We start from the raw sequence: 115473 nt of genomic DNA, 5'->3' as shown, positions 1-115473 counted from the left end.
TAAAAAATATAATAGAAAAATAAAAATAAAAACTAAATGGTTTTGATAATTATTCTTAAAATATAATGAGACTTTTAACAAAAAAGAATTTGTTAATCTTAATTATTTTTAATGGAAAAATCAAGAGTTTAACATGCCATATAAGCTTATTCTGTTAATACTGATTGAAAATATTGACAAAGTGACTAATTAGTCTCGTAAAAACAAAAATCAGGAGTCGAAAAGAATATTTTTTTTTAGAGGACCTCGTTGTCTTTTAAGATAATTATCAAAGATCATTTAAAATTTTGTCTCAAATATATAATATGAACGATTATATATCTAATATTTTTTTTTCAAGTAAGAATTTTATTTGAATTTGCTAAAATTTTATACAAGTATTATTTTTTTATTTATTTTAAACTATGATACAATGATATAAAACTTTACTCATTTTAAAAATTTAAATTAATAAAAAAATAATATAAATAATTATATCTCTAACGAGCGTTGATGTTGGAGTATTGGTGTCTGGAATGCTCTTAAATAGTGCATGAACAACATTGAAGGTTTTTAAGGTCAAATTTGCATTGCCGACGACACAAATAATGAAGTTGCGTTCATGTCTGAAACAAGGGGGAATGAAAAATGAATCCTGCTGGAATTGAAGGTCGTTATTTATAACTCATATATCTTTTCTTTCAAGACAACTTTTTCAATAGCCACCATGGAAGCCATGATATACACGCATGTATTATAATAATAACCATTAACTTTTTTTTTATGCACTAATAATATGGTATTTTTTTGTGTAGATTAAATTATTTTAAATGAGATAGTTGCACGTAAAAATTTAAAAATAATTAACATTTTCATTATTAAAAGGTTTCATCACAAAAAGGGGATAATATATATATATATATATAACTCATCTTATATTCGATTTGTAAATAATTTATAGGAGAGAATTATGCTCTTCACTTATTTTTTAAGAAAATATGCAAGTATTAATTACATTTATTATTAGCCAAAAACATTGAGGACCATCCAATAAAATAGAAGAAATTACATAATTTCATTTTAATTTTTTTAATCTAAATTGGATACTTTTTAATAATTTGTCTACCCATAACAATAATTATTTTTTTCTTACTATACTTTCAAGTTGAGAGATAAAAAATTAATTTGAGATTCATTTTACAAATTACTGTATATATATAAAAATTTGACCTATCTAAATTGGTTTATTAAATAATATTATACGGCTTAAAAACGAATTAATAATAGCATGAATCAATCTTATTGTGTTCATCATAATAATTAATTGTGGTATCGATCTCCTTTTCTTATACAGCTTTATAAATTATATATACCATGAGTGGTATATATAGCCGTAGTTTTATGTTGACAAGTTTTTCACGATGGATTTGAATCCTCTAAATTTTGAATTTTAGTTTAGAGAATGAAATTTGATTTTTCACTCTTAGAATTGTTTCTCTCTTATATTTTTTTTGTCTTACTTATAAAATAAATAATAAAAAATTAAATTTAATTCTCTAAAATAAAATTTAAAATTTAGAGGATTTAAATCCTTTCGCGATATACTCAGATCAGATTATGGTCAAATCGATCATAATGAAATGAATAATTCCCACAGAACAGTATACTAATTAATTAATTAGCCAAACTTGAATTATTGCAAGGTGAAAAACTTGAAGGTTGTGTTATCTAGAACCTAGAGCTAAGGGTTCCTATTATGTAATATTCACAAAGAGTTGAGGGGTAAATTGGGAAAGAAATTAGAGAAGATGAGTGAATTGCGAAAGTGAAATAGGTTGAAGAGAGAAAAAGTCAAAGAGGTCCTAACTAAACTCAGATTCGGCAGACAGAGACATATCCCTGTTAATCCAATGACAACAAAAATCTGCATTTTCTTTATATAATCAATGTTCCTTATTTTAGGGTTTTTTTTTTTTTTTATACATGTTTAGTTTAAAATTGTTTCTTTCATTGTTCAGCCTTTAATTTCAAACTTTGATATTATTTTTAGGACACTCTAAAATATGTTATCAAGGAATAAAAATGTCACTTTTTTATTTTTGTGTGTAATTAACTAATTATATTAACGAGCAAAGAAATAGAGATATAAAAAAAAATCTAATTTACTCTTAGAATAATCCATTTATTTTTATATTTTTTTTAGTAAATCATATGTATTGTTTTTATTAAAGACAATCTTATTTAAACATATGAAAAAATATAGAAGATTAACTACAATATAAACTAACTCAATAAACTCCTTTTTATTTCTAATTTTAAAATTCGAAGCTCGGGTTAGTTGCGCTCCTAGTTAGTTTTCTAACAGAATTTATGATATTTCATAAGAATAAATTATAATTTAACTCTTGAATTAAGGGAAAAAAAAGTATATCTCACTCTAACCGGTCATGTTAACATATGTTTTTCTAATTGATATACTTTTAAGAGTTAGAATTCAATTTTTTTTTTATGTTAGTAATTTTGTATTTTTCTTTAAAAATATGAAGTTATTTTTACTATTATTAATATTAATATTATGGTATCCATAAGAATAATAAGGTTCCATGAGAAAGAGTGGCAGAGGGTCCATGGTCACAAACTCACACGTGAATGCAAAGTTCTCTAAGTGGCTATACACATAGCAGCCAGAGGCATAGGTAGGGGAAAATGAAAATCAATCAGTCACTTCAAGCAAATAACAAATTGAAAACTACTAAGCTTATTAATTCATTTTCAACTTCATGCATTAATTACTATATCATTATTATTGACCTAATAATCACCTACTTGTTATTTAGTATGAGAGACTAAAATAATATATAGTTACTACTAACTGGAATAGAAGAAATTAGAAATTTCCATTTGTTTGATGAGTTTGGTGAGAGATTGGTTTGCAAACTTTGAATTTGAAACTCTATCAACCCGTTTGGTGAGTGGTACAAAATTTAACGAACCCTCAGCTAACAAACACACACATAGGAGTCAAAGCAATGGTGTTGACACTGCAATTATTTTCTTGGTCTTTTTCCTTGATTCTTAAGCTACCATTTATATATCTATTTTTATATGTTGTCTACTCTCTCACGTTAATTTTGTGAAGTGACAATATTCCATTGGGGGAAAAAAAGTATAATAATGCTGTCTTTTATTCATTTTTGTACTACTAAATGAGATACCTAACTTAATTAATTTAGTTGTCATATTTAATTCCATAATAATCAAAATAAATTATCAATGGCGGACTCTATTTCTGTGCCTTAAAAGTTCAAATCATCAGTTTGACTTTTATTCTTTTCCACAATTTGTTGAAAATGAGATGATTTATGTCATGAATGATGAGGTCTGATTGAGAGTTTTTTTTAAAGTCAAAGCAGTACAGGCCCAAAGATATGGGCATTAGGCTTTGTTGGGAGAAGTCCACTATAGGCCCAATAAAGCCCAAAAGTGGGTCAAGGTTAACACCATTTGAAGCCTAGGCAAATGCAGTTGAGACTTAGCTCAGATGGTAAATCATGTGCCTTTTAATAAGCTGCATCCAGATTCGAAATATTGTGTAGGTGTATGGTGATACCTAGGATTGAAGATTGTCCAATCCATCCGACAAAAAAAAAAGCCTAGGCAAATGAAATGACCACTATGGCATTTCATTAAAGATTTAATTCGTATAACTTACAACATCAACACGTTTTACATTGACAATATATTAAAATTAAACTCGTTTCTATGGGCTCTCAAAATCAGGATATCTTTACATCTTTCAGAATCCTTGCAGCCATTGATCCATACCTTCTTGCTTCCCACTCACTAAGCTTTTTAGTTCCGGTTGCTGCTTTCTCATGATCCTCAACATTTTTTTCAACACTAGATGATGGTTCCATTGCCAAATTTTCCTCACCACTTTTACCTTCCACGCCAGTTTGATCGTCAACTTTTTCGGCAGCTGCCTGACCTGAGTTCCCGGTGGACTCAGCTGAATTCTTGAATCCCATAATGAAGAGCTGAATACTTGGATGTTGATATGTTTCATCCATCTGCATAAATTGAAGACTTGAGTACAACTTCATATAACCAAACTCGCCTTCAATAATCAAAGAGATATATATAGTAGCATACTTTAGATTTTGGAACATTCTTCACATCAAAGTTTTGTTTCCACATCTCAAGCATCTTTTCATGGACACAGGTGGAACGGATCTCATGGCCCAACTTCATGGAGAACGTCAAAATTAAAGGGGGAAATTGGTGAATTAGAATGACAAATTTTAGAAAAGTTGAATGACATACCAAGATTGTAGTCCTAGGTCCAGATAAAGCAAGTATTGTCTGCAACAGAGGTTCCAACAGATGCTCTACATAGACCTTCAATAGAATTTAAGAGGAAAAAAGTTAGCATAGTATTTAGCTGATGCAGAATAACATTCAAATGATAATTAATAATTTCTTAATGAAGAAGTTGTATTTACAGCATGCAGTTTGTAGAAATTGTGTACTAACTTACAACATCGGTGCCAATAATATAGTCAAATGGAGGATCAACAGCCTTAATGTGGCTCTCATCTCCCCACTGAAGTTCGGCAACCTTGATCGAACCAAATGACTCTAGAAAAAATATATTTGCTTGTAAGGAATTATCACCATTCAAATCTATAGAATAGAATCACCAAATGTAAGAGCAACAACATGATGCGAACATGTATTCAAATCGTAGATATCAGGGAATCAAAACAGCCGAAGCATTTCAAATCACACCAGGGTTCTTCTGCATGACTCTTGAAATATTACGTTCGATGTTTCTCTGCAATAACGGCAACACCTCTTTTTGGTCTGTCACTATAACATCACACCCCAGCATAGCCATGCCTGCAAAAGGATCCAAGTATTTTAAGTAAGAAAAGCTGGATTGATTTCAATAAGGGAGTCCATATAGGACGAGTTAATTAATAGGCTAACCAAACATTAAAAATCATTTGTAACATTACCAAAACCAGAAACACCACAGCCAGCTCCAAGTTCAATTACACGTTTTCCTTTAAGTTTAGCTGGAGAAAACCTTCCCTTTCTGCAATTCCGTTCCTGAAAAAAATAAAATAAAGATACACCTTAAGATATTAGAAGGTGAGCGAAATTAGATGCAATATCTAAATAAGTTCATTAAAACCATGTTTAGATTCTAAAACTAAATTATATTTATGACAGAACAGTTCAGAAAATGTTAGGAGGATCAACAACTTACAAGAAATTTGGCAAAAACAAGTGATGAATCCCACACAGTTGTTCCTAAGTGCTTTGAATTGGGATCCTGACAAAACAAAATTGGCATTGTCAAATATTTTATAGATAAAGAGGAAAAAGAAAAAGGGAAACTTCGGGGGGTAAATAATCGAATAATGAATTCAAATCCTAGAAGCTAGAGAAGAAACAAGAGAACATCCCGAAGTAAAAAATATAAAAATTCTAAGCTCATGAAAAATTTATCAATCATGACTTGCAAATTTTCCAAGGGGACTCTTCTCTATAGCATTGTATATATCTAATCATTTCCAAGGATCTCGACAGTACCTACTTATCGAGCAGAATCATAGAGTCACTAGGGCAACAATATGAGCCTCTTCTACACCAATCATACTATTCAAGAAGGTTTTTACTTGTACAAAATTTCAGCTTGCCTGACATAAATCATATCAACTAAGGCAAACCTCGCTCGGCTTAAAGGAAAATGTAACTTCAATTTACTAAACGAACAAAGGTGTTAGCTGTTATTAATCTACCTGCATTAAGACTATTTAATATATATAATGCAAGTTCTGTTCACCAGATCCATAAAGAACACCTTCTTCAAAGTACCTTCCACTCAACAAAATGGGATAGTTATAGAAGGTATACTTGAAAAAGATAAATATACCTGAGTAAACTGCAATTCATGGCCCAAAACCTCCAGTGGCATTTCAAATGTAGTTGGAGAATTTAACCTGTTCGAATAAACACAAGCGGTATGACACACATCTATTCTAAAGCACATAACCAATAATGACATAAAACAGTAAAACTAAAGTGATATTACAACATATGTATTGACAGGCATCACCATATGATTTTCCTTAGGAGGGGGAAAAATCAGAAAAGAACGCTGCTGGCTGGCAGGCACAGAATGATTCAAAAGAATACAAATTTCAACAAATACCACTACTTAATAGCAATTTGTGCTATCATCCATCATAAGAAGAGGAAGTCAAAGCTCAATATGACATGCTATCAAAGAAAAACAACCAAGTAACATAAATATCTTCAAATCTTTATCCAGGCAATAAAACAAACAGGTAGTGTTCAACCAAAGTGAAATCACAGAAACATCATATAGAACAGAAGAATTGACAGGTCCTATCAATAAAATGGGCAACACATCCCTTTAGATTATATAAGGTTAAGACTTGAGTTTAAGAAAGATACCTGTCAAGTGCCATAAGATCAGAGTCTGCTAAATGAAAAAATCCCAGATACGAAAGACAAATCCAGAGGCTCTATCTCCCACCTGAGTTCATATATTGCTCTTAACCGCTGAAAAATAATAACAATAATTAAAAAAGAGCAGAAATTTATGAAAAACATAGTAAAAAAGGAACACTGTTAGAAGGGGGAAGCAACAACATTGAAGAAATGAGAGTGAGAATGAAAGAGTGGTTCGAAATAATGATAGTGTTTGATTCAAAACTCTGCCACTTCCTTCATTCCTCTATCAATCTTTTCTTCTCAACTCCTTTTGCATTAAAAATATTATTATGTATAATTAATTAATTATAATTATATCACTAAACGTTTTTATTGTATGGGCCTGCGGCCCAAAATAGAAGGGACCGTAACTATTTTATAGTTTTTTAAATATCCAACACGACAAATAAAGAATTATTTCATCACAAATCTAAATTCTAATTAAAGATACTCGAACAGAAAATACTTATTTAAATAAATGAGTGAATTTACTGTTTGCCACTCAACTAAATTGATTGGGATAAGTATAATTTCAATTACAACTGTTCAACCAAAATATATATAAGTAGTCATAATACTCTCATGTTATATTAGTGTAAGTTAATAAATTTTAGATTTTGTTGAAGAAAATCTGTACAAAATTAATCCTTAGACTGAGATAGTTATATAACTTTTTCATTATGGAAGGTAATAATTTCAATAAAAAAAATGGTGTACTAATACCCATATTTTTGGGCAACTCGGTCATTGACACTGATGTACTTTGCTTGCCCTCTTTGCATTTAATTTAAGCTTTTATTTATCGAAAAAAGAAAAAAATAATAATAAAAGATTGAAGATTTTTAAGGGTTTTTTTTTTTGTTATGATTATTTAGTTGGAATCTCATGAATTTTCAATTTTCAAATCCTTAATTTTTTTTTGGATTTCACTTTTTTTGCGGTTATTTTCCTGAATGCAATAAATAAAAAATATATACTAAAAGGTAATTTTATTAATTAATACTAAAATATTATAAAAAATAATATTATTTAATTATTAACCTATAATACTTATTATTAAAGTGAAGTAAAAATTATAATAATAACAACTAAATTTATAAAACCATTATATTATTAAAATTATTATTTATATATCTAAATTCCTAAAATATTAACACCAAATAAATTTATAAAATACATAAACATTCAGTAATCTTCTCTAAATAGTCTAATATCACTGATATATATTTCTAACATACAAGAGATAATCATTAATAAATTTATTTTGATTTGAATTGATTTTGTGACGAGGACATCACTTAATTTAATTTGCCTTGCATCCATCTTGTGAGCATATCAAGTGCGGCTTCTGGTTGGTCCATAGGAACCAAGTGTCCAGCTTTATATACCTGTTTAATATAGCATAAATAAATTAAAACATTAACAACTCTAAGAGTCTTAAAAATTAGATATCTAAAATTTATTGAGATATTATTATTAAAAAGACAAACATACCTTCAAGAAAGTGAGAGGTCCATGACTTGATAGAGACCCTGCCTCTACACCATTGACTTTATATTGGACTGTAGGAGCTGCGTTAAATTCTTTTTGACCTGACCATTTCATGGCACTAACCCATCTTATATTACCTGCTCATACCATGATTAGTTAGAATGTGACGATTTGAGATTAAGAAACAAATTGAAATAAAAAATTTAAATTGACACATTATTAATAATTATTGGAGAGTCCAATATGATAAGTGTCAGTTTATCTTAGTTCATCGTTAACAATTTTATGACAAAAATAATATAAAAATTTATCGTGAATTACGAATATCATATTATAGAATCAAACCAAATTGAATAAATCAAAATTTTTAGAGGTTAAATTAAGACGCAAGTGTAATTTCAGGAATACAAGTAGGGTTTATTACCTAGCCAATTACAAATGAGATCTTCTTCACCAGCATAGTTAAGAAACCTAATACCATCTTCAAGAAGAGGTGGAATACCCACATCATAATTGACCATGAAGTCATTAACCATATCAAAATACACTTCATCACTGCATGAAACATAGTCCAAATCATCATCCACACCTAAAGCCTTCTTCACTGAATTATCGTTTAAGAGTTTATCCACGTTTGAGAAGTCATAGCACAAAGCTCCTTCACATTTTTTTCTAATGTCATAGTACTGCAATAATACCAACAAGCAAACACATCATGCATCATACACAATTTGTTAATAATATAAGTATTAAAAAAAAAAAGACGATATATAATTATATATGTTCTAGTTTTGTTTCTTACATTAACGTTGCCAGCAGCGCTAAGGATACTTTGGAATATTTGGTCACACGTGGCTTTAGCGGTGGCACAATGGTCTCCACCTTCAGTTGCTACAAATCAAGAGAGTCACTAATTAATGTCAATAATTATATACGTAACCCAAAAAAAAAAAATTATACATTGGTCCTGTTATTAGTCCTTCTTATATGTAGATAGGGGTGTAAGTTACCAAACCGATCCAAAATTTACTGTAAAACCGAATCGAAATTTACAACAACCCAATAAAAAACTGAAAAAATAGATTTTTTTGTTTTTTTGAAGTAAACCGATTGGTTTGGTTCGATTTGATTTTTAGTTGGTTCGACAAAAATCGAACCGAACTGAAAAAGTGGCTTAGTAATACATTGAAATGAAAATTTTAGACTTAACAAATGTGTTTGTTTTATGTTTAGTTGTTGGAATAAGTTAAAATTGTGTTGAATTTGAATGTAATGTAATTTTATTTCAGTTTATTAATTGTTTTGAATATCATTTTACTAAGATAAATTTTTTATTAGTTAGAATTTAAAAATTAAAAAAACCGATCAAATCAAATCGTTTTTTATTCGGTTCGGTTCGATTCACTTGTTGCACAGACAGCAAATTAATTGGTTGATATTCTGTGAAAACCAAATAGATTGGTTCGATTGGTTTTTGGTCCAAAACCGAATCAAACCAAACTAATAACTCCCCTAGTAGATAATACCCTTTTCTAGTCATTAGTCAACTGATTGAAGGACAAACTTGGTTAGTTGTTTAAATTTGAAAAGCTAATATGATTAATTTAAAAATTGAGCAACCAATTTCATCATCACGTGAAAATTGAAAGAAATAGTTAAAAGGTAATATTATATAATACCGCAATTTTTTACTTCTTGTTCACATCCATGGAGCCTGGAGTTGATGTTGTTGTAATCACTCTTTGTAATTAATTTATTGGATAATGCAAAATCCGTGTATGCTGCATATTGAATCCCCGGATTGGTTAATCCGTTGCCAATAGCAAAACCCTGTAAAATTTGTAGGATTAATAATAAAGGGAGAACATAACGAACTATGATATAATTAAGGGATATGATAACAATAATAATACCTTTAGATTTATAAGAATGGCTTGTTTTTGTTTGTTAGCTTGATGAATTCGAGAGGCAAGAGCTGGAATATAGTGTCCAGCATATGATTCTCCGGTGATATAAAAATCATTCTTAACAAACTGAGGATGCTGTTTGAAAAATGCCTGCAAGAAATCGTAAAGATCGTTGCTAACACCCGTTTCATCATGGCGAAGGTCTGACTCATCAGAACTGTAGCTGAACCCTGTCCCAGTTGGTTGATCAACATAGATAAGGTTTGAAACCTACAAAAATTAATCGTGAAATTGATAGTTGAGAGTCGTTATTCGACCACAAATGCTACTTTTTAATTTGTATTATTATGTAGAGGGATAGATTATGGAATTGTTACATACCTTGTCCCAACCATAGTCATTGGAAACAAGAGACATGTTATTAGTAATTTTGAAAGGACCATTCTCATAGAACAATGCAAGTTCACTGCCACATCCTGGTCCTCCAGTCAACCATATCACAACTGGGGCATCTTTGCTATTATTGTTCCGAGATTCAAAGAAAAAATAGAACATCCTACAAATCATAAAGTAGTGTATGTAAAGGAGAATTAAAAGGGCATGCCATGATAATATCATATAATGATTCTTCCCACATTAGTGGTAGTCTTGGTTAGTGCATATATATAGTGGAAATTGCGTCTATTTCTAACAACTTCAATCATTTTTGAATCAAAACATAGAATCTAGTTGTAATTATTCTCAATACACACACATCATATCATAGAGAAATAAAAACAATATTTGATAGTGATGGATTAGTACACTTGATTCTAGTGTTTGTTTTTAGATATTAAAATTGAGATTGAGGACTAGAATTTGATATTGTATTTGGTAGTTAAAAATTAAAACTAAAATTTTAATTTTGTGATACAAAATTTTAGTTCTTTCCATATTTTCAGAAAGTAATAATTTCGAAAACTGAAATTTATAAGATTGAAAATTGAAATTTAAATGACTTTTTTTTAAAAAAATATTTTTATTTAATTTTTTAAATTTTATATCTATTCTTTAACTTTTATATTTATCCTAAATCAAACATGATACATGATACTGGACATAACTCAATCAAATATATTTTACATCAAACACAATACAGAGGTTTAATTTAGTTTTATTCTCTCAGTCTTTGTCTATTTGTCTCTCGATTTTAGTCTTCTTTTCAAACACAGTCTTACAAATTCAATTACGTTAAGTGTACACTAAAATCAATAATCAAAATTAGCTACTAGTATAAAATACATGTTAAATACAAAATACAAATTGAAAAATAAATTAAACAACACATATATTTATACATAAATACAAAATAATTGATTTTGATGTACATATAATATTTTTAACATTAAAAATAAATTAAATAACATATGTGCTTATACACAAATATACGATGAACTAGTTTTAAGATACAAATAATATTTTTTATTATAAATTTAACTACTTACGCCTTACAATTATTTTTTATAGAATAAATATAGGAAAAATATGAGGAGCCAATGAAATATTTATACAATGTATACAATGGAGATTTATGAAGTATTAGAGATATAATCATTAGTGTTACATTTTCCCATCAGCTGAAGTTTTTGGGATGAGTGGTATCATGACATGGTATTAAAGCGCTAGATCCGAAAGGTCAAGAGTTCCATTCTTAGCGGGATCCATAAATATAATATCAAAAAAATTTTGTATGACTAAAAAATATAAATTCGATCCTGAGAGGAGTAATTTCATGACACGTACGACGTACCTTGCGGCTTTGGTACGAGGAAGAGAATAATAGCCGGCATGATGACCTAATTCTTGAACAGAGGAATCAGCAAGAAATGAGAACTTCTTCTCCACTAATTTTCCAGGGACAAACACATCATCACTACTTCCTCTTCTTATGTTTACTGATTTTCTTGGAAACAGATTGAAGCTTCTTATCAGCCTTTCTGCTGGGGTCATCCTAAGAAGAACATCATTTGTGGATGATGATAATGGGGACAATGTTCTTGTTCCATAACACAAACATAATGTTAATGAAAAGTAGAACAAGAACAAACAAAGAGTGATGAGAGACCTTTTTGATGCCATTTTAATTAATTTGTAGAAATTGGAAAATGGACGTATTGCGATTCTTCTAAATTTATAGCATTGCAAATAAATCTATATATAGAAGAAATTCGTAATTTCACAAGATATATAATTAAAAAGGTATTGAAAAAGTATTGGATTACACAGCCAATTTACATATAATATTTAATAATAAAATAAATCTAAAACTCTTAAAAATAAAAACATACAAAACCCAAAATAAATTTTAAAATCTAAATTCAACAAAAGTTTACTTTTAATGAGTTTCATATTATAATTATTTAACAACTTATTATAGCGTTGACTGAAATTAGCTGCTATATATAGTGTTGACTAGTATTTTTACTCGTAATAACATTACGGGAGTTATTACGAAAATATACATTTTTTAAAATTACAGTTCACTTTATTTTGACAATAGATTATACATGACACAAAAAATTTATAAAATCAAACTACTTTTTCAAAATATAAGTCGTAAATTGACAAAAGTCTCTGACTAAGAAAACCAATATATTTATAGATAAAAAATCAAATAATAAGTTTTTTAGTTATTATTTTTATATGAAAAAGTCTAATTTTTTATTAATAATTAATTTTAATATTCATTATCTAAAATTTGAAACAATTTAACGTATATACTTTTACATTTAATTAAGTATTAAGTCTGTTGTACAAATAAAAATAATTAATTTTTTTACTTATTATTTAAAAATAATATTTTTTCTCTTTCTATATATAAATATAATTAGATATTATTATAAAAAATTATACGGATAGTTATAAAATTAACTCAAAATTAATTTTTTTAAAACAATTGAATCTTGATTCTAAATTTTAATGATAACATTAGTATTCTCTCCAAATTATATGTAATAAATATTTGAAAGAAGAAAAATGAAAATATAGATTAAAAAATTAAGCGGTGAAAATTTAAAACTAAATAAAAAACTAAAAGAATATGTATATAATAATAATAATAATATTTTTTATTTGAATTATATTATTTTGTTTTCTGTATAACAAAAAGTTAGAAAAAATAGAGAATGAAAGAAAAGAGAGAGAAAGATAAAGATGAAAAATAAGACTATAAGACTGAGAGTTTGTTAACTTTAATTTGGAAGAAAAAATTTTATTTAAATTATAATAAAAAATATCGAAGGACATATTTTGATTTATTAAATTATTAATTTAAAATATAAATTATATATAGAGTAAAAATGGTAGAGAGAAATAGAAAAATGGAGAGAGGTAGATGAGAGAATTTAGGAAGGGAGTTTATTAATTTTAGAAAAAAGTATTTTCACTTAATTTTAATAAGAGAGTGTCATGTGAGTTGTGACACATTTGATTATTAAATTAGATAGTAATATATGATACATAATATAGGTATATTTCAATTTCAATTTTGATATTTTAATTTTAATGTTAATGCAATTAAAGAATGTCATGTTGTATATTTTGATTGTCAAATTAGTAATTAGTCATTCATATTAAATATTAATATTAATAATGATATATAAAATAGATAGAGTGGTTGAAGTAATGAGAGAGATAGAGAAAAGAAGATTGAGGAGGGGAAAACTCTTTAATTTTGGAGAAAACTTTTGATTTCAATTATAATGAGGGACTGACATGTGACACATTTTGGTTGTAAAATTAGTAAGAAAGAGAGGAGAATTCCTTAATTTTGGAGGAAAATATTTAATTCAAATTATAATAAAAAAGTAATATGTGACACATTTTGATTCTAAAATTAGAATATATAATAGATTTTCTAGATATAATTTTTATATAATAAAAGTTTTACATTATTATCTAAATTAACATGTTAGTTTATTTTTATTATTATTATTTTTGTTTATAAACAAGCTAAGATATCCATCATCGAATATAATATAACTAGTTTTTGACTAATTTGTAAACATTTTAACAGATGAAAACAATTTGATGAATATATAAAATCTATAAAAATAATTATTTTATTTGGTATTCGATCTACCAAATTGGAATCATATCTCGAAAATGAGACTAATTTGATGATATTAATAAATAGAATTTAATTTGATGTATTAAAAGTGTAAAATAATTGTGCCATCATATCTGTTTTTTTTATAATTATTTATATAATTAATATAAAAAATAATTATTTTTATTAATGTGAGATTATTTAATTAAATACACGTATAAAAATCAAAATTAAATTCTTAATAAATAATATGATTTTTCATTAATGGTCAAAATAGTGCATGCATCTCATTTAATTTGACCCAGCCTCTATTACACAAATTTAGCATAGAATCATGTATGGATGGTTAGATATTTTTGGTTAACTTCCTACTAGTAAATTCTCTCGTGGAAAATAATTTGTCAACAATATAATTAAGAGACTTTGACTATTTATTAATAAAAAATATTGAATTTTATTAACTATATCTGACATTATTCTTATATTTAATAAATTTTAAATATGTAAACAAATGATGATGCCATAAATTTGATCCATTTTAATGATCTTACTATTGGTATCGACATTTTTTTTGTTGATAAAATTTGGTGGAAGCCCAAAAAAGGAAATTACAAGATCCTACTCAGAGTTTTTTCTTGGTCGGAGCAAGGTGTTAATCACTTTTTTTTTTGGGTCGAAATGTGTTAAGCCTGTTTGGTTAATTATTGTTTATGGTTTTATTTTTAAAATAGATATTATCACCAATGAAAATAATAAAAAATGACAAAAAATTATCAGATACTTACGAGTTCATTCGGATAGTGTTGTCATTTCTTTAATAACCAAGAGTGAGACATTTTTTCCAATTCCTCGTAATGATATTAATTAGAAGAGTAACTTAAAAAATAAAAAAATAAAAAAATAAAAATTCAGGTGCAGTCGACTTCATATGAAGTTAATAGCAGAGAGTCGTTAGATGAAAATTTAGTTAAATCAGTCAAACTATATAACTGCTCTTAGTTAAAAAAAATAGAAAATAGAAACATTGCGACATGACATCACTTCAATTATGTGTTCGCATTTTTTATTTAAATAATGCTCAAATGCTATGTGAAAAATAATAAAAAGGCTCGAACCAAGTAACTATCTACTACTCGAAGCTTAAATTTCGTAATCCTATATATTCCTATTATAAATTAATATTATTATTATTATTTATATAAAAATAAAATATATTTTTAATTATGTGACAGTTAATGTCCCTTTCATCCATCTTGTGATCATTTCAAGTGCAGCTTCTGGTTGATCCATTGGCACCATGTGCCCTGCTTCATTTACCTGTTAGTCATCAATTTAATTAACCAACACTCAAGTAATTAATTATTAATACAGCCCTAAACACAAACCTTAAGGAAAGCAAGTGGGCCATAGCTTTTTAGTGAACCGGCATCTGAACCGTTGACCACAAATTGGATTGTAGGAGATGCTCTAAATTGTTCTTGACCTGACCATTTCATGGCATGAACCCACCTTGAATTCCCTGTCCAATGAAAAAAAAAATATCGAATTTTAGGTTTAGGGTTTAGGACAAATACTAATGCGCTTTGAAATAACTAGAAAGTATAACACTTTAAAAAATAACTTGATATTAGAAGTACCAAATAAATTAGCATATTTTGAATTATTATTTTTTTTTTATAATTTTACAAAAATATAGTTAACCTGATTACTAGTTTGTTCTTTTAAATTTGAACTATTAATATAAATATCACAAATATACAAAAAAAAATAAAATCTGTTTAATTAACAAGCAATGCTTAATTCTTACTTAAGAATAAGCCATTAATAAAGACGAGATATGTTGATATCGACTACAATAATAATAATATTAAGATGGAACTCAGCTGTAGTGGACTTCACGTGAAGTTGATGGCCGAGAATCGTTGGATGAAAATTTAGTCAAATCAGTCAAATAATCTAACCGTTCTCAACTATCAACTTCACGTGAAGTCGACTGCATCTGAATTTTCATCTAATGTTAAATATGAAATAGTTACGTTCATGTTCATACAAAAATTGCAATAAAAAAAAAATCCAAAGGGGCTTACCAAGCCAATTGCAAATGAGATCTTTTTCACCAGCATACACAAGCAATCTAATACCATCTTCAAGAAGATTTGGAATATCAACTTCCAAATTCTTCATCCAATCCCCATTCATAGCATCATACACTCTCCTACTACATGAAACAAACTCCAACTTCCCATCAACACCTAAAGCTTCTCTCACTCTTCCTTGTCTCAAAAATCTCTCCATGTCCGAAAAATCATAGCACATTTCCCCGTAGCATTTTTTTCGGATGTCATAGTACTGCAATCCAAACATATACTATAATAAGATATATTCTCTTATATAGGCAGTGTATCAAAATTAAACTCATAAATATTATATTTTTTGTTTCGTACATTAATATTTCCGGTAATTGATAAGATGCTATCAAATATACTTTCACATTTACCCTTGGCTGACACACAGGCTCTTTCACCTTCCTTGGCTACAAAATTCAACACATAATAGTGTGTTAATATTAAACAAACTAAACCTAATTTAATGTTGATGGCTTCATGCATCTCACTCTATTATAAAAAATATAATAATATACATGAAATAATTAATAATACCGCAAGTTCGAATGGCTTTTTCACACGGTGGGACCAACGTATTGATAGCTTGATGATCATCTTTTGTAATTAATTTATTGTCTAATGCATAATCAGTGTATGCTCTGTATTGGATTCCAGGATTAGTTAATCCATTACCTATAGCCAAACCCTGTAATTAATTATATACGTTAGAAACAAGAGACTAAATTGAAAAAAAGAATTTGTGTATAATATAGAAGTGTATTTATAGGTACTAAAAGAATCGTAATAATAAAGACGTAATATTCTATAATAAATATTCAGATATACTAAATAATACTAATTGATCATAATTGGTTCTAATTATATTCTAACAATATATATTACCACCTATAGGATCAAATTAAATCAAACAATAAATAAATAAATAAATGAAGACCTTTAAATTTATATGAATTCCTTCATGATTTTTGTTTCCTTGATGAACTCGAGATGCAAAAGCTGGAATGTAATGTCCAGCATATGATTCTCCAGTGATATAGAAGTCATTATTCACAAACTCCGAGTGTTCTTTGAAAAATGCCTAGTAAAAAAAAGAGAAATTAAATAATTAGTGGATTTTGTATAATAAATATAGATTATTATTTTTGAAAGAATTATTATTACCTGCAAGAAATCGTACAAATCATTGCTAACACCATTCTCATCATGGCGAATGTCAGAGTCATCAGAACTGTAACTAAAACCTGTCCCAGTGGGTTGGTCAACAAATAGAATATTTGATGCCTGAAAATATAATATTATATATTTAACTTTAATTACTTAATCAAATGAAATTATTCCAACAATAAGTAAACATAGTTGGTGTAACGGCTTTGATTTAACTAAAGTTTTCTATGACTTTTACATTTATGAAAATGAAGCATAATATTATAACATTTGTAGCAATTATATTTTTTTTAGTTGTTTACAATATCCTCTAATTCAATAGGTTAAGGAATGATTCATTGTGAATCTATACTCTATTTAAAAGTTAGTCGTTGACCAATGAGTTAGTTCATGTAAAAGACGAGATTCAAACAACCCAACACTTGTTTAATAAAAAGAGTGAGCTGACTATTCGATCAAGCCAAGTTAATTATTTATAGCAATTATAATTATATAATATAAGAGAGGACAATGTATAGAATTAATGGTTATTATTAGTACCTTGTCCCAACCATAATCATTCCATAGAAGTGAGAGGTTGTTACTAGTAATTATGAACGGACCATTTTCATAGAACAATGCAAGTTCACTGCTACACCCTGGTCCTCCAGTCAACCATATCACAACTGGGTCATCCTTATTATTGTTCCGAGATTCAAAGAAAAAATAGAACATCCTACAAAAAATTCATAAAATACAATAATAATTTTTTAATTTGATTAAAAATATTAATTAATTAATGGTGACCCTAGATAACCTTGTACATGACGCATCCACAAACACTTTACGTGTAGGACAATGTTTTAATTTGTCACTTTACGTAGTATAGTAGTGGCTTCGAAAATATCACATTCATACATCTAAATTAATATAAAACCCACATGATGATGATGATTCCAGGAACAGCTAATATAACATCTATATGTCTATAATTGTGCAAAAAGAATAAAAAGGGTGATGTATAGTAACAATTATTGTTTGACCTTAATCATCATAGCGTAAACAATTTTCTAGTTGTGACATATTATTACTTCAATTCATTACATGACCCTTATATATAAATAGTAATTGATAAGAAATAGTAGTCAACTATGTTAGATGAGCCTTTTTAATTTAACCAAAATATTATGTGAATACACTTCTAAAACCTAATATATATCAAAACTCAAATGATGATCACAATTATAAATTTAATTTTAATACACTAATAATCTAAAATATTTTATAAAATCGTTCAATCACATCTCTTTGTATTTTAGATGACTATTTATATAATTAATATAAAAAATAATTATTTTTACTAATATATACATTCGTACGTCTAAAATTGTTTTACATTAAAAGTGTATCGAAATTAAAATAAATTGAATTTACCTTGCAGCTTTGGTGTGAACAAGAGAATAATATCCAGCATGGTGACCAAGATCATCAATAGAAGGATGATCAGAATCAGAAAGAGAAAAAAATGAGAAGTTCTTCTCAACAATCTTTCCAGGCACGAACACATCGTCGTCGTCACCAACTCCTCCTTCTATGATATTAACTGGCTTTGTTGGAAACAGATTAAGGCTTCTTATGAGCCTCTCTGCTGGAGAGAGATGATGAAGATCATTATTACTATTGATGGATGATGGTGGTGATGGAGAAGTTCTTGTTGCATAGGATAGAATAGTAGAACATGAAAAGAAGAAGAGAAAGAAGAAAAATGGGTGAGAGATTATTTTGGTGAGGGTTGGTGATGGTGATGCCATGTTTCTTGCTTTGTAGAAATTGTGTGGGGATATACTTCTCAATTTATAGCATTTGGTTATGCTAATTAACTATCACAATGTCAAGGCTTGTATTTATTATATTTAATATTATTTAATTATATTTATTTTTGACTAATTTTTATTTTTTTTAAATATTTTTTAAATTAATTAGTTAACTTCTATGGACTATGGAGTAATGCATGATGTATGTAACTATCTCTTATTAGTTCACATCAATGCCAATTTTTTTATATATTAAGTATTAAATCATCCGTCCGTGGATATAACCTAAACAAAAGACAATAATAATACTGCTACAAAGAAAGAAACAAAACAATATTCTAATTCGGCGTATCAAAGATTAATCTGTCGCAAATTTAAACTCTATTTAAGGAGTTTGTTATTGATCAATAAATTATTGTATGCACAAAAAAAAAAAATAGATCCCAAATTTAGTTAAACAGATAAGTAGGTTAATCACTCCACCAATTTAACTTGATTTGTTGTTCATATATTTAATTTGTCAAATTTTGTATGTTACACTATAATAAATTTATAAATATATTACAGTTCATAACTGTATGTGACATGATCAATGAGCGTATATGATATATCACTTGACTTGCACGTGCTTTGCACATACGATAATTTAGTGCATTTCATAAAGCTTGACAGTTGCCCATTTAAGTTAGCATGAATAAATATAATATAAATAAATTTAATCAAAATCAGATATGTGAAATTTAACTTTTTTAAAAAATTGACCTTAGATATTATAGTAATATACTTTTTTTTTTTTGTTGGACGGCACCACGTTCTTCCAAGAATAATTGGAAAATAATAATGAAAGATTCATTCAAATCAAAACAAATAATTTAGATACTGCTTTGTTTTACAGTTGTGTAAGTTGTACCAGATTTCAGTTACATGGTTCCTCTGTTTCTGAATTCTGATGAGGTTTTTGTTGAACCATTATAACCAATAATTTTGTGCCTTGTCAAATTCATAGTTACTGAATTTATGAAATATGTTGAAATGTGAGTAGACCACATTCCGTTCTTTTATAATTCCTGTTTGCAATTTTCATTCCAATATTTTTCTAAGTAAACAAAATTTGTTAATCATGGATTTATTCCAAAAACGCTCTTTCTGTCTATGCAATTTTTTTTTTCTTTTTTTCATATGAAGCATCATAATTCATATATATAGCTATAGCTACCGAATTTGATAATCGAAAATATATATTATCTGTCTTTCAAAAACATAGGCCTACGCAACCGTGACCAAATTTGAATGAACATACACCTAATATGAGGTTTAAACTCATTTCTAATACTTTAATTTATAACATTCTTATATCATTATTCTAGTTATGCAATATATTAATGCGTGGCGTAGAAGAAGATCAACATCCTCCATTTTAGACTAAGAATGATAGACCGTAGATTTAACCTATTCATAATTCATCATTTTATGTCATTATCTGTCAAGGGAGGAGAAGAATAATTATAAGTGATATCTTAAATGGTATGTACTTCCGCGATTAGAATATAAAATATTTATCATTTTGATTAACCCCATATTTATTATTTTTTATTATAATATTTAATTTATAAAGAGAGTGAATTAATAATTCAGTTGTACTTAATTCAGATCAATAGCTAATCACTGAAACCGATATTTTTGAAAATCCTGATATTCTTCCTATTAGATAATAACTTTGCTATCCTCGTTTAATCAGATTCTAGAATATAAGCACTATCCAGAAAATGTTGCTAGTACATGGCAACAGAGCATTCACTTATAAAAGTCAAAAGAATAAGGTCAAATGAAATTTAAAACAAAATAATAAAAATAAAAGGTGGACCAACTAATATGGCCCTTAAGCCAGGATTAGTTGTAAACTTGTATCTGTATTGAGTATTGACCCTTTATAGTGCTTATTATACTTGCTTTAGGTGTTGACACTATCAACCATTTGGAATGACCTTCATCTCCCTGCTATTCCACATTTCCCAATGCGATAGTATTAGTGTTAATTAATTAATTAATTAATTAAGTGGCATGATAGCAGCATTAATGTATGCGTGAGGTGCTATCCAAACTCCACAAATGAAGGTGTAGTAATGTGCCTATGATGTCAAAGTATTAGACGTGTAAATGTGTAATGTAATGTATCACTTCTTGGATGAAAGAAGCCAACAATTCACTCCCCCAAGTGATAAGCCACATGCTATCCCAAAAACAAAAAGGTAAAAACATATTACAAACTAACAAAAGTACACAAACATTATATATTAATATAGGAAAAATAAGTGTAACGAAAGAGAATATTGGAAAGAAAGAGAATATCGGTGTTCCAGTTGTTTTATCCATTAATTTCATTTAATATATTATATATTTTTTTATAATTCAGATCAACAGTTAAAACAACTAAAATACTACCAACTGAAACACCGATGTTCTCAGTACACTTAAAACTCTTCCGTTAATATATAATATAAAATGTGGGTAAATCAGAAACACAAATGAACACCTACAAATTTTTCAGGATGTAACTTAACACTTCAATTTTGGCAGCTCAAGATGTACGGCAATGCATGTGAGGTAACAACTTTGAAGGGATGTGTATTGTATCATATCAAGCACTTAGACAAAAATTAAACACAATTAATTTGACCAACTTCAGTGAATCTTGTTAGTGCTGAAGTAGTGACTCATACGGCAGATCCAGATCCTCCATAAGTTCATAAATTTCTAATACTCACTAATTTGTTTATATTATTAAGGGACCTCATGCATCCTGGTTTAGTAAGAAATAAGGAAAGAAAAAGGGATCTCATTTTAGAGCCAACATTGAACATTAAATATACAATATTCTCCTATATCATGGAGAAAAGTCTTTTTCCGTTGATCATGTAACTCCAAAAAATCTACTACCCTTTGATAAAACTTCCCTGTATTACATACAAACTATCACAAATTAGTTTACAGTCAAATTATTCTCTTTTCCAGTCAAAATGTCAAATTATCACAAATAGGATGTAGACTTTTCTTAATAACTTGTCTTGCAATTATATTATCAGAGTACTGAAGCCTTGTTTATGAGTTATGACCTAACTTTGGCAAGTCTTGCCCTTATTTCTTCCATTTCTTCCTCATCATCAACACCCTCAGCTATAGCCTCTTCCTGCATTTATAAAATGTTTCACAATTAGTGTAAACTGTGTCAAAGAAAGAGCGATTTTACAAAGAGAATGAACTTGTACATACCCCTTCACTGGTTCCAACCCTTTGTTCAGGTTGCTTCAACTTTTGTTTCCTAACGGCTTCCGGAAGCTCTGCAGCTGTCTCTCCAGCTATTGCTGTCAATACCTTGTCGACTTCTTCTTCGATCTCATCTTCTATGTCCTCAGAATCTAGAGCTGAGTCAACAGCATCGTTTACTATCTCCTCGATTACTCCTGCCTACAAGATACATAAAACCTTATTAAGAACAATGCAAATATGTTCTCTAACCAGAAAGTGGACTTGCAACTCACATACCTTTGTCATTTCTTTGCTAAACTCCTGCATTGTCACAGCCATTTCAGGAGCCTTCATGAGGTTATTGACAAGCTTCATAACCTCGGCACTCTTGGATAGATGTCCCACAGTGCGAGCAATTGCTGCAAAAGCAAACAATACCATGAATTCCATAATAGAGAGATTTTAATGACACAATTCTGATATGAGAACTAACTGCTAAACTTAATTACCAAACAACAATTGTTGCAAGAACATATATGGTTGTCACACCACTGCTATGAGTGCATTTGACTCACAGACTCGGTCAATAATAAACATCTCTCAGCTTATGATTTGGACAGAACAATTTACACAACACATTCATTACAATGATGGTGCATTTTTCATCAATTAGGAATTTGATTCCATCATGATCCTAACCAGCCTAACTGACCTAGTTACCTCCAATGCTTTTTTTCCATTCTTAGCATAAACTCTACTAACTTGAACCAAGGTTTACTCTATATAAGCCAAACAAAACATGGTTAAACTTACCCACACTCTCTCCAAGGTGCATTGATATTGAATTCAATTGTGCCTTATTTTCATAAAGTCTGTTTACTGTTTTCTTAGATCTCACAAGTTCCTTGGCAAGGGCCTGCAAATTGCAGATATGAGAATCCCAAAACAGCGACTTCACTCTTCGAACCATTTAGATTCAAAATTAATAAGAAAAGGATAGGGGGCGAAATTTTTGACCTTTGCAGAGCCCATATCGTTCCTCTTTGCAGCTTCTTTAATCGCCTTTTGTACATTCTTCTCTTCTCTCTGTATATCTGATTCATCGAAAAAACACATAAAAATCAGCCACAATAAAAATAGGAAGAGGATGAGAAGAAGAAATTAGGGTTTAGAAAGGGAATTACCTCGAATTTGGCGCTCAATGTTGCGGCACTCCTGGCGAAGGCGACGCTGCCAATCTCTCAACAACTGTTGAGGGTTCGGCTTCGGCTTCAGAATGTTCATTACCTTCTCCATTTCTCAATGATCCCAAAACCAACCAATTAGGGTTTTTCTGCCTTCTTCTTCAGTTTGGGATCGGAAAGAAGAGAGTGGATCTTTCAACCCCTGGAAGATAATTAGTCCAAAAATTGATTCTTTCCGTTTGATTCTTTTCGGAATCAAACACCACCATCTGCTTTGTCATCTTCTCAACAAGCTCCTTCCTTTTTCTTTTCTCCTTTTTCACGCGTATGCCACGTATGCGTCACAAAACAATTATGAGCAGGGGTCGTAAATGGGCCAGACCAGGCTTGGGCTGCTAAGTTTTTGTTTTACAAAAAAATATCCAATGCATTCTTGGACAAAAACTTACGGCCCATCACACAATTTACTACAAAAAATTGAGAGAACCCACTGCATTCAATATACCTGATTTCATGTACAACAAAAAAAAAAATTTTGATCCTCTAAATTTTGAATTTCACTCTAAAAAATAAAGTATGATCTCTCACTCTTGAATAGTTTTTCTCTCATGTTTTCTCTTGATCCCACCTATGAAATAAATGGTGAGAGATCACACTTTATCCTCTTAGTGAAAATTCAAAATTTAGAGGATCTAAATTAAAAAAAAAAATACCTGATTTTTATCTTTTGATGAGATGATTAATGCTAGACCCGTTTTAAATCTCAAAAGTAAAAATTAAATAAAATATATTATGTGTATATTAAAAATTAATTATTATATATTTATATATAAATAATTATATTATTTTATTTATTTTTATATATATTATTATTATATATTTTATATATAAACATATCGAAAGAAAAGTCAACTCAATTTTGTCGACCAACCTATCCAAATAAGTATTTTAAGTATGTTGCCAAATAGAATATTTGACTACTTGAATGCTTGAGTAGGTTTTGATTTTTCTTATCTAGCTATATACTAGATATTAATTCAGTCCAAACATGTATTTAATTCTATATGTTTTATTTATATGCATTTATAACAATTAGGTTAAGCCTAAGCCTAGCTATATATTATATTATATTAGATGGGTTCAGATCCAATTAGAATATTATTCTCACAAGAAAAACAAAAAAAAAAAGAGACAAATAGTTTAATTTTCCAACTCCTTATCACTGCATTTAGATTTCAATATTTCATAATGATGTTCTTCCCATTAATATGACATATCCACTATAATTAAGAGATCATGCCATAATCTCTTTTCTAAAAGGATGATTAATTAATTTATAGACTAATGTTCCTTTGTTTAGTTTCAAATCAATAAAGCATACTCTCATCAAGCCTTTCTTAATATTAATAATATACAACATCCAAATTTTGAAAGCATTTCTTCTATATATATATATAATCTGAATTAAATTAAACCACCACCTTAATAATAACTAAAACAAACCAAAATAGCCATTATCACAATCTAATAATGAACACCTAGTCATTAAAATCGTATAAATATTTTAAAAAATAATATAATCGTGATTTAGAAGATGATAAAATTAAATTAAAGGAATAAACATAATGCCATATATGACAAATGCTAGTGTGTCATTGCATTGGGTGCAATGGCACTATCAACCTGTCGGCAATATCTAACTAATCTTACTAACACTGTTAAGTCACTAACTAAGGGCCATTATCAACTTAATTGTCCCTTGCAAACACGATGAACTTTGATAATTACATGTTGACAATAATTAGCCAAAGATTCTAATGAATGTTATCATCCACATATATATTATCCTTCTTTTTCAAAAATAAATAATGTCACTTAGCTTAATATGTACATTAAAAAAATGTTACATTTTCAACACTTAAAGTAACATTATACAAGTTTGTTCAAACATTCACGATACATATAGATATGGTATTCTAAATTTTAATCACAACAAAAGATTAGATGAAAGCAAACATTATTATTTCTGAATTAAAAAATTTAATTGAATAATGGGAAACTACTCCAAAGTAATAATCCGACATATGGAAGGAATCCTATATTTTAGGTAAGCAAAAAAGTATGTGTTTATATGGGTGTAATAATTCGTAACTGATCACCATGGAATTTGATTAAACTTAGCTTTGAAATAATAATATCATGGGGCCATGCATGAGAATCCAATGGACCTACAATATATAATCAATTTATGCAATAATTGTTATTCATTTTCAATCATAACATCTTTCATTTCAAAACTTATAAACTTCAACAAAATAATGCAAATCAGGAATTAAAGTAGTGTTCCATTCCATAATGCACTCTTCATGGTATGGTATGACTAATATGAAGCCAATGATGGATTAAAATTTTAACAATGGCTTCATTTTTCACTTATTCCATGGCAAATTGCAATTTAATATATAATATACTAAAATTTGGAAAACTTATTAGCAACTAGCTATAACGTATAATATATAAATATATACCGTATCTAATAAAAAGATCATTACGGATAAACCACTCCTTATCCTGTCGCCTCTTTAATTTAAAATCATATTTATTTGTCAATAAAAGAATAACCAAACCTTAACAAAAGATATTGATATATGCTACATTGCTAGATTGGACAAAGCTAATTATTTATTTTTTATATGAATGATAATTCCATCTTTGAGGAGACAAAATTAGTTGAAAATATTACATGAACTAAATATAGAAAAATGGTAAAGTATATTTTTTGTCTCTGAAATTTTGGTAAAAATTTTAAAAATATTCTTAAGTTTTATTTTATTTCAATTTTATCCTAGTCGATTTGCATCAAATATATTCTCGACGGCTAAATTTTCAAAAAATTTAAGACTAATCTAACAATAATGTATGAAAATTATATTTAGTTTGCTTATGTTTAGGGGTTGTTCTTATGAAATTGTTGTTGAATCGATTTTAAATTTTTTGAAAAATTAGTCGTCAGGGATATATTTGATGCAAAATCGAAAACTTATAGGATAAAATTAAAATAAAATAAAATTTAGGGATATTTTTAAAATTTTTGAGACAAAAAATATATTTTATTTTATAGAAAAATGATAAGAGAGAGAGGGAGAGATAGAAAGGGGGGGTTTAATTTATGGTTAGACAAATTGAAACATTTTTTCTAGCTATATATCAATATTTTTGCTAACTAATAAATTAATAAAAGAAAAAGTATAGGGTACCAACATATTATCTGTCAACTTCTGCCAACTCTTATTTATATTTGTGTTTTATGGAAGTGTGTTCGTAGATGTGTCTAATAATTAATATATTTTAAATACATATATAAAGAGACACATCCAGAAAATATATCTATAAAGATACTTCTATTAAACACAGTTATAAAAAAGACATTTTTATTAGACACATCCACGAACACACTTCCATAAAACACAATTATAAATAAGAGTTGGCAGAAGTTAGCAGATATGCTGTTGATAACGTAACAGAACCGTTAATAAAAAGATGTTACTAAAATGAAGCCGTTATATCATAAGATAAATTGATAATATATGTTGAAGGAATAGAGCTTATTTGAAGTAAATTAAAAATGGCAATTGACTACTACTTAATCATATGCAAATAACTCTCACATCATTATTACTGATCAAGAACCGAGAGCACCAAATTATAATCATTGGAAAAATTACCACCTTCCGTAGTACTATTGAAGATATTATATTAATAATAAACTATATATTTTAAGAATCCACCAAAAGTTGAAAGCTTTGTGATGAATATGAGGAACTGCAATTGGGTAGAAGGTGGCGTGCGTTCATAGACAAATTTAATTTAATTATTCGGGTCCCATTGTCTTTGAATAATTTCAGCAGTTTTTGCCTCATATAGTCGAAGATCCTTTCCATTTCAGAATTTAATTTATGGAATATTTTAATAAGCAGAATTATTGATCCCTAATAACATCACTCCATGCATGCATGCTCCCTAAGATTTAGTAGTACCCACCACAACTTGACTAGTTTTGTAATTTAATTCATGTATACATCATTTACTATTGAATTATATGTTTAAATTTAATTTAAAAAGAATTTATATTTTGTTATTAAATAATAAATAATGTGCAAATTAAACCAACTTTATAATATATATTTTAATTCGTGTACAAGTCATACAATTTACAGTGACACTTAACGAAAACTTCCTTGTTTTGGTTTCTGAACAGAAGGATTATTCTATATGCAATAAATTCAATAAATTCCTTATTTATTACTAGTTGTACCAAGGTCCATAAAAGGGGCTAGCTCATATATATATATATATATATATATATATATATATATATATATATATATATATATATTTATTTTTCTAGAAGTTCTTGCCGGCAAAACTGAATTAGAACTTTAAGACATGATAAGAATTTTTTTTTTCATGTAGAGGAAGCACTGAGAATAATTATTTTGTTACCACACCCACAAATCATGGATACCAATTTTTTTCATGTAGATAAATAGCTAAATTGTTTTTTTTTTACTTTTTTTTTTAAAAAAAGGAAAATTCTTTTGAAAGAAAAACCTCAAGTGAAGTGTGTTTTCCAAAACTAAAGAATGAAAACTAAAAAACCACATAAATAAATAGTTTTACATCATCAAATGAAGAGTGTGTTTCCTAATTCATGATCAAATTAAGAACAACTTTAATATTCCCATTTAAGTGAAATGCATGTTGCCGACAGTGTAAATAATAGATAAGTAATTGAAAAATAGCATTATATATATATGGAAAATTTTCAATGCACTTACTACACTGGTCGTTATCAATTATGCACTCACATATAACCATTTACATTTTAATTATTTTATTTTTGGCTAATAACATCAACTAAGATGAATATACTTTCTTTGAAATCTATGGTATTCAAAGATTTAAAAAATAAGGTTGACGAACTATTTTTGTAACTAGAAAATCAACAATGAATTGTTGAGCCAACCGTGAATAGATCTTGACTATTAGAAAAATTTTGAGTTTTTTTTAGAATTTTTGTGTTACAAACATTTTTTTTGTAGTAAGTTAATGAGCTCACATCGCCGCAAAACACCGCGGGACACGCCGCCGCTCGGACCATCTTTGTCAAAAAGACTTTCGATACTTCATCTTGAATATTCCTTAAAACCACCAAATCGATTAACCATTGGCTCTGATACCACTTGTTGGGCCAATCGTGGAGAACTCTCAACATCCAACTCAAAACCTTAAAATAATAAGTTAATAGGTCTCTCATCTTATAAACTCCTCACTCTTTCTTACTTTCTTTGATGTGAGACTAACTTCAACACTCCTCACACTTGCAACCCTAACATGAATTTCATCAATGCAACACCCTAAATTACATTGATATCACCATAACAACCTTGATTGGATAGTTGAAATTGAGAGAAACAGATAGAAAGCACCCCAAGACAGTTATTATTCATTACTATGTTATCCTTTCTCCATCACATTTCCCAAAGCAAATAAAACAGGATAATACACTGCATGCTCTTCACTTCAATATATACCTTGTCCAAACTCTTCTATGATAATGTTTTTGTCATTTTTTTCTGAGGTGAAAATCCATACAATATCTGATATTATTTCCATACCCCTCATGTAACATAGACATAGTCATAGGCATTCAAATCAATCTCATCACTCATCAGCATAACTAACAATTTTATTCGTAATACATTTACTGAGATTGTATTTAAGATTTAATTTATCTAACATCTCAACTTAGATTGGATAAGTAGTCAATTCACTCGATCGTTTAAATATGTATTAAAAGTTCAAATCTTATCTTATATATGCAGAAACATTATGCCTACCCAAGTGAATGTACGTTTAAAACAAAGAGGAAACAACTAGATATGGAAGTTCCCTGCCATGGACAAAATACAAGAATTTCACCCAATTTTGTGTCCCAATATGTAACTCCCCAATCAACAAACTTGTTACCTTTTTGGTGCTGTAGGGCCTCACTAAATCTCTTTATATATCCAACTTTGTTAGCTACACTCTTCCATAAGCACCAGCTACTAAAGAGTATAGAGTACAGAGTATAGAGTATAAGCCTCTAATCTTTTGTCACACCCTGCATTGTAGCAGATATACACTAATGTTCACTACAATGCTGCCATCATCACCCCTTTCTTTCTTCTTCTTCTTCTTCCTTCTTGTACTCTCATTCATGATATGTGCTAGTGCTCAGGGTCCACCTTCACCTGGCTACTACCCTGGTTCCAAAATTAGTCCTATTAGCTTTGATCAAGGGTTCAGAAGCCTATGGGGACCTCAGCATCAGAGGCTAGAACAAGGCACATTATCAATATGGCTAGATTCTAACTCGGGTATGTCAAATTCAACCTCATTTTGTCAATTGTGGCCGTAATATTGTTGTTCTGTTCTAGTTCCCTCTAGAAGGGTACCAGAACACGACAACAGCAATTGCGACCGCAATTTTACTCAAGTAGAGTAGAGGATATTCTTGATTCTTATCCAATTCTTTGTTTTGAAACACAGGGAGTGGATTCAAGTCACTTCACTCTTATCAATCTGGATACTTTAGTGCTGCAATTAAACTTCAACCCGGTTATACTGCAGGGATCATTACAACTCTCTATGTGAGGACTAATCTACAAAAATTGAAACTTTCTTTTCTATCATATGCAACTCTTTATACCCTTTTGATGTTTTTCTTTCAATTGAGAATTTCAGCTTTCAAACAACCAAGATCACCCCGGAAATCACGACGAAATCGACATTGAGTTCCTAGGTACCACCCCTGATAAGCCATATGTTCTGCAGACTAATGTATACATAAGAGGAACTGGTGATGGCAACATTGTAGGGAGAGAGATGAGGTTTCATCTTTGGTTTGATCCAACACAAGATTTTCACATCTATGCTATTCTATGGAAACCAAGTGAGACAATGTAATCATTTCTCCAACAATCTCAACATTCTTAATTATGTTCCCTCAAAAGTTCTAAATTTAATTTTTTATTTTAAAAAAGAAATCTTATTATTATAATATTTATGTGATCATGGTTATGATTATGGTTCAACTACCATATCTAGCAAGGAAAATTTACACTTCCCTGCAATAATTCTGTTGAAAGATCACTTTATTTTACAAAACAATAATGGGGTATGATACTATGATTCCCCTGCCTAACAACCCTATTTACTAAAATAAGCTTTTATGACACATTTCACATGACAAAAATCTTTTTTTTTTTTTTTCATTTAATTTCTTTTCTAGTATCTTCAATCTTGTACTTGTATGCATCCTTAGTACCTTACTAATTTGTCTTGTATATAATGCTTAAAAATAAATTAAAAATTAAAAAAAAATGCAGATTTTTTGTGGATGATGTTCCCATAAGGAGGTACCCTAGGAAAGGTGATGCTACATACCCAAATAGACCAATGTATGTGTATGGATCAATATGGGATGCATCTTCATGGGCAACAGAAGATGGAAAATACAAAGCAAATTATAAATACCAACCCTTCATTGGTAGGTACAAGAACTTCAAGCTCCAAGGTTGCACCATTAATGAAAGCCCTTCCTCATGCAAGCCACCATCTGCATCACCATCAGGGTATGGAAGTCTTAGTCTTCAGCAAATTTCAGCCATGCAATGGGTCCAAAACCACTACTTGGTCTATTATTATTGCCATGACCCTAAGAGAGATCATACTCTTACCCCAGAGTGCTAGGGTCACCTTCAAATTACTGGCTTAATTGTGTGCTTATACTCACAAACTAGTACTTTAAGAAGGAAAACAATGTTAAGTAAAAATTCCATAGTAACAGATATTATGTTAATTCACATTTTATCTATTATGGAATTAAATAATTAAGTGTGAGTTAATATCTGTCAACTCATATATCATATATTATTGAATGAAATATATATTTTCATTCAGTAATAAATAAGATTTGAGTTAATTAGCTATTATATCAATGCACATAATGCAAGTTTAATAATTTTTATTAAGGGGGTGGTTTTTAGTTTGAGATGGTCCAAGCTTGCTAATGACAAGTATAATTGCAAGATTAGTTGAACGTCCAAGCCCTCAAATGATTGGAATGTTTGTATTGTTATTATGTGATGAAGTAGTATTATTCTCATTGGGGACCTATAGTATTTTTATTGTTAAAATAAGTTTGATTTGGATGCATTTTCAATACGTGTATGTGTGTGGGGAAGAGAGAGAGAGAGAGAGAGAGAGAAAAGATGATGTTCCCTTAAAGCAATGAAATAACAAATATTGGATGGATATTTGTTGCTATAATGCTCACAATGGACCACCATTTTTCTCACATTAAAAGTGATTGTTCATAAGGGAATGGCAAAATGCACAAACTATATAGTACTATAAGCTATTGTACATTGTCCTATGCACAAGATTCTTCATTGATGTGTATAGCAGCAACAAGAAAGGGATAATAAAGATGGGCCATCCCTTAATTCAATTTATGAACACCTTGACACTAATGTAAGGTTGAGTTGATGAAGATTTTTTTTTAGAAAAAGTTAAATTCATGTAAAGTTTATTAGTGCCTTTGAGCAAACTACTATTGTAAGAATGCACGAGAAGAAGTGGATAAGATAGTTCGGACAAAGACACACAAACTATTTGATATATATATATATATATATATATATATATATATATATACCGACAAAATTCATAATTAATTTATCATCAGCCGTCCATTTTTATTCATAAATGCATCAAAGTTTGTAAAGTTGGGACTTTTATTAAGGGGATGAAGAGGGCAATATGACCCTTTGAGGAGATGAACTTTATTTAAAATTGATCAAATTTCCATTGTTATTAATTAGCATTAAGCATACCACAATGCACTATTACTCGTTCAATAAACAAATGTCACTCAGGGAACAACCAATGAAACTTAAAACTTAAAAGTGGGGGTGAAAGCCAAAGGTAAACCTTTTTTTACATTAAAACTAGAATGAGGTCTGCGCGATGCGCGAACGGTAAATTAATGATAGTATGTAATAAATATTAAAAATAGTTATATTTTGTAAAATTAAATTAAATATGTGTAAATTAAAGTTAAATTTAAAAGGTGTTTTGTTTAAAATAATTTGTCGTACAAAAAATTTGGATGTTGGAGTTGTACAAAATGACTTTTTATTTGGTGGTTTGATTTTTGCATTTGTTTTGGTTGATGGACTTAGTCTTTTTATGTGGCGCTGGTCCTCCTTTTTCTTTATTGGTTATTGTTAGAGTTGTTGCTTTCTTCTTTCTATCAGTGATACTTGAGAAGGCATGTTCTTTATAAATTGTTGAGTTGTATATACTTTTTATTGTGTTGTTTGTTCCAACTTTACATGTATGTTCTTCTTTCGAAAATATGTCTTGAATTTGTATGATTTTCTTTTTCTTTAATCTCTTATATGTGCATGCAGTTTTTCAATAGCATCTACAATAAAAAAAGAACAAAAATGTGTAGCATTTTTTTGTTGAATAAGTTATTTTTAATAAGAATAATTGAAATAATATGAAGTGAAATTACCTTTTAATATTTTTCTTTGACTTTAACCTACTCTATTAGACAATGTCACAAATAATGCAAATTCAAAATAATGTTGGAAAATATTTAAAATTGAATCTTTAATTTCGTTCACAACAATTGTGAGTAAAAAATTTGTTTTTATTGTACCTTTAATTAGTCTATACATTGCATCTTCTATTTTTAAATTTTTGATAGTATAGAATTTTAAAATTTTTTATTTGTGGGTGCTAATGTTTTTCATAGACGAACCACGCGAACTTTGATAAACCAATTATCTGTTTGTTTGGTGATATTGTCCAAAGAATGATACTCCATGGAGTAAGTTTGAGATGTTATGTAGTGCGAAATAAATTTTTTGTGCTAAATTTAATATTATTTAAAGAAATAGTGATAAGATCATAAGAGACTTATATAAGTAGTTCAAATAGTATGAAATTTGAATATCTGTAACGTAAAATTTATTATAATTAATAGATTATTATGATATTTGTAATATGGATGTTTATTACATTGAACGGGTTATTTATAGAAATTAATAAATTAATTATTGGGATTATAAATTTATTGTGTTGTTTATAACGGTAAAATATAATAAATATAGAGATATAGATTATTACAAATTTAGTTAGACACTATTAATTTCTAATTATTGTCATTAGTAATTTTACAGCCTAATTTGCATATATTTTTGTTACTTGTATATTTTTTGCTGATTTGAAAATAATAGTTGATTTGACAAAAATTGAGTGGTTGATTATAAAGTTTTGCCAAGTAATCGATGTTGCTGACATGACACTAATAGGAGGAGAAATATGTCTTTAAAATAATGTGGATAAACTTATTAAGAATAGAAGTTTTTTTGTCCACATTATTCCTCGTCTCGACAAATCAAGTGAATTGTTGTAATATTGGGCGTACATGTATTGAGGCCCAATTGTTTTTTGAACTAGGAGGCCCAGATTTAAAAGACTACACTTTTTAAGCAAGCTTCCCTTTAAAAGGGCTTAAACCACTAAAGTTCATGTTCTCTAGTCACCAACAATTGAGTCCAAATACTCTCTGAAATTTGATCCAAAGACCAAAACAAAACTTCACATTGTTTCACTCTTTTATTACCTTAAACTTTTCAAAATGTCCCCCAAAAACGATGATGAAGACCATCTCTTTGCAATGTGATTGGGGTTTGAAAATCAAATGATGGTGGAGATATGAAAACAAAAATTGAATATCATTAGAAATAACTCTAGCTCATAAAAAGACAAAAGTCTAGACACAATGTTAGCAAGTAAAAATAATTAATTAATTAAGTTTACACGAAAAGAAACAAATTAGCCTTGACTCTTGTGTACTTTCTCCTAACACAGAAGGATTCGTATTTCGTAAGACTCTCTTTCGACATTGGAAGTTGTGCAACTGCAACAGTTGCTGTCCACACTACCCCACTCGTGACCAACTTTTTTTTCCTTTAATTTTTTACCATCCAATTAGTAGATATTAATATATTATTACCAAATAGAACATGCATAAAGTACGATAAAGAAATAATTAAGTACGTCTTATCCATTATAAGCAAGCAAATTAATCACCATTCTCGAGAAAAAGACAAGCTAAAAGTTATTTGTTAGCTGGATTTAGCAGAGAATATAGTAGCACGCCAAGACAATGAAACAAAAATAATTTCCCCCCCACAATCTCAAAAACCATCTGCTTCTATCTCCATACTTCTGACACACACCCCACCCTAATCATTTCACTCTCTATCTAATAACACATCAATAAATAATCACAAAACTCAAATTAATTAATTGTATTGTATATATCCTCTTCCTATTTACATCAAAAAATGATTATACAAAACAGAACTATGCCTAAAATACATGGTTAATTATTTATTATTATTATTATTGTTGTTTTCAGTTTTGAATAAAGAAGAGTGTGTATGCCGCGTTGGAAAAATCCACGGTGTGCCGCATGTGCGTGTGTGGAAAGAAAACTTTGGCACCCAAAATCTTGACCCACTACGTGGCAAAATCTAATTGGCGGGAAACTCTGGAGCTTCTTAGGGACCTATCAAGCTTCTCACTCAATGAACGCAAAACCTGCCACGTGGCATCGCCTTCATGGACCCTCTCGTTGAATAAAAGTGCCTTCTTAGTCATCGGGTCCCCAAGGTTCCTCTGAATATCGCTGAGGTTCGTCGCCGCCACGTGCTCAAGTATCTCCGCCAGTTTCCCTACGTCGCGCTCCGCCACCTTCAGCGATATCTCCGGCCACCTCACGGTGGATGAGAACGGTAATCGGATGCCGTCGGCTATGATGACCGGCACGCAGCCCAAGGCAACGGACTCAACCAGTCTTGGACTCCATGGGGCCCACCCCAACGGACATAAACAGAAAACCGAACGCGCGATTTCTGACTGGTAACCGGCAAATCTATGCCTCTGAAGGTAAAACCTCCGGTCACCGCTGAACTTTCGCCATATCATCGTTCGCACTTTCCTTCATGATCAAAAGATTGAGTTCATCAGCAAATAATAATAAGAATAATAAATTAATCATGTTAAAAGTTAAAGCTGAAAATTCTACAAAGCTGAAAATTCGGTAGAAGTCGATTTTAAGTGAAATTGATTATTATTAAATAATTTAATTAATTTAACTAAATTTTTATTTAACAGCTCTCAAATATCAATTTTACCTCGTCATACAAATAAAATGAGTTAAAAGTCAATTTAGTATTTACATAAATTACATTCCTAATAAAACCATGATTTATTACATTTTTTCAACTCAGATTAAGTCTTTGATTGGTGGGATTAATTAAATGCTAATTAAACGTTAATTAAATGTGATTACTTGCTGTAATATCTTCCGCTAACATTCTTAGGATGGACCTCCATTTTGCCGCGGAAGAAGACCCAAATATCTCGCTGCCAATTCGCCGGGAGCTTGTCGACGGTGGTCCGTAAACTCTCCGGCGACACGTACGGCGGTATGACGACGTTCTCAACCTCCTGACACGGGTGCTTATATGTCACGCCAAACGTCTGCAACACGATCGAGTTCCTCATTATCTCCGGCACGCCATCCGCAATCGCCACGTCCTCCTTCAAAACCAACCTTGCTAGTTAGTTAGTTAGTTAGAATTCTGTTACGAAAGGTAATAAGAGCAACTAACTCACGAGGGTGTGGAAGCAGGAGCCGAAATCGTGGGAAGCGACGAAGACATGGTCACGCCCATGGCTGCGGTTCCAGAAAGGGAAGCGATCGGAGATGAGTTTGACGGCGGAGGAGATAAGGGAGCGGGCGTGGCCTATGGCGGGGAAACCATTAACGGTGCTGAAGTTGCAGGAAACGTAGACGGGGACGAAGAAGAAGTCAGCGTCGTAAGGGTCAAAGGTTCTGACGTGGCTGGTCAACAAGGCACGGTGGATTGCAACCTCGGATGCAAACAAGTGCGTGCTGCACCTCTGGTTCGTCAACCAATCTGTGTTGAAGTTTGAAGGAAGATCATAAACAAACATCCTCAGATTCGACCATGGAGTTTCAAAGAGAGTTCTCTGGGGGGAGGGTTTTGAGTTGTGTGGTGGTTGTGATGGTGATGGTGGTGGTGGTGAAGTGGTGATGAGGTAGGAGGTGGAGAAGTAGAGAGAAAGAGAGAGGCAGAGGAGCCATTTGTAGAAGGAAGTGGTTTTGTTGGCACCGTGGTTGTTGTGGTTGTAACTTTGGAGCTTCATCTTCTTCTTCTTGTGTTATTCTCTGCCATGTCATGTCATTTAAGTTTAAATCCAAAAAGAGTTGAAGATGCAGAGAGGGTAATAAGTAGTTGAAAGGGTGCTTTCGGATTCTGGTTTTATGAAGAAGTGGAAATCAAGAAACACTCGCTCTCACCAACACACCACATAACCACTTGCTTATTTTATCAACTAATAATCAAATTAATTAATTAATTAATTAATCGCCACCTCTCATTTTGTATCACAATAATAACAAGAAGAAAAAGCTTCAAATAAGTTTTTAGAAAAATATTTAACATTTTTTAATAATGAGTTTATTCATTTTATACCGTACTCCCATCAAACTAACTTTATAAAATAGGTGAATACTATGGTGTCTATAATGTAGTGCCTATTTACTAAAAAGGGTTAAAAGTTATTATTTTATTTAAAAGATATAAAAATAAATAATTTTTAAAAAATCAAAACTTACTACAAAAAATAAATTAGACAACATTTAGACAAAAACTCATAGACAGCATAAAATTCGCCATATAAAATATTGATTGGTAGTCAAAATGAGGTGAGGGAGATTAATTGAGATTGAATGCAATAAAGGGATCATGGGTTGATGTTTGAGAAAGTCACATGGATAAGTGGTAGTGAATGATGCAAGAGACAAGAACACTACTGTGATGCTCGGCGACAGTCTCGGTTTCCATGCATTGCAGCTTTTCAGTTCCACTCTCTGCTTATTTTACTATTTTCTGTCACCTATAATATCAGGCTTATACCAATTTTCATTTGTGCATTGCGTTTACCTTTCGTTCCAATCAAATCTTGAGGATAACTTTCTCTTAATATGGTTTGTTTGCCATGGCTAATTAATTAAGATAGTACCTAGCTAACTAAACCCAACCTAATTTCAATTCATGCATTTTGAAACCTTTATCTAATCATATTTTAATTGCATCGTTTTAGTTAAATATATCAATTAGTCTTATTTCATTGTAATCAATTTAGGCTAGTTAAATAATTTTAGTTTACTGATTCAGTTAAATAAATATTAAAAAAATTAAATTTTAACATGTATATATAATAATTCATTAATTAATTAACCAAACACTCTTAAATAAAACTAGTTTTAAATTTTGAGTTCAGTAATCCTACCTCCTTGAATTGAAACTGAAGATTCGATCTTATGTATCCAAATTCCAAAGATATCTTACAATTAGATTAAGATTTAAGTCAAGTTCATAATTTGAAAAGGGATTTCTCCTATGTACATTTAGGGAAACTACTCTTATTTATTTTTAAAGAAAGCTATAATTATTGAACCTTTATTTTTTGTATGCTTTTTCCATGTATATTTTGGTCATATTTCATTCGTAGCTTAACATAAATAATTGCCCAGTTGCGTGAATATTACAAATCCTATCACTTCGATCTTTATCAATAGATGGAAACTTGAAGATTGTGACAATTTGTCTCAAGTATTTCAAGGCAATAATATCAGTAGTCAACAAAAATAAATAAATAAATAAATTTTCATGAGTCATTTCAAATAATGTTATTGCGGTTATATAATAAATTAAATAGTGAATATCCTACTTGATCTTGACAATTATTTCGAAAAGACTAAGAAATTCAAAAAAAACTATGTAACTCGGCTTCTAATCTTTTTTTTTTTTATTGATTAGTCTTTGTGCTAAAAAAAATAACATTGTCTTTTTTTGTACTTTTTAATTTAGATATGAAAGGAGGAATGGTGTAGGACATTGTTATAAAGTGTATGGGTACTTTACGCAATTGTAGTATTAAGGACAAATCGGACCCTTCGATTTGTATTTAGAAAATTAAAAAACATTGCATTACACAAATCGAACTGTCCGATTTATATTTTAAATAATTAAAAAAATTTTAATATTAAAATCGGATCCTCCGATTTTTTCTCCTACACAAATCGGACTATCCGATTTGTTTACATAATTTTTTTAACAAAGAAATTGGACAGTCCAATTTCTTCACTTTATAGTTCAGAAAAAATTATCTCACATTCATGTTTAGCACCTCCTACCTCTATACCTATGCACAACACACAGAATTTGCATGTCCAAAAAAATGAGCCTTTTTTTTTTGCATAAAGACTAATTAGTCCCACAAAAATAAAACTCAAGAGTTAAATTTATTTTGTTTGTTAAAGATTTCGTTGTCTTTCGAAATAATTGCTAGAGATTATTTAAGATTTTTTTCCTAAATTTAAATGTCCCCTTTTTCTTTTCAATTATATTAGTATATATATATATTGCTTAAAAAAATGTCCGACATGTTTTTAATATGTCCCATTTACCATTAGCCATTAGAGATTTTTTTTAATAAAAATTCCCCTCATATATATATAAATAATTTAAATGTTCAGAGAATTACAAAAAAAAAAACGTTTGAAAATTTGTTAACTCCTGAATTTACAGATACATGCATTCAATTTGATAGAAAAATAATACTTTTTGAATGGATAAAGTGCATAATATTATTTTTAATTATAGTTACCAATAAAGTGTCATATTCCATTTCCCAGCCAATATGTAGCGGCCACAATAATATGGATGGTTCGTTATCATATAATAATTCATAGATAATATATTAATATTGTAATAAGAGTATGGGATAAGCTAAAGGGAGAGTATGGTGCAGAATTTTTCTATATAATCAAAAGTCACGTACGTACACGACAAGCAAGCAACGATTTTATGTTCTAGCTAGTAACACGTAAATTTTGGGAGGAGAAAAAAAATGAGAGATATGAATTGGAAGAAGAGTTCAAATTAAATGGTTTTGGATGGGATCAAAAGGCTTTTAAGATTTAAATTATCAAAAGCATTCATCACTTTATGAAGTTGACGTATGCTAACAATTTTATTTCACCGGCCAAACTAATTGGTTTATTTTAGAGTAAACTAATCATTTTTATCACTCTCTGGAGATTAATTAGGTAAGAGTAATTATGGTAAAATATTACTATATAAAGGTTTTTAAAGTATGGTACGAAAAATAAGAAAAATAATTATCAGTTTTTCAGAGACTATTTGTCAAAACAAAAAGTTTAAAGATACGTTTGGTTTATGCTTTATTTGGTGGAAACTTAGGAGCAGTCGACTTCACATGAAGCTGATAGGTGAGAGCCGTTAGATGGTTTGACTGATTTGACTAAATTTTCATCTTATGGCTCACAGCTATCAACTTCACCTGAAGTCGACTGCAGTTGGGTTCTCACCGTTTTATTTTTAGTATTTTATGAATTTTATTTTCTATTTTTTATCTTTTATTTCTTATTCTTTTACGAAATTTAAAAAATAAAATAAAAAATAAAAACACAAACTAAATATACTCTTAAGTTTTTGAGTGTTACATTTTGTTGAAGATATAAATATGGTAAAATATTTAGTAAATGAACTTAAACAATTATAATATATATTTCAAAATAATAATAATAATAATAATAATAATAATAATAATAATAATAAAATAATAATAATAATAATAATAATAATAATAATACTCAAACCAGTATAGTATATTACTCATTGTTTGTATAGCAGTATAGGTATATTATTAGTAAAGAATGAGGCAGCAATTTGTTTGTGACTTTAAGTCAAAGGCAATAGGATTAGTATGCATCACCTAAAATGAAATTTTGATAAAGACATTATTTGCTAAATGTGATGGCATTGGTGGAAAATTTTTTTTTTTTGGTAGGATTTTTGGTCAGATAATAATACATTATTGCTTATTTGAGCAGCCACCATCCATGGTGAGATTACGCAAAAATATTAATGCGTCTAGCCTACGTTGCCATCATTATATTTCCTTAATTTCTATAGTCACCAAATATATTGTGCCAATTACTATTATAGAAGAGTATTATTTGGTATCACTGTTTTTATAGTTAAAAAGTATATATACTTGTAAATATATATACAAAAAATATTATAAAAGTGTGTGTATATAATTGATATTTCCAATTCTTTCTTCTTTTTCCTTGCTGATTAAGGAAACAAAAAATGACCAAGATAATAATACACATAAAAAGGTTAAAGACAGAAAACTTTGGTTAGATATGTTTCGAGCCACACAAGGTTTCATGGGCTGATTCAGCCTACTAAACACTTGTCAATTTTCACTACAAAAAGAAAATTAAAGAAGAAAAAAAAAAAAACAAGAATGACTAATATAAAGAGTAAATATATATATATATATATATATATATATATTATATATATATATATATATATGTATATATATCAAAGAGTAAAAAGTTAAGATTCTTTTTCAGGGCATTCGTCTTCTAATGTAGAACTGTTTTTTATATATTGATTGGTTCTTTAGCGAAGAGTATAATCCAAGGTTGCGAGAATCGGATCGATCAATAAACCGATGAGGTTATTGGTTTAATAGTTTATTAGTTCGACCGGAATTTAATTGAGGTTCGACCGGTTTAATTAAATATTAAATAAAATTATTAAACTTAATAAAATTCAATAATTTATAACTTAATAAAACTTAATAAAAGTAAGCCACATAGCCACAAATTTTATTATACCACAAAGTCAGCCAGCTAGAAAAACTTGAAAGGCAAAAACACATGAATGATGAATTAAAGAAAAATATTCCCCAACCATAAAAATTGTAAACTCTTGAACAAAACCAAATTATTTTAAAAGTTAATGCAAAAAAAATAAAAAATCTGTTGCGGCAGAATCTGAAAATTTTTGAATAAGCTGCATAATATAATCACACAAAAAACAAGACAATTCTTCTCTTAAAAAGATGAAAATTAAAATCAATGAGTATCATTGTATCAATAATATCTAAACATATATACGTAAGCTATGCATATCTTAAGCACTTCATCAAGAAAGATCAATCGGTGTGGAATAATTAATTAATTAGAATAAGCATAATTAATTCAACTAATGATTGTTGATAAAATATATATAAGGAGTAAAATTATTATTTTATTTATCTTAAATTTTCTAAATCGTTAATTCTAAATTGAAATTCTAAAATTCACTAATAATATAAGTGGCCAAATCTCATAAACTAACCATGATTGCATTATTGATTGTTTGTATTCTCTTTTGCGAAGTATGGGGTGGCCACCAATCACATTATATAGCCTCAAACACTTTCCCCTTCCAAATTCATGTTAGAAGGAACCTTTTTTTTTTTGTGTAAATAAAAAATGCTTTCTTTTCAGTTTATTAGATTTTAGCATCATGACAACAAACATATGCATTCACTAATAATAGTCTTTTATCGGAGACAATAATTTAAAATTATTTTATTTAAATTTAATATATATATATATATATATATATTACATTTAATATTACTGATTTATTATAACGATAATTAATGAAAATAAAATAAAACAATTTTAAACTAATTTAAACTGATTTTTATTATTTCAAACATTTTGTTTCTTTAATTTGTGTATTTTATATCATCCACGTAGCATTGCTTATTAGGATTCCCTTTAATTTTACTATTTTAGTTTGCTGAAAATTTTGAAACATCTCTTTTCGTGTTCAACCAATAATATAAGGCATCAATGCAACTATATATGCAACAGAATTTATAAATGTTTTATTATAATCTTCTCCAATACGTAGCTCGTTTTCCCTTAATTTATTTTATTTGGTTTTGGGTCTTTGAGTCAATCTAAAATTCACACAAATAAATATGAGCCAGCAAAATAAAGTTTTATATAGTCATTAAATTAAGTTTATACATTTTACATATAAATATCAAATTTAAAATTATTTATTTTTAATAATGTAATAATACATGATTCATTATTTAATTTATATAAAACTCGTTTACCCTTTCAATACAAAAAAAAAAAAAATCAATATTTACCTCACCATACATGCATGCGTCTATTTTACAAATTTATTCATTTTGGATGGCAGGCATGGCTTATATATTAATTAAGTTGACTATTGGTATATATTGGTCAAGAAATGGTAGGTGCATTATTTAATTATTCATTAAGACGTGTGAAATATTGGCATATATGGTTAGCCCCTCTAATAAATTAAAACCGTATGTAAGTTTACCATTTCCACGCATTAAATTAAAGGGGGAAAAAAAAAAAAACAACCACCTGCAAATTAATTTAAATATATATGTGCTAAGTGCTAACATACACGTTTGATTAAAATACAAATTAGAGTAAACTTCCAATCTCCTTTTTTTAAAAAAAAAAAACATTCAATCTCATTTTTTCATATGAAATATACTATTCTATATATACAAAATTCATATGAAATAATTAATTACCATTTTTTTAAATGATGATTATGATGTGTTTTATAATAGACAATTCTACACATACAAATTTTACAAATAATTTTTATGTAATTTATGCATTTACCAATTCAATATTCCTGAAATCAAAATCAAGTGAGCATAATATATGGACTGACCCTACTTCACTGAGGAGTGAGCTGTGTTATTATAGGAATGAGTTGTTATACACAGGGATAGAAAAATAGAATTAATAAGTGGTTGCATTCCCTATCCTTAAAGATAGAATATAATAATCCTTATTATTTATTGAAAAATAGAAATTAAAGTTCAATGAAAAAAAAGTAAAAAACTTGTCTTTGTATTGCTTGTGGAAAAATGTATATTCTTTTTAAAGCCGAGAAATTGGAATATAAATTATATTCTTTCTAATTTTCAAATGTTAGATAATAAGATTACTAGTTTATGGCTTTGGTTTTTGTAAAATTTTAATTTCATGATTTTAATAAATAAAAAATTCATAAAAATAATTAAAGAATTTAACTAATATGTGTTCTAAGAGTGCATGATAAGATTACCACTAGTAGAAAATTTTAAATATTATTATTTAATAAATGCAAAATAAAAAACTTAAATTTTTTATATTTTTAATATTTTTTTATTTTATAATCTTAACATATGTTCTAAAAATACATGATAGATAAATCCATAATTAAAAGTAATCCATATTATCATCTAGTACTTTGTTTTATAATCTTAACATATGTCCTAAAAGTACATAATATAATAGATAAACCCATAATTAAAAGTAATCCATACTATCTATATTTGTGCATATAAATTTTACATTTATAATTTAAAGTATAATTAAAAAATGAGAGTAAAAATATATTTGGCTTACTTTAATTATTTTTAATTATATACATAATATTCAATAATTAATTTTACACAATAAAACAAATCCGTTTTGTGTTTTTGGTATATTTGTTTGTTATATGTCTCATATATATCCTAGAATTCATACTAACCAACCTAGCGAGTTACAACTTATTACAAGTCATTTTTTAACCATCATTTTCTATTTATAATAATAAACTAAATACATCAAATCTAAAAACAATATCGAACATACTCCTCTTAATTATTACTTCAAAAATAATTAACAAGCAATAATTATAAACTGATTAATTACCTATAATCGCTTCATAATTCATTACTAGCAACTAACTACTATTACAACATACAATGCATGCATACATGGTTAATTCATTGATCATTTTTGTTAATATAACACTCTTCCAACAACGTGAAAACAACTTGGTTACTCAAATTTTGTTTCAATATATAACACTGATTAATTTTCTGATCATAGTTCACAAAGATGATGGTGGCAAAGGATAATAATAATCACCAAGGGTATCATGGTAATTTCGCAAAGCAATTTCACAAGGGTAAATGGTTCATGGTGTTTGGTTCATCATTGATATTATCATGTGCTGGTGCCTCTTACATGTTTGGTATGTATTCAAAGGATCTTAAGGCAATATTAGGATATGACCAAACTACCCTCAACACAATAGGTTTCTTCAAGAACCTAGGTGCAAACAGTGGCATAATCTCAGGGCTAATTGCTGAAATTACACCAACATGGATGATTCTTCTCATTGGAGCTGTCACAAACTTTGTTGGTTACTTCATGGTTTGGCTCTCAATAACACAGAAGATTCCAAAGCCTGAGGTTTGGCAAATGTGTCTCTACTTTGTGATTGGAACACATTCTCAGAATTTTGCAGCAACATCAGTGATGATCTCATGTGTCAACACATTCCCTCTCAACAGAGGAATTGTTGTTGGATTCTTGCAGAGTTTTGTTGGTTTGAGTGCAGCTATAATCTCACAATTCCATAAGACTATTATTGCTTCTTGTTCAGTTCATTATTATTATCAAGATACAAGGTCTATTGTTCTTGTTCTTGCTGTTTTTCCAGCTATTGTGTCAATTCTCTTTGCATTCACAATTAGAGGCTTTGAGCCTTCAACACAATTCAATGACACTAGACCCTTTTTTCATTTCTTTTACATAGCCACTGCTCTTGCAACTTTCATCTTGGGTATCACCATTACTCACTTGTTTGAATGTCATCTTTCAAAGTTTGCATATCATTTGATTGCATTTCTAATGTTTCTGTTCTTGCTTGTCCTGCCTCTCTTTGTTGCCATAAGAGAGGATCTGTTCTTATGGAAACTCTCTGAGGCTGAGAGTGAGAATCTCAATGTCATCATTGAGAATCAAGAGAATGATAATAATAACAATAAGGCAGAGCCAACAACATCAACATCAACATCAACAACAATGTATTCTTGTTTTAAAAGCATATTGAATAAGCCTGAAAGAGGAGAAGATCACACAATATTACAAGCAATTTTAAGTGTTGACATGTTTCTGATATTCTTTGTTTCAATATGTGGGCTTGGTGCTAATTTGGCAGCAATTGACAACCTTGGACAGATTGGTGAATCTTTAGGGTACTCAAAGGTTAAAACTCAGTATTTTGTATCTCTAGTAAGTGTTTGGAACTTCTTTGGGAGAGTTTTTTCTGGTTTTGCATCTGAGGCATTGTTAGGACTATACAAGTTACCTAGGCCATGGTTGGTAACAATTTCTCTATTCATCTCAGTGATTGGTCATGTTGCAGTTGTGCTTAGCAATGACAGTGGACTATACATAGCAAGCTGCATAATTGGATTCTGCTTTGGTGCTCAAATTCCATTGATTTCTTCCACAATTTCTGAGATTTTTGGCCTAAAACACTATGGTGCATTGCTGAATTATTGGCACCTAGGGAGCCCTATAGGTTCTTATTTGATGAATGTGTTGGTTGGTGGGACCTTATATGATGCAGAGGCTAAGAACCAACTTAAGAAAATTGATCATAGTTTTAGTTTGAATGAGGAGTTGGGAGAATTAGTATGCTTTGGAATAGATTGTTATAATTTTACTTTTGTCATTTTTGCCACTATTATACTCTTAGGTGCCTTTGCTTCTCTTGTTTTGGTGAAGAGAACAAGTGAATTCTATAAGGGTGATATATACAAGAAGTTTAGAGAGAATCATAAACAACAACATATTGTATGGTTGTAGAATATAATTTGTATTCTCATGGTAGCTTAGGTAGTTTTTGTATGTATGTATGTATGTATTTAGAACCTAGCTAGGAGTAGTTTTTTATAAATATGCTACGACTTGGTTTTGTTGTGCATATCAAGATATCAAGATTCTTATCTTATGTTCATACAAATACAATTCCATGAACAAAGACAAGAGATGGAAAAAATTTATGTAAATAACCCCCTTTCTTTTGATAATAAGTATTAGAACTATAAAAAATAGTTTATTATGTTTTATAGAGTTAACACTGTAAAATATTTTATATATTCGTCTAATTATATTCATTTTTTATAATTATTTATATAATTAATATAAAAAATAATTAATTTTTCTTATATAACGTTATTTATGTAATTCGCACTATTCATCGACAGAAAAACATACATATCTATAATCTATCGTTTATTATCGGAATGACTAAATTAATTCGAACCTAATCACTATTTGAATTTTGAACTGTCAAAGCATCAGACCCGCCAAAAATTTAAAATTAAAAAAAATTTGAAAACGGCGTCGTCAACCCTCAAAGGCCCTAATTTGATGACCCTCACCTGAAGCCCTAAACGTGTCTCTTCTCTGACGAGTCTCTTTCTCATCACACTCTCACTCACTCACTGTCTCGCACTCAAGCTCGTCGTCGCGCTCTATGTCGTCACCGCCGTCTCTCACTCACTCGCTGCCTTCCCTGCGCTCGTCTTTGCCGGCGGCAGAAGTAGACTGAACCAGCATCTGGTCACTCGCTGGTAACCTCTGTTCTTCTTGCTTCGGCCGCCAGTTGGTCAGATTCCTTCACCGTCAGTTAGTCCCTGGGCAGGTCAGTTCCAACAAATTGCCCTGTTCTTTCTTTCTTTTTTCAATTTCATTGCTTTAAATCATCACTACACCTTGAATTTGTTGCTGAACATATAACTGAGCTAATTTTTTTACTGCTGAAAATCATCACTTGTTGCTGAGTGTCATCACTGGTGGTTGAATTTGTAGCTGTCTTGCTGAAATAATATTTAGCTACATTTTTTGTTGCTGTAAATCATATTTGAAAGAAAACTTTTTGTTGCCATAGTTGAATTGGTTGCTAAACATATCACTGAGCTAATTTTTTTTCGCAGGAAAACATCACTGAGTTGCATTTGTTGCTATCTTGCTTAGATAATCACTTAAATCATATTTGGAGCTAAAGTTTTCGTTGCTGTAAATTATTATAAATAAATTTGTTGTTAAAAATTATCAATGAGCTGAATTTGTTGCTATAAGAATAGATTTAAATTTTAATATTGATTTATTTGATTCTTACATAGGCAGTATTGATTTGGTATAATTAGTTGAATTTAGTTTTTAGTTAGTTTGTTTTGTTAATCATTAACTTATATTGGTTTATTTTTTCTGTTTGTGTGTTTTTCTTTTTTTGCTATTTAGTTCTACTTTATGTAACTTCGAATCCTGCAAAATTAATTTTTCAATGGTTCTAGCTCCATAAATAGCTGAATAATATCATGAAAATATATCCAACATGATGAGAGAAATTTGAATGATAACAGCAAAATATAATAATGTAATCCAAAGACGAAATGCATCTTATATTTGGGTTTGGAGGATACATGCACTGATGCACCATAGACAGAAGCACCCTAGTACTAAATAATTTAAGCTTGTCATATATTGTGCAGGTGGTGTTTTGTGGTTCCAGAATTTAACAGAGCTCTTTTAAGGTTATTCAGGGTTCATATTTTCTGATTTTGATTGCCGGTCTGCACTATGGAATGAATTCTTTGATTCATATCCAATAAGTATTTAACCATAGACTAATATTATGATTATCTTCTGTTGTTTCACCGTTGTCTCCTTGCCTATTGAAGTAGCCATTCACAAAACTTGAAGCAGAATTTTTTTTCTACTTTCTTGTTTTAAATTACCAAGAATAGATTTTTGCGGATTTTGAAAATTGATGACAAACTTTAACGTTGATATTGGATATTTCTTTTTGTTATTTGACTTTTGGGTTTGTATTTGGATGAGATTATATCATTTTGAGAAAAAATCCTACACAGCTCTTGAAAATTAACTCAAAGGACAACGAAACTCTTAAAAAACAAAACCTTTTTGGCCCTTGATATTTATTCTTATGAGATTGATTAGCCCTTTGTTAATATTTTCTTTCTGTATTTACAGAGTAAACATACATAACATGTTAAACGGTTGATTTATCCATTAAAAACCAATTAGGATGAACAAATTCTTTCCTGTTGGGAATCTCGTTTTTTAATGATAATTGTTAATGCTTTTTGGTTTTTAGTTTTATTTTTTTATTACCTTTTCTAAATACATTAACTAAATTTATAGTATAAAATTAAAAAATATTGGTAATTTTTAAATTATTTTTACTTATAAAATTAAGTCGAAAATATATTAGTGATTAACATGTTACATAAGTATGTTTTGAAGAGAGATCATTGATAGAAGGACTAACTAGTCTCGCAACATTAAATATTAAGAGCTGGAAAGGACATTTTTTTTTGTTCGGGAGTCTCGTATATTAAAAAAATTATCAAAGGCTGAGTTAGATATTTACTCTAACATTTTCGTTGACATAGTACTTTTAATTTGAATAACAATTTAATTTTTATGTTAGACTATAATTATATTTTAGTATATATATTTATTTATATTTTATTTGTTATTTTATTATAAACGATTATTTCACTTTAGTCACCATCGATTTTCAAAACCTTGTATTAAAAATTGAATATATGCATTTAAAAAAAAAAATATGGTATAAAATATATGTTTTGAAAATTTTTCTTACTCTTATGAATTATTTTTTAAAAAAACACACACACATATATATATATATGTATATAAACTATTTTATGAGAATTCAATGAATACGTATTATTACTTATATTATTCATTAAAAAAAGCTAAAAAATATTTATGGGTTCGAGCTTAATATTTAGTAGTCATCTGACTCATTTCTGCTTTTTGCTAATTTATGTAAGATTCGATAAATAATCATTCTAATTAAAGCAAAATTCAACAAATATAAACACATTTTCCCTCCAAAAAATCATTTGGACCCGTTTTTCAAGCATAATATTAAAAAGCAATGTTCTGAAAATCGGACCGAATCGGCCGATTGAACCGGTCTAACCGAAAATCGGCAATAAAAACAGTCTGGTCCGCTTCTAATAACCGTTTCATTACAAACCGTTGTAAAACTGTCAAACCGGCCGAGAATCGGACGGTTGGACCGAATCGATAACCGGCCGGTTCTTGATAAACGGCGCCGTTTTGATTTTTTTAAGAAAGAAAAAAAAAAAAACCTAGCGTTGCCCTCACTCCCTCACGGCCTTACCCCCTTCCTCCAACACCCCCTACCAATTCCTGAATCACTCTGAAGCAAAGTAAAATCCCCAAATCAAAACCCTAGGTTCTCCCGACGACGTTTCTGCCGCCGTTCTGCCGCCATCCTTGCTGTCAGCGCCGTCCGTGGCCAAGCCCTCTCTTGTAGCTCGGCGTCCTCCTTCCCCCTGTCCTCCGTCCGTCCTCCGTGCTCTGTTTTCTTGGCTTGGAGCATCTCTCCGTGCGCTGCTTGTCGTCGTCCGTGTCTCCGTCGAAGGTTATTGTCACTGCTTTCACTTCTTCGTTTCTTGTTCGTGTCTCCGTCTTCTCTCCCCAGGGCCTGCCTCTGTTTGGTGATTTTTAAAGGGAAATTGTGAAATTGCTAATTTTTGCTGATTTTGTGCTGCTGCTCTTTCTTTACTTCCTGGAATTTTTGTTGAAAATTTCTTGCTGCTACTAAAAATGAAAATCAAATCATTATTAAAATTTTTGTTTACGGATTAGGGATTACTTATTGCTGTTTTGTAATGTTTGTTGAAATTTCAGGTTTAGTGTGATTAGGATTACTTGCTGCTGTTGAAATTTCAGGTTTAGTGTGACTAGGGATTACTTATTGCTATACTTGCTGCTGTTGAAATTTCAGGTTCAGTGTGACTAGGGATTACTTGTTGCTGTTTTGTAATATAATAATGTTTGTTGCTGAATGATGATTTGTACTGCTGCTGTTTTTAATTTTGTGTATGGTTTGTTAATTTCAGTTATGAATAATAGGATTAATCAAGAAGCAATTGCTGAAAACAATGCATCTGTGAATAATAACTTGCCTACCAATCCTCCTATTTTGATTTTGTTACTTTCAAATTCGCTCCAGTCCATTTACAGGTTCATAAACACTGATGAAGTTGCCTTTGTTAATAACTTCTATGTTTCTTTTTCTTTTCTGGGATTCTTAATTGATATTTAGCTTGAATTTGGTCACTATTTTTCTTGCTGATCTGCTAATGGTTTGGTATTGCTTTTACAATTGCTGCTTTTACCATTGCTGCAGCCACTGCTGAATAGTTCCTGTGCACATGTGTGGACCATTTATTTAACATACATGGCAACTTGAGAAAAACCAGAGCCATGCATTTGATATAAGGCTTGGCTTTTTAGATTTGTATATTTAGTATTTACAACCTAAGCAATTTCTTTCTATTATTATTATTATTATTATTATTATTATTATTATTATTATTATTGTTTACCGTATCTGTTTAGTAGTACTTTTTATGTTTTTCCCGTTTTCAATTTGTTCTAAATTTCTTTTGTACTCCATAATGTAATATATACCAAGGGCGCCTTCATGTTGGCATTTAATATTTAGGTATTTTTTTTATTTAACTTTTGAGTTTGTATTTTGATAAGATCCCGTAAATTTGGTTGATGATATTTTATGTAATGTTTTAAATTTTGAATATATTTTAAGATTTATATTAGACTATAATTATATTTTAGGAGTTTTATTTATAATTTATTTATTATTCTATTCATAAACGGTTTTTCCGGTTGAACCACTGGTTGGACCGGTTGGACCAGTAAACCAGTGAACCTGTAACTAGAACGGTTTGATGACCGGTCCGGTTTTCTAAACCTTGTTAAAAAGATATAAAAGCCCATCAAAGATTGAAATTTGAAAGAGCATGCTTCTTCACTTTGCCACTTATTTCATTCAAACTCTCCTCTCTGCTAAGCTCAAACCCTATCAACCTTAACCTGCAGTTAACAAAGACCAACGATGGACGTCAACGACCCTTTAGATTTCGAGGTAGAGGATGAATTTCTCAAACCCCCGCCCAAGGTTAGCAATAGAAGGTACCCCTTTTCCCTCATCAAAGTTTTTATTTTTCACTTTTCATTTTTGTGGTTACGGGGGATTTTAGGGTTTAATAGTTTCTATTATCTAACTTCAAAAACCAAGTACATGATTTGATTTGGATTACTTAGGGTTGGGTCGGTAAATGTTGCTTACTACTAACTTATGGAAAATTTTGAGTCTGGATTAGGAGGAAGAAGGTTATTGGGTTGGATGATCTTCTTACTGATCATTTAAGAGAACAGGAAAAGCTCAAAGAAGAACAGAATGAGCAGGAAAAGCCAAAGACAAAAAAGGCTAAGAAGGATGCAAGTTCCTATGATGATGATGAAGATCCCAGGGAAGCTTACTTGACAAAACTTGTTGAGAAGTGTGAAAATCAGGCAAAATAGTTTATTCCCCTAGTTCTTATTTTTGTAATGTTATTATTTTGCCTTTATTTCTTCATTGTCGATTACTATTTAGATTTTAATGATTTTATTCCACTTGGTGGGAAAAGTCTTGTTATTTTCATTGTTTGTCATTCATTAGCAATCTCTTGGATTGTTCTGTGCAGTTGAAAGATTTTGGTGAAGAAGAAGATATTCCTCTCTGGGGAGTGAAAGTCTTTGGAGATAAGGTTATTATACTAACTCAATTCTCTGATATCATCTATCATCTATGTATGGCTTGCTGTTGGTTTTAAGCTTGGATGTATGAGAATAGGGATGTTTCTTTTCATGAGCTGCAGAAAGCCTTTCCACCGCTGGAATTTCCTGAGCTTGGAAGCTGCAACCTTCTGCAGTCATTTTTGAACAGTGAGCTGAATTCTGTGGTGGAATTGGCAGCCGAAAAAGGTTGCTATGCCATTTTGTTTGTTCAGTCAGTATTTTTGGCACTTTTTGTCAACTCATAGGCCATTTCCTTTTAGAATTGCAAAATACCAAGTAGTGCCTGATTTAAGTGAGGATGCTGTGTTGTTTCAGGTGATAACTTTCTTGAAGGATTGCTCATCAATGGTTGGCTTCCAAAATTAGCATTCCTCTGTGGTCATGTAGAAAAACCAGTAGCCATTTGGTCCTTCAACACAAGTGAGTGAAAGTTTAGTCTCATGTTATGTTGTTACCAGCTTTAAGCATAGCAGTAATATTGTCACTCATCTATTTTTGTTTTGTTCGTTCAGTGTTATATTCATCAAATGAAGAGCTTCGAAACTCATCCTCTGACTTTTGGTGTGCAGTTCTCTCTTCTAGAAAAGAGGTAAAGACATGTTTGTTATGTTTTCTTTTGGTAATGATAGATGATGGTTGTAGCAGTAACAATTTTGACTGAGCATGTTTCGTTTAAATCTATTTTCAATTGATGCTTTAGTATTAAATACAAAATCATTATTTTTAGGTTGATCAATTGCCTGTCGAAATTGGTTGGTTTCCTGAGTACTCAGATTTGAGAACAGCTCTTGACACTTATGGTTTTCTTTTTGAATTTTCATCCAGTGGTGAACCCAAAAATTTAGGTAACTATGTTGAGATATTTGCAGTATTTCAAGTGTAACAACAAAGACATTGCTACATATATTTATTTCCATCCTTCTAAGAAAATCTGTCTGTCTCCTAGATTCTGACACTGGAGAACCACCCCAAAATATTAGAGCCTGGCTCAAATTTGTCACTGCTTTTTGTCTAATACGGTAAGCCACAACAATGTGTCTACTTAGACAATCATGTGAATTGGTTTTCTGTTACTTTATTACCTTTCGCACACTTAAAGAATTGGCTTAAAGAATAGAAGGATTAAGTGTTTACTAATGACTTTTGGCGTATCATAGTTTTTTTACCATCACTGATGTCTAATGTACCTTAGTGATTTGTGATTAAGTGTTTATTTGAAACTTCAGTATATATTTTGCACATTTAAGGTGTAAATCCTTATTACTTTAAGCTCTTTTATTAATGTGTTGTTGACTGGTGGTGTGTTATGATTCATGATTCAAAAATTAGACAAATGATTTTGGGACTTGATTTATGATTTGACATCCTTGTTTATTGATGTGATAATGTCAACTTACGCCTTTTTATTCTCACTGCAGGAGTAAAAGACCAGTATTTTCTGTTGTTGAAGCTGAAGAACTCATTGAAATTATTATATGTCTATTTCTAGATCGCCAGTTTCAAGGTTTATTAGTGCTTTTGAATGATTGCGTAGAAGCAATTGTCAATTACTTCACAGACCAGGAATGGCATTCAAGTTGTGAGAACATAGCAAAATTCATTGCTTGCAGGTTGTTATTACTTTTTAGTACCAGTAATAATAATTCAGTGTAGTTCTTGAACTATGAACTTAGTTGCTTTACTTATCTACCCAATTGTAGCTTTGTTTAATGCTGGATAATTAAACTTAATAGAGAAGTGATTGTCATCTCTGGAAGTTGGACCAAACAATATTATACTCTAAATGTTAATTCTTAGTGCTGAGATATTTATACCTTCTGAATTTCTATATGTGGTAATCATCAATGAAATCAGTTAGCATTAATTAGTGCGAACTGTAAATAAACAAGCTGAAGTGTATTTTAGTGCTTGACCAGTTACTTTATCTTCGCTTCCTTTCTCTTATTCTAACTGGCTTGGACGTGCAGAGTCTCAAAGGATTTGAATTGCATCCAATCTGTTGAGTGCATACCAGTAGCTAGCTCCCGTTGTAAGCAACTTAAGAGTGCCGTGGCGTATCAGAACCTACTTTCCTGTTTTGATGGAGTATGTTGCTTCCCCTTTTACCACTCAGTTGTGTTCTGCTTATGCATGTTTCCATGGACTATTACCTGTTTCAATATTTTCTACCAGTTTAATTTCCAAATTATCATATATATGCAATTTTTTTTAATGCATTCTTGGATCATTGGTCAATATCATTGCAAAATCAAAATGCACTCTCATAACTCAACAATTATCACTACAAAATTAATTGCATTCATATCTCAAAAATCTGGATACAGGCTTGCATCTTAGCTTTTTGAAAGTTAGCTTGATACAGTTTTTGTGTCAGGCCCACAATGGAGAAGACATCCTGAGATTGCTTAGGGCAATTAACTTCAAAGACAAAAGTTGCGATTTCTTCAAGATGTACATTCACCTAGTTTTGACAGAGAACTGGGTTTTGTCCAACTCATTAATCGAAGACAATCCAGTAATCTATGAAATGTTCTGTCTTTTTCTAAGACAATGCTCTAGCTTGATTTCAGCATCGGACCTACGATCATATGCGTCAAAGGTGAACGAAATGTCTTTCTTATTATCAACCTGTGGTTTGATTGCAGCGTGATCAAATTCAAAGAAATGATTTGTTATACAGGTTCGTCATAGGGCTGCATATCTTATGCACTTCTCCATCTACAAGTAGTTGGTTTCTGGTATGTATTGTACAGTATACTATTCACTTCATGGATAAACCTGAACACTATAAACAGAGTTGTTCATGTTGAGAGATAAAGACATGAATTTTTTTGGTGTCATTGTTTCTCATAACATTCTTTCTTCTTGTGTAGCCTTAAATGACCATATTTTGAAGGGTGAGAGTTTGCAAGATTGAAGTGGCATGACTACTGCAACCTTATTTTGATCGAGATTCTTCAGAGTCCCGGATATTTTTGCTTCTTGTTGGGTGGCATGAATCAATGTTTAAGATATAAGTAGCTGACAATTATGAATTATCTACCTTTTATCCAATTACCTTTTGTTAAATGCCATGCATTTGTAAAATCCATTGTATATCAATCAAACTCTTTTAACCAAAGCTACATCTCACGTTGCATTTCTTTGTCTGAGTTGGCAAAAACCAAAGTAAGAAATTATAAGAAAAAATGAAAAATTTAAAAATGGATATCAAATCCAAATGAGACTGCGCTTTATAATATTGATTTATATTGATTTATAGTGTCGAATGCTACTACATTTTAAAGCAAGGAGCGGAGTGTTTTTTTGAAAATTAATTTTCTATTAAAGATAAAAGAAAAAAAAATAAATATTTTAAATTCTATATTTGAATTATTCATATAAAATATAATAATAGAGATTTATTTAATTGATAAGAAGTACATCACTTTTTATTTAGTGAAGAGTGTTTAAGAATAAACTATTTATAGAAGACTTTTGACAAGGAAAATACAACACGACTTGCGTTACTGTAGGTGTTAATAAAAAAAAATTGAAAATTCAGGTGCAGTCAACTTGTGAAGTTAATAACTGACAAACGTTAGATAATTTGACTGATTTGACTAAATTTTTATCTAATAGCTCTTGGTTATCAATTTCACGTGAAGTCGACTACACATGAGTTTTCACCAATAAAAAACCTACATGAGAACATACATTATTACATCAAATTTTAAATATGTGAAGAAATAGCTCTGTAAATAAAAAAATGGGTGGTGAGAATAATAACGAGAGAATCTAACGGTGGAAAATAAAAAACGTGATTAAGGGAGGGTCGGAGCGCTTTGAAGTATTTGAAATTAGGTTCGGTAAACCGTTGGGGTACCAAACCGAACCCTCGTTTTCGTTCTTCTTTTCTCTTTCCCACATCTTCTTTGTGTCTGAAAAATGGCGAAGAAATCTTCCATTGGAATCGGTACTTTGATGCGTAAGAAGCTTTCTGATATCACTAACAACTCTGACTCTCAACACAACCTACTTCCTCTTCCACTTCCCGCCATCGACGCCGATATCCCTTCCATTCAACAACTCCTCACTGTAACTCAATTAACACTTGTTTCAAATTCTTCTCCCTTCCTTTGTTTAGTTCCTAACTTACTTTGTTCATTGAATGCAGGAAAGAACGCAGTTAATACAACTCATTGCAGAGAAAGAGTATCCTCTCTCATCGTAATTTCAAACTGTTTGTTATTTATTGTTTCCTTGATTGCGAATTGAACAGCGAATTGATAGAATCTAGCGGAGCTGAGTTGAGAAGAATGCAAGCCGATATCAAGAAACTCCAACTCCAAAATCGGAACCTTGCTCAGTCTAACAGCTTAATGTTAGCGGTTAGTTCGTTCAGCGTTTCGTTCCTTTCGTTGTTCTTGTCCTGCGATTTGATAATGGTGATTGATGATTCTGTTATGTTAATTTTTGCAGGAGGTTAATTTGGGAAGGGATAAGGTAAGCATTCGCATGAGTTCATCACTGCACTCTTTAATTTCAGAAATGCAAATTGTTTTGTTAATTTCGATTCGATGCGTTTCGTTTCAGAGAAAAATATTGCAACATGAGATTTCATGCAGATCTGCTTTAATCAAAGCAAATGCCCTAAAAGCTGGTAATAATGATGAAGGAAGACGCAAAAGAAGTAGATGTAAATTCTTGGATTTAATTTCTTCATCTAAATATAATATTATTATTATTATTATTATTATTCTTGTGGATTTTAATTTTAAGCTTTGTTATTATATGAAACCTTGCAGCTATTGGTTCTGAAAAGGTTAAAGACAATAATAGGTTAGTTCATTCACTCTTCAACAGGAACATGCCAATTGAACAATCGAGAGAGATAAGTTCATAATTTCTTCTTTTGTTATTTGCAGAAGACGATCGAGGAGACATTCGGCTTTCGTGGAAACACATGAACACGAAGCTTCAGAGAATTTGTTTGAGATAGAGGATACAATAATGTTGCATCCTTGTTCAGCAGGAGAAAGATCAAAGTTAAGAAATGAAGCTCCAAGAAGTTCTTTTGGAAGACCATTGAGAAGAGCAGCAGAGAAGGTTCAATCTTACAAGGAAGTTCCTTTAAATGCCAAAATGCGAAGACTAGAATAATGAATGAACCAAATCAAAGTGGTAGAACTCTTAGCTGTGTTCATGTTTATTTGAGTATGCTGTATCTTGTGTTATTTTGTTGTAATCTCGATGCTATTTTTTTTTTATTAAATGAGACAAAATTACTCTTTGATGATTATCATGGATTTTGAAAGTTTAATTAAGAATTTATTTAACTCACTTATACGTATTAAACCCTACATAAATAGAAAAAACACCAACTCTTGTCTAAGGTTTGATGTTGGTCATTAGTTCTGACTAGTTCAGTGTCATATATTATTGTTGAATTTTATGTTGTAAGATTTTTTTTTTGTTTTCCACGGTATCCAACAATCCGGCAGGTCAAGAATTAATCTATCGCGGTAGTTCTATTTAAAGGTTTGCTGCTGGCCAATGGATTGCTGCATGTACAAGGCGGGATTCGAATTCCCGACGCTTGCTTAAGTGGACTAGTGAGCTAACCACTAGACCAACCCAACTTGGTTTCTATTAATGTAGGACATTAGTTTAAACCTTCATTGTACACATTGTACGCTTAGGCCATTGGCTCCCTAGACTTTTTCTTAAATTAGTATTTGTAAAATGAAAAAGTCTATGGAGTCAATGGCCTAAGCGTACAATGTGTACAATGGAGGTTTAAGAAGTATTAGAGATATGACCATTAGTGTTATATTGTCCTGTCAGGTTACGCTTTTGGGATGAGTGGTTTCAGATATGGTATTAGAATTCTAGATTCGAAAGGTCAAGAGTTCGATCCTTGGTGAACTCCAAAATCAGTTTAATTTTTTATTGAGATGTTTATTATCCTTGGTATCGGATGGTTATTCTAGCTAGTATGGTGATGTTCATTTTATTCATGGACCAAAAATTTAGCCCATTGTACACATTGTACACTTAAGCCATTGGCTCCCTAGCACTACCCCTTATTAGTTCTTACTAGTCATAATTTTTGGCTGAATGTTGGGTTTTTTTTTTTTGGTCAAGTGGCTGAATGTTGGGTTGAATCGGGCAAAAAAGGCTATCTTAAAGAGTACCTATTGGACCTCGGCACTCAAAGCCCATTCAGTTTTAATGACATCGTCAAAACAAAAACATGGACCATGACCAAAAAAAGAGATAGCATGAATAACCAAAGCCAATGTTACTAAACATGGACACAATTCATGACAAAAAGAAAGAAATAAATAAACATGAACACAATTGTAAAAGTCAAAAGAAACTCAAAATTAAAAATTGAATTTAATTGCACAAAGTTAAATCAAGCCACTAGGCGTATTGTTAGGATTTTGTTGTGTTTTGTGTAAGATTATAAATTCAAATCACTACTCATATAGTATACTACAAGTAAAAGTGTTTAATTTCTCACAATATAAATTATGTTAAATATCTCATACATACTAATATGGGATTAAACAATACTAATAAACTACTATTTTGCACGAATAATACATCAAAATGAATATCCTAAAAATCAAAGAAGATAACCGGAGAAATGATTTAGAAATTTAAAGGGTGATAAAGGCATGTGAACTTTTTCTTGACAAGTGATTTGTGACCAAATGAGGATTGTGCAGCCATGTGAATTGAGACTCATAGTCAATGCCACAATTCTTCCGTGCTGTGTGCTAGTAGGCATCATCCATGTTCTTTCATGGTCCAATAAACCTTTATGAACAAAGAAACCGTGTGGGTCCTCATCTCTTTCTATTTTCTAATATTATTTTGTTTTCTTTTCCATTTTTATATGCCTAATAACATTAAAAAAAAAATATTTAGGTGCCTGTTTTGATGATGATGTGTTTTCCATTTATTATTTTACTAATACACTACTAAACCCAGGAACCAAAACCACACACTTTTTTCTTGGCACTTACCCTCCTTGTGATGGATTACTCTATCTATAATAATATTAATAATCACATTTCACCTGGAATAAGACAAAGTTTAAGGATTTTAGAAGGGAAATAATTAAATTAAAGTACAAATTTATTTAAATTTTCAATGTTTTTAATATATTTTTTTAGCTTTTTAATATTCTAAAAATTATTTGTTTTGAAAGAATATAAAATAGTAATCCTTCAAATTCATATTTCTAGACATCCTTTTAACTTTCAAATAAAAAAATTTCATTGCGTTTTTTATATTCAAATAATTTAGTAAGATAAAATCATTACTCCTCACTAAATTTTTTATTTAAACAAATGTTCATTTAAAAAAAATTATGTCGTCATAAATAAATATGTAGTTAAAAAATTAGATAATATTAATTAATTATTTACGAAATAAATAAGACAAAAATGCATAAAATATAGGAAAAAACAAACTAAAAAAATGTATATAATTAATTTTAAACATTTATTTAAAATTGGAGATGAAAGTAGTAATATGGACATCTAGTACTAGTAATGGTGAAGTGTGAAAGAGTGAAAATGGAGCCCACAGATCAGAATGCAGAAAAAAACATGCTCTTGTTTTTTCGGATTTTGGATTTTGTTATTTTCTTAACAAATAATATTAGGCCACGTGGCACTATCTAACGACCAATCTATGATGCTCACATGCAACGATCTGGTCGGAATAAACGACAAAACAAGGCGTCGTTTTATTACCCTTCCAGACCCAAAAGCCATGTGAATTCAATTTTTATATTTTTTGAAAATTCACAAGGTAGTTTCACAAGCTACGCATGTGATGTAGGTTAGTTGCACTATGATCTTGTGCTAAGATTTTAATTTAATTTTCTTAACCTTTTTTCAGATTATGTTACATTATAAGCCATTGTCTTTATCCAACCATATATTACGAAATGAATCATCACATTCACAAGTTAATTATCCTTTGCTCCCCACAAAACATAATTTAATATTGAATCTTGTTAGCTAGTCATAAAACTCTTCCACTGATTATAATTTAAAATTTGATTATGCTACGCGTACACCAAAATCAGCTAATAATATAAAAAAATTAAAAAAAAGTTGTGTTAATTTTCTCATCTAGTGAAAAAAAAGATTTTGTTAAGAGTTTTTTTAAATAAAAATTTTAACATAATAAAATAGAGCAACTAACTAGAGAATCTGGAATAACTAGTCGAACACTAAATATAAATCTGTAATACAATCATTTTTAGTATTGCTATCAACAATTAAAAAGAACAAAATGAACCAACTCTTTGTAACTTTTAATTAACTTGTTGATAATTTTTCCATGCCTGCTTCTTGATTCTTAAAAATTTTAATATTTTTTTTCAACTACGTATTTCAAATGATAACAAAAAAACTAATCAACTATCTATTATTACGTTATAAATTGCTGAATTGTTTAAAGTGTTACTGAATTGTTTCTAGAATAGTGGATATTTTAAATGATATTTTGTTAAGAATATTAAGAGAGATATCTATAAATAAAAAATAATATCGTAATACATGTTAATTACATATATCTCTATTTTAATAAAAAAAATTCTTTATGAATATTTCAATATTAAAATCCTTAAATTCATTCAGACAGCATTATATACTAAAAGATTTAGTTAAGAAGAAATCAAATCACAAACATGCATGGGGATCTTTCATAATCCTAGTTAAGGGTTGCTTACAAGAGAGAGTTTATCTATGTCATATATTTCATGCATGATTCAAAGTATAAAAATATATAATAACTGAATCAATTTAAGTATTAAAATTTAGTTAATCGGGCCCCAACTTCTTTTCTTTTTTTTTTTTTGTGTGCTAACGACTGCTTGGGATTCCAAAAATCTACAAAACATGATATGATTGGTGATGGAATTGACGACCCACCTAAAGACTTTAATCAAAAGAAAAAAGTAGCTCCCTCTATAGCTAAGTGAAATTAAACTATATATATTTAATAATCTTAATTAAATAAAATTGTATCTATTCTTGATTTTACTTTGAGTGAATGGAACCCACACGGTTTAAACAAAGTTGTCATCCATAATTCTCTATTAGCCGTTAATTTAAGACCCCACTTATGATGGACTAACCACACTCCATATATGTGTTAATCTAAGTTCTAATTACATGTTAATATATATTCCATTCTTGATGTTACCTAAAGCTTAGGTAAATTTTAGTTGTTCTTGTGTTTGATAGTTAGTTTGATTTGATTTGAGGGTTACACACAATAATTCATTTACTCTCTTAAGAAAATACAACTTGATTTAATTTGTTGATGCATCTATCACATGCATGCAGACCAAAATTGGTCATATTCAAACGCTGCATTTAATTTGATTATAATTTTATAATTGATATGTTTACGTGCATGAAAGTAACGTATAGCCTTTTTTAATTTATCAAATTGAAAGCTTTTGTAGTGGACACCCACTTATTATTTCATTATTAATTTGTTTATTATTATTATTATTATTATTATTATTATTATTATTATTATTGCTACTGTTTTAATTTCAAAAGAAGATTTGAACAATAATATAATATAACATTGGATAGTTTCTTTAATGTAAATAAAAGAGTAAAGTATCATTTTTGTCTCTAATATTTGGGATAAATTCTATTTGTGTCCCTAACGTTTAAATCGTCCTCTTTGTATCTCTAACGTTTGTAAAAGTGATTCAATGTTATCCTGCCGTAAATTACACATCATGAGCGCTTTACTTTTAGTTTTGAAAATCTCTTATTTGAGTTATAATACAAATGTCTGAGATAGAATCGATGATCCACTCCAAAAAATAGCTCATAAAAAATTGAAACTAATTCCTACAACATTTACATAATTAACTTTTTTATGGACATAATTAAATTTAAACACAAATAGTGAGTATAATATTAAAATCGAACATATTTACCTAATTGAAAATGAATACATCCAAGTAAAAATAATTGAAAAATATAATATGATTTGTTAGTATAATTGATAGTAATATAACATTGAATCACTTTTATAAATGTTAGGAATACAAATAGGACGATTTAAACGTTAGGAACACAAATAAAACTTACCCCGATCGTTGAGAACAAAAACGATAATTTACTCAAAATAAAAAATAGATTTACATATATGCTATCGTTGAAATTTTAGACAACATAATGATCAATATCCTACACTGCTTCACATAATTTTACCGTTAATTACATTTCTTTTTTATTTAAATGTACACGTACAAATAAATATTACATAGATTTAAATAAATTTATATTTATTTTGTGGTTTTAGTTTCTGTAAATTTTTATTTTAATTTTGGTTCAATAAAATTAAAAAGGTTTTTTTATCTTAATATCTACTATTAATTTATTTCGTTAACTGCGCTAACCTGATATATGTTAATGATAAAGTGGAAAATTGAAATATTAATGTAATAAGACGTGTCATATCAGTATGACTAAAATTAAAACCTGGCCTTTTGCATTTTAAAACTTTAAAAGAAAATTAATAGCAGAGACTAAAATAAAAACTTTTTAAATTTTGTTGGATCAAAATCCATAAAGAAAAAAAAAATTAGAGAGATCAAACTAATTAAAAACATGTATTTTATAGAAACAAAAGACTTATTTAATTAACTCTATTTTCTACTATATAAAATTGATTTTAATTAAGACTTGCAATAAGTTTCTCTATATAAAAATAGATATTGTTTTTTTTTTGTTTTGGTGTATATTCTAGTTGTGTGTAAAAGATTGAAACTAAAGCATAGTAGTCAAAAGGGGTAGAATATATCTATATATTCCGCGACAACAATAATAATGTAATTAACTTTGGGATCACTTTGAATTTGAGCTAAGCAGAATGATTATTCTATTGCCTATTATTGGTGGCAACTAATTAACCACTTAACTTTCATAAGTATCATTAATTATTTCTATTTCCCTTACTTTTGCTATTCTTAACAGTTAACACAAGACACAAGTTGATTATAAAAGCAAATGTTCCCCTTAACCTTAAATCTATCAAGGACATGCATAAATCCCAATCTCATAACAAAACAAATATTAATATAACCTCAAAAGCAACCAAGTTGGGTTGGTCTAGTAGTTAGCTCACTAGTCCGCTTAAGCAAGTGTCGGGGGTTCGAATATTAAGAAGATATATTCGAAGATATATATTATTATTATTATTATTATTATTATTATTATTATTATTATTATTAGCTCAAGTTCACATATTAAGAAGATATATATAACCCAAAAAAAATTGTAAAAAAATTTCAATTGGTGGAAATTAAAGGAATGATGTCTACTAAACATTTATAAAGTGTTAATTATTTGTTTAGGGTGAAAAATATGTTAGGTGTGTAGTGTACTCATCATGGCCCCTACCAACACTTTATCACTTTTATGTATCAAGGTAACACAGAAAAGGACTTTTTTTATTACTTTTTTAATATATCATTCAAAAAAAATTAGACAAATAATTTTTTAGTATTTTTTAAAAATATTATTCAAATAATATATATACATCTATCACAAAGATATATATATAGATCCTGTGTACAGTGACCTTGCACCTACTACTACTGCCGCCACCACTCATCAATAATATGATCTACCAAAAATCTAATTATTGTTTCTTAATTCTTAATATAATAATATTCTGATAAAATTAATAACAATAATCAATAACTATTATAATTCATTTTGTCATCATTACTCTCTCCAAGCACAATGCTTCTTTTCTAGTAAGCTCTAATAACCCTTAAATAAATGTCACATCTAATAATCAACACTTCCCTACTTACATAAGGCAAATATTAATTATGAATTATAAGGTGTTTAATTAATATAGACTATATGTGTATGTATATATAGTATGAATATTTTGGATACTACTCTTTTAGAAAGAATATGTTACTAATTTTTTAAGTGTTTCACTTTTAGGATTAAAAAAAAAAATTACAATCATCGTCACATGTTATATTACATTTAGAATTCACCTTTACTCATGTTTTTGAAACATTCTTAATTAATTCAAATCAAGTAAAATATAATGTACATACTCTAATTAAATGGGATAATTATATTGATATCATTGCATAGTCTTGACTTTTAAAACATTAATCATCGTAACAAATCGGGCGTGGAATGTACGAATTATAAGCAATACACTGTAGTTTTGAAGGATTCAATCAAAAGAATCTAATAAAACTTAACTTTATTTTTTTCCCCGAAGAAAACAAATGAATTAAATTTTGATGGATATGGAGTAAATGTGACTCCTAAGACAGATGCCAAAATCAATGTGGCTCTCACGTGTTTCTGTCTTTCTAATGAATTTCTTTATCCATGCATAACCCTCAACACACAACATTTCATTTTGACTTTATCATATATATCAAATAAAATAAAATTTCATATTTAATTAGTATTACACATGTGTTATTTTTAAGAGCGTATATTGTTAAATTATACTCCTAATATAATTATATTATTTCAATATATAGTATATTCATAATAAATTTTTGTCGAATTAAGAGAGTGACATTATCATTATTTTAGAATATATAACCACTACAAAAATACAACCATAATATAATGTAGGGGAGCTAGGGGACCCTTGATTCTTTTTTTTTTCTTATTGATTGGGTTGATATTTGGATACCTTTGTAGGCATGTTAAGGGTTCAAAGTAATTACCTCTCATGAATTAGATTAGAATTTTGCACTCCATTTCTCCAACCGGATCATATACCTTTGCTACTATATTATGTGCTCAACCCAAGAAAGAACCACAAATACGATAATGTAGGACCCATTCAAGATGAATTATTGGTCCCACAACCCACCAAGTTTCGATATTGAAAATCTAATAATATTGATGATGATTTTATATATAATTAATTAACCTATTAAAATATTATTGATAATAATAACGTATTATAGAGAGGCAACTATTTATGTTAAATAGTTTAATTTCCGTTTCTTTTTTCCGCTACAATATTCTAGGAGATCAAAGTGATTAAATTATAAAGAAGGAGACCACTTTAATAAAGATATTAAAAATATTTTTTTTAAAGACGTTTATATATATTATATTATTATTAGATATCGTTACTAAACCAGTTAATAATTTATTTTTTATTATAAATCAGAACAAAATCGATTTATTATAACAACAATAATAAATTTAATTGTCTGTATTATAATTATTAAACCTGATTTGATCTAATTGAATTATACCATCTAAATCGAATGTATTTAAATTTTTTTATAAAAAGACAATTATATTCCTGACTCTTTTTGTTTTTCAGACCTTTAAATTTTTAAAAATTTAAAAATATAATTAAATTCTTAAAAAAATTAGATTTATTGTTATTGTTATAAAAAAATCAATTTTATTCTAATTTGTTAAGAAATTAAAACATAATTGATTCATTAATACATCTAATAATAATATAATACATAAATATCTTTACAAAAAGACATTTTACGCATTTTTATAAAAACATTCCAATTATAATAATCATGTGTTATGTCTTTTCTATTTTCCTTTTCTAGAAGAGCAACGTATTTGTACCAATAAACGCTCAATGCTTGGAGTATATATATATGAATGGGGAATATGAAACTTTATTGGTAATGAGAAATGCTATTTCACTCACACACACAGAAAGAGACGAATCTAGCATTTTTTGCTATTTTAATTTTAATTTTAATTTATGTAATAAATTAAGTTCATAATACATGCCACACGTTAATTAAGCAAAGGCCATGAATATAATGCAGTGGACGGCACAAAGGCCAAAAGTTCCTAAAATTCTTGAACCCCATAAGAAGACAACATATTAGTGCCATCTCTTTGTACTATATATTGATATAAATAAATTGAATCAAAGAGAGTATACCATTAATAATAAAGAATCCTTGTAGCCACACTATATATTCACTAGTAGTGAAGACCAAATTAAATAAATCAAATGCTTAAAAACAAAAACATCATAAGTATGGTTTTCAAGGTCCTTATTGTCTCCATTTTAATGCTTCATTTTGCCGCCACACTTAAGCATGCATAGATAGGTTTGATTAATAATTATTTGAGAAATTATTTATTTATTTATTTATTATGAAACAAAGATTCTAATCAAACATAGATGCGACATAAAGGTGCGGCGCACTATTCACCTCCTTTTTGTGTTTGGGCTTTGTATTATCAATTTGGATTATTATTTAACCATACCCTTTTATGATTTTATCTTCCTTGAGAGTAAAAAACAATGATGCAAATATTTTTGTCCATTAATTATATATATTAAATTAGTAGGTGACCTATATCATAACACATCATGGAATTAACTAATTTATTTACCCTCATCATAAGGTTAACGGCCATTATTCAAAAAAATAAAATAATAATAATAAAATAAATAATGACATGAACCGGACACGTGTCCTACTCTAAAGGGTATATATATATATATGTTGTAATGTTGATAACTTGATTGATCTAGATGTTGGTTGCCCTAGGGTCTAGGGTTTTAATTTTTCAGGGGGTTACCCTAGTAGTGGCTAGCTGAGAATTGATCAAATAAAATTGATATTTAATATATATTATAAATTATGATAGATTATAAAGTATAGGGTGTGTGAGGGTCCAAAATTAGTCAAATGGAAGGCTCCTTTCCACAGAGCATGACTTTTATTGTTTTTGAAAGGGGTCCCTCACACCTTTTTTTGGGCAAATATTGGTGGGAAAGTTTGGTTACCAGCTCCTTTTTGTGACCAATAAAACAAAAGATTGATAGATACTATTATTACCATGCCAATGAGTGAGATATATATATAGGCAAAGATTGCAACATGTTATATCTTTTCTTTATTATTTATGGTTGTATTATGAGGCATATGTTAAGCATTTGTGCAACATGCAACCCTAATACCCTATTTCTCAAGTCAAATTAAAGTTGATTGTCTTTGACTTTGTTTTAAGGGGGAAAAAAAAGTTGTCATAAGAAAAAACATTTCATGAATTCTTATTTTACTTCATAATTAATATATATGATGCATGTATATATTCACATCATATAGTGTAAATGTGAGTGAAAGGGAGAAATATTATGTATAAGTAAAAATATGAAATTTTGGTATCCTAATAAGTTGAAAGGTAACTTTTTAGAAAAAAAAAAGTTACCAATGAGTTTTATTATCTTATGGAAAAAATTACAGATGGAACTAATTTATAAAAGTTTTCACTCTATTTTAATTTACCCTTGACCAAATATACTCTATTTGATTATAACAATGATGTGATTAATTATGTGAATTTCATATAGTTTAGAGACTTTACATTCTATTTGAATGCATTTGAAGAAATATCTAATAATAATGACAACATCTAAAATATTAGGGAGTGTTGAAATTAAATAAATAAATAAATTTATTTTAATAGCTAAAATAATTATCATAGCTACAATTATTGAAATTCTAAGAATCGTGTATAACGTTTAGTATTAGCTAATAAAAATTTCGAAGGTTTTGAATTCAGAATAACGAACTAGCTGTGTTACCTAAATAAATAAATAAAATTTGATTTGATCAAAAGTTTAGCTTAATGTAGTTGTGGAAAGCCAAGATGATTGAATAGAAAAATGAAAAAAATCAAAGAGACATTCTAATAAAGATGAAAGAAAATGGGAGAATTAAGAGATGACCGGCGAGTGAGTTTTTCAACGATAAAACCATTTTATTTATTTATTTATTATATATATATTGAAGGTTTAAGCTAGCAAACAAAAAATTCTTCTCTCGAAATTCAGATTAAAGTTAAAAGAATTCTACCTAATATTGAACTTTATTTATATGACTGCAGTTTAATTAAATTATTATTACCAATTATTTCAAAGACTAGTCATGCTTTCTACACATAGTGTCCACATTGAACCTCTTAAATTGTTGAAATTTTCAACCAAAACAAACACAATATATAGGAAGCTAATTAATTACAAAAATCTTTTTTTTTTTTAACTAATGTATTGAAAAACTTTTTTTTAATTTAAAAACTGTATATGTATAACTAAATTAAAACTTTTATTATTATTATTGATTTGGAAGCTAAGTCATAGGTCTTCTTATCTGAGTAGACTCCGATAGTGTTTCAAATAAAATAAAACAATAGTAGCTCTTGGTATTATCAAATATTCTAAAATTTTTATTATATAAAGGTACATGCAAAACCAAAGTGTGGAAATAATGTCATGTAGACCAAGAAATTGGTTACAGAATTTGCAATAATAAAAACAAAGTAACTCTTTGGATTTACTGCAAGATGCACCCCACGTGGGACGAAAATGAAAATAAAGGTAAGATTGCAATGTTTGGCTAAGAATGGTAATGGATGCAAAATGTGATTTATGACTTTGTGCCAAACAACAATAATTAACTTGGGTAATGCTAAAGAGATAAAAAAATTTTAAATTTATTTTATTTAGTATTTATAATTAATAATAGAGGAGTTTTAGGTAAATAATGATCATTTTAAATAATATGAATAACTACCAATTAAATAAAAATATATTATATCTTTAAATTAACCATATAAATTTTAATACTAAAATAACTATCTGTACATTTAATGAAATGAACATCCGATATATTTATTATTCACATTATTATTTTTTTGGTGACTTATTATTCACATTGTTTAATATTTTCATTGTCTACCTATACTTTTTTAATAATATTATATAAGATAAGTTTAGACTATTTTAACTAATTTTTTTATTTTTCAAAAATTATTGAATTAAATTTATCAGTGCAATTTATAAATAATATATTTATCAATAATACTAGGGAATCAAGATAGTTACAGCAAAAAATCAGACAAATGTCTCTGGATAAATCTAAAATCTCTATGTGGATGATGCTTATACTAGGTATTAAGATGTTTTTTTCTTTATAAATTGAATGGTTCCGAATTTGTTTTCTGATTTATCATGTTTTAGGCATTTGGAGAGAGAAGGATGGTGAAGAGACGGAAGCTAATTGAATCAGTTTCCGTGATTCACGTTGTAATGATACTAAACGTATCTCCTCCTAATTTGAATGTGGTAAAACATTTAATAACAAATATTTTAAATCATAAATAAATAAAATTAATTATTATATTTATAATTAATTAAGTTGTTCTATTTTTAGCTGATTCGGAGTTGGTTCCATATACTTTTCTTATATTTATATTACAATGACATTATTTTTATATTAATTGTTCAAAAATATTGATATTAAAATAGTATCTATTATAAAAAAAAAAGATATGTACACCTAATAAGATTGATATACCTATATTTATCTTGGGTAAATTTTTGTTTATTAATTAGTGTAAAACTTTCATATATATATATATATATATATATATATATATATATATGTGATTTTTAACCATATTGAACCATTGGTTTTTATTATTTTATATTGAAAGGTAATAATCACTGTTTTTTTACGGTCACTTTCCTGTATCCTAGAATTGAGTTTGTTGTTCAATAATATGGAAGCAAAGAACAAAGATAGCTAGAAAGTAGAAAAATAGACCTCAAGTGAATATGACTTTGCTCCAATGGTTGAAACCATAACAAAAAAGCACAAATCAATTGGATAAAACTGGTTTCCATGGCCCCCCTTTCTATCATCAATTTGCCTTCTCATACCTACTATAGTTTTTCTTTGTGCACAGTGTTCAGTTTCTTTTTAGAATTTTTTTTTGAATATTTGTGATGGAAAATATTGCTTAAAATTATGTAGTTTTTAAGCTTATTGTTAGTAAATATTTCTGATGTATTATCAATATAAATATTTTTTAGACTCATTAATTAATTAACCAGAATCTTTATTTCATATATGCGGTTAAGGACTTGTTTGGACGACCTTCTAAGAAAATATCTTTTTTCAAATTATCCTTTTTTAAGAGATCTTATAGAAAAGTAAAAGTAATTTTATGTTTGGGTATTTCATGCAAAAAGATCTTTTTATTTATAAATTATGTTTAGATATAATAATATAAAAGTATTTTTTTGTTTATTTATTACATGAAAATATCTTTTTTTTAAGGAAAAAGATCTTTTAAAAAAAGATGTAAATACAGCTTCTCAAACAAGATATTTTTTATTTTTCTAGTATTTTTACTTTTACTACTAGAAATTTGCTAAACACGCTAAAAAATAAAAAAAAAAGATATTTTTTTATTGAAAAATGATCTTTTTTTATCAAAATAATAACGCCCAAACAAACACTAACACACATTGAAATAATCAAATTTAAAATATTGTATATGCTTTTAAATTTTTATTGACCGAGTATTATTCAACAATTTGGGAAGTAAAAAATTAAAAAAATTAAAAGAAGAAGAAGTTGTTTTGTGTGTGCAACAGTGGCAATGAAGAAGCGATGATTTGTTGACACACAAAAGAGAATAGTGCTGTAGCAATAGAGAAGAGTTCATCACATTCACAAAGAAAAACTATGTAAATACACTATTAGATATTCAAGGGGACATAGGATTAGGCCAAGTTTGGCTTCTCACAACTCTTTTTAAACGTGTTTATTACACTTTATAAAATAAATGATTGAAATTTATCCGCAGTTATTTTCATGTAAAAATTAATAATTAAAAGTTATTAAATAATAATTTAATTAAAATATTAAATTATTTAATAATTTTTAATTATGTGCATATGGTTAGTATTTATACATGAAATACATATAATATTTACAAATATGTTCACACTAGAATATGGAATATGATAACATTAAAATATATCGTCTTAGTATGACTAAATTTTTAGAGTGGTTATTAAAATTTATACCGTGTATTAATTTAATTTTTAAAATTTTAATTATATTATTATTACTTTTGAAATTGAGTTTCGAACATTATAGTAATTCTTTGATTAGCAATAACTCAACAAATAGAATAATAATTTGACACTGTTTTGTCACGTTAGAAATAAAATATTAGCTTATCATTTTATTTATTGAGTCACTGTTAAAAAGAGATTGAGAAATCACTATTAAAAATAACAATACTATCCGAATCTGTAAATGCTCACTTTGCTCTTTGTTCACTTGGGACGAGGTAATTACTCGCCATGGTGTGACGGATTTTTAATGTGTGGGAACATATTTAAGTAATATTTGTTTTATTATATATAATATATGTAAAATAATTAATAATATATTATTTTTAAATTTTTATTTTAATTTATATTATATATATAATGATAGTTATATAAATTTTAAAAATTAATTTTATTTATTAAATTTTAATAATTATAGAAACACAAAAAATATCTGTAAAGACGAATTAAAATTTAATATTTTATTACTTACAAATAAAAATAGAACAAATTCTATAAAAATTATTATAAAATTGGATGAAATCAGGTAGGACAAAAAAGCACCTCTACTTATTCATTGCCACCACTAATCACTATAGCATTCAAAACTCAATCTCAAAACAGTTAGTATAATTGAAACTTCAAAAATCAATTTAATACACAATCAAACCACCATAAAAATTTGGTCCTCTTAGTATACATTAGAAAACACTAGTATCTGCTTCTTTAAAATCTGTTTCTATTTAGTATTCTTATTATTTATTTATTGATTATGGTGGAAAAGACGAAAACCCAAAGTGAGAAAGCAAGAAAGAAGGTATAAACAGTATATTGACCAAGTTATAAAAGAGCTTCATCCATCACCCAAATCCCCCTTAGGCCTTAACCTTAACTCTCTCTTTCTTTTCCTTTTCTTCTTCTTTCTTTCTTTCTCTTTAATAACCTTCTTCATCTCCCTCTGAAATCCAAAGCAACAACATAGCATAGATATCAATTTGCCATTTTGAGCTACATGGACAACCAACGCAACCATCTTCATTCTTTCGCTTACTTCTGCCCCGGAAAGGTACATACATACCCACCTACCTACTTTACTTCATTCATTCATAATGCTTAGTGGTGAGTTAACTTGCATGCTTTAGATACAAATGGGTCTAATAAAAAACATATCTTTGTGGATTTTGGGTGCTAAAAAATTCTTGCATTGCTTGTGTTTGTGTTAATTCCGCAGTCAATGGAGGAGCTGAAACACTCACTATTATGCACAACACTGGACCTTGAACAAACAAAAGCTGCAGTTCAAGCAGAGCTCAAAAAGAGGGATGATCAGCTTCACAACATGAGGGAGCTTCTCAACAAGGCCATAAGGGAAAGAGATGAAGCTCAAGACAAATACCAGAGGCTTATCTTGGAGAAGTTATTTCTTCAACAACAGCAGCAGCAAAATGCTCCTCTCTCTGGAATTTCAAGCATTGAGGATGATCCTAGAAGAGGGATTGACTCAAGCAATGGCCTTTCATCTTCTGATTGTGAAGAAAGCATAGTGTCCTCTCCAGTTATGGAGCATTTGACTCAACCCCAAATGCAAATGCAAATGCAAACTCAGCCTCCACCACCACAACCACCATTAGTACCATCTTCTGTGAGTGATTCAATGATTGAGTTGACACCAGATAGGCCATTACCTGAAAAGGGGAAGCTTTTGCAGGCAGTGATGAAAGCTGGCCCTCTTCTTCAGACACTTCTCCTTGCTGGACCACTTCCTCAGTGGAGGCACCCTCCACCACCACTTGAGTCCTTTGAGATACCCCCTGTCACTATTCCTTCTGTGGTGGCACCACAACCACAACCACCGCAGCTTCTCCACCAAGACTCCTTCATCAATGGAAGCTGCAATAACACTGCCACCAACAACTGTGGAAGGGTCAGTAGGAAAAGGGCTTTCTGTGAGAGCACTGATTCTCCTTCAGAGACCAAGTTCCAAAGGATTGTACTCCACTGACTCTGTCACTACTACTTCTACTGCTACTACTACTACTAAGTAGTACTAAGTCAAATTCGCTCATTTTAGTTAAAATTTATATATTTACAATCTTATAGGCTTAAAAAGATTAGGAATAGCAAGGTGGTATTGCAACTGATCTAGCATATGTACAGTGGTTTGCTCTAGAGCGGTGAGTTTATCCGGATTTTAACTATGTTGGAGAAGATTAAAAAGAAGCAAAGGTCATGTTTTTGGCTTTTGGTGATACTGGGGTGGATGAAGGAACTTATCCTTGGCATTTTCACCCTTCTCTTCACATTGTTCTTTTGTTACCGTGTGAAGAAGTGAAAAGGGTCTCTGAAATTGTAATGTAATGTAACTAAGATACTGTAGCTCAGTTCAGCAAGTGTGTGTGTGTGTGTGTGTGTGTGTGTTTTGTGTGAGAGAATGAGATTGATCTGTGTATAAGATCACATCAACAATTAAGAGGGATGAGTGATTGGGTGTGGAGTCGTTGGGGTTGGGAGATTGGTGTGGCCAACAACCAAAGGGAAGGCCTTTGAGCTCTACTTGTCGGGTTAGAGGGACCCACAAATCAGAATCAGGATCTATTACCGGTGTGATGTATGATTATATTGATCTTTTTTGTTTAGGCAACTTAATGATTCTTCAAGTCTCTAATCTTCTTTTGAAGGATTATTATTTATCTATCTATCTATCTTTACGCCTCTTTTGTGTAATCCTAATACTAATTGTCTTACTAAAGCCTCTTTTTTATGTATCTGAACCCACTTGACCTGTTTATCATTACATTAAGAGCGAGCCAATGTTTATCTTCTTTTTTGAAGAGGGACAAGAACACATAACTTTGACAAACATAATCTATCATGTTCGGTGGAAGCATGGTAAAGAAAGGAAAAATAATACCCTATACCAACAAATTAAGCATGCTATATTAAGGTATTAAAAAAAGGGGTTATCCTTGGTCTTGTGCAACAAGGTACCAACTACCAAGTATGTTAGCAAAGTGTCAATTTTGCAGTTATCAACATCGATTACAAGGATGTAAGCCATGTTCTCTATAAATGTGGCCATGTTACTCTGCCATCTCCATAAATCACATGGATAGTGTTCTCTAGAGGAGACAGGTAGAGATACAAAGAACGAATGCATAGCTTGGTTCTTAAGTAATGTATGTATTGCACGTAATTTCCAACTGTTATACTATGTATTAGCGTTATTACCTTGTAGATAATGATCATGTATGAGAAGCAAATTGATTTCCTAGTGGAAAAAAGAAGAAAAAAATATAACACTATGTCTATGTGTTACTTTCATTACGTCAATGAATATATCCTGTTAAGAACGGCAATGAAAGAAGTCCCAGAAAACACGCTAAGATACAATCACAATCCTCATTTCTCAACGGTTAACAATGGCTGCGCAAATGGCGCCACTCGTGCCTTACAGGACATTAGAAGAAAAAACAACCTATTAGTCAAGACGAGGCCTGATAAGAACAAAATCAATGCAACACATGTTAACATCACAAAGAAGATTGTACATATAGGACACAAAGCCCAAGCCCATGGATTCAATGATGGGCTTAAGTTCAAGGAACAGAATAATTATCACCACCGAAAAATTATGGAGAAGTTTCAAAGTTGGTGACTGCGTTCAATGTGTAAAAGGTTTAGGACGTCTTATTCAAAGAAAAGGCCATATAGGCTTTTGGAGATGAAGGAAGACTTGCTTGACCACAGCCCCATTTGTTCAAAATAAAAAAATTAGGCAGAACTCTACTAAGTGTCACTAGAAGGCAATCATTGAACCAAGTCCTCCTTTCCAATCTTTACAGAGTTTTTCAGGTTTCAACAAGACTTGGCAACATTCTATGGATGGAATATTATTTTATCTTATCTTCTGAGTCAGGTCCATTGGGGGCATTAAGGTACATAGATATCTGATACAGTGACACCTAGAAGAGTTAGAAAGAATGCAAGTACATTGTACTATTCAAAAACAAACGATACCAAGACATGTGCATGTGGCAGAATTAGCTCTAAAAATTGAAGATGCCAAGACCATGTGCAAATTACTAAGCAGCCTTAACTTGTCAAAGGGGAAACAATTTCTATACAAGTTAACACTAGCCGCTACATGAACAGGGAAGGGAAACTTCCCAAGATTATCCCAATAACAATGTAATTTGACGCAAATGCCAATTCCACATTGCAAGCTAAATTTTCAATTTATGAAAAATGAGCAACTGTGATCTCTACATATGCTTATATGTAAAGAATTTGCCTCTGCACATTAGACTAACATTGGATGATCAGCAAAAATGCTGAGATTCTATTGGTACAACAGCGTATGACAGCAGCCCTCACTTATCTTCATCTTCATCTTCATCTGCATCTACATCTACATCTTCATCTTCATCTGCGACTTCGTCTTCGTCTTTGTCTTCACTGCCAATCTGTTTTTTTGGTGACTCACTGCCAATCTGTTTTTTTGGTGACTCACTACCATCCTGTTTGTTTTTTTCTTTTTCTTTTTCTTTAGTTTGAGCGGCTTTTTGAGCATTATACATCTCAGCAACCTGTAAAAAGGGATTAAAGCATGTCAACAGAATCAAATGTTTCCATTTCCCAGTTACTATTATTATAGTCAGACAATGAACATGAGAAATGCTCAAAACCTTGCGCACATAAGTCTTAAGTTGACTAAACAAGCTCAATCACAAAGCATTGTTCCCAACAGGGCAACAGATTATGAAAACTAATTAACCACAGTAATTATCTAATTAATTAATTTTGTCATTGACCTAATGCACCCAACTTAGATGCTACAAGTTTATGTAAGAGCTTGTGAAGATTATACTTCACCTGCTCAGATGATGAGGCCTGCTCGGGTGTTTTGTCAGGTCGAACTCGAACTAGCCGTGGGAATCTAAGAGATATGCCCTTTAGGGGGGAAAAATACATAGAGGAACACCATTAAAGCCTGTCAATGAAAGTTAAATGCAGCAAGTGCTAAAAATAGTGATAAAAAATGAAGGACGAAATTCTGTGTCTCTGACGTTTGAGTTAAGTTCTAATTTTGTTTCTAACATTGAAATGTCAATTTTTTTTTCCCGAGCGTCTTTTTGTCATATCTAAGTCTTTAGTTAAAACTAAAATTTTTTCTTTAAAAAATGTCCCTTTTCCTCCATCATTATCATCTTCTAGGCAGTGACCAACAATTGTAATTGTGGTGGCTGTAGCGGTGGTTGTAGTGATTTGGTAGTAAAAATGATAGAAGAATAAGAAAAAAAATATGATAATAATAGAGGGAAAAGGATATTTTCGGAAGAAGTTTTAATTTTGACTATTAGACAAAAGTAGAACAAAATAAGATGTTTCGGAAAAAATAAGACATTTCAAAGGTATGAAATTAAGATTTAACCCAAATGTTAGAAACTAAGACAGTATTTTACCGTAACATGAATAACCAAAACGAGAAACCAAAAATTGTAGTTTCTATAATCAACTCATTGTTTCTACTTTCTAGTACCTTATCTGAATCTACTATGCCCACTGCAGCTCGGTAAACTGGGCTAATGGTCAAATCTGCAGCTTTCACCTCCCACACCTGAATAAATTGCGATATAACACTATACTTAAGGAAATATAGTTTAAGTGCTACTTATCAATGGCATATAGTACACTAATAGAAAATGACCTCATATCTTCCATTTAAGCAATAGAAAGAAGTTTGCAGTATTCCAATAATCAAGAGGCAAACGACAACTCATTGACAGAACTAGAGAACAAGAACAAAATTACCAAGGGCATACAACACTCTTACCTCACTAGCTTCAAACCAGACATCAGGCTTCATTTTATCTCCACATTGATAGTATCGCTGAAAATCACTAGTAATATTAGGCAGGATTCAAACCAGGTTCAAAGAGGAACAAGAAATGGAGGTACCTTTGGCCCAGGAATCACTTGAGAACCAAGACTTTTAGAACGCTGTTCGAGCACGTCTTCAGTAAATCCCGTTCCTACTCAGTAAAAATTTCAAAATATAAGACAATTAATTTTAAGAAACAAAGGAACTCAAAAGTTACTTAACAACATCCGATCACTCACCAATCTTACAAATACTTTGAAATTCTTCGTTATTGTAGTCATAGCAAGCAAGAAGAAAAGCACCATAGACTCCTACAAGACATCATTCAGCTTTCATTTCAAACCACTTTGAGCTCAGTCTGTAATATTGCATTATGTAGAAAATCCCTATGGCATACATGATATTGACAAGACAATATTGGAGGTAGCTGTTCTGCAATTAATAATAAAAGTAACAAATACAATACAGGCATCAGCATATCATGAAGAGTATACTTTATGATCACCTGTACGTTTCCCACGTCCGTAGAATGCACCTATAGGTACCAAATCTAGCGAGTCCCCTATGCTGCACATTAGAGAGAATGAATAAACAGAAATCCAGTAAGATTTAAGAGAATTAAGAAGTTAAATATTACACCCTTACTTATCTAGATAATCTTTCTTCAGTTTTAGCCAATTGTGTGACCGATTGGAAGGTTCATATGTAGAATCTTCACTTAAAGTTTTAATGATTAATCCCTCACAGCTGCAATTCAAGGGACAAGCCAAATGACAAAATTAAACATAAAATTGGGTGATGGAAAAACAGAAGTGACGAAATTTCTAGACAATTAAAATTAAATAGAATCAATAGGAGACCTTGACGCAACAGCTTTGTCGAGAAATTTCTGAATTTCCTCAATGTCATTTGATGTTATTGCCGTTGCATACTGAAAAACTCCAGTTTCTTCTTCAAAAGAGGCATAAAGATGCTGCAATGAGAAAACAAGCACTTGTCAACATATTGTTCTTTACTTCTTGTTTATACAAAAAGCCTATTAAAAATGAGGCATAACAGTTCACAGCATCTACATGAGATTCAACAACTAATTATGTTTGCATTCCACTTCATTGTGTGAGTACTTACTAAAAGGGCATAAGCTTTTGGTATTGGTCAATGCCAAATCTTTCAACTAAAGTACACCTGCCGAAGTACTACATTTTTCAATTCAACACACCTCTGCATTGCCTGAATGATATTCTGGCTCAAAGCCATCCAGCCCCACGAGAACATATTTACAGACCTCAGTTTGACAGTACTTGTGGAATCAAATCCTTATCACTAAGTTACAACCTCTTAGCAATGCATTAGCCTAGCACAAGAACTGCATAGTATTTTTAGTTATATCCATGTAAAGGTGTGCCAAGACAAGACACTAACTCAACCTACACTTTACAATGAATGTACTACTTATTGATGCCTTAAAGTTTTGTCTTAAACACCGGAATAACATCTTAGGGTTTGACCTTCAGCTAACCTTATAATAATATTTAAAATACAAGATAAAGGAGACAATAAAATGAAACCATCGGCAGAGCAGAGATAAAAGCTGTACCTCTCTACGGATTTTCAGGTTATCCTGAAGAAGTACTCGGCCATTAAGATACAGTATATCAAAAGCAAATATGCAGACGTCAACCTTTATATTATCCACAGATACATTTTTACGAGGCCGAGTAGTAAGATCCTGTCAAGATATTAGGTCATAAACATAAGTCCAATCTCAACTGCTTACATAAAATAAAAGTAATTGCATCATCTAGACAGGCAAGACAGCATAGAGACGACTATTAGCATAAAAGAATGTCTTACCCACACAAAAGAACCAGTATGAAGTGTACCTGGAAGGAACGGATGGTCTGTTTCTCACGATCATATCCAACAATTTCACAATCAAGAACAAATGATGATACAGTTGATTTCTTTAACCTGTTCATTGATGGCAAATATCAAAATCAATTAAGTTGAAGAAATTTTAGAAGCAGTTGGTGTAATGATTTCAATGTAATCGTAACATAGAGTGTTGATAATAGAAGTATTGATGATGACCCAAAAAAATGTTACTAGTCCTCAATTATAATATTTCCAACTCAGTTTTCTTCACCTTGAAATTGCAGCAACAACATCAGGAAACTTCCCAGTATTCCGCTCAGCATTTCTACTATAAATCTCAACTGAACCATTTTCCATGTAATGTATCTGTCTCAATAAAGTTAATGTCATTGCACATATATAAATAGATAATACTGTGCAGTGTATTTCCAATAGAAAATTTGAACATGAAAGTGTCACCTGGGCACGCTCTCCATCATACTTGTATTCACAAGTAAACTCCACATCTTGCAATGAATTTAGAATATCAGAGATACCCTTCGTTGGTTTTGACAGCATAGGTCCAACTGGAATACCAGGAGTAAAATTACATGTTGATGGAAGTTTCCATACACCATGCGTAAGAAGTGCAGATACTATTTCGTCGTAGACAGGAAGAACAGAGTAGACTTGTTTAACAATTTTTACAGCCTGATGAAAAAAAGAAACCAGAAATAAACAAAAAGGAAATAAAGAAAGAATCACTTCACTAGAGTGGTAGAGCCTATAACTTAATACATAAGAACCACGAAAATGTTGTATCATCATATAGTGCTGAAATGCTAATGCAACCCACAATAGACATTGTCAGCACTCCAGCCTCACAAGAATGAGCTTTGTATACTGATTAACTCCTTGCACTTTGTAACACCCAAACCAAAAACAAACAAACAAACAGACAAACTCTTTGCATCATATTTCCCAAATCTCAACAACCACAATGAGATTAACTTACCTCTTCCAAAGGAGACTTAATGCCATCAGGTGGTTTAGAATGTTCTTCACTCTGTACTGCTGCTTGGCCTAATGCAGCTAAGAGAGTTTGCTCAGCCACACCAATCCGCAATTTTCCCTAGAAAACAAACGCACAATGTGATTAATATTTAATATGGAGAAGTAAGCCTTCTGTATTTTTTCAATAAAGCAAAGCTTCAACCTGTAGAAGACAGATAAGATATTGAGGTTCGCAGTCAGTTGCAGCAACAAGAAGTGCCTTTATATGATTCTTTTTCTTCTTTTGACTGTCTCTTCCAGATTCCTGTACACATTAGAAGTAAGGACAAATTCAGGGAATCCTACCAACATTCAGCTCTCAACCAAATAAATAATAATGAAAAGATCTTCCAAATCCCCAGATACTTGTCTTTCCTTCTCTTACAAGATACGAAATATGCCTATTAAGTATTAATATCCAACATAATCAACTATTAGAGAAGAATTGACTTAAAGACCAAAATACATACAAATCTGTAATTAGTCATGATAGAAAACAAGCCTCTTCCAACCATGATTCAGTATCAACAAATGAGTTGAGATACGGACAATATTCCGGAATCGGAACGATACTAATAAGTCAAGTTCCAATATTTTAAATATAAGAATAGGATCAGATAAGGATTTTTGTTGTTTCTCAGGTGTTCGAAAGAAAATTAAACCTCTAGAAAAAGTGAAAAACACTAAACACTAACATGTCCCTACATCTAATAACAAAGCACGAGCTTGAGAAAGAGGGAATGTGTTGAAAACCTTGGCAGTGCTTAATTGCATAACATACAAATATGACAAAATTTCACCTTGGCAATAAGACGGAAGGTGTTGAAAACCTTCCTAATAGTCAGAGCCTCAGGTTTCCGCATCATGGACTGAGATGAACGGCAGTCCTTGGCAACTTTTCCCAAATCACCCACTTTCTGCCAACAACAAACAACAAGAAAACATTCATCCTAAAGCAAAATGGCAAGTCATCAAACAATCCCCATTGGGAAAGAGACAGTCAAAGACTACAAAACCCAAAAGAGTCACCTGATACTGCGTCTTGATTTTGGATTCAGTACTTCCAGTTGCCTCAGCAAGTGCCCTAATAATCGAAGTCTCGCCAATTCCCAATTCCAGCCCTTCATGCGCTGGAGCAACCCTACCATGCATTTAAACTAACTTAATTTGCATCCAAAGCACTTTAAAATAAAAAAGAATCTTAAAATGAAAGTTAAATTTCACAACTTCTGAATGAAAATGACGCTCTTGGGATTAAAACACTCACCTCTTCGCGAAGAGATAAATCAGAGGCACAAGATCCTCAGGGGTAGAGTATATCACAGTCTTCATCAAATTGCACACAATATCTGTCATCTTGATTCTGCCAGGTTCCGCAGAAATCATGTCAAGCGCCAAAGCCAGCAACGAGAACGGCACAGGCGTGCCCTTCTCCCAACAAGCCACTGAGCTAGGATCGAATTTCGAAGGCTTCGCCTTCAGCTGCGGAATGCGCTTCTTCAGCTCCTGCAAGGCAGATGAAGAAGACACGTGGCGAGTCTTGGTCGGAGGAGGGCCTTCTTTCTCCGGTTCTTGCTTGGGCGGGTCACTCGTTGGCGTAGGAACGGTTTCGGAGGGTTTGGGGTCGTTAGGGTTTAGCGTGGAGGTTGGAGTGGGGAGAGTGGAGGGTGAAGGTTTTCGTTTCTTGGGAGAAGAAACAGTTGGTTGCTGCGACTGCTCGGATTTCTTCTTCTTGGCAGCGGCGGCGGCGGCGGCGCGAGCACCGGACATGAGAGCGTCGAAGGCGGAGGGTGGTTTGGTCATTGTGCGATGGGGGAAAGGGAGAGAGAGAATGTGAGAGGAAAGAGAAGAAGGAAATGCGAAAAAGGAGAGAACTTTAACGGAAATGGGGCGGCAGAGTGGTGGGTTGAAGAAGCATGGCCGGAATGCGAGCATCAACGAGAGAGAGAGAGAGAGAGAGAGAGAGAGAGAGTGCAGAGAAATTTGTGATGATATAAATGGCGGGAACAACACTGCTTCCACTCTTCTAGAGTTCTAGTAAAGTAATAATTTCACAAATCATACCACTATGAATTATTAATTATTATATAATATAGTTTTGCCATTTTAGTTTCCTTTGGGCCTAGAGTCCCGTAACTATTAACTAATCACGAGGCCCAATTATCACAGAATTTTGAAAACACTAGGCCCAATAAAACACTACGTTTGCATGCAAGGCGGTCTAGCGATAATGATTTTTGCTTTGAAATTTAGTTGAAATCAGTAATAGAGAGGGGAAAAAAAAGCCCAACTACAACATAAGTCAATTTAAATTAATTTTTTATATTTTTTATTTTAAAATCTGAAAAAATTAGAATAATGTAGAGTTATTTTTTGACTTTTTTTTTTCACAACAGACTTCCTTTTTTTAACTAATTAACTTTAGTTGACTACTATTTTAGTTAGTTTTCTAACGACACCGCAGATAGAAACCTTTAGTTTGGATATGTAAGTGTATAATATGCGTGACTATTGTAATGTTGTAATACCTAAAATTAAAAACTATTTAAATCGTCATTCTTAAATAATATATATATATATATATATATATATATATATATACTTTCTCTTATTAGGTTAATTAAACAAGGCTGCAATAATATTGTGCCATTAGTCACATGACTTGTGTAGTAATCTCGCATTGTTAACTTTGTAATGGTTTACAAGAGTGTGTGTATATATACATAATTACAACCACAAACTTTTCAAGTGGGTGAACTTGAAACTAAAGTTGATGCTATCTCTGAAGGCTTCAACTCAAAGACATACATGAACCTATATGCAAATGCAATCATGGAGATTTTAATATTTGAGCGGTGTATTAAAAAAACAGTACATTAGTCTTTCTTATATATATATATATTTATAGAGTCATGAATATGTCTCCTTCTAAAAGGAAAAAAGGCCATATCAGACAAGCCCTTTATGTCTTTGTTAACTTGATGATGAGGTTCAATCAAGGACATGGGATACATACTCTCTGTTTGGTACTTTGGTTCCACTACTATTTTGTGTCATGTGTCATTGGCAGCTTCATGTTTCATCATTTCTTCACATTTAATTTATTTGCTTTATATCTTGTGTAACAGTTCAGATCACCCGCTAGCACGATATTATCCTTACGGTTTTACCTTCGACGATAGGAATGATAGTCGAAATCCCCCACACTCACTCGTCAAAACGCATCATGATAAGAAGAGGTATACACACTTATAATGCATGCTTCGTTTCCCTCCCTAACCGATGTGAGACCTTACATCTTGTCCTTAAGTTCATTATTAATATTCAATAAAATCAAATAGCTTCCCTTTTAATTAATATAACGTCAGTTTAAATGATGCCGATTTCATGGAAGTTTAATTAGTAGATTATTATTGTTAAGACTTGAATGTGAATTACTTAATTAAGAAAATACTATTGTTAACTATTGTAAATATATTTGGTGTATATATATATATATATATATATATATATATACATGCTCTTCAAGTTCGTTCACATGAACAAACTATTCAGAGTTACAAGGATATAAATGGTATAGTTGTGTATACTGTATAGTCTACATCAACATGTAATTGCATGAGTATTTTAACACTTTTTTTTTTTTAACTTAGTAGTAAAGGGAAGATATAAAACATATATAAAATAAATTAAAGGTTTTAGTAGACAGGTATGCAGTTGGTTATTAATATAGGGACAAAGGTAGATTCATGAGCTAATCAAGGAAAATGAATGAATATGTAAGTACTAGTTAATTTAAAAAAAAAAATATTATATGTATAACAAAAATCAGTTATTAAATTAAATTAAATTAATTATCATATCTTAATGTATATTTAAATGTATTATTTTATATATTTAATATGTATTTTATATGAATAATTGTTTTTTAATATATACATATGCCTTAAATATGCAAAAATTATAAATAAATGGAGCTTCATGTGTTAGTGCTGGTGATTATTAACTGAATTTAAATGTGTAAAGCTGGTTGAATCTCTAATTTGGAGTGCATTTTAATGCTTCTCTATCATCTATATCTTCTTCTTGCATTGAAGGCCCCTCAATTATAAAAGTAAAATTAAAAAAGAACAAGAATTTAAATTTGTCCTTATATAACGCTCCATATATAATAATTAAGCGCGCACAACTACTTAATTTGCTCCCTAAAAGTCTAAAACTGATTAATACTCTTTTATATATACCATGCATGTAGTGTATGATTAATCATGCAGATATATATAATGTATGTGAAACAAAAGGTTTGGCTTGGTTTAGTAAAATTTTTATTTAAAAAAATTAAAAAAATCATTTTTTTTAATTATAACAGTTATATTTAGTAACATAAATTAAAAATAGTTTTTAATAAATAAAAGTAACAACAATTGTATGATAAAATAATTTTTAAAATACTATAATAGATGTAAATATAAAAATTAAATTTAGAAATTAATTAATATATAAGATTATATTAAACTTTTTAATTTTAATAAATATAAATAACCTTAAAAAATTGTACTTTAGATAATTTCAAAAGCATTTTTATATTTTAAAAATTATACATATAAATATATAATTTTTTTTTATTTATCAAATACAAAATAAAAAATAATTTATGGTTTTAAAAAGTACAAAACAATTTTTTGAAAAAATTTACCAAACCATTGTCTCTCATTAATAATACACTAGCCTCTAATTAATATCTTTTACATTAGAATCAACTAAAGAAACATTTCATAACTGTTAATATTTAATTAGTTAATCAAGAAGGTATAAGTGATTGTATTGTTGAACTTTTCCTAATCAGTCCAATATCTAATTAACATCACCGCAATAGATGGAGAAATGCTTCCCAACAATCACATACTATGTAATATGATCATTGTAACGTTGAATGTTTTGGTAATGTCATCGTTTAATTTTTTACGCTCTAAGATGCAATGGTAATTATGTGAATCATCGTCACCATAATGTTCATTCTGACTAATCATTTTGTTTTCTTCATCTACAAATAATTGTTCTTAAAAATAACCGATATTGGTTGTATTTAAAAAATAATTTAAAGAATTCCAATATAATATATAGTTGATTCACTCTTTTTCATTATTGAATAGAATGTTAAATTATTTAGTTTATTTTTTGCATCACATTCAGCCCAAAAAATAAAATAGAAGCAGCTAAATTTCGTGTGCATGTATACAAGTCTAATCTTTTGATATTCTTAACTTTAAGGAACTTTTTTTTGTTCATACATTTAATCATATTTTATCAGCACTATGTAATTAACCGGGAGCTTAAGAAATTATTAATGTGGAAGAGAGTAGGTAAGGGAATTGAAATTGAAAAGGGAACCTGTGGATCTATGATCATGAAAAAATTAAATTGTTTCAAAAGCGTAACATAAATATCGGTATAAAACTTTAGAAAAATGTTCAAATGTAATGGTATATCAATATTTCATTAATTTTTAAATGTTAATTTTAATTATAAAAATTATATATAACACATACTTAAAATTAACAATTAAAATTATTAAAACATCGATATACCGATATATTTAAAAAAATTTCAAAATTTTATGATCTTTTGAAGGTTGTAGTAGATTTAGAGAAGGGGGATTGAATCTATGTATTTTTTTTATTTACTGAACTGGCCCTTTAATACAAACTTTTAATTCTGATTCTGTTTAAATTCAGCAGCGAAAAATTTATGAGACAATTTATTTTTGTCTTATGAATATCAGAAAACAGAACAGAGCAGAGAAGAGAGAAGTTGACACCATCATGTATCTTGGTTCAGTTGTCTTGTACAATGCAATCTACATCTAGTCTCCACCACAACAGTGGTGGAATTTCCACTATAGTTAAAGTATTACATACACCAATTTCACAAAATTGACACAATCATTTCACACTCAAGTTCTAACCTAACTTGACTTGGTTATGCTAATACCTAACTCTTCCTCTTAGTGCTAACCCAACTAAAAAAGGAATACCTCATATGTACAAGATACAAGACACATACTTTCTCAAAGAAATTTGAAATAACTCTAACATTTTCACTCAAGAGTATCACTCAGCCTCTTTTACTTATTGGCTTTTACTTGAACTCTCTCAATATGTCTTTTTACTCAAGAAATTACAGAAAAATAAACATTGAAAAATGAAATACAAGCTGTAAAAACATAACTGAGATTGACTCATCAACAGCCTCTTTGCTATGTGATAAACCAGATTTGCTAGCTTTTGATTCAGTTTTTCATTCTAGCGGAATGCTCCTTTAACTTGGAAACATTGTCCAGTTAGATGAGCTTATTCAAAGAGCTCTCTTCTCAGAACATACACCTCAAGAACACTAGTTTACTCTCCTTGCTTCTGAATGATAAAAAATCTTCTTTTATCTCCTTGCAAGTTGCTGGGTTGCTCTCCCTAGGTCAACTTCTTGAGTTTTGTGCTTCACCAACCCATTATCTCACTTTTTTTCATTAATCCCCAGAATAGAAACTTTACTCTGACCTTCTTTTATTGACCGAAAGCCATAGAAAAGCAGAAAACAGATATCCTCAATGGTAAACCATATCTTGGCCATTGAGAAGCTACTTGGTCTCCAAGACTCACTTGTGACCGTAGATGCACAGTAGTGAGACTAGAGATCATTTTTTCATGTATCTCAAAATGGATAGGCAGAACGTTAAAGATGAAGAGAAGAGGGTATGATGCATGTATAAAAAAATGGGTTACCTTTTAGCTTTGTTTCAACTTGATGTGGTTTGAAATGGTTGATTAGACTTCTGCCTTTCAAGCTTAATCTTTCTCTTTCTTACTTCTTTGGTGATTAACTTAGGGAAGAAATTTTCTCTCACTTTCTTTGAGTACTGACCAAATCAGAAAAAAGTGTATATTGCTTTGGAAGCAATGATGGAGGGATTAGCTTGCTCGAATTTGGGTTGATTCTACTCAAGTTCAGCCCGTTTTGATTTCTTTGTCTCAGCTGGTTTCATTGTATTGAATCTTTTTTGGGCTTGTTTACCCACCAACTTTGTTTCTTATTTTCTATCCACTTGGACTGCGTTTGAATATCAATTTTGACCTGCAACACTTTTAATCACAAATAATTAACATTAGTTAGATAATTGCCCAAAAATAATAGTTGTAATCATTAATTAATTTATTAACTCAACATCTTTTGCACACTAGCTATGTTATTAGTCAAATCCTATAAGTTAGTTACTTTTTTGTTGTTGTTGTCAATGTGTTACTTTGGGTAACTATATTGTTTTTCATTGAACTTAAAATATAGAGGGGAAGAGAACCTTATTCTACTTGGCCATAAATTATTACCTTTTTTTTTTTTATTTCTTTCTATCTTATTAGCGTGATATTCTTTTGAATGGTATGTAGGTTCCACTTTGATCATGTAAAGCAATAGAAACTAAAAGGCAAACAAATAATAGTACTTAATTATTTGATTTATTAAAATTGGTATAATATGTTTTCAATCCCTTGGATTCCTAAATGCAAGTTTGAATTGGTCTCCTTGAAGGCCCCTCAGATCTCTATTCCATTTCATATAATATAAAATTCCACTTCCCATTTGTTATAAAATAAAACAACAAAATAAAATTCATCAGAAGAAGAGAGCATGGCACTATGGCAACTAGGATAACTATTTCATGTTATTCTAATAATTTTTTATTGGCTATAATGACTTATAAATATAAGTATAAGCATAACTGTATCATGCTTCCTAATCATTTTGCTTCTCACCTTCTAAACACTTACTACCGAAATCATTATTAATATTTCATGAGTAAAGCTACTTTAACAAGTGTTAGCTGAATATTATATATATTCGGGAGAGTAATTCATATATTTTTATCTTTGTGAATAATAAATCATAAAATATAAAACAAATAGTTAATGGTTACTATAATTATTCTTCATAATAAAATATCATTCACATTCTTTTAATACCAAGACAAATTAAAGAATCACTTTAAATTTTTAATAAGATGACTTGTTTTCTCTAGTCAACTTAACTAAACTTAAATAATAATATAAAAACAAATTATCTAAAGTAAAAAATGGTCAAATAAAAAAACAAGAGTTTAACTATTATTAATTTATAATTTATCTCATGTATGAATTTTACTATTTTAATTTAATAATTATTAAATTTGTATTTTTTTCATTTAATATTAAAATTTAATCCATAATATAGTAATAACTACAATGAAGAAACTATGACTTCAATTTTAGATAAATAAATTAAATGGGCAAAAAGAATTAGTGAAAGTCAACACAAAATCTTTGAATGTTACCTTGCATGATTTGAAGGGAAATCATGGTAATGGTAGTTGGGTGAAAAAAAAAAGAGGTAAAAACAGAAGAAAAGGTAGAAAAACAGAAAACCAGACAGAAGAGGCAGCAGCAGACACAAACATTTGCATTTGGAAAAAGAGTGAGAAGAGTCACAAGTGAAGTCAAGCACACTCATCAATCATCACTCTTCACTATAAGAATCCATCAAATGAGCCAAAATTTTCACAAATTAAAAAGTCCAAACCAAATCAAAATCCAACTTTCTTCTTCTTCTGCTTCTTCTTCATCAGTCCTTTTCTCTGTTGCAAGTTCCAAAACTTCACTCACTGTGTGCCACCTTCAAATTCTTCTTCAATTTTCATCAATTTGAAAACTTTGCCAACTTCCCACTTTTTCTCTTTCTTCTTCTGAGCTCAACCGTCCTTCCCACAACCCAACAAAACAAAACAAAACAAAAAACACTTAGCAATTAGTATTCTTCTCCGTACATCAATTAAATTCTTCCACCGTTTTTATCTATCAAGGTAACTCTTTCTTTTGCTTTTTTGAATTTAAATAGTTAAAAGATTCCAGCTTTGAAAAACTTACTCACTCATATTTTGTATTACTGGCTAGTTAGATCTGATTTCAAACACAAAGACACTCGGTGAATGTTTTATTTTGAAAGCTATTCTGCATGCCCAGTATCATTTTGTTGCAGAATGAGGCTAACGAAGATAATGGGGTTCATTTTTGTAGGGTTTTGAGTATTACTAGCTTCAAGTTGTGGATAAAGGTTGAACTTTTAGCTTGGTGGTGGTGGTGGTGGTGCATGTGAGAGAATATGGAAGGGAGGATGAAGAAGTACCAAAGGCAAGTGAGTCCTGAGAGGGCAAAAGTGTGGACTGAGAAATCCCCAAAGTACCATCAGAATAGGAAGGTTCCTGTGATTTACTATCTCAGTAGGAACAGGCAGCTAGAACACCCTCATTTCATGGAGGTTCCAGTGTCTTCCCCTGAGGGGCTATACTTGAGAGGTAGATAAAGGAATTCAAGAACCAAAACTTTTTGTGTTGTATTGGGGATGTTTTATGAAATTTGAAGGGATTTGTTTCTGTGTGCAGATGTGATTGATAGACTAAATGCTTTGAGAGGTAGGGGAATGGCTTCCTTGTATTCATGGTCTTGCAAGAGGTGAGTAACTTGTCACACCTTATTGTTCAATTTGTATTTCATTTTTCACCTGACATTATTGTAAGACTTGTTTTATATAAAACCATTCATGTAGTAATCCCTCTATTGGGGAATGGTCCAATTTTTATGTTGTTGTTTCCATTTTGGATTTTAGAAAAGTTGATTCAGCTTAAAGATTACAATTATAGAGAAAACAATGAAGAATTCTAAGCTTGAATTTGTTTTTGATGTTTGTTCTTTTCTTTTGGTAACTCAGAAGCTACAAGAATGGATTTGTGTGGCATGATCTCTTTGAAGATGATCTAATTCTACCTGCCCATGGGAATGAGTATGTCCTCAAAGGCTCTGAACTCTTCGATGAAACCAATTCAGGTAAAGGAGAGAGATATCTACTGTACTTATGTTCAATAGGTGATCATTTGCTAAGATCCGAGTGAATCGATTATTCAGGATCTCAATTGTTGTGGATTTGGCTTTACACTTTACAGATCGTTACAGTCCCATTAACAATGTCAAAATGCAAAGCATGAAGCTGTTGCCAGGGCCACCTTCTTCTAGGAGCCATGATGAAGCTTCCTCTTCTGATAGCATGAATGGGAAAGAGATAAAGAACTCCCAAGAAGATGAGCTTTCCCAAGGACCACACTCTGGTTCATCTGATGTATCTCCAGAGTCTAGAGATGAAAAGAGTGACTCTCTAAGCTTGGCCTTGACAGAGTACAAAATCTATAAGACTGATGGACTGGCAGACGCTTCGACTCAGACAGAAGAACGTGTTAACAGACGGAAAACACATAAAACTTGTACAAGGGGTGTATCAACAGAGGATAGATCATTGGTATCTGAATGCCATGAAATTTGTCGAGTTCCACATGCGAAGGACAATCCTGAAATCTGTAGAGATACCATTTCACCGCCTCCCTCGACTTCAAGTCCCTCATCTTTTGTGGGGAAGCCTGAAACTACTTTGGAATCTCTTATTAGAGCTGATGCTAGTAAGAGGAACAGCTTTAGGATTGTGGAAGAAGATAGCATTCGGATGCCTACCAACACAAGGTTGAAAGCTTCACATTTGCTCATGCAACTGATCTCATGCGGCTCAATATCGGTGAAGAACCACAGTTTTGACCTTATTCCTTCATACAAGCCTAGGTTTTCCAATTCAAAATTCCCTTCTCCATTGTTCTCAACTTCATTTATGTTGGGAGAGTTTGATTGCTTGGCAGAGAATCCAAAGCTCATGAGCCTTAGATTGGAAGACAAAGAATATTTTAGTGGGAGTTTAGTGGAGACTAAACTGAAGGAAGGAGATGGGGATAATGCTCTGAAACGCTCTTCTTCCTATAATGATGAGAGGTATGTTCTGCTTTCAACACCGTTGTCTTAACTGACACAAACCGGAGGAACTGGCTAAGATATTTTCAACTTTTAGAGTTTTGTAATTGTTTTTGATTGGCATCTGATAGGAACACGGTAGTCATCACATCGTGGCCAATGTTTCATCTGTAACAAAACCAGTACACAAATGTGCAGGATATATAAAGAAGCAAAACAAGAAGAAGACAAGGAGGAACCATCATCAGGACATTCAAAATGCATTCCACGATCAATTACTTCGTTGACCAAGCAATTGCGAAGCGAATACATGAAATCCCCCATTTCTGACGAATCGAGAAGCTCGTCTGATAGAATTGACAGCTCATGCAAATCCTCAATAAGATCAAATGGTAGCAGCAAAAGAATCACTGAACCTCTACCAGGGAAAAAGCAATCTTATAAGATAGATTCATTTAGGGAAGATGAGATGATCAAAATTGAAGAAAGTTAAGTGTTGATACTAACTTGTTTCTATTAGTACTTCATTATTTCACTATTTTTTCCAAAGAATATAGATTGATTGGTTTGATTTTAACTCAACAGGCTTGCTTCAGGAGCTCGGGTTATAATCCAATCTTTGCCATACTCTGACACACCATCTAGCAGCTCTTAGAAATTCAAGTTTAGGGTGGTTCCACGGCCATCTTAAAGCCGAAAACTACTGGTTTTTGGCTTTAGTTTGAATTCCACATGATTGAGTGTATCTTGCTAGGCCTGCATGACATTTTCATAAGCCTACAAAGCGAAGAAACCAGAGAAATACTTGCATGCTCTTAAATGACATTTAATACGTATTTCATGAACATTCATAGTGGTTTTTATTTATAATGATTAAATCTTGTGTAAAATCAAAGAATGAGTGGTTATGAATGTTTCAAGAGTATGTATTAAATGTGTTCTAAAAATATGGTTCGGATCATGTAAGTACTTTTTGATGGGGATTGTGAGATCATTGCAAATGGTGTGGTCCCTGTGGTCCATTCCCTCTCTTAAGTATGTGTTGTGATGGTTAGAGTGACTATAGCATTCAGAAATGAAGTGATTGCACATTCTGTTGTAACTACATACACAAATGTATCACAACCTTTTCACCCTTTTTGTTCAGCTTCAAATTATTGGTTGCTATATCATGGCTTGCAGCAAAAGATGTGGGAAAAAAGGATAGTGTTTGAGTCATTTTCCAAACTCATATCTTGGCATTGGTTCTGATGTGATGTGATGTCAAATGCCATGCATGTGAGTTTTGAATCTGACATTGGATTCGTTTGTGTTTTAACTTTTTAGAGCTTCAAAACTAACGTTTAAGTTGGATGATTAGATTTAAATCTCAAAGCTAAAAAGGTGACTAAAAGCTAATTTTATGGACCCTTTTTAGCATTAAGAGTGAGCTTTCCAGTCAAATATTTAAAATGTTTGGATTTAACTTTATGTAAATCAAAATGGTTAATTTGAAAATTTGACATTTAAATGGTTCTATAGCCTAGAGGCATCTACCTTTTAAGTCATTGACAATGATGATTGGAGTGAATGAGTGATGATGTTTACATGGTTCTTTTTGGTTTGAAATTAAAGACATGATCATTGATGGTTATAGAATTAGTCACCGACACTGTGCAATTCAAACTTGCAATTCTTATGTATCAAATAACAAATTTCTTTCTGAAGGAAAACATTAACCCCAAGAACAAAACATCTTAGTCAATGTTATGCAAACATGTATGGTCTAATTTGACATTTTAACTTTGTTGGGTTTTTATATTCATTTCTTATTGATTCTTTTCTTTTTTTTAGATTATGAGCCACTATGACCTTTGCAACAAAGTTCATTAAAGTTTTGATCTCCTAATTTTGGGAATAAAATTTTCCTAAAATGCAATCTTATATTTGTTAAACTCTTATTGGATTTTGTTATATGACTTGCTAGTAGTTTTCTCTCAATGAAATGATTGAGTAATTAAATTAACACAAAGAATTCAATTTTAGTGTATTAACAATATTTAATTATATATGTTCTTTTGGATAATCATCTACGTATTTATGAAGTAATTATTTTTTTTTGTTAATGTGATATTATATAATTAAATAATATATAAAATTGATTTATATTGTGCATCAAAATTAATTTTTTTTTAATGTAAAACTAATTTATTTATTCCGTAGCTTGAGGCAGGAAAATAGGACACTTAACGAAGAGTGGTTTCTATAATGAAATCTATAGAATGGGTCCCATTTATGTGTCTTTTGCAGCAAACAAGAGGGAAAAGTGGGGTAATGTGTGAAAGCTTTATAGTCCCTTTCATGCCTTTGGTCCCTTGAGATCATCATCCACACTACTATCCATTCCTTATTCAATTATAGAATCTTGGGTTTTACTCTAAGCTAAAAGAAAAACCCTGGTCACATTCTATATAGCACTTGTGTCTTGTATCTTCTCACTCAAATCTCCCACTTTGTTTGGTCTTTCTGGCTATATTTATCAGACAAACTTATATGTACTACTTTTGTATATTTTACATATTTTATTTTCGGTTTTGAAGGTGATTAATAAGAAATAAGAGAAGATTAAAATCTATATGGCCAATAGGTTGCTGGATGCATAAGGCATGATTCAAAATTCCTATATTTGTTTAAGCGGACGAATGAACTACTCAACTAACCCAAATGATTATTACCATTGTTATTCTACATTTTAATCTTCTTTGTGTATATTTCAATAAAATGAAAAAAAAAAAAGAATGTTGGAATGGCCAATGATTGTATATGGATAACACTCCAAGTGTTAGAAAGGTCCATTCACCCAAATAGTGTTAACAAACTTTTTCAATTTCGATCCATGTGACTCCAATAATTGTGCCTTCTACAAATCCAATGGAAGAAGCTAAAAATGTTGAACATAGTACTCTTTGTTTACATTACTCATGATTCATGAAAGATACTTATGAACGAAAAAAGAATATTCATTAAACTTATTCTCCCTGCTATGACTAAATCCTATTTTGGTTCGTGAGATTAACGCGATTACTCAATTTGGTTCTCGAAATTCAAAATTATCTATACTAGTCTTCCAGATTCAAGTTTAGACACCATATAGTCCATCGACTCTTTCTGGCAATGATTAGGCAAACGGAGTGCTAAAATACAAAGCGACAACATTTCTGACTTGTTTAGGTGCCAACGGTAAACGACGTCGTTTACTCATCATCTAGCGTGGTAAGGAGGGTGCCATCTTAGCATTCTGTTTGTTTAGTCATCACCAAAAAGAGTCGAGGGACCACATTAGTGTCCGAACTTAAATCTGGATGACTAATATAGATAATTTTAAATTTCAATGACCAAAATGAGTAACCGCGTAAATTTCAGAGACCAAAACGAATATTTAAGTTGATTGGGCCCAAATTTGTATAATGTGAGATTAGCAGCAAACATAAACAAGCCCAAAATAAAAAAAATAGGGAATAATACATGGGCTATTAGAACCACCAAAAAGAAAATGGGCTATTAGATATTTTAAGAGAAAATCATAAATAAATCCATAATTTTTTACTCTCAAAAACATTTTCCTGAGACAATTGAATTTACAGGAAAAAAAAAAGATAGTTGAAAACTTATTTGTATTTAAATTTGGTGAGAGATTCAATTGTTTTCAAAATAAATGTTAAATTTTTTTTGTCATTGTCTCTTATTTGAAATACTCTAAATTATATGATTGGTTTTAAAATATTAATCTTTAATAATACATATTAATAATTACAAGTATAAAACAAATTTGCTCATTGAGTGTCAAATTAAGTTAGGTCAAAGTCCACTTCTCCTTTTATTTTGATCTATTTTTGTTGTTGACCCAACTTGAAAATTTTATCAAATTATTCAAACCAACCCATTATAAGACTTGACTATATTAGCAACCCTTAGTTGTGTTCTAATTTCTTTTAATTTTTGTATCTACTCTAAACATTTTTCTGTTTCAACTCCACTTATGATGGAAATTGTGAAGCTATGCCACAATTTTCCATGTCACTAGCAACTAGGATAAAATCATTCAGCAAAGATTCATATAAGAAAGAAAGTTATAACAACAACATTGCACCATAACATATAAAGTTCCAAGTACAAAATTTGGAGCTTGAACAAGCCTTGTGCCTTCCTCTATAACATGAGCAAAAGAATTCTACCAAATGATAACCAATAAAGTGGTCCAGTCCGGTCCGGTCCGGTCTGGTCCGATCCGATCAAGCCGAGTGCTCCGGCAAGGTCCAATAACACTCACCTAACCATCTCAGTGACTCTTGAAGAACATGAGGTAGCAGGGCTCCCCTGTATCTGCCTTGTATTGTAAGAGTTGCAACTTAAGCATTTATGTGCCACAACATGGAATTGCACTTGAGAATTCACTCCACAATCATTACACAGAATCCACACCTGATATTTTGATTAATACATCAATATTCAAATCCTTTGATCAAATAATGTTATGTTAATAAAAATTGATTGTTACTTACCATCTTGTTTTTGTAGGTTTCTGGCATTGGAGTTGAGGCAATCTGATAAAAAAATATGTTTAAATATCATCCTTCTATGAAGAAACCTAATATATTTGATGTGCCTAAATTAAGGAAAAAATTGTGATACACATACCACTTGATCAAGCTTCTTCCATAAACTTGACATGTCACAAATGGATTTGGAGCAAACCGGACAAGAGTACCTATGATGTCTTTCCATCTCTTTGACACACTCCAAATGTATGGTATGCCCACAAGGCAACACAGTAATATCCCTTAATGTCTCAAACAGATACTGAAAATTAAACAAAAACCAAACAAAATGAAATCATGGGGTTCTTCCCAAAACATTTTACCATAATAAAAGAATAGTCTTTATAGTTTATACCTCAAAGCAAACAGGACAATTGTGATGCATTGCTCTTTCCACACAGCGATGACCAGCTTCCATTATTTTAGAGTAGCAGCACCCTAAAACATATAATGATTAATTTACAATGATCAAGAAAAAAGATATAACTATGCAGAGAAAGCAGTAAGGAACAATGAATGAAACTCACCACATTTCTTGCAATGGAAAAAGTTATCCTTTCCTCCAGTTCTGTAAAACAGATTATTGATCAAACTCTGTTTAGCTTTGTGGATATAATTAATTAATTAATTAATTAATCAAAACTGAATGAAGAAATTAAATTTACCTGCAGATGCCACAATCATCACAGTGGTACTGGTTCTTTGAAACCTGATCAAAGGCAACAAAATTTTAGTACAAGAAGCACAAATTAAATAAGAAAAAGTAGTTCAATCAATGAATCTATCAATCTAGGATTAGAGAACTTACATCATCATCAAAGAATTTGCAAGTACCACAAAAATACTTGCCCATGCATACCCCACAGTTTATGCAGTACTGTTGAACCTGAAAACCATTACAAAAAATCACCAATCTGAATAACAACTTCAACCATATACATAAAGATTACAAAGGTAAGATGTTATGGACTTACATCTTGTTCTGTATCACACACAGAACAAATGACCTGAAAAGTAACCAAATAATCATCATTAACATGTTATAATAACCATCTCTGATTAACAGAAGAGAGTTCTAATGAAATTGAATGCAAACCTTGTTAATTTCATGCCGTGGGATATCATGACGATCCTTAACATTAATCTCCTCAGAGTTCTGTCAAAAACAGAAAACAGAAACAGAAACAAAACAATAAGTAACATTTTCTGCAACAACAAAAAGAACAAAACATGATGAATTAAAAGAATTTCAACACACCTTAGCATCGTTGTGGCAATGCCTACAATCAAAAACCTCATCACAACATGGTGCTCTGATCTTGCATCTCCTTCTGTAATGCTTGCACCTAAAAATGTAAAAACTCGACAACATCAGAATCATCAAATAAAATAAATAAAAATGTGAACTTGATAAAAATGAAAAAGGTTAATACATACCCAAAATTCTCAATTCCAAGTTCCATTGGAGAAACGTGTTTGGAGCTGGGTTCAGCAGAAGAAGAAACAACTTCAGCCTTGGTTTCCATTACTATTACTATGATGATTTAAACGGTATAATATAAATGATGAGAGAGAGAGAGTGTGTGTGTGTTTGTGACATTTAATAAATATATTTATATAAATTATATTATATGACTAAAATTTAGAATATTAGTTAATAAAGACAACCCATGACTCTCTGTTGTGTTGTTTTGTGCATCAACTTAATCCAAATCTGACTTGGCTACACGTAATTAAATTATTGGTAATTGGTGACATAGGATAAGAAAAAACAACACCAATAATGCAACTTGTGACAAACAAAATATCTACCATAAATCGGAACCAAGTGGGCTACAATAAATTATTATTACTACCATATATAAAAATTATATTTTGCTAATAATGAATTTTTAATGTTAGCAAACACAGAAAAGATAAAATTTTGAATGTTTTAATAAGTTGTAATTTTGAAAATTAACAATATTTAAATCTTAATATGAAAAAAGGTGGCGAGTCCACGTGTGCATGTTGACAAATGTGGGACTTGAAAAAATCTAAGGAGAAGAGTAAGGGAAAGTCTTTTCTTTGTTGATATTTTCTGCTTTTTTTCATTGACTAATTAATTTGAACAATTATTGAACTTATCTAATAATTCACCCATCAATCATGGCAACAAGTTTTGTGTTAAATAATCAATGGAGTGAAGAGATAAGCATTGTGAAAGTAAGGCACCAACATGGTTTTCTGTTTTGGGTTTGCGGCTTGCTCCTTGTATTGGTAGATAAAATAATAAAATATTAATTAAATTAATTCAATAATTGCAATCAATATTGGAGAGTTTAGACTTTAGAGGTAAAAGGAAAACGTGGCGGATTTTGAGTGGTTGCAAAAGTTGCAGTTGAGACCTATCCCAAATAATTGTTGGAATATGTACGGTATCCATAACACATTATATAAAAATTTTAAATATATTAAAAATATCGATATTCTAATTATTTTAACTATTAATTTAAATTATAAAAAATATATATAATATATATTAATTAAAATTAATTATTAAAATAATTGAAATATCGGTACATTTAAAACTCTTTTCACATTATATACTCTTATGTTTATTATTTCGGCCTCTAACTTTATAGGAAGGAAATAAAAATTGTGGCGGAACATGAAGCCTAATTAGAACTAATAATAATAAATCATTGGTGAACAAATCTTCATGTGCACAAAGATAAAAAAGAAGATAAGAGCAAATTGGAATATGAATAAAAGAAAGTTAGAAAAAAGAGGATTGGTAGATAAGTATGTCTATATTCAAGTTGACAAAAAGAGGAACGAACATGTGAGGAGGGAAAAAAGTATTCATCAATGTGTTTATTATTATCTTATCTATTATTTATCAATAACTGTATTCTTCCACCTTTATTTATTTATTTGGTAGTGAGAAGGAGATTTTTTTCATTCTTTTAAACTAGGATATCTATTTTTTCACTTTTTTAAACTATAATTTTATTTATTTATTTATTTATCTATTTGGTGGGTTTCCTTTAATTTTTTTCCCATCAATAAATCAAGGACTAATTTATTATGAATTTAAGTTTTATTTTATTTTATTTTTTTATTTTTTTGGTTTATCCAAACGGTATCTCCTAACCCGACATGTTAAGGACTAATTCGTCGCGGATTTGAGCTCCATTTGAGGGTCTGTTGCTGGTCAATGGGTTGCTGCATGTACAAAGCGGGGTTTGAACTCCCGACACTTGCTTAAGCGGACGAGTGAACTGATCATTTGAACAACCAAGTTGGTTTTAATTGGTTAGAAATTTAGTTGGATTCTTTCATCTTTATTATTAAAATTTTTTACTATTAGGCTTGTCATTATTTTTTGGCTTAAGCATTGGTCTTGTCTATTAGGTTATGATCCATACTAGTAGTTTTACACAAATAAATATGAGCCAATATGGGCCTAGTTGTTTGAGATAAGCCTGGTTGGAAGAAAAAGAGACAGTGTTGTGTTGATATAAACCGTGTAAGCCCAATAATGGTCTCGTACTTCGTTCAAAAACGTATTAAAAGTTTTAGATATTTTGAAGGGCCTTGTAATCAGTTTTTTCCCTTTATTCAACCAAAAAAAAAAAGTTTTAAATCTTCTTTTATATTAAGTTTAAAATATAAAAAATATTATCAATACATTAAAAATAAATTATCATTAGTCGCTAAATCGCTATATATTTTTTGTACATTTCATGTGTTATTTTATATATTTTAATTTATATTTTATATTATATTATATATAAACGATTAACTTTAGTTTATTAATGGCCTCTATTCTTAAAATATTGATCATAGATTGAGTTCAATTGTTCAATTTGTTTCATGTTAAGTAAACATAATAGGTTAGATCAGTAAAAGTAATTATTTTTTAATTAATTAAAAGAATAATTATTTAAAAAGAGGAATGTGATGGCATGATTGTAAATATATTAAATAATTTAATAATTAATTATTTATATAATGAAAAATTTGACAGTAAAATAAAATTTAGTTGGGAGAGACTCTAAAAATAAAATCTATAAAAAAATCACTTACTAAAATATTAAATCAAACTTAATCAAAATTTTCTCGTTCTATCTCTAATTAGTATAAAACTATAAATGACGATAGATTAACTATCGATACTCATACTTACATCAAACTCAAACCAATTCATTAGCAACATCATCGCATTTCTTTTTTTATCCGACAATGAAGAAGACTCCGATTTCACCTGATCTACCGCTGACAGTCGAAGAAACTACGAAATACAATAGTGGCAACCGTTCTCGCAAACTCATCATCAAGTGGGAAGACAGGTGGATCAGTTGTACCACTAATAAGGACGCCATCACCGCTGCAAATACTACCAGCGGTGATGATTTCGGCACAAGACTCCAGTCGTTACCACTGTAACCAACTGTGACTCCGAAGAGTGTTAATGTTGCAAGTGTGAGGAGTAATGTATGAAATTAGTCTCGCATTGAAGAAAACAAGAAAGGTTAATCGGTGTGGTTTAAAATATTGAATCAAACATAATCAAATGCCCCTCTCTTTGTCTATAGCTAGTATAAAACTATAAATAATGATAGATTAACCATCATTACTCATGCTCACATCAAACACAAACTAATACGCTAGCAACACCACCACATTTCTTTTCCCATCTGGCAATGAAGAAGCCTTCAGTTTTTCCTGATCTACCGCTGACGGCCGAGAAAACTACGAGATGCAATAGTGGCAACCGTCATCGCAAACTCATCATCAAGTGCGGAGGCAGGTGGATCGATTGCACTACTAATAAGGAGACCATCATCACTGCAAACACTACCGGCGGCGATGATCTTGGCACAGGACTCCAGCCGTCGCCGCTGGAACCAATTGTGACTTCAAAGAGTGTTAATGTTGCAAGTGTGAGGAGTAGTGTATGAAATTAGTCCCACATTGAAGAAAGTAAGGTTAATCGATTTGGTTTAAGGAGTATTCAAGGTGAAATATCAGAGGCTCTGATACCAGAAATATTTTAAACCAGATTGATTAATATTCCTTACTTTTTTCAATGTGGGACTAATTTTATATTCTACTCCTCACACTTACAGAGCCAGAAAGAGTAGAGTCACACTCCGTGCATAGCATCTTCTCTGCCACCAACATCACATGATGATCTTGTCGAGACGAGGGAGAAGCTCATGCATGATTTCAAGACTTCATTGGACAAGCAAATTTCAGCAAAGAAGATAATCACAAACCGCTTGAACCGACACCACCAGTAATGACAGCGGCGGCTGCGGAACGCAATCCAAAGATTGAAAATAAATGATAGCATATGTGACGTCATTGTAGAAAATGTTTGAAAATGTAGAACAAAAAGCAGGAGTTGTACCAAGAAAGAGAGACCGCCGTCATTCAGGTTTGTGTTGACGGTAGCGGAGATCGAAGAAGATTTCATGAAGACAACAACGGATAAAAACCGACGCGGTCCAGAAATATGCAGAAACAATTGGATGTAAGTTGCATTATTCTTAGTTGCTTGTAGCGTAAGAAAAGTTAAAACTTTATGTCTTAATTTATTTCATTATTAGAATTAGTTTAACTTTGTGTTTTAATAATGTTATTTTATTGATATCTATCTTATTTTTTATTTTTTATTTTTGTGCATAATCTTGTTCTCGATTTATATTTAACAAAAATATTAGTAATAATGTGAATATTTTTTTTATGTATTAAAAATTTGTCATTGTCAATAAATTACTGTATAAATAATTTAAATTTTTAACATTTATTTTAATAAACGAATAAATTAACTAATTAACTAATCTAACTTAGTTGTAAATTTGTAATAATGTGAGCATTATGAATCAAGTTTTTTTTTTTTGGTTTCCATTATGAATCAAGTTTTATACAAATATTAACAAAATCTTGGGTCTTTTGTCAAAAAACTTAGAACAAGTGAATATAGAAGACCAAAAAAACCGAGAGGTTTCTAGAGAGGGCCGAAGGGATAGTGTGTGAATGATAATAGTGAATGGCAATGACAGATTGGAGGATCATATTTTTTAAGTAGCCACCAACCATTGACTCGCACACTCTTAACACTTGACACTTACCGAGTTACTCTCTCTGCTGCATTATCACAAACACCTTAACCTCACTCTTTCAACAACTCCCACAATGCAAGCAACCATGGTGGTGGCGCCACAACGCCTTCTCTCTCCCTTCACAACCTCAATCCTCAAGTCCTCTTTCTCCGGCGTCTCCATCAACTTCTCTCCTCAATCCCAATTTGCATCCCTCTCTGCCTCCGCCGCCAAGCCCCTCACCGTCGTCGCCGCCACCAAGAAGGCCGTCGCCGTCCTCAAGGGTAACTCCCCCGTCGAAGGCGTCGTCACTCTCACCCAGGATGACAACGGTCTGCTTTCCCTCTTTTCCATTCCCTCAAAGTTTCCAACTTTCTGGTCAAAATTGACTTCGTTACATTGTTGAAACCCAGTGAAGCTATCGTAGTCTTCATCAATTATATAGTAGTGCATTGTGAATTTGTGAAGCTTCCCAATTTCCTCTTTTGGTGAATTATTTATTCTTTTTCTCTGTGTTGGGTAGTTCTACTTAGATTCTGTTCAGCGGTTTTTGTGTTAGTTTAAGTTCTTGTTTGGGTTATAATTAAATTTTCACGAATTCATAAGGAAAAGTTATTGTATCTCTGCGATAATGTGTTGCTATTTGCTAAGCGTGCTATAAGTCTTATTGATATCCATCAATTCCAATAGCAATAATGCAGGTGTTTACTGCATCATATGGGATTAGTTTACTTCTTAGTATGTTGTTAATCAACTAAATCTGTGTGATTGTGGTGTGTAGGCCCTACTACTGTTAATGTTCGTGTTACTGGCCTTACTCCAGGTCTTCATGGATTTCACCTAGTGAGTATTCTCTGCAATTGATAATTATACTGAGAATGGTATCTTTTGTTTTCCCCTTTCAAAATCTTGATGTCTTATTTTGCAGCATGAGTATGGTGATACCACAAACGGCTGTATTTCAACAGGTAATGAAGCTTGGCCTTGGTTTTCAACTCTTTTAGCCCAAGGTTTTCATTTTTCTTGCTATGGTTCAATTGACCAAGTTAAAGGTTTTGCTTCTTGAATGACTTGTTTAGGAGCGCATTTCAACCCGAATAACCTCACACATGGTGCTCCTGAGGATGAAGTCCGTCATGCGGGTGACCTGGGAAACATAGTTGCTAATGCAGATGGTAATAATTGTTTCTCTTCACTTTTTTATTGGTCTACTATCAAATGATTTCTGGACCTGCTATGTATAAACTACTTGCCATTTTTTGCAACACAGGTGTTGCAGAGGCAACAATCGTCGATAATCAGGTAATTTATATAATTTGCATTTCAGTACAGCAATTTGTTATCTCACAAGTTTTTCAAAGTGTTCTCCATTTTTTCGTGTTTGTGAATTCCAAATCTTATTTTGAGGAACTGTAACTCTGTTTCTGTCATAGTCAAATGTGCAATTTGTTGCAAAACATGCAGATACCACTCAGTGGCCCCAATTCAGTTGTTGGAAGAGCATTCGTGGTTCATGAACTTGAGGATGATCTTGGAAAGGGTTAGCTTTTCCTCTTCATACACTTGTTTATGTTTCTATATCCCCTTCACTTGACCCTGCTGTAGAGGAAATTATCTTAGCTTCAAAACTTGTCTTAGCCAAGTTATTAGAATATGAATGTGCAATGGATGTGTACTTATCACAGGGGAGCTGTGATATGAAAATGGAATTGGTTGTTTGTCTTATGGCATATTATATCTCCTTGCTGTCATTTTAGGCTTGTATATAATTACTAAGTATAGTATGTTAATTATAACTGGAGTATTTTTACTTTATCCTCATGCACAAGTGCTTGTACTTTCACAGGTGGGCATGAACTTAGTTTGACAACTGGAAATGCTGGTGGAAGATTAGCATGTGGTATGCATAACATCATGAATTAAAAGAGTTCTGCTCATTTCATATTTATCAATTCATCCATTTCAGCATGGTTATGTGTTGTTTGATTCACTTCTTTGCTGCAAATTTCTAAGACGAATTATTTTCCATTAATTTATTATTGATGTTAAAGTGATTTCTTCATAGATATGAACTATAATCAAATTTACTGTCTTTGAAAATGTAATTTGGTGGGAGATGCTTTTGGAACGTTTATATTGGTTGTCATCTTCAGGGCTTTACATAATAACATTGCATTACTCTAACATCATGTTTGGGTTTTCATTTGGAAATTTTTAAATCATAGTTGAATAGCGTTTGCCCAAACCTTGGTTTTGGAGTTCCATCATAAATTTTTTTGTTTTCCTCTCTGACAATGTGTCTGTTATGCTTGCTTGTTTGCAGGTGTAGTTGGTCTGACTCCACTGTAAATGCAATGAGTGTTTTTGTAGCAGACATTTTATCTTTTCATTGGTTACCACGATCTTTGAAGCATGAAGACCTTCTATGGCTTTTCCTTTCTTCAGTATGGAGCATATTGTCCTTACAAAAATGTGGGAGAAATATAATATTTGTCCAATCACCAGGAGATTAATTATGCTTCTAAGTGTTTAATCCCAAATAAAAAATGTGATTTCTGAAGTGGTTCTTATTGCATGGTTGTCAACCAACCTAGTTTGGTTCTTCATATTGATCTATCACTTGCAATCTAGAATTCTAGATTCTAGAACCAGCAGGCTAGCTTTTCATGCATAGTAAGGCCTCTTTTGGAAAGGACTTTGTATCCATAATATAATAATTAAATAAAGACAGGAACTTGCCTTGCTTGTTCTAAGAAAGTGAAGAAAAAAATAATGACTTAAATGGACCAAGTTGAACTTTGTATTTGATGTACTAAGATGATTTAATAGTATAGATTTTTTTTGTGACTAAAAAAGTTAGAGCAGGGAACACAGTCCCAGAAACAAGAAAAATTTAACGTACTATTTCTAGAAACTTGCACTGATTAGCTATGGTTAAAGAGGCGTTGATGAGCAAGTGTCGGGAGTTCGAATTCCGCCTTGTACATGCAATAACCCATTGGCCAACGACAAACCCTTAAATGGAGTTCAGTACCGCGACGGATTAGTCCTTGGCCTGTCGGGTTAGGTGATACCGTAGAAAACCAAAAAAGAGGCGTCGATGAGTTTTGGTTAGCAAAATGAAATCATGTGAATTTGGAATGTTTCGTTACTAATTATGTGTCATCACACTACTTTAGCTAGTGACAACCTTTTCTAGTTAGCAGTTGGACTTTCAATGGAAGCAACTTGCACTTAGGTATACGGCAGCAGCCTACACTTCAACATTAATAGTAAAATCGAAGAGTGTATCTTATTTTTTACCCAAATATAATAAATGGGAGCATAGCATAGCATGTTAGAACATGCATGTAGTAGATGATGCCACGTGGCGATTCTGTGGCCTTAATAAATAACTTATGATAGAGCAATAACAGTGCACGTGCCTTTGCATAATTAAGTGTAGTAGTAGTAGTAGTAGCTAGTAAAGTTTCAATTCTGGTCACGACTTAAGCATGATGAATAATGATGAAGGGATAAATAAAGAGTTGGTTCTATACATATGAAATGTATGTAATAGTAATAGTAAAGGGTAACCCTAAGACACAGACACAAGTTGGCAATGAGTCATTGTCCTAATCGAAACTCTCATCTTGAAAGGAAGAAGGATTTGCCGACCCACTATACACACTTACCCGTGACTTCACTTGTCTTCTTCGCTCTTTGCAATATCCTCTTAATTACTAACGTAACGTAACATCACCAAGGTTACCAACATTTCCCTCAAATCTCATAATATAACAAGGATCGCTGATAATTCAAATTATTGTCTACTTGACGCACTCATTGCTTGTAGGGTAATTGAGTTAAGTATCACAAATGTCTAATTTCATAGTTATCATCATAAGAAATATGCATAATATGTATGTCCAATTTTTATAATTGCTAAACAGCACATGACAAACTTTTTGGTCAAAGCTAAGATCAATACTTTCAAGGAATTTGATAGAAACCAAACATTGTACACGGATATATTTTAATGAATATCATACCACCTTGGGATATTTATTATATATATTTAAAACGTAACAGTTTGAAGTAAGTGCTTGTAACAATATGTATAATATATAATATAACATTTATAATTTTATAATTATATATATTTAAAATTATATAATTATTCTAGTGATAATTAATAAGAGGCAACTTACTAAGGACAATGACATGGGCTTCAATAATCATGAAATACAGATTACGATCCCAATTAAGTTTGCATTAACTCAACTGTATGTCAAAGCCTCACGTAGAACGGTTTATAATGTTCTTTAGAATAGGTATTTTATTTTATTTTCTGTAAAATAAACACAATTTTTAATAAAAATTAAAGATTATAAATTTCTAAAATTACCAATCACTTTCTTAAAATTTTACTTTATATTACAATTCATATAAGAATAATTTTTATTAACATAAAAAAATTTATTAACAAAAAAATGATAATTTTCTAGAATTATTCTTTTAAAATTATTTTATTTTATGTTCAATTTCAAAAAATAAAATAAAATTGAACATTATAAACCGTTTTGTTCATTATTGTTTAATAATCAAGGAGGCTTTGGCCAGTTGAATATATAATTCATTAGTCTACTTAAATAAATGTCAAAAATTTAAACTAATAAATATTAAATAAGCTAAGATATTTTTAAGCTGTATAGATTTTAGACTGATTTTTTATTGTCTTTTAAATATTATTGTAATACAATATTGTTATTTTTATACGTTTATATATATATCCTTTTAGTTTATTTCTATTATTTATTTTTCAACTACTATAGTATTTGTCTTTCATAATTGTTTTGGTACGCAGGTGTTGCAGGGTAATATTCTATAAATAAATATGCATAATGTGGAAGTAATGTCTTATATTAAAGTTTTGCTGTTCAAAAGCCGGTTGCTTCCAAGTGACAACTGATCCAAAACATTTGAAATTATGAAAATAATAATAATAATAATAAATAAGAAATTTTATGTAGAGTGGAAATGAAAGGGTCTTAGTTTGTTGTAATGTAAGAAGTAATTAATAAGAAAATAGAAGATAGAGTGCATGCTTAGTTGCAACGAACCACTTTGTCTTTACCGCCATGAGAGGATGGAGGTGGAGTAAGTATTAGGTTTACTATCTACTAATTTGTGTTCCATGCCATGCCATTCAACATCACTTTGAATTTAAGCAATTCCTCATTCCATATTCTACTTAGCTTCCACCTACACACCTAGCTAGCTTCATTATATTACTGCCTAACAAATATACTTTGCAAACCTTAAGGTAAGGTTTGGTGAAGAGATAGATACGAAAAGACTGAATCTGAGAGACAGAAATTAAGAGACAGAAATTAAAATAAAAATGAAACTCTAATTTAATTTGTACAAAGAGTAAAATTAGAATTAATTAATTGAAATGAGGATATTTTAAGTATAAAATATTATTAAAGTTTAAGTCTTCATCTCTAAAAATTTTAGTCTCCTATATCCTCACTTTTTGAAAGTACTGAAATACTGAAATTTTGAATACAGAGACAAAAATTTTAGTATCAATCTCTAAACCAACAAATATGATACTAAATCTTAGCCTCTCAATCTCCGTCTCAATACCTCAAAATAAACACTACTTAACTACAACACCCACAAATATTTGATAAAAAATATGATGAATTTTATTCTAGCTAGGTTGTTACATATTCCTTGACCACTATTTAGGCATTAGCCTAACTTGATTTTCACATTCGTTACTTCATCACACCGATTTCTCCTTTAATTTTATCCTCTTCTCTCTTCCTCTTTTTATATATTCTTTTGCAATCTATTCCCCCATCAACACAAAAGACCCAAACCCTTAAACCTAAAACTATATACTAATTAATAATAATTAGCATGCTAATAAATATGTAATTTTTGGCATATTTTTCAACAAGGAACGTGACACTTTTAATTAGTTAATAATCTTACTTGAAAGGTCACATATTCTACACCTACCAAAACACATTAGATATCGTCATTCTCGTTATACTATATCAAAAAAAAAAAAAAAAAAAGAGGATATGAAAGTGAAACTATGTTAGTGAAGTGGGAATTTTCCCAACTACAATATAAAGTGGGTTTTTCCTTTGGCCATGTCACTTTCTTGGACCGCATGGTTTTATATAGTTGCGGATAATATGAAAATTATCGTTTTCAAAGGTGGTTCGTTCACTGCTGACCAAAGAAAAAAAAATAGATATGATATATATATGTTGTAATTAAAAATTTTAAAATAATAATAATATAAATGAATCAAATTAAAGCAATATAAATATATATATAGTTACTTACTTGAGGTGCTTTAGCTACAACCAACTTGTTTTGTTCTCATGAGTGGTTCACAAGCTTCTCTCCCTCAGTGACGTGTGAACTGTTTAAAGTGGACTTGGAGTATTCAGTCCACTACTTTCACTCTCTACCTAGTAGTTAATTTCATTAAATTAATATGTAATATATGTATATAAGAATAATATTTTAGCCCAACTCCCTTCTCAAGAGCGTGTTCTTCAGTCACTTAAATTTATAGAAATTAATGAATTGATAAACAACATATATATAATATATTTTTTTTTCGAATAATATTTTGTTGATATAGTTATAAGCTTGATATATATGGTGGAAGTGCAGCATGAAATAATGTTCCTTTGCTTTTTGTTCTTTCATTTTCCTGAAAATGAGAACTACTCTCTAGCTAGTTCAACAATTGAGAAGTCCTTTTCATCTAATTAGGTAAGATGGACATTTGACCTTTTTTCTATAATTTGTCTTAATTGGTAATTTTTTCTTGCATATTTAATTTCCATTTTCTAGGTTACATATATTAGTTATTAATTTGATCACATAGTATAGTATTATAATTCATATCTTCAAGTACTTGAGGATATTAATTATTTTGACAATTCTTTTTGTTGAAAAAAAAAAAAACCATCCTAAACAATGTTGATAATTATACTCTAAAAGATAATGAGATTTTCAATAATTTTTTTTTGTTTGTAATCTATATTTTTATAAAATTGATTAGTCTCTTCATTAATTTTTTTTAGATTAATAAAATATGTCTATACGACACATTAAAGTGATGATTTGTTCGATAAGTATCAATTAAAATTGTTAAATTATTTTTTTTAGTTGGAATTTTGTTGTCTTTTAAGGGTAATAATTGTCAAAAATCATATAAAAACTGAGAAATATTAATAATTTTTATTTTTTTACTTATATAAATTGAATGAAGGATATATTTTTTAATATTTTTATTCTTATTTTAAAAAGTTGTTAAGATATTATATTATTAGAATTATATTAAATTTTAAGTGTACTCAATTTAAATTTTCTATTATAGTTCACATAAACTCACTATTAATTATTAAAAAATTATATATTTAATTTTATAATAAATAATAAAAAAATTGACACAATATTGTATCTCAAATAGATACAATAAATAAAAATATTTATATTAACTAACTATATAAATATAACATCAAATATTTAAATTTTAATATTTTAAAATAAGTAGTAATAAATCGATAAGATTAATAACAATAATTAGCAATGTCATTTTTATTAAAATATATATCTTCTTTTCAAGTTTTATACAATAAATTTAACTAATATATATAAAAAAATAAACAAAAAATAGAGAAAGAAATTTCTAAACAACTCTGATAATTATTACGAAAAACAATTCGATCCTTAATAAAAAAGTCTATTAATTTTAGTTGACACTTCAAAGACAAGTCAATTAATTAATGTGTATGTCACGTAGATATGTTCTGTTAACTCAAGAAAAAAAATTAGAGTAAAGTATCGTTTTCGTTTTCAACGTTTGGGATAAGTTTTAAAGTTGTTCCTAACGTTTTAATCGTCCTATTTAAATTCCTAACGTTTCAAAATTGGCTCAATGTTGTCCTGCCATTAGAGATCTGTTAACATAATTGACGGCGGTACAAAATTGAGACGATTTTAAAACGTCAGGGATTTAAATATAACGAAAACGTTGGGGACAAAAACGATACATAGAAATAAATTTTAATTTTTTCCTTTAATAATATCAATTTTTTACTGTACATAGTATTCAATTATTTTTTAATCACATTTAAGTAAATTACACTTAATCACACAACTTTCATTCTAAATCATTTTTTTATATTTTTATATTAAATTATAACTTTAAGTGTAAAATTATTAAAAAATAAATTTATTTAGAATGAAAGTAATGTGATTAAGTGTAATTTACTTAGATGTGAATATGTGATTAAAAAATAATTCAATACTATGTACAGTAAAAAATTGATATTATTAAAGGATAAAACTAAAATTTATTTCTAAGTATCGTTTTTGTCCCCAACATTTTCATCCTATTTAAGTCTTAACGTTTCAAAATCGTCTCAATTTTGTCCTACCGTCAATTATGTTAACGGATTTTTAACGGCAGGACAACATTAAGTCAATTTTAAAACGTTAGGAATTTAAATAGGATGATTAAAATGTTGGGGACAAAAATAATATTTTACTCAAAAAATTATTAATAAAGGACTAATCAATTTCGCAAAGTTAAAGATCAAAGATTAAAAAAAGATATTTTCTATAAAAACTTTATGATAGTTCAAAAAACTCCCGAGATAGTTATTTATTTTTTTAAATTTTAAATTTATTCTTTAATAGTTTTGATCACACAAAATTTAGTGTGCATGTATATATATACTTTGTCAGAGGAATAAATGTAACCACAAACCAACATTTATTCAAGTTAACGTCTTATATAATTCAAGTTGCATAAGTATAATAATTAGTTATTAATTGGTACTAGTAGCTAGTTGGAAAAAGCGGCATAGTCACATTATTTTTCATAGCAAATTGCATAATATCATAAAGAATAATACTACACTTTCTTAGCCCCTTCTTTTTCAATCAATATATTTATTGAACTTTCTCCTTTATGTGAAATGGAAAATAACATAATTTTATGGGAGAGTTTTTGAGGTTATGGCAATGGCAGCATCAAATACCAAGCTATCTCACATTACGTGCCTCACACAACACAACTTGAACTTACCACATTCAATTTGCTACGCTAAGAATCTGCCGTACTTTTTCTTATTTTATTTTTTATTTTCATTTTTCTGCCTCTCATTTTTTTCCCATTCACTGTACATTGAACCTTCCACTATTATACATGCTGAAATAATTCACGTTACCTATTCATAAATCTCTCTCTTCTATATATTTTTTTCACGAATCTTCGTTCCCACATGCATTTGTTAATTTAATCAATTTTATTGCCATTATTTTGATACAAATTTATATATAATAATAATAAAAATTAATTAATAATTTCAAACAACCAAACTAGCTTTGGTTTGGAAAATGTTCAAGTGAATATCCCATCCGATTCCTGATAATTACTTCGAAAGAACTACAAAATTTTTGACAAAAAAATATTCAATTTGGTTCTTGATTTTTTTTGGACTCATTAGTTTCTGTAAAAGAATAATATTGAATTTTTTTTTGTATAGGACTAATTAGTTCCATAAAAATAAAATTTAAAAGTTAGATTGAATATTTTTTTGTCAAAAATTTTATTATCTTTTGAGATAATTGTCAAAGACTGTTTAAAATTTTTTCGCAAAAATGTTCCTAAAAATGGACTTTGACTTAACTTGAACACTCGCATATAATTAAAAGTCAATGTTTAATCTTTGGCTATTACATATAAAATAACATAACATATAGAAGGCCCTACCACATAATCAAACCAAAACTTTGAGGGAATAATAAAATTTATTATTATTGCAGTTATCTAACTATTATTCGTAGAAGTTACTGATTAATTTTACGGTTTTACCCCAAACATTAATTAACATATATTTTTCTTTGTTCATTATAAATAAAAGATAATATAATTAATATATGTACACTTTTGTAGGAAGGAATCTGAGAGTAGCGTACAATTTGATCAGTCCTAAGATTCTAAAACAAAAACGTGACAAAGTGCAAGTTTTCATGGTTACTTGTTGACTTGGTTTCTAAGCTACTGAATTTTACCAATATTAGCCTGTATGAAAGTATATATCTACGTATAAAAATACCTTCACTTAACTTCTCCCAGAAGGCCAAAACGACCATTAATATGGGTGAAATTATTTAATCTTTTTAAAAATGATTTCATAATAATTGTTATTAATAAACATAATTAACTATTGGAGCAACTAACTGACTTGAAGTTTAGGCAACTGTAAATTAAATAATTAATTTGTAGATCGACAAGCTATGGTATATACTAATAAGATTGGGTCAACGGTACATGAACCAGTAAATACACAACTTTGGATCTAAGCCATATCTACCCAAACATATACTTAAATTAAAATCAAAATCAGGCACCAATTAAATGAAATATAGTAGCTAGAATAGTGGTCATAACGTTGAGGATCAAAATGAGACTTATTATTACAGGAACCTATGGTTCTAGCTAGTGCCATGTATTATAAATTTATAATACACCAAATTAAATAGAACAAATAAAATTCACATTTATGGTTAATTAGTACAACTACCACTAGTGACTAATTTTCTTTTTTTTTTTTCCCTTGTCAACAGTGTGTAATTTTTCTAGTGTTGGTAGTGTATATTGTTTGACTATATAGTATATTAAAAATTAATTAATGGTTTTATATAATGTATGTATGTATAAAATTATACCTCACCTACTAGTGGACCATGTCTTGGTGAAGACGATTAAGTTAATGATTTGAGATCTAGAATGATCAGTAACTAACATCTTATTAATCAAACTTATTAGGACCACACTGTATAATTGAATTTTTTCCAATCACACTCCACAAATCTCAAACTAGCTACTAATAATATCAAAACAATAATGTACATACACCTTAACCACCGTTAGCTAGCTTCCATTTCCAAATGGCACTTCATTTCGCTTTTGCTTCTCTTAATTAGTTTCCTTTGATCTAATTATTAATATGTTTAATCATCTAAAAAATTTGATATTATCCGATCCTATTAGATATACAAGGACATCACCACATGGCATGGTTTGCTCCATTTTTATTTATGCAATGTCTTAGATTAACTTACATCCATCAACGGTGATTATTATATGTACACATCTAAAATATTATGATTCATTTATGAGAACTAATTAACATGGCGTGAGAAGCACATTCTTCCACTATAATCATATTTTAAGATGAATAAGTTGAAAAATTCAAATGAAACAAGAAATTAAAAAAAAAAGGCATTTCTTCCTACAAAATCAAAATAACATTATTATTATTATTATTATTCAAAATCTAATTATATTATAAAAATGATAATTTTATCGACAGTTAAAGTATTTAAAAATTATTTTATCGATAAATTTAGTCCCTTTTACTGACGTCGCGCTATCGTTGATAAAACAGATTTTCGATAATTTTATTTTTATTATTATCGACGATTTTAGCACCGGAAATAATAAAATAAAGAACAAATATAGTTTTTAAATTTTACTAAAAATGGATTTCAAATGATTACTAAAACAAAGTTTAGCAAAACAATAATTTATTATTGTGACAGATGAGCGGCTAGCTAGCAATAATTAAGGTGAAGGTAGCTTTAAGCAGAAGATGAGGAATTTGAAGGTTAACAAGTGATGAAAATATAATGGAATTAAAAGGAAGCATAGTCTTAATAAGTTGAGTAGGAAACGTAGCTAGCTAAGTAGCATATAACATACTTGTATGCTACATATACCCTCCTTAGTCTTTATTCATTCATTAACCGAATCCTATACTACTTGTCATGCCACTTATTATGTCCCTTTCTTTTCTTCTTTGGATTACTCAACACCCTTAGATACTATTATACACTACCCTATTCCCACAACCAAGCATAATAATAATAATAATAATAATAATAATAATAATAATAATAATATGTAGTAGAGCATACAATTAGAGTTGTTAATAGTAATTTATTCTTTGAAGTTTATGTTATTTGTAATAAAATTTCTACATTTTTAATACTACAAATTAATTCTTGAAATTTTCAAAATATACATAAACTCAAATAAAGTACACCCATACTTATTAAGATGCGCTATGATAGTAGAGATGCAAAATAGTTGTTATTGTATGTCCACATATTATTTTTGGTAGGCATAAAATTAATTAATTGCTTGCTTGCTTGCTTCTGTATTTGTCTTCTTCTCTAAATAGTTATATATTCCTAATAATATTTTTGCATTTTGTCTTTGTGCATTTTCTAAATGTACTATGATTATGTATTTTTTATTAACAATTAATAACAAATTTTATTAACGTGGTCAATAATATATTTTTAAAAGTTAAGTTTAAAAGGTTGATTTATATATTATTTAAATACTAAATTATATATAACCATGTGAAGGATACCACTTTTAATATAGAGTTTGAAATTGATACAGTTAAGGAGTAGTTAGAGCCTCACCTTTTTTAATTTTGGTTTTTATAATATAACTTTTTGATATATCTATAAATAACACTTTTGACTATTAAAAAAATAATAAGAATCAATTACATTTTCTTTCTACTCTTTGATTTTTTACTTTCTAATTCTCTAGTCACACATCACTCCCGCATACTCACATATGGTATCAGAGCTTCCCACATTTATATTTTTCTTTGAATCCCGGGTCTTCTTCGGCTGGAACATCGCAATCCATAGAGCCCGATTTTAAAACTGCAACATCAATAACAACACCACGTTTTTTATTCTTCAAATTTTGGGTCACATCTTTACTCTCGGGTGAAGGCACAATTTTAGATCCCTCGGCATCATCGTTATTTTCAAGGTTTTGATCCATGACTTTGATTGTTCCGAATGCTTCAACCAACAACAATAAATCTCTCCTCCAACCTAATCTTGACAAATTGGATGACACCAATTTTGTTACTCGAAAACAATTGGCTCTTTTCATCATTAAGGGTCAAAATCTCAAAGACCATATTATTGAGGGGTAAAAAACCCCCAAAATATGAATCTGATGCAACTTAAACAGCTGGTACAATTTCTTCAAAACATTCAGAATGGCTTCTACATCCATTGATAGCTCATATAAGAACAGCATGGTGGGTTGTAAATTTGCTCTTCAGATCTGGAATAGGCTTCATTAATTGTTTGTATAATTTACAAAATCAAAAATCAAGCAAATAAAGGCACATCTAAAGAATACCAAAAGAATTCTCAGAGTATATTATAGTATCTCAAAAACATCAAGAAACTGGTAGATTCTCTCATCTCTCTTGGTTATGATATCACTACAGAAACACACATTGAAACAATTTGTGATGGTCTTCCAAAAAATTATTCAAGCTATATTTTTCTTGTACAAGGCAAAGTCAAAATTTTTGAATATTGGTGAAGTTGAGACTTTGCTGGTCTTTCATGAAGAAATCATTAAAAAATTTAAACAACCATTCTTAAGGACGGCACATGCTCAGCGTGCTCACTCTCAATTTTCTAATTCAAGATTTTTTGGGTGAGGCTTCAATTGTCGATGAGGTGGCTATAAAGGCAGATTTGACAGAAGAGGTAGAAGCTCTTGGCAATTAGAAAATTGTCTTCAATATCAAGTGTATAGTAGACCTAGTCATTCTGCACTCACATGTTTCTATCGTTTTGATCAGGCCTACTATAGAAATCAGTCATCATCCTTTAGTTCTAACAGTGGAAATCAACCTCTACCACCATCTAATGCATTCCATCATCCACAGTCTTACTTGACCTTGGCTTCAACATCTTTAATTGCTGATAGTACCTGGTATCCAGACTCGGGTGCCAATTATCACTTGACCTCTAGTACTCAAAATTTCATCTTATATGGTGAATATACTGGTCCAGATCAATTATACATTGTCAATGGTTTTGGTATTAATATTTCTCAATATAAAAATTCGATTTATCCAACTTCAAAAAGAATTTTTCTTCTTAAAGATCTATTACATGTACC

General features: G+C 30.1%; 14 protein-coding genes across 22 annotated transcripts; 7 read left to right on the top strand and 7 right to left on the bottom strand.

Annotated features, from left to right (window-relative positions):
• Nucleotides 1-3391: 3391 nt before the first annotated feature.
• Nucleotides 3392-6775, bottom strand: LOC130967695 (uncharacterized). 2 transcript variants are annotated; one of them, XM_057892671.1, is made up of 10 exons: nucleotides 6664-6775; nucleotides 6466-6573; nucleotides 5921-5987; nucleotides 5252-5317; nucleotides 4998-5091; nucleotides 4768-4878; nucleotides 4517-4662; nucleotides 4303-4377; nucleotides 4132-4224; nucleotides 3392-4049 (listed from the first exon to the last, which is right to left on the bottom strand). In XM_057892671.1, exons 2-10 carry the CDS (start codon nucleotides 6477-6479, stop codon nucleotides 3756-3758), a joined length of 960 nt encoding a protein of 319 aa, XP_057748654.1. In that variant the 5' UTR covers nucleotides 6480-6573; nucleotides 6664-6775; the 3' UTR covers nucleotides 3392-3755. The 2 variants fall into 2 exon arrangements, with proteins under 2 accessions (XP_057748654.1, XP_057748655.1); XM_057892672.1 differs by having other exon boundaries at nucleotides 3396-4049; nucleotides 4517-4617; nucleotides 6664-6763.
• Nucleotides 6776-7732: 957 nt separating this feature from the next.
• LOC130970227 (serine carboxypeptidase-like 48) lies at nucleotides 7733-11907 on the bottom strand. Its single transcript, XM_057896239.1, has 8 exons — nucleotides 11692-11907; nucleotides 10284-10458; nucleotides 9909-10172; nucleotides 9675-9825; nucleotides 8798-8886; nucleotides 8420-8681; nucleotides 7999-8132; nucleotides 7733-7892 (listed from the first exon to the last, which is right to left on the bottom strand). The coding sequence occupies exons 1-8, from the start codon at nucleotides 11889-11891 to the stop codon at nucleotides 7803-7805; spliced, it is 1365 nt and encodes a 454-aa protein (XP_057752222.1). The 5' UTR covers nucleotides 11892-11907; the 3' UTR covers nucleotides 7733-7802.
• Nucleotides 11908-15010: 3103 nt separating this feature from the next.
• On the bottom strand, nucleotides 15011-19069 carry LOC130970411 (serine carboxypeptidase-like). The gene is made up of 9 exons (XM_057896493.1): nucleotides 18693-19069; nucleotides 17820-17994; nucleotides 17277-17396; nucleotides 17050-17193; nucleotides 16650-16800; nucleotides 16434-16522; nucleotides 16077-16338; nucleotides 15375-15508; nucleotides 15011-15306 (listed from the first exon to the last, which is right to left on the bottom strand). The coding sequence occupies exons 1-9, from the start codon at nucleotides 19067-19069 to the stop codon at nucleotides 15211-15213; spliced, it is 1548 nt and encodes a 515-aa protein (XP_057752476.1). The 3' UTR covers nucleotides 15011-15210.
• Nucleotides 19070-21890: 2821 nt separating this feature from the next.
• On the bottom strand, nucleotides 21891-23794 carry LOC130970413 (vacuolar protein sorting-associated protein 24 homolog 1). Its single transcript, XM_057896495.1, has 6 exons — nucleotides 23503-23794; nucleotides 23336-23412; nucleotides 23132-23234; nucleotides 22616-22737; nucleotides 22343-22537; nucleotides 21891-22259 (listed from the first exon to the last, which is right to left on the bottom strand). The coding sequence occupies exons 1-6, from the start codon at nucleotides 23612-23614 to the stop codon at nucleotides 22179-22181; spliced, it is 690 nt and encodes a 229-aa protein (XP_057752478.1). The 5' UTR covers nucleotides 23615-23794; the 3' UTR covers nucleotides 21891-22178.
• A 5789-nt stretch (nucleotides 23795-29583) lies between these two features.
• LOC130970412 (xyloglucan endotransglucosylase/hydrolase protein 31-like) lies at nucleotides 29584-31723 on the top strand. The gene is made up of 4 exons (XM_057896494.1): nucleotides 29584-29924; nucleotides 30097-30197; nucleotides 30292-30509; nucleotides 30936-31723. The coding sequence occupies exons 1-4, from the start codon at nucleotides 29693-29695 to the stop codon at nucleotides 31297-31299; spliced, it is 915 nt and encodes a 304-aa protein (XP_057752477.1). The 5' UTR covers nucleotides 29584-29692; the 3' UTR covers nucleotides 31300-31723.
• Nucleotides 31724-34910: 3187 nt separating this feature from the next.
• LOC130969019 (probable glucuronoxylan glucuronosyltransferase IRX7) lies at nucleotides 34911-37011 on the bottom strand. The gene is made up of 3 exons (XM_057894571.1): nucleotides 36310-37011; nucleotides 35984-36234; nucleotides 34911-35629 (listed from the first exon to the last, which is right to left on the bottom strand). Exons 1-3 carry the CDS (start codon nucleotides 36862-36864, stop codon nucleotides 35149-35151), a joined length of 1287 nt encoding a protein of 428 aa, XP_057750554.1. The 5' UTR covers nucleotides 36865-37011; the 3' UTR covers nucleotides 34911-35148.
• Nucleotides 37012-44533: 7522 nt separating this feature from the next.
• Nucleotides 44534-46294, top strand: LOC130968994 (uncharacterized). Its single transcript, XM_057894533.1, has one exon. It carries the CDS (start codon nucleotides 44534-44536, stop codon nucleotides 46292-46294), a length of 1761 nt encoding a protein of 586 aa, XP_057750516.1.
• Nucleotides 46295-47052: 758 nt separating this feature from the next.
• LOC130970836 (uncharacterized) lies at nucleotides 47053-55310 on the top strand. Of its 3 annotated transcripts, none has more exons than XM_057897032.1 (14): nucleotides 47053-47135; nucleotides 51419-51511; nucleotides 51703-51895; nucleotides 52069-52131; nucleotides 52243-52348; nucleotides 52478-52582; nucleotides 52675-52751; nucleotides 52890-53007; nucleotides 53109-53181; nucleotides 53581-53772; nucleotides 54130-54247; nucleotides 54525-54761; nucleotides 54843-54900; nucleotides 55036-55310. In XM_057897032.1, the coding sequence occupies exons 2-13, from the start codon at nucleotides 51435-51437 to the stop codon at nucleotides 54888-54890; spliced, it is 1407 nt and encodes a 468-aa protein (XP_057753015.1). In that variant the 5' UTR covers nucleotides 47053-47135; nucleotides 51419-51434; the 3' UTR covers nucleotides 54891-54900; nucleotides 55036-55310. The 3 variants fall into 3 exon arrangements, with proteins under 3 accessions (XP_057753015.1, XP_057753014.1, XP_057753016.1); XM_057897031.1 differs by lacking the exon at nucleotides 47053-47135 and adding an exon at nucleotides 49665-49934; XM_057897033.1 differs by lacking the exon at nucleotides 47053-47135 and adding an exon at nucleotides 49665-49934 and having other exon boundaries at nucleotides 54537-54761; nucleotides 55036-55308.
• Nucleotides 55311-56016: 706 nt separating this feature from the next.
• On the top strand, nucleotides 56017-57411 carry LOC130970651 (shugoshin-1-like). Of its 3 annotated transcripts, none has more exons than XM_057896799.1 (7): nucleotides 56017-56239; nucleotides 56319-56356; nucleotides 56424-56532; nucleotides 56624-56647; nucleotides 56738-56804; nucleotides 56950-56983; nucleotides 57070-57411. In XM_057896799.1, exons 1-7 carry the CDS (start codon nucleotides 56090-56092, stop codon nucleotides 57302-57304), a joined length of 657 nt encoding a protein of 218 aa, XP_057752782.1. In that variant the 5' UTR covers nucleotides 56017-56089; the 3' UTR covers nucleotides 57305-57411. The 3 variants fall into 3 exon arrangements, with proteins under 3 accessions (XP_057752782.1, XP_057752781.1, XP_057752783.1); XM_057896798.1 differs by having other exon boundaries at nucleotides 56738-56840; XM_057896800.1 differs by having other exon boundaries at nucleotides 56924-56983; nucleotides 57070-57237.
• A 14471-nt stretch (nucleotides 57412-71882) lies between these two features.
• LOC130969349 (uncharacterized) lies at nucleotides 71883-73795 on the top strand. The gene is made up of 2 exons (XM_057895024.1): nucleotides 71883-72167; nucleotides 72333-73795. Exons 1-2 carry the CDS (start codon nucleotides 72114-72116, stop codon nucleotides 73101-73103), a joined length of 825 nt encoding a protein of 274 aa, XP_057751007.1. The 5' UTR covers nucleotides 71883-72113; the 3' UTR covers nucleotides 73104-73795.
• A 995-nt stretch (nucleotides 73796-74790) lies between these two features.
• LOC130967177 (DNA ligase 1-like) lies at nucleotides 74791-81684 on the bottom strand. The gene is made up of 18 exons (XM_057891995.1): nucleotides 81157-81684; nucleotides 80919-81030; nucleotides 80690-80806; nucleotides 80053-80154; nucleotides 79852-79968; nucleotides 79317-79547; nucleotides 79129-79223; nucleotides 78866-78953; nucleotides 78580-78711; nucleotides 77843-77955; nucleotides 77628-77729; nucleotides 77488-77549; nucleotides 77222-77293; nucleotides 77060-77133; nucleotides 76935-76991; nucleotides 76641-76718; nucleotides 75974-76051; nucleotides 74791-75687 (listed from the first exon to the last, which is right to left on the bottom strand). Exons 1-18 carry the CDS (start codon nucleotides 81657-81659, stop codon nucleotides 75472-75474), a joined length of 2349 nt encoding a protein of 782 aa, XP_057747978.1. The 5' UTR covers nucleotides 81660-81684; the 3' UTR covers nucleotides 74791-75471.
• Nucleotides 81685-88370: 6686 nt separating this feature from the next.
• On the top strand, nucleotides 88371-92070 carry LOC130967609 (protein SOSEKI 3-like). Of its 4 annotated transcripts, XM_057892543.1 has the most exons (7): nucleotides 88371-88773; nucleotides 88988-89265; nucleotides 89353-89422; nucleotides 89679-89794; nucleotides 89911-90778; nucleotides 90956-91245; nucleotides 91343-92070. In XM_057892543.1, exons 2-7 carry the CDS (start codon nucleotides 89073-89075, stop codon nucleotides 91366-91368), a joined length of 1563 nt encoding a protein of 520 aa, XP_057748526.1. In that variant the 5' UTR covers nucleotides 88371-88773; nucleotides 88988-89072; the 3' UTR covers nucleotides 91369-92070. The 4 variants fall into 4 exon arrangements, with proteins under 4 accessions (XP_057748526.1, XP_057748527.1, XP_057748528.1 ...); XM_057892544.1 differs by lacking the exon at nucleotides 91343-92070 and having other exon boundaries at nucleotides 90956-91250; XM_057892545.1 differs by lacking the exons at nucleotides 90956-91245; nucleotides 91343-92070 and adding an exon at nucleotides 90889-90954.
• Nucleotides 92071-94824: 2754 nt separating this feature from the next.
• On the bottom strand, nucleotides 94825-96984 carry LOC130970729 (E3 ubiquitin-protein ligase RZFP34). Its single transcript, XM_057896898.1, has 11 exons — nucleotides 96772-96984; nucleotides 96593-96680; nucleotides 96431-96490; nucleotides 96309-96341; nucleotides 96143-96220; nucleotides 96000-96043; nucleotides 95862-95902; nucleotides 95690-95772; nucleotides 95435-95596; nucleotides 95299-95340; nucleotides 94825-95218 (listed from the first exon to the last, which is right to left on the bottom strand). Exons 1-11 carry the CDS (start codon nucleotides 96858-96860, stop codon nucleotides 95063-95065), a joined length of 876 nt encoding a protein of 291 aa, XP_057752881.1. The 5' UTR covers nucleotides 96861-96984; the 3' UTR covers nucleotides 94825-95062.
• Nucleotides 96985-101397: 4413 nt separating this feature from the next.
• Nucleotides 101398-104171, top strand: LOC130970254 (superoxide dismutase [Cu-Zn], chloroplastic). The gene is made up of 8 exons (XM_057896272.1): nucleotides 101398-101758; nucleotides 102208-102269; nucleotides 102355-102394; nucleotides 102506-102601; nucleotides 102697-102728; nucleotides 102891-102966; nucleotides 103273-103326; nucleotides 103750-104171. Exons 1-8 carry the CDS (start codon nucleotides 101521-101523, stop codon nucleotides 103773-103775), a joined length of 624 nt encoding a protein of 207 aa, XP_057752255.1. The 5' UTR covers nucleotides 101398-101520; the 3' UTR covers nucleotides 103776-104171.
• Nucleotides 104172-115473: the final 11302 nt, after the last annotated feature.

This window comes from Arachis stenosperma, chromosome 3 (assembly GCF_014773155.1).
Source record: "Arachis stenosperma cultivar V10309 chromosome 3, arast.V10309.gnm1.PFL2, whole genome shotgun sequence".
NCBI classification, from domain to species: domain Eukaryota; kingdom Viridiplantae; phylum Streptophyta; class Magnoliopsida; order Fabales; family Fabaceae; genus Arachis; species Arachis stenosperma.
The sequence above is the reverse complement of the archived record's forward strand: the minus strand, read 5'-3'. Positions and strand labels throughout refer to the sequence as shown.

Bases quoted from the DNA above. Each gene is read 5' to 3' on its own strand.
- LOC130967695 (XM_057892671.1), bottom strand. The intron at 4,663-4,767 runs GTGTGATTTGAA...TCTATTCTATAG, and splicing joins AGTCATGCAGAAGAACCCTG to ATTTGAATGGTGATAATTCC. The intron at 4,050-4,131 runs GTATGCTACTAT...CAATTTATGCAG, and splicing joins AGAATGTTCCAAAATCTAAA to ATGGATGAAACATATCAACA.
- LOC130970227 (XM_057896239.1), bottom strand. From the start codon at position 11,891: ATGACCCCAGCAGAAAGGCTGATAAGAAGCTTCAATCTGTTTCCAAGA. The intron at 10,459-11,691 runs GTACGTCGTACG...TATGATTTGTAG, and splicing joins CCTCGTACCAAAGCCGCAAG to GATGTTCTATTTTTTCTTTG. The intron at 10,173-10,283 runs GTATGTAACAAT...TAATTTTTGTAG, and splicing joins ATGACTATGGTTGGGACAAG to GTTTCAAACCTTATCTATGT.
- LOC130970411 (XM_057896493.1), bottom strand. From the start codon at position 19,069: ATGGCATCACCATCACCAACCCTCACCAAAATAATCTCTCACCCATTT. The intron at 16,801-17,049 runs GTCTTCATTTAT...AATTAATTACAG, and splicing joins GAATTCATATAAATTTAAAG to GGTTTGGCTATAGGTAATGG. The intron at 15,307-15,374 runs GTTTGTGTTTAG...GATGACTAACAG, and splicing joins GCCCACTTGCTTTCCTTAAG to GTAAATGAAGCAGGGCACAT.
- LOC130970413 (XM_057896495.1), bottom strand. From the start codon at position 23,614: ATGGAGAAGGTAATGAACATTCTGAAGCCGAAGCCGAACCCTCAACAG. The intron at 23,413-23,502 runs GTAATTCCCTTT...TCGATGAATCAG, and splicing joins CATTGAGCGCCAAATTCGAG to ATATACAGAGAGAAGAGAAG. The intron at 23,235-23,335 runs GTCAAAAATTTC...TGCAATTTGCAG, and splicing joins ACGATATGGGCTCTGCAAAG to GCCCTTGCCAAGGAACTTGT.
- LOC130970412 (XM_057896494.1), top strand. From the start codon at position 29,693: ATGTTCACTACAATGCTGCCATCATCACCCCTTTCTTTCTTCTTCTTC. The intron at 30,198-30,291 runs GTGAGGACTAAT...TGAGAATTTCAG, and splicing joins GGATCATTACAACTCTCTAT to CTTTCAAACAACCAAGATCA. The intron at 30,510-30,935 runs GTAATCATTTCT...AAAAAAATGCAG, and splicing joins TGGAAACCAAGTGAGACAAT to ATTTTTTGTGGATGATGTTC.
- LOC130969019 (XM_057894571.1), bottom strand. From the start codon at position 36,864: ATGAAGCTCCAAAGTTACAACCACAACAACCACGGTGCCAACAAAACC. The intron at 36,235-36,309 runs GTGAGTTAGTTG...TTGGTTTTGAAG, and splicing joins GCTCCTGCTTCCACACCCTC to GAGGACGTGGCGATTGCGGA. The intron at 35,630-35,983 runs GTAATCACATTT...TTGATCATGAAG, and splicing joins AGCGGAAGATATTACAGCAA to GAAAGTGCGAACGATGATAT.
- LOC130968994 (XM_057894533.1), top strand. From the start codon at position 44,534: ATGATGGTGGCAAAGGATAATAATAATCACCAAGGGTATCATGGTAAT.
- LOC130970836 (XM_057897032.1), top strand. From the start codon at position 51,435: ATGGACGTCAACGACCCTTTAGATTTCGAGGTAGAGGATGAATTTCTC. The intron at 52,583-52,674 runs GTGAGTGAAAGT...TTGTTCGTTCAG, and splicing joins CATTTGGTCCTTCAACACAA to TGTTATATTCATCAAATGAA. The intron at 53,182-53,580 runs GTAAGCCACAAC...TTCTCACTGCAG, and splicing joins ACTGCTTTTTGTCTAATACG to GAGTAAAAGACCAGTATTTT.
- LOC130970651 (XM_057896798.1), top strand. From the start codon at position 56,090: ATGGCGAAGAAATCTTCCATTGGAATCGGTACTTTGATGCGTAAGAAG. The intron at 56,357-56,423 runs GTATCCTCTCTC...CGAATTGAACAG, and splicing joins CAACTCATTGCAGAGAAAGA to CGAATTGATAGAATCTAGCG. The intron at 56,984-57,069 runs GTTAGTTCATTC...TGTTATTTGCAG, and splicing joins AAGGTTAAAGACAATAATAG to AAGACGATCGAGGAGACATT.
- LOC130969349 (XM_057895024.1), top strand. From the start codon at position 72,114: ATGGACAACCAACGCAACCATCTTCATTCTTTCGCTTACTTCTGCCCC. The intron at 72,168-72,332 runs GTACATACATAC...TTAATTCCGCAG, and splicing joins CTTACTTCTGCCCCGGAAAG to TCAATGGAGGAGCTGAAACA.
- LOC130967177 (XM_057891995.1), bottom strand. From the start codon at position 81,659: ATGTCCGGTGCTCGCGCCGCCGCCGCCGCCGCTGCCAAGAAGAAGAAA. The intron at 80,807-80,918 runs GTGACTCTTTTG...TGTTGTTGGCAG, and splicing joins AAATCAAGACGCAGTATCAG to AAAGTGGGTGATTTGGGAAA. The intron at 79,969-80,052 runs GTTGAAGCTTTG...TTTGTTTTCTAG, and splicing joins ATCTTATCTGTCTTCTACAG to GGAAAATTGCGGATTGGTGT.
- LOC130967609 (XM_057892543.1), top strand. From the start codon at position 89,073: ATGGAAGGGAGGATGAAGAAGTACCAAAGGCAAGTGAGTCCTGAGAGG. The intron at 89,423-89,678 runs GTGAGTAACTTG...TTGGTAACTCAG, and splicing joins TATTCATGGTCTTGCAAGAG to AAGCTACAAGAATGGATTTG. The intron at 89,795-89,910 runs GTAAAGGAGAGA...TACACTTTACAG, and splicing joins CTTCGATGAAACCAATTCAG to ATCGTTACAGTCCCATTAAC.
- LOC130970729 (XM_057896898.1), bottom strand. From the start codon at position 96,860: ATGGAAACCAAGGCTGAAGTTGTTTCTTCTTCTGCTGAACCCAGCTCC. The intron at 96,342-96,430 runs GTTTGCATTCAA...GTTACTTTTCAG, and splicing joins CACGGCATGAAATTAACAAG to GTCATTTGTTCTGTGTGTGA. The intron at 95,597-95,689 runs GTATAAACTATA...TTTAATTTTCAG, and splicing joins ATTGTCCTGTTTGCTTTGAG to TATCTGTTTGAGACATTAAG.
- LOC130970254 (XM_057896272.1), top strand. From the start codon at position 101,521: ATGCAAGCAACCATGGTGGTGGCGCCACAACGCCTTCTCTCTCCCTTC. The intron at 102,729-102,890 runs GTAATTTATATA...CAAAACATGCAG, and splicing joins CAACAATCGTCGATAATCAG to ATACCACTCAGTGGCCCCAA. The intron at 102,967-103,272 runs GTTAGCTTTTCC...GTACTTTCACAG, and splicing joins TGAGGATGATCTTGGAAAGG to GTGGGCATGAACTTAGTTTG.